The sequence below is a fragment of the Juglans microcarpa x Juglans regia genome, chromosome 1S (genome assembly GCF_004785595.1).
Source record: "Juglans microcarpa x Juglans regia isolate MS1-56 chromosome 1S, Jm3101_v1.0, whole genome shotgun sequence".
In the NCBI taxonomy this organism is placed as follows: domain Eukaryota; kingdom Viridiplantae; phylum Streptophyta; class Magnoliopsida; order Fagales; family Juglandaceae; genus Juglans; species Juglans microcarpa x Juglans regia.
The window spans coordinates 3,060,507-3,189,314 of NC_054595.1; the positions used below are offsets into that span (position 1 = coordinate 3,060,507).

Genomic DNA, 128,808 nt, shown 5'->3' on the forward strand with positions numbered 1-128,808 from the left:
GGAGAGAAAACCGATATTATCGATCTCAGCGTCGTGCGGTTCGGTTCCTTGGTTTGCCGTCGACGTCTCTGTGACAAAGGGATGCACCGCCGTTTACCATGAGAGAGCATAAGCGAGTTCCAAGAGAAAAACGACGTTGTTTCACTTATTTAAGTGAAACGGCACCGTTTTATTTACATATATTTCAATATATATATATATATATAAAGTGTCGGCCGGTTCAGCGGTTTTTCAAGGGTTCGAACCTACACCGAACCGGCCGATATTGGTTTTCATCAATTTCTGCCACCCGCCGACCGGTTCCTTGCCGGTTTCAACCGGTTCCTGACTCCAACGGCCGATTTGATCGGTTCCCAGCCGATTTAGGCGGTTTTCGTACACCCCTAGACCAACATTGTATAAGTTTTTATAATTTAAGATGTAAAGTGCAAAAATCTTAGTAGTTTGAGGGAGTATTAATGAGTCTAATGGTATTGGTTATTTCTTTGCTGACATAATATTAATTGTACATATATCTCTGCGATGAACGAAAAAATTATCAAATTTTAAATTTTTTTTTATAACCTGATTGTGGTTTTTTTTTTTTTTTAATTAATGTAGGTGGCGTTATTCGATTACTAGCAAGGAAGAAATACGAAGTCATGTTTATATCAAATTATTTTAATTTCAATGATATGTGAAAAATTCATGATCAATCATTTATTGCAAGATTGGATGATATGTGTGAGGGGGTCAAATACACAAGACGTAAAATGGTTCTCAAGACCCAACCCATCAAAGAGTCATCACAAGAAGACAAATGAGGAGAAAAGGAAATGTGACAATAAATGACAAGGAGATGAGGGTGTTAGGAGGCGTGGAGGTGTCAAAAGAAAATAGGAAAGTGAGAGACGGTTAGACATGCAAAACAGACATCCCTCACCACTATCGAAATGCACGCGTGAAGAGAGATCAGATAAAAAGGGATGTCCAGAAAACATCAAGGGTCTCTTCTTCTACTTCTTCTTCGACCTCAGGATAGAGAGCTCCAGATAGAACATCTTCTCTAGCAAAAGTAGATCTCCAGCTCTCATTGTATAATGAAAAATGGGAGGTCATGAGATATTATAAACAAGCATATTATAAATGAATCTCCTCTCTCCAAACCCCTGTAGATGTATGCCTACTTCAAAAATGGTAACCTGGTAGGGCATAGATCTAGAGACAAAGCTAGTGTGGATATATAAATACATGCAAGAAGTATATGATAAGGATGTGGGAATATATAGTCAAAGTCTTTTGGTCATGATCATGCAAGTAGGATTAATGGGAAAAGCGAATTAGAGATAAGGTTGCTTTTTTCTTTATGCATAAGTTTTTCAATGCACCAGTACACATGGAGGAGCTTTGGTTATGATTCATTGGTTCTCTTCCTTGGTTAATTTAATTGGAAGATCATGATCAATGAATCCAATGATTTTCTTTTGGTTTTGTTTTCTTTAGCTTTTGCTTCTCCCTCATAATGCGTTTCTCAATCATGTCTTTGCTATTGCTTTGACTTTTATATATGTGTTTGAAGTCCTCGTCAATGTCGTCATGTCAACCCAACAAAATAAAACTTGGAAACACTTTTCTTTCAAATTAAAGAGGGAATTATATATGCTAGCTCGCTCGCTCGCTCGCTCGTTTAATTCTTGGAGATGAAATCATTGAAATGTGTTTAGACGATAAGTGGAAAAGTTAAAAGAAATTTATTGAGTAGTGTACCTTTACACTGATTATGCAATATCTTTAACTCTGATATATATATCTCGTATTTAGCATAAGAAGGTAGTCAATAAGATCGATCTCACATTATTAATTCGAGAGTAGAAGTTTTTATTCTTTCATAATGATTTCAAGAGTTTGATTGTAATATCGAGTACTCTTATCTCATTTCATTATTATAATTTTCACAAATTTCTACATAAAATATAATAAATAATAATTTAACTTTTTTAAATCTCAAAATAATAATAATATTAAAATATATATTATAATAATATTTTATTTAACTTTTAACTTTATTTAAAATCTTTTCATCTCATCTCACTGTACAAATTCTACCTAATGCCTCTAAGTATCGAAGACAATCTCACTTGAAAATATATGACTTGAGTCGTGCAACGAGATACATGATTCTGCCCCTTCACCTCACAACTCTACAAATGTAATATATGCCTTAAAAAATGAGGTACAATATGTTGGGTGTTACCGTTAGTTGAAAAATTAATTTTTTGTTTTTATTTTTTGTTTTTTTATTTATATTTTTTTAATATATTTAAATATTTTTAAAAAATAAAAAAATTACATCAATATATTTAAAATTATTTTTTTTTATCATTCGATAATATATATATATATATATATCAAGCGATCAAATCGAACCATATAATTTAGATGGCATAATAGAGTTTTTCATCGTAACAAATTAACAAGTTTGAGAATGAAGTGATGTCCAACGTCCGGACAAAAAAGTTTGAGAGAGAAAGAGAGAGAGAGAGAGGCAGGAGGTTGCTTGCACTCTTAAAAAGCAGAACACGCCCTGCCCTCACCTTCCCGGACACGATGGGAAAGGGTCGTAACTCGAAAGCCATACAGAATGGGCTATTACTGCTTAATTCTCAAGCTGTGCGATGGGACGGGACGGGAGGTTTACTAGTTATTTTGGGTCACCACTCAAGTGCCAGAATACCTAATCCAGATTGCAATGCCACTAAAATTGAAAGATAAAAAGAGGGAAGGAGAGAAAATGTGTTCACAAGTTTTAACCGATTATTAATTAATAGATTACGTACTAACGGAAGGAAGCTTTAAAATGATTAGAATTATAAGTTAGAAATTAAAGTGCAAATCATATGTATTAATGTGGTATTTCGTATACATTTAGATTAAATTCCGGCAATTCAAATCTTTCGAAATGAGCATGTAAAAGATGAAAAAGAGTACAACTAGAAGAGGGGGGGCCCTGGAACCGAAGAACTTTCGATGTCAAAATTAGTAAAAATTCTTGAAAGTTTGTAAATAAATAAAAGAGTATAGGGATCATAAAGTTTTCTCGTACTTAGAGCTCGCTATCTATACCGTAAGTTGGGGGAGGTGCAAATCGTCTTTGTCTCTACTGAATTCGTGCCCCTTCTACTGTCAAAGTTTTTTAATACGGCGTGGCTTCTCCGACGACACTATAAATGTGGCATATAGCTCGATAGTGGCGCCATTAATGCGGCGTGGTTTCCTAACTTTGCTCATGTCCTCTATGGGTCATGGATGATCTGATGTCAATGGATCAAGGACTGTCCGCATTTCCCGTCATGTTCTGTGCCGGTCTCTGGGTTCTAAACGCGGCCACAGGCTATCAGGCTGACCTATCTTGTCGACTATTTGACTCCTTTCCTAGTAGATGTCTCGCCCCTTACTCAGATTTGGTAGTCTTTGTGTTGGGTATTGGGTTGAGGCTCAATGGGCTTTGTGAAGTGGAAAAAATCCCCTTAGAATATGCATTGTTTTAGTATTTAACTAATTAAACTTCCCCACACATATCTTTGATGGGCAGACATGTAGGATGATTTAATCAGAATGGTAAGAGAAATGCTTTTAGGCATTAAGATATTTTACAAAAGTAAACTTACGAATTAATATAGATTGATATAATACGTTAGATTATAAAATAGATATAAAATATCATATAAAAATATATTAGTTTATGAATTTACTTTTATAAAATATCTTTGTGACTTTTATATTTCTCGTAGTAATAATTATAGCAAGTTGAAGAGTGATGGGCCAAAGAAGTGGTCAACTTGGGGGCATCAGATCAAAAAATTGGGCCTTCAAAGGGCTTGACAAAAATGGGTCGCATGGGCATGTAGACCAAAGAAAAGCTTTCTTTGATTCAAATGCATATTATTATTATTTTTTTTTTACAATTCTACTATAGGTACCCATCCTCGGGTACCCGTTGCGGAATCGCTAATGTGGCATTAGCCACGTCAGTTTTATATTATATTAAAAAAAAAAAAGAGGGGGAAAGGATCTGATTTCAGAGTGCCAAATTGATTTCTGATCTTAGATTTCAGAAATTAGAGCAAAAACAAACCAGAAACCCAGAAATTCCTGCGGGTTCATCGTTCTCCATCTATCGTTTGTTTTGAAACCCAGAAACCATTTTTCCTGTGGGTTCGTTATTCTCCATCTATGGTTTGTTTCGAAACTCAAAAACCCACCTCCTCCTTTGTTTTCCCTCACCCGATTGAATCCCTCAGTTTCACCTCAGCAAGGTACACAGGCATGGAACTCCGCATGGAACACAGCAACCTTCCCAAAAGGGGCGACTTTTTGCTCTCTTATTAAAAATCGAAATTCTCCGGATTCCCTACCTGTACCGACGTGCTCACCTTGATGCGTGTCGGTTGTCCCTCTTCACTTTCGCCTCTCCTCTCTCTGCAAGTCTTTGCCTTTTTTGTTCCACATCCTGTAGCCTACAGGTGAAATTTAAAATTGATTTTTCCTTGGTTTAGTCAAAATCTTATACCAAACCAAGTTGTTCACTTCCAAAAGAGTGGCCTATTTATGTACAACTATGTTTGTTGGACGCCTTCACTACTTGGGTTTCACTTTGGCCTTCAAAGTTTGAATTTTTGAAGTTTGTTTGTGTTTGTAGTTTTGGACTGGAAGTGGGTTTTGTGTTGTTGTCTGGAACTGAGTTTGGTTTAACCAACGTAAGGTTAGTCTCTTCGTTTTTGTTTTCATTTCGTTTATTTCTATTTGGTTTCCGAGAAAACTATGGGAAAAGGAAAGGGGATAAAGCCAAGAAAGCAGTATCAATCTCTCAGCTCAGTCTAATACATTAACTTTTCAGTTTTGTATAAGAATTTTCTTTCACTTTATCTCAGTTTTCTCAGCAATTAAACGCTGAATGCACCGTTTCACTTAAGTTGACGTGGAACCACGGGCACGCAGACGGTACCCCTCCCGTATTCAAATAGAATTTTTGTTTTTTTTTTTATCAGTAACAAGGTGGTGGGCAATTTTCTCAAACATTTTTTGGCAAGATGGTGAAGGTGATCCAATTCCAAAAAAATTGGATCAGCACTGGACTTCATCAGATGTGCTGGAATGTTGATAAACTGAAATGGTAAATTTTTTTAATAATGTTAGATATAATCGTTTTGAAATAGGGTGAGATCTGTATTTATTTTTTATTTTTTAAATTATTACATGATGCTTACACACTGCAAATATCATTTCTAAATTGGACCTTAGAAACAAAACTAGCTTCAACTTGGAACATATGTCATAAATACATGATTAATTTGGAGATTTTATTTCAAGACTTTGGCATCTGTCACCACCTGAATGCCAAAGATCCATTACATTTTTTGAATGTTGGAATCAAATGACAAACCATTCTGAAAACATTGTTGTCAGGCTCACTCTGTTAAAAAACAACCATACAACATCCATCATTCTCATTTCTTGTGCTCTTTTAGATTTATCTCTAAAGCTACGTTTGAATGTTGAGTTGAGTTGAGATAATAAAATATTGTTATAATATTATTTTTTAATATTATTATTATTTTAAAATTTAAAAAAGTTGAATTGTTTATTATATTTTGTATTAGAATTTGAAAAAACTATAATGATGAGTTGAGATAAGTTTAGGTTCTAAACGAAACCTAAGAATTGTAAACTGTTAAATTTCAATATTGAATTCAATTATAGAAATTTACAAAATTGTGTAATGTATATATATATATATATATATATATATATATCTGAAGTCTGAATTTATGTAGTTTTTTTTAAATATCATATAATAATTCTCCATGTGCAACAGTCCATTATGCACACACAAGTTAAAAATAAAAATAAAAATTATTAGATACTGTCCAAATACAAGTAACGTCTTACTTCTAACCTATCACAATATATTGTAATATTAAAATTATTTGTATAAATATTTTATTTTAATAATATTATATTTAATAATTACTAAAAAAATACTTGATGCACCTATAGCTAGTCGTTACTCCTCAATATTAAATTCCACCTCATCGAAATGACCAAAAACACCTCCTATAGCGTCCCCACCAACACCAGTTCAAAATCGCAACCGTATACGTCTCTCGTCCATCGGCATTGTAAGGTCCAGATATGAGATACCACTTCATTTCCTCGTGGCCATTTTCGTCCACTCGTTAAATCCAGCCATCCCATTGAATTAAAATGACCATTGCCTCCCCCTTCGCTCGGATCTCTCCCGGTCTCTCTCCTCTGCGGGATAAAGAAACCCCATGGAGCGAGCACCAACCCGAACCGAATCCGAATATCTTCTCGGACTATCCGCGCACTTCTTGACCCTCCGGAACCTACCCATGTGCCGGCAATACGCCCTCCGAGTCAGAGAATCCGGCACCGACAAACACTCCGTCTCCGACCAGATCCTCTCCGTCGCCGACGTCCTACACGCCGCCGAGAACCGCCTTTGTAACCGACATCTTGACTACTTGTCCATCCTCCAGATCCGCCGGGTCGACTCTGGGAACCGCCACCTCGTTCAGAGCCAGTACGAGAAGCTCGCGGCTCTCCTTAACCCCAACGTTAACAAGTTCGCTTTCTCCCAGGACGCCCTCGGACTCGTCTGGGAAGCTTGGTCTGTGCTCTCTGACCCAGAAAAGAAGGCCCAGTACGAGAAGGAAATCGGCTTTCCGGAAAAGCGCAACGAGCACAAGGAGAAGAAAGCGACCGAGAGCGAGGGTACTGACACATTCTGGACCTTGTGTCCGTACTGTTACTGCATGTACGAGTACGAGAAGGATTACGAGGGATGTTGCCTTAGGTGCCAGAACTGTAGGCGGGCGTTTCATGGGATGGCGGTAAATGCGCCGCCGAAGAGTATATTGGTGGAGGAAGGGACTGGGAAGGAGCGGTACCATTGTTGCTGGGCCTATTTTCCTCTGGGGTATAACAAAGGAGCAGAGAGCCGTAGGAAGGGGAATGCCGGAATCGATGTGGGAAGGGAGAAGAGGAACGTGAATACTGTGGCTAGGAAAACCAATAATATTATGAGGAGTAGGAGGAATGGATTGGCAAGAACGAATTCGAACTTGGAATTTGGAGAGGCAAGTGGGAGTGGAAACGGTGAGGGTGGGTTGGAATTCTATGAGGGGGATGATGATGTCTATGTTGGTATAGTGGCTACGCCCTGACGCTTGATGGTGAGAATTGGAAATGCTGAGGGACTCAACTCAATAGGTTTGTAAAGGTAGTTCCTTTCTTCGTATTCTTGTCTATAGGATTTAGCATGACTTAGCAAGTAGTACTGGACAGGGGATTTTGTGTGTTAGTTGCCTCTTCAGTTGGGAAATGGAAGGTAAATTACTATATTATAGTTGCTTTTGAGTAAGATTACTTTCATTTTTGAGTTCAAAACGAATGCTATGGTTATGATATATTGTTGAAGATGAAAAAGGTGAGGAATTGTGTCGGTAATAGTTTTCAATGATTTGCTTCCTGTTTGTTTACAGTAATTTATTCATGCGGTTGTAAATTATGCTTTACTTTTGGGAATTGGTCTAATCCTGTTGTTGAGCAATGCTTGTAGTGAATGTTGTCGAAGATCTACTCAATGTGTTCTGCAAAAACAAAATTTTCAGACATCGGTCTTCTACTGAACTTCTTTGAAACCTAGAAATTTATTTTACACCTCTCCCACACCAATCATTTTTCTTTTCCTATTCAGATTCCTGAAAGTACTTGCTTCCATTCCATTTGTTCTTGTCGGTTGTTGAGCTCGTCAATTTATTGTAATTGGTTTTGGAAGATGCAGCCTTGGCTATCGGTCATCCACTCTTCTTCTTCAATTTAACCAAAAATGTATAGACTACCGGTCAGTTTTTTTAGTGAGATGGTAATTGTGGCACCAATTTCTTCTCCAAATAAAAATTATTGATGTACACCATAGGAGTTGCTTCTTGTGCCTCTGTTCAGGATGTTTTGCACGGAATCAGTTTAATAAATAATTTGCTTTCTATTGAACTTTAGAAGCCTGCACTTGGGGTTGAGTTGTAGCACATACTTTTACTAATCATAGCTTTCGAGTGAGGCATCATATCTTACAAGTGGGTTAATCCTTGAATAAAAATAAACAAGTGGATTGTCCAGCTTATGTACACTTCCTACTTCTTGTATGCTTGCGTTCATTTTTTGCAAAGGTTTCCAATTACCAAGAGCATTGGCTTTCCTGCTATTTGGTCAAAATGCTTGACTAAATCATGTATTTTTGTTAGCTCAAATTATTAATTTTCATCACATAAAAGACACTCTTAAAGGCGCTATCAAAACTAGATCACGTGTCCTGCCAGCCTTTGAACAAAGCTCTTTTTGGGCGGAATCAAGCAGAGTATTGAATATTGAATGTGGTGTTTATGGTTGGAAAGAAATGGGCCGTGCTTTGAAGATAGAGAAAGTTCATTGGGAGGAATTAGTGAGTTTTTCTTTCGTACTTTGTCTTTGGGCAAAGGTTATTGTTTTGAATGGGGACAACTTTCATGATCTTCTTTTAGCTTCTACTAGTTCCTAGCTTGTATTTAAGTGTTTTCTCTTGTATACTTCCTGTAGACTTAGGCTATGCCTATTTACTTGACTCAATAAAACTTCGTATTACTTATATAAAAAAAAGTATTGAATATTGAAGCTCGGTTTGCTTAATAATTTTAATACAAGTCGAATTTGAGCTCATTACTGAGCTAGGTTCTACGTTCAGTCTGTTCCTTAGAGTCTTTTAGCAAGCATAATCTCGAGAATATAGAAAAGGAACCTTGGCTTTTCTTTTTCAATCATTCGTCTAAAGGTTGAAATCTGATTTCAGATTTTTCCTAGAGGAAACATTGGATTATATCAAGCATTTTAGATTATATGATCTTAAGTTTAATCATAAAATCCACAGGTGTGTTAAATGCCATTTTTTTATAAGTGTGTTAAATACCAATGATGAGGTTTTAATACCCAATCTCCCTGACTTAATTGTAAATATCCTCATTAAATTTGCTTCAAATCGCACTACGAAAGCAAATATTTTTCCTCGTAGTGGAAGGCAAATTCTGTGGGGGCATATTTGTTCTCACTCCATGGCTTTACAACTACAGGTAGCATTTCTTCTTACTGTCTAGGTGTCATCATTTCATATTTGGTTTCTTTGCTATGCCATCTTATCTACTATTATTTTGCTTCATTTTTAATGTTACACTTACACATGCAACAGTTTCGAAGTTTCAAGTCAGGAACGTGTACATACAAAATAGCATTTCTCGAGGACTTATCTCAACTGATTCCATGGGCAGCAGATCATTCTTCAAACCAAAATCAAAAGTCAGACCAAACAACTCAATGCCAAGAAACACGGCGAGGCAGAGAGGAGACGTAGGAGGCGAATCAATGATCAATACCACACTCTTCACAAGATCCTCCCAAGCTTAATCAAAGTAAGAAATACAAACTAATCAGAGAGTATTATTTGTGAATTCATGAACTTTGTTATTTCATTGTTATCATCAAAACATGTAATAAAATCGATGTATTTATCTCAACTATGATTCCAAACCATGCACAAATATACATGTGCAGGATCGTGTGTAATTCAAATGAACAGATGACAAGGCAACGGTGCTTGCTGAGACGGTGAGGCAAGTGACGGAGCTGCGGAAGACAGCCTCAGATTTGGAAGCAGTATGCGATGGTAGCAATAAGGACTGCATGTTCCCATGCGAGGCAGACAAGCTGACTTTGGAACACTGTGATGATGATTGGGAGGCGGTTATGGTCATGTTCAGCTGCGAGGATAGGCCAGGATTGATGTCAGCCATGGAAAGGGCACTCAGGTCAGTGCAAGGGGTGACGTCTGAGATGGTGACAGTGGGTGGGAGGACCAAGAGTGTGTTGTGGGTGCAAGGGCTAAATGGTGGCAATGCTGAAGGGATTGTAAAGCTAAGGAGAGCTTTGAAGGGAGATCATAGACAGGCCCATCTTGCCAGGGATCGCGAAGAAGCGACAGCTCGCTCGATGAACCTTCAGTTAATGCATGAATTCCATAGCTCTAGATACATTCTAAGATGGGTGGTTTAAAAAACTGATGGTTTCTCCAAGTTCGGATGTTTCTTCTTTTATTTTCAATTTCAATTTTATTTTCAGTTTAGTAAGTCTATCTGATCATGTTGATTGGTGATGCCTCTAGACTATATTAGTAAGAGTAATGCTACATGTAGTCGTGAAGTGTGTAAATGTTGTGAAGTTGCTTTAAAAAAGAATAGGATTCACTATTAAAAAATTAATTTTTTTTTTCTTGTGGGTCTCGTATATATTTATTTTTTAAAAAGTGATTGCAGTATTTGTGTACTCATGACTGTAATTCATATAAATATATATGAGACTCACATGAAAAAAATAAAAATAAAAATAAAAAAAATTTACTAGTGGATCTTTTTTTTCTTTCAAACCAATTATACGAAATTTACGCATTCCACGATTGCACGTATCATTACTCTTATTACTAATTCCGTTATTTAGTCATTAACTGTGGGCTAACGCCGAGGCACCAAGACTGCCCATCGCTTGCAATGGGTTACACCTCCTATAGCTTACTGTTCGACTTCAAGTTTTTTCCTGTCAATAGGGGGGGTATTGTTGGGTTAGCGAATGAATTTGAGACTTCGTACTTCCTTCCATCCACTACAACATCCCGCTATAAAAGAACTGAGTATGCTAATTTACCGTTCATCCACCTATCCAAAAAATGGTATATATCATAGTGGTGGATGAAATGTAAGATGGGCTCAAAAATGTGAAGACAGATTTGCATTCCCCAGAAGGCTGAAAGTGTAATAGTAAATTGGTCAAGGTATCGCAAAGGGCTTGGCTTTAGGTTTGATCCTCGAGAAAAATTATTATGATGCAAAGTAGGGAGTTTAGATTGGCTTAATGCTAGTTTAGTTGTTTAAGAAAGAAGAAAATCGATCAGATTGTCAATTTTCATCCGGTGAAACGTGCTGGCCTGGCCTGCTTATACCAACCACTGCTTGCATGTAGATTTTCCCTACTTTGTGCTATAACTTGAAAGAATTGATTGGTAAAATTATGAGAGGTAATGAGTCGTCAAATGCCCTCAAGTGGGTAGGTGGGTTTGAATTTTAGAGGCTTCCAAATCTTGTTGAGGAGGTGATCTAACTTGAATTTCTTCCACAAGTCCCCAGCTACATCTCATCAAACACTTGGAACACTACAACAATCCACACTTTAAATACCAATCAGGATATGTCCTGCCTGCAACTCAAAACAGAACTAGAAGTTCCCAATATATTGAGAAAGAACTCTCTCTCTCTCTCTCTCTCTCTCTCTAAAAAATGGCTGGTTCCAAGCATTGTTTCACATTGTCTTTGGTTCTACTAATTTCATTGTCAAGCATTGATATGAGCTCGGCAGCTCGGCACCTTTTGGATACACCGGCAGCTCCACCGCCAACATTGACCCTGCCTACAATTCCATCTCTTCCCAAGGCTACATTGCCTCCTTTGCCCTCTGTGCCAACCCTGCCTAAAACCACTTTGCCACCTTTGCCATCCTCCCCTTTGCCAACACTTCCAACTCAACCCACTCTGCCAAAGCCAACACTGCCACCACTGCCTAGCACCCAATTCCCATCTCAACCAACACTGCCAAAAGCCGCATTGCCACCATTGCCTACGACACCGTTGCCAACTCTCCCAACTCAGCCCACACTTCCACCATTGCCAACCTTACCAAAGCCAAGTTCGCCAACAGTTCCCAAGGTGACTCTACCTCCTCTGCCAGCCACTCCATTGCCCACCATCCCAACTACAATCCCATCTATTCCTACCATCCCAACAATGATTCCAACAATTCCGACACTTCCTTTCCTCTCCCCACCGCCATCAAATTGAACTAGCATTGAAACTCCATGGGGCCATTCAATTTCTCCTACTGATCTGGTTGTTGGATGGTTCTTTGCCTGCACCACTGTTTGAAGCATTCTTGAGCGTGTTGGAGCCTGCCTTTGCTCTATATATACGTTTTTTGTTTATAGGCTATAATGGATTTTATAATATTTGTTTGTATGTATCATTGTAGAGTGATTAATTTATCATTTTAATCACTCAGTTGTTATTATCATTTTTTATATTTTATCGTTTCGAATATGATTCTTATTTATTTAATGATTGAGTCTCGATATTATACTGACTACTAATGACTCTTACTTTCAATAATACTAAAAGAAACAAAGGAAAAGAATGATGACAAAAAATGAAGGAAAGATTATCATGTGACCTTAAATCACTCAAACTAGAATAATCTCTAGGGCTGCAAAATCTTCCATCCATGCAATGCCAGCCCATCAATATAAAGGTGATTATGATGACACGAAGATAATGCCAACACTGATTCTTGGAAACAACTTGGCAAACGCAAATAGTAGTTGCTTTTTGGAAAATAATAATGTGCTACTTTAAAGAAGTGTTGATTTCCTATAGAGAAATGATTGAAATATGCCTGTAATTGTTGAATATGGTTAAGCTGTACATTAAAATCTTGATGAACTAGACAAAGATTTGTAAGTGGATTCCAAGTGGAAGATGAAGCTTGTTCATTATAGAACACCATCTTTAGGCCATAAGGTTTTACAATTAAGAGACTGGCCTACCACTCTGAATTCATGGGTTAGCCGATGAATTTGAGATCGCCTCCTATATAGCATTCAGCATGCCCTTGGGCTTCGTGTCTAATGTGATAGATTTACTTGGTAAGATTGACATTTTTCTTTGCGTTTAATGTCAAAAGCAAGAAAAATCATTATTTCTGCTCCCTCATTGTAAAATCATCATTTATCCTTAAAAAAGATAGAAAATGGTGAATTTAATTATTTGGATTATATTCTCTAATACTCCCTGTGCATGCGAGGCTGAAAATCACGAGGACCCACCTATTAAGAAATGAATTTGATATTTTAATATGGAGAGAGTAAAAAATTAGGAACTCATAACCAATATCATGTTAAATCATATCATTTGTCCTAAAACTTAGACATGTAAGAAAAGATCACCACTTGTACCAAAAGGTCAAGCTGATTGGAAGAGGTAGATTTTTGTTATTTGTATTATATTCTTAACACTCCCCCTCACGTGTGATTCAGTATCTTCCTCAATGAATAGGCCCAACACGTGGAATATTTAATCAAATGGGTAAAGTGTAGAGTCAGGGTTCAAACTTAAGACCTATGCTCTGATAACATGTGAAATCACCACTTGTCCCAAAAACTTAAGCTGATGGAAAGAGATAGATTTTTATTATTTGTTTTATATTCTTATCAGAATTTTAATCATATGAGTTATATCCTCTAATAACCTACAAAAATGGAAATTTTTCCCGTTAAGTTTGAAGTCAATATTAGATGGGCTCCATTCTTTAAAAACGGTTAGGTTAGGATGGAACCTAGACAGTCTAGATTGGCTTCATACCAGTTCAGTTTAGGAAAAAAGAGTGTATATTCCATCAGCCAGTCAATTCTCATAAGGTAGAATAGCTGATGGAATGTTGCTTTTATTTACCATTTACTATGATTTGGAGACATTGATCACCATAATCGTATAGAACTATTACTTAATGGAATTGTCAAATTTTGAGAGATAATGAGTCATTACGTCTCAATATTTGTTTCCATAGCACATTGCCTTTGTTAAGCTATCCCAAAGTAAATAGGTAGGTTAGAATTTTGCATGCTTCCCAAGTCTTGTTGAGAAGGTGAACAAACCAGAAATTTTCCAACACTTTCCCCAACTACATCTCATCAAACACTTAGAAGTTGGTATCCTTCAACATTCCCCTCTATATATACCAGTTAGGACTTGCCTGCATTCAACTCAAATCACAGACTGAAGTTGTTCCCTTTATATTGATAAAAGGACTAGCTCTCTCCTATCCCTACAAACAATGTCTGGTTCTAAGCATTGTTTCATATTGTCTTTGATTGTGACCTTGTCGTGGTCGAGCATCAATATGTGCTTGGCAACTCGTCGCCTTTTGGACACACCGGCAGCTCCACCCCCGGCATTGACCCTGCCTACAATTCCATCTCTTCCCAAGGCTACACTGCCTCCTTTGCCCTCTCAGCCAACACTGCCTAAAACCACATTGCCACCGTTGCCATCCTCTCCTTTGCCAACACTTCCAACTCAACCTACTCTGCCAAAACCCACACTGCCACCACTTCCCAGCACCCAATTCCCCTCTCAGCCAACACTGCCTAAAGCCACATTGCCTCCATTGCCAACTCTGCCAAGCACCCAAGTCCCCACCTTACCAAACCCAACTTTGCCATCAGTCCCGAAGGTGACTCTACCTCCTCTGCCAGCCACTCCATTGCCCACCATCCCAACAACAATCCCATCCATTCCTACCAATCCAACAACGATCCCAGCAATTCCTTCCATCTCCCCACCACCATCAAATTGAATTAGTAGTCAGCGAAACTCCATGGGGCCATTCATTTTCTCCTACTGATATGATTGTTGGATGGTTCTGTCTTGGCTCTACGTTCTACTTTCTAGTGCTTGCATGTTTTGAGTGGTTTTATATGATTTACTTACATGTTTAATTGTAGAATCATTCTTTACATAATTTCAGCGTCACTCGATCGGATTGTTGTTGTTATTGTAATATTTATCCTTGCGTTATCTACTTAATGTTGAGCCTCTGTCTTATACTGACTATTAAAACGCTTTACTTTCGTTAATTAAAAAGTAAATGAACGAAAAATACATCAATAATAATAAAAAGAAGGAAGAAGAAGAGAGAAAATTGAAACAAAATTGACTTGCTAATCCACTAATTGATTTGTAGGTTTTGCTGTTGTGTTGTCTTGAATTTTGAATGGCTTTGCATACTAGTGTTTGGATAATTCTACTTCTGAGGCTTCAATCATTGCGAAACATGTCTTGATGACTGATGTTTAGACAAAAAGGGTAAGAAAATCCTCCGCTAGTCACTGCAACATCATCCCCGCCTTCCTCATCGCCACCAGCTGCTGCAAATTTGTAGCTCCTTTACCCAAACCAGATGAGATGAAACCATTTTTGTATCCAAACGAGGACCTAAGTCAATTCAATTACAATCAAAAAACTCGGACAGAAATTATATATTTTTCTCTTTGTAATTGCTTAGCATTTCTTTAAAAAAAATTGATAATTGATTTGTTGTTTTTTTATATATATAGCATAAATACCAATGCCTACTTTCAACTCAAACCTCAAGAAAACGTTTGAGTTGATCTATTACCACCTATTCTTCTTAATGTTACACCAGAATTTACAGCAAAATGGTTAGCAAAGCCAGATTGCTCAGAGTCCGTGTCTCTACAAGCACCACTACTACTACTACCAAACTGGCTGCTAGACTTTCTAAACTGCCTAGATGTGTTAGGATACAAAATTGCAGTGTTGCCATTCCCATCCAAATCCTCTCCCCAGTCGTTCCCTCGTCGGGGTGCTAGCCTCGAAACATTTTTGTTCATTTCTGAATCTGCATTTAAGTTCCCATAGGAGGATGATGGAACCGATTCTGATGAAAGCCCGTAATGGTTGTACCAATTGAGTCCCATTTCACCAAATATATAGTCAGACAAGTCTCCTGTGCTTGCCGAGTCCTTGGTGCTTGCAGTGCTGCAAGAACTCGCATCTGAGCTGCTGAATAGGGAAGAACTCTCACTCAATGAATCCACTGCTCGAATTCTTTGCATTGAATGAAATCTCCAATCATCTGGATGGAACGAATCATTATTATATCTTCCAAGCTTCTGCTGTGCGGCCATAGAATTAGACTGTGTCTTGGATGTAGTAAGGCCGGAAGGAACAGCTTCCAAGTTCCTTTTCTTTGACCGTCCACAATGAGACACCCCATTGTTCCTTATGACTGGGGCTCGTGGAGAGTGCCTAGTAACATAAGATAAGTGTCATTTAGAAAAACTGTGTTTATTCCAAAACGTAACTCTATGATTCCGAATATGTAGGCTCCTCAGTTACACGGCAAAGGTACCTGGCATATAGAAGCATGTACGCCCCCTCCAGCAAGACCCTCTCCAATTCTACAGGTTCTACCTGCACATAAAATGCATGCCGCCAATCAGCTCCAAAATCAGAGAACATAACTTAAGCCAAATATTCTAGATAAGCAAGTAACGCTGGGTTTACTTATAAAAAGGATAAGCAAGTAAACGCGAACTTCTATTTATCTGGCATTAGACTACATATTTTCGTAACAATCCCACAAATACACCCCACCCAAGAGACTATTTCATAGGAAGTTCCATCCAAAGGCATTACATGCAAGGCGAGAAACAAAGTATATATAAATATATCATCTAAGATGCAAGAAGATTTTGGCCCTTGTAGAACCCGGCTTTCCAAGCCAGAAAGTAGAAAAAGGGTTTCTTTAATAAGGCTTATAATAAACAACAGCTTACTTATTGTTTTTGGCAAGTAAGATAACAAAAAGAAAGGAAGGAAACCGAGTGTAAAAAATAAAAATAAATAAATAAATAAACCAGGAAACCGACTTGATAATATTTGTATAGCTTAAAAGTACACAAACAACTTACTGTGCTATCATCTATCCTGAACCACTCCCCATTATTCTTCACATAACACACGTAGTGACCAGAAAACGCAGCATTCATGATATCCAAATGAACCACCACTGCATAGAGACTGTATAAAGAAGATTTTTCATTCGTTCCATTTATATACGGGGCCATGTCGAGAACCTCAGGAAACCGAATGGATTTGTTCAGCTTCTCAAGGTTACCAGACTGCAAGGGATTGAAGAAAAAGCATTAGGATTTGTTTTTGAAGGATGAAGCACACAATAACAAATCAATAATAACAAACTTACCTGAAATCGCTTCAACACAATCGTCAAAATATTTGGCAACTCCAATATTGTCAACTTCTTTTTTGCCTTCTCATAACATTTGCACCTAGATAAAAACAAGGACAAAGAAGTGTGCAATGAAAATTAAAAAAATAATAATACCCAGAAAAAAGCTACACAAATCTCAACCAAAAATAAAAAGATGGCCTGAATCACCAACACAACTCAAAGCTTCATTCTTTACAACTCCTAATAAAAAGTGAAAAGTTTAGAATACATGAGAATGCAGAAACAGTAAACAGTGAGTTTCACTTAGTTTGTTTGAGTAGTTATTGGTCTCAAATTCAAAAAGTGCTAAGATGTTCTTGCAGTGCAATTAAGAAAAATTAAATTTAATAAAAAAAAAAAAACACTCAAAAAGTTCTGGTAAAATGTCCATTATCAATATCCACAATCAATATCCAACCAACATCCGTATAACAGTGCCTCATCCAAGCTATTACTGATTCACAATATAAATCCTACTCAAAAGTCAAACCAATCTTTAACACCTGTGCACAAGCTGAAAGTAGAAAGTGAGGTGGACAAGATGAATGAACACAACCTATAAAAGCTTAAAACTTACCTTAGTAACTCAAACAAAAATATTGGACACAAAAACAAAATTACGTGTCTGACTATCTCACACAAAAAAAGAAAAAAAAAACTTCCTTGCGCCAAAAACTTCAACCGTAATTGAGGAAGCAATAAAAAAATAATACAGAAAAAGGGGGTTCAAAACCAAAATAGCAGACCACAACGATGGTTTGGGCACGTAGATAAGATGTAACAAGGCAATACAGATTTTCCTTGTTACAAGAGAAATGACTGTACTGATTATTGTGTTAAAGAATACTTGGAACTGAGTATTGTGTTAAAAGAATAATCAGTATACAAGATATACTTAGCAGAAGGCAATACTGAAGTTGTCTTGTTTAAAAGAAAAATGAGTTTACTGAGCATATGTTACAAATGCGCAAATGAGTCCAACCTGTTGCAATAGTACTTGTTATCTCGGTCCAACATCTCAGTAGCTGTAAATTGTGCGAGAGCCTCTTCAAGAGTTCCAATGTCCCCATCTATCTCAACAGTAAGATCCATCATCTGCTCACACCGGACAGATTTGCCAAGGCACTTCATGCATTTTATCTGAAAACACCAATCATGGCAGTCCAAAACAGATAATTATTACCAACACAGAAAGTAAAGTTGGTGATGGAAGTCTTCTATCATTTCTTGGCGGCGAAAAAACTTAGTCCTTTAGCAAGAGAAAAAACAATTACTTAAGTATCATCAAAATAAAGAACAACCTTAGAACGAAGGTAACCCCCAAAAGTCAGGCCTACTAGAGTTGTTTCCTCTGCCATTGGACCCATACTCCCAGCTTCCTTGAGGCAAACAGATTGCATTGTATCAACAGCATACCTGCCATCTTACTAACTGATCATGTGATACACATGAGGGGCAGAAAAGGAAAGAAGATAAAAACTTGGATGAAAATTCACAAGTCCAACAGGTCAAGTCTTTCAGATAGCTCACCTCAAAAATTCATGGGCATCTTCTTCCCTCCCATGACCAAGATTACTTCCAATTTTAGATAGTACCCCAATGGGAGACAAAGGAGAATAGCCTTCCTTTGCCTTCTGAATTAGACATTCAAACTCACAGATAAAACACCACCCCTTCTTTCGGCCTGGGACAAATGACAAACATTGTAAAATGAAGTCATCAAGCACACTGTACAAATAATTGAGCAAGACATAATTCCACACGAATCTTGAAAAGAAACTTGCATGATTTAGAATGATGCCCATGAAGAAGATACGTTGTAAGAGGCTGAGTAAATGCCAGGCACTGGAGCACAGCATTAGCATAACAGCTGCAGAAATTCAAATGAACAGTTCATTATATTAGCAAAAATAAATTGGACAAAAAATACACATTCAAACTAAAAAAGATTTTGTGGGAGAGAGAAGGCAAGGATGTTTCAGTGTTCATATCACATGATAAATAAAGTAGAAATCAGAGCATCAAATTCCAGCAATGAGATGTCGTATTCCAATAACTACTGACAGAAGTGAGTGACTTTATGCCCAACCTCATAAAAAGACATAGCCTCTCAACCTTGTTTTACTCTAGTATCAGTGAATAATAGCATGGTAGCTTACAATTTAGCATTCGTCAATATTATATCATATTCATTATGTCAGAAGCTGAAAGAAATCTTAATACCTGTTCCCACAGTTTGTAAGGCCAAATGGACACAGTTCCACCTTATCATAACAGTAAAGTTTCACGAACAGTTCGTATGGAAAGACTATCTGTCAAAACAGAAGCAAGTTTTGGGAACAAGAATTAATACCAAGATCACTACAAAGAGAATAATGAAGTTATTAAGAATAAACTATAAATCTTGTCAAAGACCTTGCAATTGTACTTCCCAGCAATATCATTCCCAAGACCTAAGAGTTTGTGCTTTGACTCTTTTGAAGCCCTAAACTGCTGTACAACTTTCTGCACTGAACTTTTCAAGCCATTACGAACATCTTGTGGCAAGCTTGGGGGGCTACCAACTTTCACAGGAAAGACATGACAATCATCAAGTTTTTCCAACTTGGAATTGGAAAGGGGATGCCCTCCAAGGGCTGAAGATGGATGATCACCGGATGCTTTAGAAGACAGAGACCTGACTTCTTTACACTTAAATAACTTGGCATCTTCTGTCCCATCATCACCTACAGAATCTGATCCCAAACAGCTCAAGGATGGTGGGCACCTAAACTTTGAGGCATCTGCAACTGACTTTCCTGCTAAAGCAGATCCTCTGGGGAGCTTGATATTGCTCAGATTTTTTGGCTTCGCATCATTGGTTACAAGTGGCTTGGGCTTAGAGAATTGTGATTTAAAGTCAACTTTTTCATCAATACGACCAGATTTCATCTTAGTTGATTTACTTGCCCAAGATTTACCATCAACAAAATTTATCTTATTAATAGACTCTGTGGGTAGCAATGTAGTTAGCTCCATTTCATTAAAGCTAGAGTTTGTAGTAAGCATATCAGGGGCAACATCATCAGAAAGGAGTTTCTCTGATCTGTCAATTGTGCCAGACCTAATTGACTGATTGGAAGAATTATCATCATATGATTCACTTCCAACACGAGATAGGGAGAAACCTGCAGATGATGAGGCACAAGAAGATGCAAAACCAGTATGTAGTCCTTTGGTATCTGCACAAAGACAGATGACATTATCATCATCCATCATCAGCGAAGATTTAGAAAAAAAAAGTTCAGATTATCCTACTACCCCAAAATTATTACCATATAATTCAGACTGTTTTGCCGGCATTGCGTTCTCACCGAAGTCACTTCTATCTTGAAACTCCATGGTACCAATTTGACGACAACATTCATCTCTATGACCATGTCTCCAGTGCATAATTTGGCACTTGCCAGAACTAAAATTTAAAAGAGGAAAAAAAAAAAAAAAATACATAGTCAATAACGTTATACCTACCCACCCCCCATCCCCATAACACAGGGGAATGTACTTTTTTGTAGAAAAAACTAAAAAAGTATAAATTTAAGTAAAATGTTCTTCGTATAGGAATTTAACAGAGATAATCACCTCAGTTTCAACATCTAATCAATAAGTTTCAGAGTGAGCAATATAATGCTAACAAATCTAACAGAGATAATCACCTCAGTTTCAACATCTAATCAATAAGTTTCAGAGTGAGCAATATAATGCTAACAAATCTCAGAAGAATAGAGATCCACAGAGCAGGTTAGATTGCATTGAATGATCCATGCTAACTGCCACAACATTTCTATGATTGAATCAAAGAAAATTTTTCAATATATATAATGGTCATATGTGTATTTGGGCATGTACGTGCCTGACAAGTCAAAAAGGGTACCATTAAATATAGACCACTTACCAGAAAACCAATCCCCCCCCTCCCCCACCCCCCGGGAAAAGAAAAGAAAAAAAAAAAAATGAATGTGTAAATATATTTTTCCCCAGATAAACTATCGCCTTATTCTCACTTAAACCCATAAACTTTGATTTGGAACAACTTAAACCCCATTTTGAAGTTTTGGTGTCAGTTACCCTCCCCCCACCTTTCACACCCATTACTTTATTAAGGGGTAAATTTGGGAGTTTTTAAATTTGTGTTTGATTTCTTTAATTTTGTTTTTAAGTCCATTTTATGGGTGGCTTTAAAGAAGTGCAGAGAGTTGTTTAGGGCCTAGAATTAAAGAGTAACAAGGCCCAATCCATGTATTATGAGGTTAACCCAAAAAAATTCAAGAATAGTTAGATGAGTGGGAGCAACTACAAGGTAAAGATGCTGAATAGGAACTTATGAAAGAAAAATGTGTAGGAACAAAGGGGGGGAAACCAGGCTAAAATATGCCTCCTTCGTTTCAGAGCCCGCTCAAAATTCCTGCTTTTGGTCCCCTCTTCAGATGATTAGTGAATCACTATATCATCATTTTCCAAATTTTCTACTTGTTAATTTCACTTGATTCATATGTGTCTTTATTTCTAAATCCACGCAATAGAATTGGCTTATTTTTAAAGGCCTTTAATTAATTGTTAACCCGTGCTATCCTAGTAATCTCTACAATTTAATATGAATATTCCTAGGCTATTAGAGTCTATTAGGCTATTAGGTTGAAACAATGTTGAAGAACAAAATGTCCATCTGAAAGGTCAAACCAATGGCAATGTTTTTCCCAAGCAACTAAGAGACGGAAATGAGTGATCGAAGGTCCCAAGTGTAATCCAATCACACCCAGAGAAAGAAAGCACGTCGGCCTATCAACTTTACATAGTAAATCTTCCCTCACTCCAAATAAATAAACTGTTGGTCAAATAATACAGGAGGTCAGATTCTGACGTTAGTAACGAAATTTTCAAATCAAATCACACCCCCTAGGTAACAAATTGGAAGCATTGTGACTTCTGGACACTTGCTACAAACAAACATAAAAATTCAATGTATGGATTCTATAGCCCCAAGAAACCAATTCAATGAACCACTTCAAGGTTCAACAAAATACACAAGTTAAGAAGTAACGGTATAATGACAAGTATTTAGTTTAATATTACCGAAAAAAATAACTTGAACGGGAAAGATTTTGAAAGTACGAACCAGTATCTAACTGTTTTGCACCGAGAGCACCGCATAGTTGTGTCGCTATAGCAGACAGCACACTGGTAGAGACGCAACACCGGCATGGAAGTGTACTCAACGGTGGCTTCGACCTCGGCCAGGGCAGCCTCCTCGGAGGCCATAGCAACCAGCCTCATGATCTCCTCCTTCTTCGCCGCCGCATCCTTCGACTTGTGACGAATAACGAGGCAAACAAAACAAATCAAAGCGAAGAGGACGGTCTGAAACCCTAAGATTCCGGGAACCAGCATTGGCTTTAACCAGCGCCGAGGATCAATCCAGAACAGAGAAACCCTAAGATCGAGAGTTTGCTATACATAGATTTAGTGGTGGTGCCGGCAGCGGTGGTGTGGCTCGGGTAAACGGAGTGGTGCGTGGAGGACAAAAACGGAATTTGAGGTTACGGAGGTGGTCGTGACGATAAGCATCTGCTGGATGATATTGGAAGAGATTTCGGACAAAAACGGTCGGGAAGAGAGAGAGAGAGAGAGAGAGAGAGAGAGCGGGGGTATGGGGAATGAAATGCCGTTTTGTCGTGTCATTCACTCTCTCTGTCTTTTTGGTTAGGTGGACTGTAACTCTGTACTGTGTGCACATGCAGAAGAGGCATGTCTTTGATCTTTTGTCTGTCTCCTCGTTGATCTCTCGATTATTAATGCCCGTTCTCCCCTGCGACTTGGGTTTTGTGCACGTTTGCCAATGTTTTCTTTTTCTTTTTCTTTTTCTTTTTCTGAGCGTCGAGTTCAGACGCCATTTTAATTTGAATGACTTCACACTTGACGAGTTTTCGGGTCGCATATTGAGATACTACCATTTTATAATAAGATCCATGTGTTGTGTTTTTCTGTCTTTAAATGGTAAAAAATCATAAGAAATCCTAATCCAAAAATAAATTGGAACTACTAGGGTCACTGATAGCTGGCTTCGAGAGTTCCTGCAGATAAATATAAAATATATATTTATTTATTTTGTGTCTTTTTCAAATATTTTTAAAATCATTTTAAACATTTAAAAAAAATCATAAATTTATTAAAATATACTTCCTTAATTATTAAGTAAAAAATAAAAATTAAATTGTTAGAAACTCTCGAGACAATCTGTCAATAGCTTAAGCATTTTTCATTGAGTATTTATGTTGTTTGATGAGTTTATTTAAAAAATTTATAAATATTGTAAGATTAATGCTTCGTTTGTATTCAAAATCTACTTCAATTCATCTCAATTTATCTCATTTCATTATTACAATCTTTTTAAATTTTTACATAAAATATAATAAATAATTCAACTTTTTCAAAACTCAAAACAATTTTTTTAAATTTTCACACAAAATATAATAAATAATTCAATTTTTATTCTACTATTCACAAACCATCTAACTCATTTCAATTTATCTCTAAATTCAAATCACTCCTTATTTATTTCATCTAAGTTTCTAACTCTCATTCATTTTAAATCTTAAAATTTAAATACAAACTCTAAAATGAGAAATATTTTTCTTTTATCCTGAATTCTATCATCCCAATCATTCTAGTTGACGCGTCGTGTCATCTTTATAATAGTTTTTAATCTAAATTGTTGATGTAAAGTAAATTCAAAATGTGCCCGATATAATACAAGGATGATAAAATAGGAATAGAAAGTAGCTTGCTCCTCTAAAAAACTTTGAGCTGTTTGAATAGTAAAATGAAATAAAATGATTTTAAATAAAATATTATTAAAATATTATTTTTTAATATAATTATTATTTTAAAAATTGAAAATTTTAAATTATTTATTATATTTTATGTAAAAATTTAAAAAAATTATAATAATAAAATAAGATTGTGAGTGTTTTTCAATTCAAAACCATCTAAATCTGTTTGGTGGATTGGTGCTGTCCTTGGAAATGAGATGGATAACGTGATGATGGCCATGAATAAGCTTGAGAATGAGGTAAATATGATTAGGATATTGAAGCTTAGTTGTCAGAGTACAACGAAATCATTATTCAACGTCTTGATTTCGGTGAGATTAGAGTTTTGCACGTTATCATGTTTTAGGTTATGTTTTGTGCGAGGTATTAAGTATTCTGTAAATAATAAAAAAATATTATAAAATATTAAATAATAATAAAAAATAATTAAATAATAATAATAAAATAATAAATAATAGTGAGATATTTCCAAAATATCCAAACTAGTTAGTAACATGTTTTGGGTAAATATTGGTAACAAAACCAAACTCATAAGATACCTAAACATGCCAAATATCATTAGTTTATAACATGTAATGGTTGAGTGATTGAGTCTATGCTATACATATAACTTAGAGATCTTATTCATAAGAGAAGTACCACATATATAAAAATATTATTAAAAAATTAATTTACAAATTAACGTAATTTCATATGATCTGTTAGATTTACTTTACAATAAAAATATATTTATAACTGATATAACTTGATAATATGATGTACCACATCAAACCATATCAATTTGTAAGTTTACTTTTATATAATCTTTTATGATTAAAATAATTAGATACTACTATAAAATAATTATTTCAAGGGAGATATTTTATAAAAAAAAAAAAAATATTTATTTACAAGTTCGTTCATTAACCCACTAAATCTAGTACTCGTACGGAAACTCACCGTATCAATGATTACGGAAACCCGTGATAAAGTGGAGGGAAAGGAACAATAAAATAATAAGATAGGATTTAATAATTTTATACATTAGTACGTGAGAATCATATATAAAATATTAATATATACTATTATATTATGTGTATTATATTATTAATTTATGTAAACACATAATATATAATTATTATGGTTAAATATCAACCAGTTATCTAATAATTATTTTTACAATTTCTCTAATTTTTTAATTATTATATTTTATTCAAAAATTAAAAATTACACAACTCAACCCGACAACTAATTTTTTAATCAAGCTCGACCTTGAGCTGATAGTTAAGTTCACGCTCAAATAAAGATTATATAAAAAGTCCAAAATTATTATGCATTTACTATAAGAAAATAATAGGCAACATTACAGAACATCAAGTGTCGCTTTGGCCGAGTGGTTAAGGCGTGTGCCTGCTAAGTACATGGGGTTTCCCCGCGAGAGTTCGAATCTCTCAGGCGACGAAAAATTAAAGACTAACTTGTCTTTTGTCGTTTTCTTGTCACACTTTCAATGTTGCAGCTCGCTCTTGTGTCGACTAGAAAGCACCATTTCCAACGTTAATATATTAATTAAAGTAGTGATACATATATTTATAAGAGTTATTTTTTTAATTTTTAATTTTATAATTTTTCACATATCAGAAAAATAATTTTTTTATAAATTTTTATTAACTACAATATTTTTCTATTAATTAATTATATGGCCATTTGGTACCATCAAGGGACGCTTTTTGGTTCCCTTCCTCCATTAGTTGAACACTTCTAAATTCATAGTTTAACTGATCATTTAATTTAATTTAAGGTGACATCTACCCACCTTCCCCTTTCATTTTTGACTTATCCTACATTTAAGATTTTAGTTATTATTATTATTATAATTCTACATATAATTGTGAAGTACTCGTGTAATTATTTTAAAAAAGAGTGAGATCTTTTATTAAAAAATGTATTTTTTTCATATGGATATCATGTTTTACTTACTTTTTTTAAAACGATTACGCGGCAATTGCCTAATTCATTGTTGCAAATATATTTTCTCTTATTATTATTATTATCATCATCATCATCACAGTCATCGCCATCGATTGGTCAATCAACATAACAAGTCGCAATTGAGATAAACATTAATCCATAAAATAATTTATAAAAATAATATTATTTATATATATATATATAATTGTATAAAGATAGTAAAAATGCGTATAGGTTTATCATTACTCACATGTATATACATCTTCCTCTTTTATTCTCTATTAGACACGTTGAAGCGCAATAAGGAATTCTAATGCAATTAATGAGCACAATGAAGGTGATTTGCAAAAATGTTGGAGCAAATATAATATAAATCAAAGTCTACTCAAGTTATTGTTTAAATTTAACGATCTCAAATGAGAGACATATTATGAAGTGGGCTCTAAATATTGTAGAGCACACTTCAGGTTTCTATCTTCCACTCTTGATATATCTTCAAGTTCTTATCAAAACTCAAGTGGATATTTTTTCATGTTCTATATATGAATTGGTCAAGGATTATTGAAAATAAAAACCACACATAAATGTTACCAAAAAGTACAAAGAGTTGGTCAAATTTCTTCTTTGAAATGGCAAATTACATACAATGCTATATTTTTTTGCTTCATAAGAATAAAAATTTATCTTTATTCTCATAGAAATGGACATTAAAAAAACTCTGGATTTTATTAGACATGTTGAGAGATGGTGCCCCCCCCCGCCCCCCCGGGCGCCGCGCGGAATATTTTTCATATGATTTTCCTTTGCTATCATCTCTCCCATAGCATTGCTTACTCGAGTACATATTTAGATACCCAGCTATACTTGAATCCAAACTCGGGCATGTAATGTGGCCCGAGTACCCGCTTGAGTTAACTCGAGTCATAACCCAGGCAAATATCTAAAAAAATTTGAGTTTTTGAAATCCTGAATCCGTGTAAGAAAACTCGTGTTGTGAGTATTAGGGGTGGGCAGTGGGGCCCGGTTGGATTCGACCTGTAGACACACATATTTATATATAATAGGTTTATCCACAAAACAACATCGATTCATTACAAGGTTACAAAACCCTACATATAAATATTACATTTTCTCTCTCTTCTCATTTCTCTCATTCCAGACTTCCTAGCCGCCTACCTTCCCCCTCGTCTTCTCCACTCTTCTCTTATCCCCTCTTCTTTTTTGAGTTTTCTCCCCCGTCTGTCAAGCTTTCATGCCTCAGTGCAATGGCCACAACCCACCATCCTTGAATTCTCTCTCCTATCTATTATTCTCCCTCTTCCCTTCTTTTTCTCATCCTCCTCCTCTAAGCCATCAGAGATAAGAGAACTTATCTTCGTAACTTCGTTGTCATGGGTAACGACTGACGACGACAACCATGGGACACCGTGAGTCAGTGACGCCATGACGATTTTTTGAGTTAAATGATTTAATGACCCATGATCACAACCATGGACCATCCAAATCTGCCCATTGATCTCTGAATATTTGTGCAAATGTCTGAATGACCCATGATCGCGTCCATGGCCCGTGGGTTTATTGTTTGATTTGTAAGCTTGTTTGGTTTGATCTGTAAGTTTATTTTTTGGTTTTTGTTTGGATTTGTAAGTTCTGTAAGGCTTTGTGTGATTTTGTTCATATTTTTTGTAAGATTTTAATTTTGTAAGATTTGTATTCTATAATGCAGTATTTTACGGGGTTGTGGATGGACTATGTAATTTGGGTAATTTGGTTTTCGATTCATGTAATTGCCTTATCTAGGTTTCGGGCAGGAAAAAATCAACCTAGATGAATAATGCTACTCTCCCATTGGATATAGGCGGGTTAGTAATCTAGTAATCGGTTCAGTTACGTGCGGGTTGGTAATTTGGTTATCAGTTCAGGTAACTGCCTTATCCAGGTTTCGGGCCAGAAAAAATCGGCCAGATGAACAATGCTACTCTCCCATTGGAGTAATTCTCATTATGTTACTCTCCCATTGGATTATTCTCATTAATTGAGGGGTTCCAACTTGCTAGCGATAAATGGTTTCTTCATAAATGGTTCTCCCTTTTCTCTGTATGGCCTCAAACTTCCCCTAGCACCATGAGACACGATTTGTTTTGTTCTAATTTTTAGTTCTACGCAAATCGGGTCAATACTAGCTGGGCACGCCCCATAGGTACGAAATCCACCACCAACTCCAGCTTCGACATCGAGTCCAAACCACCATGCATGTGAGGGTCACAAACTGCGTCGAGGACTAAAATATGCAACAAAATGGGATTTCAGATTCATCACTCCCTCAATCTCCACAACAAACTTGCCTTCTACGCGTTAATCTAAAAATTTATATCTTTGTAGTCTAGCATCATTAATCTAATCAAAACGCGTTCCTGCCTCACACACATATTGACATCCCTAAAAACACGTGACAGTTCAATACAGGAGTTCACAAAACGGTACCTACAGTTGAACAAACTGTCATGAATTGAAAGCACAGTAAGAAACAGCTACAAATTAGTCGGCCACTAGGCCTGGACTAACCTAGTCAAGTTGATTGGTTCGTGGCAAGCCCAAAGCCATCTTTGGCGACTTCAAAAGTCAAGCCTATAAAAAGCTCTAGAAAGAAGAAACGCTGCGACTCGAGCTGGAGCTTTGAGACCTTGGATTTCAATACTTCCAGTATCAGACATACGAAATCAATCCTAAAGTCAAAAAAATAAAAAAACTCTAAGGAGAAAATTCTCTTGGACTTGGGAGTTTGGACACCGCTACCGCGTAAGTAAGTTGACCGTTCTTGTTTCGTGATGTTCGCGTGAAATAACGTTCATTTCCACCAACCTTCCTGCACTTTTTCTTTGTATAAATTCTCTTGCCCGCACTGTTTCGTTTCCTCACCCAAAAAACAACCTTTTTCTCTGACAGCTTATGTCTCAGAGGCTCAACGTTCCTCACTCTTCCTCCATAGCCTTCTCCCTCCATTCCCATCTGGTTTCAAGTGAGATGAACCCCAGCTCCAACTGGTGTTTTAATTTTCATTAATTGAAAGCTTTTTACTTCCAGTTCCCACCTGATTAATTCTCTGGATATTCTAAACCCATTGTTTCATTCTTTCAAATCATAGCAAAGTTCTTTCTGTTTGTTTCCCGAGGGAGAGACCAAAAAGAAAGGTTTAGCTGATTTCAAGATGGGTCTGACAGGTTTTGTTGAAGGAGGCATAGCTTCAATTGTTGCAGGCTGTGCCACCCACCCTATGGACCTAATCAAGGTCCGAATGCAGCTCCAGGGCGAAACCAGCGCCCCAAAATCGACTCCGTACCCAGCCGTTCAAACTCTCCGCCCTGCTCTAGCCTTCCGCAACACTACACTCACAGCTCCGGAATCGATTCGCGTGCCTGTTCCGACACCGCAAGTGGCGCGTGCGGGCCCAATCGCCGTCGGTGTCCGTATCCTCCAACAGGAAGGTGTCGGTGCTTTGTTCTCGGGCGTCTCCGCCACCATCCTCCGCCAGACTCTCTACTCGACGACCCGAATGGGCCTCTACGACATCCTGAAAAAGAAGTGGACCGATCCAAACTCCGGCACCTTGCCGCTCGCGAGCAAGATATCCGCAGGCCTCATAGCTGGTGCAATCGGCGCGGCGGTGGGCAACCCGGCCGACGTGGCCATGGTCCGCATGCAAGCCGATGGGCGGCTCCCCTTGGCTCAGCGCCGCAACTACACGAGCGTGGTTGACGCCATAAACCGCATGGCACGCCAAGAAGGGATTGCCAGCCTGTGGCGCGGTTCGTCCATGACGATAAACCGCGCCATGTTGGTCACAGCCTCACAACTCGCCTCGTACGACCAGATCAAGGAGATGATACTGGAAAAGGGGGTGATGAAGGACGGGCTGGGAACCCACGTAACAGCGAGCTTCTCAGCGGGATTCGTGGCGGCAGTGGCGTCGAACCCGGTGGACGTGATAAAGACGAGGGTGATGAACATGAAGGTGGAGGCAGGGGCGGAAGCTCCGTACTCGGGCGCTCTGGACTGCGCGTTGAAGACAGTGCGCGCGGAGGGGCCATTGGCACTGTACAAGGGGTTTGTGCCGACCATTTCAAGACAGGGACCTTTCACTGTTGTGCTGTTTGTGACGCTCGAGCAGGTTCGCAAGCTGCTCAAGGATTTCTGATGACCACGAAGATATTTAGGATTAAAGTTGAATTCCATGTTTTTCTCCCCTAAGAATCTCTCATTAGATTAGCTAAAAGTTAAATCAGGTTAACTAAAAATTAAATCTATTAAAGATTTAATTATTAAATCATAAAATATAATCATATTAAAATAACTAAATTCTAAATATTTAAAATTTAACTACAACCACTTCTAAAATTGTTTTCAAATTTGAAAAAAACTATTCATTCATCAAATACAAGAAATATTATTTATTAAATTGAGGATTAACATTTACAATGAGTTTTATAATATTTTTATTAATTAATTTTTAAAAAGACAAAACAGCATAAAAATCACCGAATGCATTGTCACTCGATCCAACTTGGCCACCAAAAAGGTCTTGGGTCAGACTTGTTTCAAGTCCCATGCGATAAACTGGTGGAGGTCGGCATCACGAAAGAATGAACTTTAAACAACCGCACCCAAAAATCTCCAACAAAAGAAACGCAGAAGATGATAATTAGCGAATATTCACATGTGCAAAACTTATTACACTTACAAAACAATTCATCAAAAAGCCTAGATTCCATAAACCACGACTCCCAACCATGTCAAGGATTTTTCACATGCTTTGTTAAGTAGATATATCCCATAAACAGCAGTTTTAAACCTTTATAAGCATTTACGATACAAATTTTGGAGTGCTGTCTAAAAGTTCAAAAATCGCATATCAAACAGGGCAGCCAGATATCTCATCTCCTGCAGTGCCTCGACAACCACAGCATTTCTCTCTCCCCCATTCAAGAGGTCTTGTGTAATGCTGTATGCACACTTTAACTTTAGAACCCTTTAATTCAACATTGGCAAAACAATAATTCGTACCATTAAATTATCATTTAATAAACTAAACATTCATTCCTTCATTGTAAAAACCAAAAAGGAGGGAAAAAAAAAACTACCTATGTGTAGAAACAAAAATTATTTATTTACTGGCATATTAGAAAACTAACAAGGAGACACATGTGACCTTATCTAGATTTGTAATAACTCTCCAATGACTACTTCGCAAAGCAAACAATCAAATGACTCTTCTGTATCACTCATCATTTAAACCAAGAACCTCTCGATTAAACTCCTCAATTTTAGCAGCCAACTCTTCCCTGTTTTTCTGCAAGACAGTAGAAATTAATTAGCATGACTTCTCATACAATGCAAGTAATTCCACATCCAATCATAATATTAGGTACCTTAAAGATCAGATAGCGATAACTGAACCAGAGTGTGTAGCCAAGACCCACTACTTCCATCAACTTGGGGAACTGATTTCAATACATCAAACTTAATTAAGCTTGCCAGACTATGAGAAAATAAACCTTGTTCATAATTTCAAGGAACTACTAACTTAACACAAAAAAAAATACATATAAATTCACACCAGTGGAATAGAATCAATAGCACCAACAATGGCCGATGCAAACCACAGGGCAACCAAGGCACCACCACCATATAAAAGAATAATATTCATCTCATCCGAGTCAAACTGCATGATGTTAATGAGCAAATCATCAATATAGCTAGAATAAGTGACTAACAAATACGAGAATTAAATTAAAACCATTCAGCTAAACAAAAATGTAAGTTCAAAACAACTGAAATTAACACGTCATACATATGCAGTGTGGAGATGTGCCACTCTAATGGATGAGCAAACCATAATCTTGTGAATATCCTCCTTTTTTTATGTTTGCATAAAATACATGATTAAGACAATCTCGAACCATGAAAAATTATGATGTAAAAAATAAGGAAGAAAATCGTGACCGTATTAAGTGGAGATAACTTTAAGATAAGTTTGAGCTCCACTAAAAGTTGAAGAGTTCAATGTGCAAATGGGGGAAAGAGAATAGATGGAGGTGAGCTGTTGTTTACAGGAAACATTTGTTATAGAGGAGTTTTTGCTTAAAGGAACCATCTGTTGCTCAGGTAACTGCTCAGGATTGACTTACATCAACCAACCATATCCAGAAAGTTTCATATTGTTTTATCCTTCATCACAGCAACTTATTCCCCTTATCATTATAAATCATGGAGTTAAAAAGAGAATTCAAATGGAAAGTTATATGACAGCAGGATGAACAAGTAAATAATCTTTTACTAATCTATATTGACTCCAGTCATTGTACCATTGAAAAGGAGCAGGAATGTGTATGATTCTCATCATTCTCAACTATTACATACAAATTAATTACACAAAAAAGCCTGATAGCATTAAACAAAAAGATGGGACAATGGAATACATGGAAGGAGGGAGAAGGAAAAGATAAAAAATGAAGCAATGACAATTTATATAAACGACTGGTATTCAGGGTTGCTCAGGTAACCGCTCAGGATCGACATGGCTGTCGATGTTTCATCCAATGTTCGATGAACACTGTCAACCATTTAAAGCATCATCATAGCAACCAAAATCACATTTTCCTCCAACGATTTTGTCTAAACCTTGGAAGTAAAAAAATAAAGTAATAAAAAATTCACAATTGACTTGTTACAAATAGGAAAACGGAAGCAAATGAGCACAATGAGTCCAATGCAAACAAAATTATTAAAAGTATAGGAACAAACTACCCATTATTATTCATGAGAAATATATTATCAAACAACAAAAGAGAATAGCTGCTAGAATCAAGCATGGACAGTGAACTACTAGTACCTAGTGCTATATATTCCACGCTCATTTAGTCACGAAAAATACCCCATACTTGCACAAAAATAGAACATTGTTTTTATATGATAAATTTATTAATGCTTAATGGAAATGAGAAAGGTATAATCGAAGTTTAGGGGGTATACACCAAAACTGCCTATTGAGAGAAGAGAAAAAAATAAGGAACATACTAAAATACAAAGCTATAGAGACCGATTCGCTGCCATCCAAAGGCAACGTGCATTTGGAAAAGAAAACCTCAAGGTCTTCACCATTCCTAGTTAGGGTGGCAATATGTGACACGACCCGTTAACCCAATACGAACACGACACGATAAAAGCGAGTTAGGGTTTAGCCTTAACGGGTTCGGGTCAAACCAGGTTGACCCGTTAAGACACGATAGTTTAACGGTCAACCCGTTATGACCCGTTAAGAAAGTTAAAGCTACAATTATACCCTTATACCAAAAAAATAAAATTTTTGGGATTTTAATTTCGATATTTTTATTGTTTGAATTGTAATTTTAGACTTGTAGTTAGTTTTCTATTTTTTATAGATATAGTGATTTTAACATTTATATAAAATTATGCTAAACTTAACTAGATCAAGGGGTTAATTTTGGGTCTATTCAATCCATTTACATAAACGGGTCAAAACGGGTTGACACGACACGACCCGTTATGTTAATGGATCGTGTTAAGGTTTGAGATCTTGACACAATAAGCTTAACGGGTCGGGTTAGGGTTGACCTATATAGTATAATATACATGTCTTGACACGACACGAACACGACCCGTTAACACGATTTGACACCCCTATTCCTAGTGATGTATTTGAAACTTAAGTCTTTTTTGGTGGCCATCTTTCAAGGCTTCTTGCAGGTACCCATAATGAGGGACCTCTTATTTCCCACTTAATATTTGCAGGCCACGCACTAATTTTCAGTTAATAAAACCTTGAAAAGATTATTCTTTTCACCGTTTGTTCCTATGCTTTGAAGTGGTTTCATGATAACCTAATTAGAGAGCCCCATTTGGGACAACCCAAAAGATCGAGCAAACTAAAGTGAAAATAATGGCAAGATTGAAACTAAGAAATGCCAACATGATTAAACTCATTTCCAAAAAGAGTTTTGGATAAGTAAACAAAGGAAAAGAAAAAAAAGGAAAATTGAAATGCACGTTTGGAAAAGTTACTAAGTAGACACCTCAAATTGATAAAAAGAAAAGGTAGGCGTCAATCAGCGAAACTTCCAACCTTGCTTTTGGCCTCCCATGAATCAGATAAGCACCCGATGCTTTAGCTTATCTGGGATTATGAAGGCACCAAGAGAGAGTTTAAACATAAAACTATTGCTTCTTTTAGGCAATTTCATTGGAAGTCGGACTTAAAAAAAGAGAACACTGTTGGTCCTACAAGAATTACCACTTAATTAAAGACAGTCAGCAGAAAATCACCCTCACTTGGCCAACCTCCATTCAATATAAAACAAATGAAACATTGACAACTGTAACAGAGTCACCACAACACAACTATGATCTGAACTTAATCATCTCATGCCTTTCTTTGTTTATGGTCCAATATTCTAGCATGCTATGCATAGAGGAAACACTCCAATCCATCCCAAACATGGTGTTAAACTAAATGCTAACATCACATAACTATTGACAAACTTGCCATTTCATTTATCATTAAATTAATTTTAAGTCTTCATGAATTACTCATGCTGCATAATAATCTTTCCTCGAAAAGATGAGCAAAATTAAGCATTCCAGCAATTTTTGCTCCAATTAACCAAGCATTCTTTTATTTCAGGTAATGCCACCAATGCCTACCAAATTAATTCATTGTAGAAAGATACACAAATAACTCAAATAAGGCAGATTCTGCATGTTTCCTAGTCAAGTTGATCCATTTGAGACCATTTGTTCGACTCCAGTATACACACCCTCAACTGAAAAAAAAGATATGGTAAAAGACATATCGGCCCAATATGGTATGTCCTTAAAGAAGGTACGAAAAGTTTTAGAACTATTAAGTCTATACATGATAAAGAAAAGGTTTGTAACGACGGGCGAGAAAGTTGTACCATTATGCCACAAGGAAATACTATGAAGTAAATTATTTACAAATTTCAAATGGATTTAAATATTTAAACAGAGAATGCCTTGTCATAATATATCTGCAGTTTGACAACACAATCATAAAACACAAGTTTTCTAAGGATTTGAAAGGACCTTTATATTAAGCTTATCCAAAATTTCAAATGACTCTGTTTGCTCATCCGCAAGAGACTCTTCTTTAGGAACTTCTCCTGCTACAGTTTCATTAAATGTCTTCTTCTCAGCTGGTGGAACATCTTCAAGGGTTATCGTACTATCGAATTCTCCACCAGCGTACGGATTTGCTCCACTTGATGTTTCTTCTGATGATGATGTTGCTCTGGGCAATAGACTAGTAAAAACCAACCCTGAAAATAAGTGAAGGTTGAAAGTGCATCGGAAGATATACTTGGAAAACGAGGGAAAAAGCAGATACAAGTGTTTCAAACGTTCTTAGAGCATGCTTATGCAAAGTACAGATAAATTCCGTTAAAAAAAACAACATTTTTTATTGGCACTAGTGTCCGAAACAAAATCCCGACTAATTCTAGAGTGCACAAGCTCTCGGCGCTTGGTAAGCAGTTTTCGTAAGTGCTCCTAGGTAATTCCAAGGAAAGTTTTCCTAATCCGATGCCCCTAGATATTGTTTGCACCCAAGGGTTTCGAACTTAGATCTCGAGAGAGCATGCAGACCAAGGCTCCACTTGAGCCAACCCGGCTGTTGGAAAAGCAACATTAATTTACTACCATAGAGCAAACGGTTGAACAGTCTAGAAAACACCACAATAAAGTTTTAGAGAGCTGAGCATTACACAATAACGTACAACAAAACTGCAAAGAAGCATATGAATAAATCATCGGAAAACGGAGAGAACAGGAACGTACAGAACAGGAACGTACAGTGAAGATAATAAGTAAAATAGATGTACTCAAAATACAAACGCCCTCCTTAAACAGCGCAAACGGAACAAAAAAAAAAAACAAAAAGCAACGAAAATTAGAAACTAGAGTGAAGGGATGGAGAACGTACGGGAGTGAAGGCCCCTGCAAGAGCGAGTGAGTAGGGTTGGTCTCAGAGGGAGAGAGGGTTTGGAGCGGAGGAGGCGGGTAGGGGTTGTAGAAGAGAGCCTGCTGGAATACTTGGGAATAACTGAGATAGCTCGTGCTGTGGTACAGAGCTCCATATCTTGAGTTGGAGGCTGCGGGGACTCGGGTCTCTTCTGCTTCGAGACGCTTCTAGGGCTTGGTCTACCCTTTTTAAGGGAGTACGATGGTAGCACTAGGGTTCTTTGACTCGTTCGTTTTTAGCATCTTAAACGTCTCTTAATTTCTATTATCTTATAACATATAATTATTATAATTTTTTTAAATTTCTATATAACAAAAAATAAATAATTTAATATTTTTAAATTTTAAAAAAATTAATATTAAAAAATATATTATAACATTATTTTATTTAATTTTTAATTTTAATTTCAACTTAACTCATCTCATCTCATCTTATGCGAAACAAACAAGACTTCTCATTTTCATCTCTCGCTTTTTTTTTTCTTCTTCTTTTCATTTATTTTCATCAATTATATTTAAGACATGATAAGATACTTGGAAGAATGATTTTTTTACAATTTTATTTTTAAATATCACTTAAATATAAAATGTTTTTTAATTTTAAAATTTAAATTTTTTATTTAATACAAATTTATTAATTTTAAAACAAAACACAAAAATCAATACAATTTTTACAAAACTTGAAAATAAAAATTATATTAAAAATTATTATCCAATAATTTTTAAATTTTATAATTTTTTTATTTTTTTTTATTTTTTTTTATTTTATTTTATTTTATTTTTAAAAAATTTAATAAAATATATTTATTCAAACTATTTTACCATAATTTATAAAATTTTAATATATTTGAAAGTGTCTACCACATCAATTTATCATAAAAATGAAGTTTAAGAAATTCGAGCTATTAGGGGTGCTACCCGCCCCCTACAGGGCGGAGGCACCCCTTCCCCGCACCCCGCCCCACATGGGGGACACCCCCATCCCCGCCCCTGGGATGCGAGATTTTTTTACTTAAAAAAAATACTATATTAATTTGATTTAAAAATTATTTATAAGTGCAAAAATAATTAAAAATACATTTTTAGATCCAAATTATAAATTTAAATTTTATAAATATGACTATAATTTAAAAATTATATAATTTTTAAATTTGCTAGTGCATATTTTGTGTAAATTTGTAACACACCCTTCCTGCAGGCTAGGTGTGTCACGTGTTTTTCATAGAATAAACCCGACAAAAGATCTCATATTTGATAACTGAAATTAGGATTTATTTTGTAGAAAAAATGTTTAATAAAAATGTCTTCAAAAAATATTAAATGAATAATCTAAATAAAAATTTATGTCATCAAAGAAATTTTATTTTAGAAGGTCTGAAACTAAAACAACTGCTCCTTCTAATCCTGGACTGCCTGCTCGTATTCATCATCTTCACCTGGATGGTTAAAAACATGAAAAATAAACTAAAATGAGTCGAAGACTCAGCAAGAAATCCATCACAACGTAAACATAATGAACATAAGGTTTTCATAAAAGTTTTCATGCTGAGAGCTAAAAATTCACGACTGATCATAATGATGCTTATGCTATGTATGATTGATTTAACTGAATTAACTGACTGATCTGACTAATTTATCTGATTTAACTAATTTATCTGACTGGCCAACACACTTAACCTTGTGTGCGAGGTTGTGTACCGGCCCCACGTCTCGCTGCAGTAAGGGGAGCCGCTGATAGTATTCTGGCATACTATGGTGGACCACGACTGAGTTCGTGGCTTGCACATCCACCCTGAAACTGAATTGCATTGGTACCATGCATCTAAATGACCATCTGATTATTAACTGATCTGATCTTATCTTGCACTTTGAACTTAAGATAGCTTACGTGTCTTATACACATGAGATGCATGACATAATACATACATAATTATAACTTCTGAATTTGAATATGATGCGAAATGACATGATCGTATGCTATGCTGGATGACATGATTGCATATGACATGAGCGGTTCATTAATAATGGCTATCAATGAACTGGCTTGAATAATACTTATATATAAGCTGAATTGTGATGATCCTAATTCATGATCAAATTACTTACCTCGCTGCATTTCTTCTTGAATAATACTTCGTAACTTGAGACCGAGAGAGGGTTGAGTCGGCGATTCTGGGTTGCTGGCGAGGTCACGGCGGCACAGCTGGAGGGTCGTCTGTGGTGGTGCGATGCCGAAGGAAGTGAACCATGCGGCAGTGCAACTGCAGTGAGGCACGGAGGGGTGAGAGGAAAATAGCACACGGCGTGAGGGAGAGGGAGGACCCACTGCGACGCCGTGAAAGGCTTGCGACGGACTGGGGGTGCTGAACAGTCCTTGGCGGCGGTTTCTGTGGGGTCTCGACATGAAGGTGCTCCCGGTGGTGGTGGTGGTCTGCAGCTACTCACGTTGGAGACGTTCGGGTTGCTCTGTTTTGGAAGTGGAAAACAGAGGCTCATCCGTGTGGTGCATGGTGAAGCTTACTGTGTTGTTCGAAGAGTGGGTTCGTGGTCCCTTGAGGTTGTCAACAGTGGCGTCGGCATGCTCTGGGCAGAGGGGCTGAGCGTACATGGAGGGGAAGGCTTGAGGTTTGCGGCTTGGATTTTTCTTTCCATCCTGAAGTGGTAAGCGTAATATATATAAATATATATATATATATATATATAGGTGATGAATCAAGAGGAAACCTAAAGGAAAAAAGACGTGCATGAGCATGGGAGTGGAGACGTGCGAGGCGGAGAGGAGGGAAAACGTGGAAGTTAAAAGTATGAGAGTTATCCAAATAACAATAAATAATAATAATAATAATAATAATAATAATATTTATAGCTATATGAAAAAATTACATAAAACTTATTTTATAGCCTAAACTTAGGATTGGGTTGTTACAAAATTGTAGTGTATTAGTTTTTAAACTATGTAGTTTTTAAATTTGCTAATGCATATTTTGTGAATAAGTCTAACAAATTGTAATATATATTTATATATACATAATTTGTAAAATATAAATATATATTTAATAATATATATATAAATGGGGGCGGGGGCGGGGTTGGGCCCTCCCCGCCACCCGCCCCCGCATGGGCGGAGCGGGGTTGCCCGCCCAACCATGCGGGGGCGGAGTGGAAGAGGGGCGGGGTAGCGGGGGCCCCCCACTCACCCCTGCGAGTTATGAAGTTCCAGAATCTTAAATGGATATCTAGGAGTTTTTTTTTTTTTTTTAATGAAATCAAGAAAACCTCATTTATTGATATATCATAGTAACTCAATTATTACATTATTTTTCTTTCTGTTTATCACTAACTATCTCTATGGGGTTTTCTTCTATCCAAACCCTTTCCTTGGAAAACTTAAATGCTAGTTTTGCAAGTTTATGAGTTTTGTCATTAACTTCTCCATATACAAACCTAACTTTTCAGTCCACTATGTTAGTTAATAACAGTCTAATGTCTTCAACTGTGTTGTTATAATTTGCCCAAACTTATTCCTCACTGTTTGTAGCATTCACAATCACTTGAGAATCGCCTTCCAAAATCACATTCGACAACTCCAATCCTGCACATAGATAACCAGCTATTCTTAAGGTAAAAGTCTTTACAATGACAGGTTTTTGTACATGGTTCACAGTTGAACTCAACCAAGCCATAATTTCCCCACTAGAATCACGAATCACAACACCCAACCCCACCCTTTTAAGCTCCATATCTACTGCTGCATCCCAATTATCTTTTATGCTCAAACTATATGGTTTCTCTCATCTGGTCCCCCTTCTGTCTGAACCCCTTCCCCTTATATCTCCAATTGTAGTTCATTAGTTGTAGTAAATTCTTGAAGCCCCTCATTAGCAGATTTCAGCACAGACTTAGGATCAGCAAATTTACTATCAAACATCCATGCATTTCTTCTAAACCATATTTTTCTCAACACACAAGCAACTAACTCCATTTCCTCCATACTCAGCTGTTCATTAAGTTACATCCATAAATCCATGAAGCTAATCTCATTACTACACCATTTTTAGATAGGATTTTCTAGTTCAACCCATACATCCGAGGTTGCAGGACAACTCCAGAGAGCATGCATAGTTGATTCTGACTCTATTTCACAAATTGGACATAGACTGGACTTTATGATTTGTTTCCTGGCCAAATTATCTCTAGTAGGCAGCAGATTTTGACATACCTTCCACAAGAAGTGCTTGACTGTACTTTGGATATTAAGCCCCCAAATAAGTCTCCATTCTTTATCATCACAGGCTCCCTTTAATGCTTCATCAACCTTTCTTCTCTTCCTTTTGTGCTCAAGGTGATAAGCATTCTTAATAGAAAATTTTCCATCATTCTAGTGCCCCCATACCATTTTATCTCTTGCAACCTATCTACTAATTTGAATGCTGCTGATCAATTCCACTTCCTCTTCTGTAACAATTTCATTGAGCATGTTTCTCTTCCATGTGCCATCTTCACTATTTATAAGTTGATCCACCTTGGCACTTGGTAGAATATTAATGGGTGATTGCACTTGAGGGTAGGCTTGTTATGGTAACCACTTGTCTCTCCATATCTGCACCCTTGTCTCATCTCCCACCCTCCAGACAATCCCTTCTTTCACCAAATCAAATGCAGAACATAAACTCTTCCATATATAAGAGGGACCATGACCAAGTTTTGCACCCAGCAACCCCCCATGCCTATAATACTTATCTTTCATAATCCTAGCCACCAATGAGGATGGATTATTTACCATTCTCCAGCATTGCTTAGCAAGCATAGCTGTGTTGAAACATTCTCGGTCCCTAAATCCCAATCCACCACTCCACTTGTCTTCACTGATTTTATACCAGTTCTCCACTGGATCCTTATTATCCTCTTATTTATGACCCCACCATAAACGGGCCATGAGGGATGTTATTTCATTGCACAATCTCTTAGGCAGGCTGAAGACACTCATTGCAAAGATAGGGATTGCCTGAACAACTGCTTTAAGGAGCACTTCTTTCCCTACTTAAGATAAAAATGTATTTTTCCAGCTACTGATCTTAGACCATACCCTCTCCTTCAGGTTTCTAAATGTATTGTATCTTGATTTGCCCACCAAGGTTGGTAAACCAAGGTACCTTTCATAGCTACCATACCCAAACACCCCTGCCATATTTTTTATTTACAACCTGATCTGCATATCTGTAGTGGAGCTGAAAAATATGGTGGTTTTTTGTAAATTCAAACATTGGCACGAGGCCTCTTCATACAGCTTTAGAAGCCCTTATATTTGCTACCACTCAGCCATCTTAACCCTACAAAAAATGAGACAATCATCAGCAAAAAGGAGATGACTGATCCTTGTAACCCCCTCTTGAAATAGCAACCCCTCTTATTATCCATCTTCTCTCAGTAGCATTAATCAAAGCGGATAGCCCCTCTGCACAAAGGATAAACAGGTAAGAGGAGATGGGATCCCCTTGCCTTAACCCGCTTGTTGGTTTTATAATACAACTGGCTTTACCATTTACAAGCACTGAATATGTAACCGTAGTCACACACTTCAAGACCAAAGAAACCCATTTTTTCCCAAAACCCATCCCCCTCATCACAGCCTCCAAATATCTTCACTCTATTCTATCATACGCCTTAGACATATCCAAGTGTCATACTCCCTACCTTTTCCTTCTGTCTAGTTTTCATAGTGTGGAGTACCTCATATGCAACCATCACATTGTCTGTGATGAGTCTCCCAGAGATAAAAGTACTTTGGTTATGAGAAACAATAGATGGAAGAATTTTCTTCAATCTATTAGCTACAACCTTAGAAACCAATTTGTAAACACATTGCATAAACTTATGGGTCTAAAATCACTAGTAGTAGTAGGATTAGTCACCTTGGGAATGAAAGCAATAAGTGTACTATTAACACTACTTTCCAGTTCTCCATCATCATTTAGGAAGTTGAGAATGGCATTAGATACCTCCTCCCCAACTACACTCCAATATGCTTTGTAGAAGCACGCACCATACCCATCAGGTCCAGGGGATTACAATGGGGCCATCTGCTTTAAAGCCTCTTCCACCTCAGCTTTAGTAAAACTCTTCTGAAGATCGGCATTCATCTGGCTGGTAACTCTCGGGTCCATTCTCTAATGCACACATCAATAGCCTCCCTTGTAAGATTAGAAGAGCTAAACAAGTTACTAAAATACTTATGACAAACACCCTCCATTCCTTATTGGTCTATCACCTTTTTACCCAAAGAATCTGTAATTTCATTGATCTGGTTCTTCCTTTTCCTCTGATTGGCACAAGAGTGAAAGAACTTGGTGTTCTTATCTCCCAACTGATACCAGTTCCTCTTTGCTCTCTGTCTCCATTTCAAGTCCATTTGCTCTAGCATCATCCCCACCTCATCTTGCAGCTGCCTAATCACTTCCACATTATGAGGCAACTCATTATCCTGATATTGTTTTAATAATTCAGTTTCTTCTGCAGCATTGCCTCTGCATCCTTTTTCTTTATGATAACTCCATCTACATAAATCACCCTTACACACATTTAGCTTTGACTGCACCTTCATGAGAGAGTCTGTTACACCATCAATTATGTCCAAAGCCTGTTCCACCATTGGTCTTCCATCCTCATCCAAGATCCATTTTGCCTCAAACCTGAAAATTCTTTTGTTTTTTCTTTTATTCAGCATCTTGGAACTTAAGTCTAAACACAAAGTCTTATGGTCAGACTGGCTTGCATCCAAAACCTCAACAATCCCATCTTGAAAAATCTTAGACCACAAAGGATTACTAACAACCCTATCAAGCCTCTATTTCGTGAATGTGCTATTAGAGTGCTTGTTGTTCCAAGTAAACAGAATCCCCTTCCATCTCGCATCAAACAAACTGTTCCCAGCCAAGGTCTGCCTAAAGTCTTTCCTCTGTGATTCAAGTCTATGCTTCCCTCCCCATTTCTCATATTGGAAGGCAATTTCATTAAAATCTCTCATTATGCACCATGACATCTGAGTATATGAGTTTAACAATGACAACAACTTCCATGAATCCCTTCTTTTACAAGTTTCGGGATGGCCATAAAAGTCAGTGAACAGTCATGATAAATTTCTTTCCACACACTAAACTATTGCATTAATGTGAAAATGAGAGTAGTTAGCTATTTCCACCTTAATCTCATTGCTCCACAATAAGGCCAAACCACCCTTCCTCCCCCTTACTTCAACAATAAAACATCCCCTCATCCCATCTTCTTCTTAATACCTTCAAACTTGCTAGTTGCAAGTTTTGTTTAAAATAAGAATATCATTTCAAGTCTCCTTTCCTTCACCATTTGGTAAAGGCTTTGAACTGTCCAAGGGTTCCTAAGCCCTCGATAGTTCCAGCTTAAGATTTTCATAATGCTTAGCGGGGTTAGTAAACAACCTTCACCATTATTTTTTCATCTTCCACCAACTCCTCCTTGACATTCTGACTGCTCTTCTTCGTCAAAGCTTCCTCATAACTGCCCTTTGTCTCATCCACCAACATTCTCTTCCAATCGTTTGATGAAGCACCTTGGTTCTTATTGCCTGTGTTGCGTGCCTTTCTCTTCCACCTCCCCCTCCCGACCTTTCCCCATTCTTAACTAGTTGCAGATCTACACATGATAGTTGCTGACCCAAACCTGCATCCTTATCTACCTTGGGTCCACCTTTTACAGCTTCAGAGTTGTCAACATAGTCCCTATTAGCCTTATGTGTTGTCTGCTCAGTCACAGAGATTGACCCACCCTCCCCCTTCTTTCCACCACACTGACTCCTTTTATCAAATACTTGATCCTCCAATACAACTACCATATTATGCATCACCCTTATAACCTCCACGTCATTCCGAGCTCTCATTGGATCCTCATCTGCTTTAGTTTTTCTCATCTAGTTCATTAAAGTCATATAATTTAAAACCCATTCCACTCCCCACCCCTCTCTACTTTGACCCCCTTCACTGCCTTCCCTCTACTCCCTCCCTTGGTACTGCCTGTTCTCCATTCCAGTCCTCCGAAAGCTAGGCTGAGCACACAACCAACTTCCATATTGCAATTTGTCCCCCACATCATATCCACCACCTATATGTCTAATTCTCCCGCATGTGAAGCATAATTTTGGTAGCTTCTCGTATGTCAAAGGCACCCATATTCTGTTTCCTGCCAAGTTGGCAGTTATTTCCCTCTCAATGACCTTCCTTATATCCATTTCGATCCTCACCCTCAGATAACATTCCCAGCCAATCCCATCGTCACCAACATCCACCTTTTTAACGTTACCAATCGATGCACCAATTTGTCCGCTTACCTCATGGGTCATACATGCCAATGGTAGGTTATTCAGTCGTACCCAAAAGCACTCAAAATCAAAGTTCATACTCTGTGGAAGGGTCAAACCATCAAAAGGTACCTATCACCCTCCAGATCTTTGTCAAAGTTGATCTAATGACTTCTTTATTCATCCTTCGATCAGATATCAGTTTGCCCACTAGAAACCTATCACCCTCTGCTGTAGAACTGTGCATATCTTCGAGAATTCTGACTCTGTCCAACCTCCGCTCCGATTCTGACTTATCCATCCTCACATTTAAGCATAACTATCACTCTCACTTCAACATTAGCTCCTCGGATAGTTTTTTGAAAACAAGTAAATAAATAATGGATCTCTAAAAACTCCATAGACTTGCTTTTCAAATCACTCTCCATTAATGTAGAACAGAAACTATCACTAGGGATCAATAGGCCTTTATTAAACTTGTAATGTAAGGCTAGGGTGAGGGCTATAAAGAAAATGTATGATTCAAACGAAGCAAGAGAACTTAAGTTTGAACATCAACAGAAAAATAGAGCATTTTCACTTCTAACATATCTTCCCAATCATTGTAAATCTATCAACATACCTCTCTTTATTGCACTTTCAAGTATCTCTCTCTTTACCCCTTTATTTGGCAGGTCAAACATTTTCTTTTCTTTTCTTTTCATTTTAGTATTATGGAAATATTTCATACATTTTCGACTACTTTTGTAGATAACTCTCGTCTGCCTTTTCTTGTTGGCTACATAGTACACGAATTGACTTTTCACATCCCTAAACTTATGACTTTGATGATATTGCTATAATTAACTTTACTTGTAGACCTTTTTCTTCTCTTGCATTTCATGCTCTTGTGAGTCTGTGACTATGTGCAAACTTAATTTTCTTAAAAGGTAAGGAAATAAGTGTTTAAGCTCAAATATGGTAGGAAATATGAGGTTTACAAGAAAGAAAAATATAAAACCAAAATATAATTCAATAAAACTCAAATGGATGGCTAGAGATAACGATAATAAACAGATAAGCTTGAAAGGCTCAATCGGTCCAAAGAATGCCTTAATCATTTTCCTATTAATATTCTGTCTAGGATTTTATCTCGAGTATAACCAAACAACTTTTAGAGTAAGTTGAGACCATACAAATTCACAAAATTCACATAAAATTTCTCTATGTATGTAAAACGATTAATGATCATGATAAACATTCATTGAACATAGAAGATATCAAATTAAGCAAGATCAAGTAAAGAATTAACAATTAGACATAAGCAATGAGAATTTTTCTTGAAAATTATAATCAATTTCAATCATATTCTTATTATAGGCTTTTTATTCATCAAACAATACTATTTTTATCATTATTATTATTATTCTTTTAAATAAATAAAATAATATTTTTCCCCCAAACTTAAATATCACATTGTCCTCGATGGAAAAAATGAAGAAAAACTAAAATAAAGAATGAGAGAAGGTAAGAGATGCTCCCCTTGAAGGTGCAGACTCCTTAGATATCTCCTTGCCTCTTCATTCCTACAAGATGAAAGCAAAAGAATAATATTAAGCAAAAAAAAAAAAAAAAAAAAAACTTGGTTGCCTCCCAAAATCGCTTTATTTAAAGTCTGGAGTTAGACATTATCATCTCATCATTTGTTATTAGTGAGATAGATGAAACTCTTTTCCGAGTTAAAGTCTCCATCCACATAGGATTTTAATCTCTGTCCATTTACTTTAAATGTGCTATTTGTCTCGTGATGGACTTCAATTGCCCCATAGGGAAAGACACGGGTCACCACAAATAGTGCTTACCATCGAGAGCGCAACTTTCTTGGGAAGAGTCGAAGTGTTTAGTTAAACAATATAACTTTCTGCCCGACTTTGAATTCCTTTCTCAGAATATGCTTATTGTGCCATCTTTTAGTTTTATCTTTGTAAATCCGAGCATTCTCATAAGCATCATTGCGAAACTCATCCATCTTGTTGATTTGCAGTATTATCTTCTTGTCAGCCGCTTGTAAATCAAAGTTCAGTATTCTCGTCGCCCAATAGGCTCTATGTTCTAGCTCCACGGGTAGATAGCAGGTTTTTCTATAAACGAGCCAAGAAGGCGACATCTCGATTTGTGTTTTGAATGATGTCCGATAGGCCTATAGCGCCTCATCTAACCTTCTCGCTCAATCTGTCTAAGAGACACTCACGGTCTTGTCCAATATGAGCTTCAACTCCCGATTAGACACATCGATGTGGCCGCTCATTTGAGGATGGTATGGTGTCGCCACGTGATAAGTAACTCCATACTTAGTCAGTAGTGCTTCAAATTGGCGATTGCAAAAATACTTCCCGCTATCACTGATAATGGCCCTCGGAGTGCCGAACCTGGAAAAGATGTTATTTTGCAGGAAATTCACTACGACCCTCGCATCATTGGTTGGCAAGGCGACCGCTTCCACCCATTTGAAGACATAATCTATAGCCACCAAAATAAATTTATTAGAATATTAGGATGAAAAATGATCCATGAAATATATACCCCAAATATCAAATAATTCAATCACTAAAATATTGTTTAAAGGCATCTCATGTTTTCTCGAGATGTTGCTAACTCTTTGATAATGATCACATAAATTAACAAAATTTAAAAAATCTTTAAAAATAGTTGACCAATGAGTGGCAATGTTTGAGTATGCTCGGGCACACATCTCCTAATTATCTGGTCCGCGTAATATCAGTATAGAAAAAGTTTATCCCAAAAATAATATTTCAAGTCGGAGAAGAATTTCTTCTTGTATTGATATGTCATCTTGGCCGGTAGAATTATGGATACCAAATAATTTACTATGTCAGCATACCGTGAAACAACTTGTATAGACATTAATTGCTCGTCCAGGAAGGTCTCATTAATTTGGAATTTCTCCTCGTCCGCCACCTCTTTAAGCTCAAGACGAGATAAGTGGTCGGCCACTACATTCTCAGTACCTTTGTTATCTTTCATTTCCAAATCGAACTCTTGTAATAGCAAAATCCATTTTTTACAGTTTTGATTTGACATCCCTCTTCGACAACAAGTATTTAAGAGCTGAGTGATTGGTGTAGACGACCACCTTTGAACCTATCAAATAAGAGTGAAATTTGTCAAATGCAAATACAACTGCTAACAATTCTTTTTCAGTAGTAACATAATTAAGTTGAGCTTCTGTTAAGGTCCAACTTGCATAATAAATAACATGAAAATTTTTATCTTTTCTCTGCCCCAAAGCAGCCCCTTTAGCTTAATCACTAGCATCACATATTAATTCAAAATGTAAATTTCAATCCGGTGATACAATGATAGATGCTGAAATTAATTTCTTTTTTAATATTTTAAAAACATGCAAACATTCATCAGAAAACTCAAACCGAGTATCTTTAATCAATAGATTGCAAAGAGGTTTAGTAATTTGAAAAAAATCATTGATAAATTGACAACAGAATCCGGCGTGACCCAATAAACTTCTCACGTCCTTCACATTGGTTCGTGGTGGGAGTTTTTCAATAACTTCTATCTTTGTTTGGTTGACCTCAATTCCGTTGAAGGAAATGCGGTGGCCAAATACTATTCCCTCCTTGACCATGAAGTGGCATTTTTTTCAATTTAAAACAAGATTTATCTCTTTACATCTCTGCAAAACCAAAGATAAATTAGATAAACAATTATCAAAAGAGTGACCAAAAATCGAGAAGTCATTTATAAAGACTTCTATAAGAATTTTCACTATATCCGAAAAGATGGACATTATGCATCTTTGGAAAGTGGTTGACGCATTGCAAAGACCAAAAGGCATACGCCTATATGCAAACGTGCCATAAGGACAGGTAAAAGTGGTATTCTCTTGATTCTCGGGTGTAATGACTATTTGATTGTAGCCGAAATATCCATATAGAAAACAATAGTAAGCGTAGCCCGCAAGTCTTTCTAGCATTTGATCAATAAAAGGTAAGGGGAAATGGTCTTTTCAAGTTGTATCATTCAATTTTCGATAGTCTATACATACTCGTCATCCTGTGACCGTCCTCGTCGGTATGAGTTCATTGTTGTCATTTTCTATCACAGTTATCCCTCATTACTTTGGGACAACTTGCACTGGACTTACCCATGCACTATCTGATATTGGATAAATGATCTTGGCATCTAAAAGCTTCAATACCTCTTTATGCACCACTTCTGGGGTTGGACGATCGGTTTAAGATTATCCTCCACTAAAATCTTGTGCATGCAAATTGAATGACTAATTCTTTTGATGTTCGAGATGGTCCAACCTAAGGCCATTTTGTGTTCCCGCAAGACTCTCAACAACTTCTCTTCATCTACATCACTCACGAACTGTTTATAATAACTGGAAAAATAGAGTCTTGGCCTAAGAAAGCGTACCTTAAATTTGAGGGAAGCGATTTGAGTTCAAGCTTGAGTGGTTCCTTACTTGGAGATGTCGGCCGAGATGAGTTTAACTCTTCCACTTTTGGTTTTATTGAAGGAGAAAGGGATGGTGAAGATTCCAAATATCTCTCACACTCCATAACCTCTTCATCTTCGAATTCAATAGATGTAGAATGAGTAAGACATACCTCAAGTGGTAGCTTTAAAAATTCAGCTCCATAAGTCTCGTCGGCCATGACTACGTCTCAGTCGCTTATTTGAAAACAATAATGTACCTCGGAAGGAAATTCTATAGATTTAAATAAGTCAAAAGTGGCATGCTCCTCGCTAACCCTCAAAATGAGTTTCCTTTGTTGGACATCAATTAAGGTTTTCTCGTCGCAAGGAAAGGTCGGCCCAGTATCAAAGGAATCTCATCGTCCTCCTCCATATCGAGTACAATGAAGTCGGCCGAGAAGATGAACTTATCAACTTTTACCAGTACGTCCTCAATGAGTCATCTTAGGTATTTAATAGATATGTTCGCCAACTATAGAGAGATGGTGGTCAGCTTTGCTTATCCAAGACCTAGTTTCCTAAAAGTAGAGAGAGACATTAGATTAATACTTGCCCCTAAGTTGCATAAAGTTTTATCAAAATAGGAATTTCCTATAGTGCAAAGGATCGTGAAACTCCCCGGATCTTTTAACTTAGACGACAACTTCTTTTGTAAAATTGTACTGCTCTCCTCGGTCAGCATTATAGTCTCATGCTCCTCCAACTTCCGTTTGTTTGATAATATATCTGTAAAAAAATTTGCATATTTAGGCATATGCTCTAAAGCTTCAGTGAGAGGAATATTAATATGTAGTTGCTTAAATATACTCAGAAATTTAGAGAATTGATTATTAATCTTTTTTTTTTTAATCTTTGTGGAAATGAATTGGTGGATTATAAATTGAAGGAGAATAAGTTTAAGATATAAACTTTCTGGATTTCTTGGGTTTTGCCACCCCTTTATTCTCTTTAGTCATTTCAGCTTGCTGGTTGGTCACATATCGGTCTGCTTCTTTCACCTTGTACTCGGTTTCCTTCTTCTCAGATTCTACATTTTCGACAGCTTTTGCATCTCGCTCGGTATTTACTGTCTGTGGCTAGTCATATTTCCGCATACTTCTCAATGTTATGGCTTTGATATGTTCTTTCGGATTGGTCACAGTGTTGCTCGGTAAAGTCCCTGTTGTCCTCTCGGTAAGCATGTTTGAGAGCCGACCAATTTGTGCCTTAAGATTGTGTATTGAAGCCGAGTTGTTTTGGATCATTATATCAATCTTTTGCATGTACTGCATAAACATATCCTCAAGTGTCAGTTTCTTCTCTTGTTGTGGAAATTGTTGAGGTGGTTTAACCGGCCCTTGATTATTGCTCCATGAAAAGTTAGAGTGATTTCTCCATCTGGGATTGAACTTGTTTGAATAAGATTTATTTTGATGTTGGAAATTGGACACATAATGAGCTTATTCATAACTAGGTTGAGCAAAAGGATTCCGCAATTGCCAATCTATACTTGAATGATTTCCTACGCATTGATCACAAACAACATTAGTTTGAATAGCATTAACGTTCATCTTACCTAGTTGTTGTGATAGATTTGCCATCTGCGCCGCCAATGTGGTAATAGCATAGTCTCTTAACGCCTTGTGCTCTTGGTCGGCCATATTAAATTTAGATGCGGTGACCTCTTTTTTTTTTTTTTTTATTGATCCGACGTAAGATTCTTTCAATCTTGGGACTGAAAAGTGTATGCTCTAATGATTTAGATCGGAGCATGCACTTCTGATTCCTAAAAACAAAAACCAAACAGAGATCTAATTTAAACCAAATATTTTTTTTTTCTTAAACTAAAATAAAATTCTAACTAGTAAAAATCTAACTAGTATCAATATCAATAACAAATAGTATCGTAACAAGTAGTAAAATATTTTAAAAAAAAATGGATGTCGAACCCACATGAAATAATTATGCTAGTTAGTATTGAAATTTACTAAATTAATTAATATTTGGAAAATCAAAATTTGAAGAATAGATTATCTAAATTAAACTAAAGAAAATAGCATTAAAATTAAGATTTTAAAAATTATAAGAATAAATCTAGAGCGTTTGATTTCACCTAGCAAATTCCACACAATTTATTCTTTTTGGTTATAGAATTCCAGTTACCCCAAGTTGATGATAAAAATTCATTAACTATTCAATATTTTCTCTCAAACAATACTAAAAATATCTCCAACTAATAATTTCATATCTCTATATGAATTTAACTAATTGGAGACTCATTAAGTTATTTGATTTTTCTTAAAAATCACATTAATCGCGGTAAAATATCTCTATTTTCACTTAACTAATAGTGCTTAATCCTAGAGTTTTAATCATAAATCACCTCTCGGTCTCATTTCGATTCAATAAATCGAACAATAATTAGTTAGAAAATTGCAAGCATTAAGAATAATGAATAAATACTCAATCATGAAAATATTGAAAATACGATAACTTAGAATATAAATTGTGTACTCAATGCTAGACTATATTAAAACTCTAGAAAATAAAATTAGATCATAATGAAATTGAAAAGAAAAACAATAAAACTAATGTTCTTCGTTGGAATTGGTTGATGAAGCATGCAACTTTTACCTCTGCCTTCCAGATCCGCCTCTTTGAAAGAAACTTAAATGATAAACTCTGGACTATTGAAATCTAAAACTCAGACTCTCCTCCCTCTATTCAGCTCACAAGACAGTATTAAATAGATATCAAAACTCAAATCTGGAAACAAGATAAATGCGAGTACAATCTAACCTAAAGATCTAGAAAATAGTTTCTAAAGACAAAAGTTAACATAAAATAAATTATCCTAGTAATAACGAAATTATCTAAAATAGAAGATTCAGTAATAAGCGGCTTGATTTACAGAATTCAGGAGGATTTGATGGTCAGCAAATTGATTGCGAAACTCGGAAGGGTCCCATCGAGTAGATGTCGTGTGCGTTGAATATAACTAGTTTCCTCGCCTAATGACCAAGATGTAAGGTTCTTGACTGAGATAAAAGACTCCTCTCGCCAACCTACCGAGTAGTAAAGTTGCTCGCTTTTACTAGTTGTTGCTCGCAATGCCGTTTAAGTTGGTCATTTAGACTGGTTAACCAATCTAACCACCTGGAACCTTGTCGCCAAGTCTTCTTGCCTAAATCTTTTCGGCTTTCTTTAGATCTCGTTGGTCTGGATCCGTAGTCTTTTCTTTTGTACCAAAATGCTCTCATTTCGCACTAAATCTTCTCATTCATTCAAATCCAAGAAAATAAAGAAAAATGTATAGAAATAAAATAAAATCAATGGAATTTAAGGAAAACTGATACTTTTCATAAATAAAATAGTAATAAAAATCACATTCATCAGTGGTACAAAAGTACCAAAGAGCGTTTGAGCTGATAAAAGTCGAGGATGGGGGCATGATGTATGCTTTGTTGGAGCCAGCAGTATAGGAGCTCGGTGCGCTAGACGCACATATTTGGACTAGTGTGAGGTACTTTGTTCAATTTTTGAAATTTTTTTATGACAAACTATGTGAATATCTGAATCCAAATATAAGGCTGCGAACTTGTACTTCAACCAGTTCTCGAGGCTTCACTTCTACTTGAACAATAGTTGTACTGACTCTAAGGGATTGTTATCTGTTATGGCCACAAGGATAAAGACCAAATATGATAAATATTAGGAGAATATTGAGAAGATAAATAGATTGCTATTTGTGGCCGTGATCCTTGATCCCCAGTTGGCCGTTATAGAATTTTGGGTAAATTCCGTTCTCGGGATAGTGAAGGCTGCACAGTTTATTAGAGTGCTAAAAAGTGATATTGATGACTTATATAATCACTACAACAATAGTAGTCAACTTTCATCCGCAGCTGTAGCTCCTCACACTCGAGGCCGACGGGGTCGACATCTTCCTTAAATGATTATGACCCATTTGGAAAGTGTACATATCAGCTTATTATGCAGCGATATCATCAACTCATTGCAACGAGGAATATTATGCAGTATATGTCTGAGGCTGAATGATATTTTATGGAAGCTGTCGAAGCACTTAATGGTGTATTTCAGTTATTAACTTGGTGGAAGGTTAATTCCGTCAAGTATCCATTCATTTTCCATATAGCCCGAGATGTACTAGTCATTCCTATCACTACGGTTGCTTCGGAGTCGGCGTTCAGCACTGGAGGTTGCGTGTTGGATGCTTATTGGAGTTCATTGTCACCATCAACCGTGGAGACCCTAGTTTGCACACAGAATTGGATAAGTGAAACACCCATTGGACTAGATACCGTTTGCGTTGATGCCGAGGGCTATAAGCTTGAATCGGGTAATTTTATATGCTTTTAAATGATTATTAAATTATTTTTAATGTTTCATTTATTTAATTTCTACTTTTTATGATTTTATAGACTTAATTGTGAACCCTAACATAATTGCCGATGACTGAGAGTCTAAGATAGACGTCCCTTGAGAGTTGGGATGGAGTTGAGAGACTATGGACTATGGAGAACTCCCTTTATTAGTGAGAATCAAATTCTACTTCTACCTTATTCAATTTTTTATTATCAATTTTTTTCCTTGTATTGATTGCGACTTTGTATCTTCATTTCAGGTATGACCATTGAGTGAAATCCTTACTGCACAAGTGCACATGTTGTTAACTGTTTACAATGTTTACTGTTTAGTGTTTATGTAGTTATTTCTAAGTCAGTGTTAAGTGTTGTAATAAATGTGACTGTTATAACTTATAGTTACATGTTTTTTAGTTTTTGAACTATTGTATTTAAGTTTTTTTATTATTTTTTTAGTATTTTTTTTACAGGTTCATAATTGGGCTTTGGTAAGCCTAGAAGTCGAAAAAGGGCCTTGAGTTAGCCCAATAAACGATCGGAGACGGAGCGACAATTTTCCTCTTGAGGTTGGAAATGACTACTCCGACTCCGTTAGAGTCGGAGCTCAGTCCTACTCTGCCGACACCTTCTCTATTTGTTCCTTCCCAATTTCAATTTCAGCATTCTCTTCAGAGGTTAACTTCAGCTGATCCCATCTCTCCTCTAAGTCCTCCATCTCTACAAAGGCTTCCAAACATACAACTACCTATTCCTCTCTCACTCAATAAGTAGGCGAGACTGTTTCTCCACCTAAGCTTCTCTCAGAAGAGCTCAAAGGAGACTCACATCAGGATACCTAGGAGTTTTGAAAGGACTTGATTAGGTCGAGGATTTTTCTGAAATTGTTTTTGATAATTTTTGTGACATTTTGTAAATGTGAAAAAAAAAAAAAAAGATTTAGGAGCAAAAACATCATTGAACAGCGGAGCTAGAGTAGCCCAATCGAATTGGGCTTTTGGTCCTAGACGAAACTTGCACTGATGAAAGAACTGATGGACGGGGAGCGGCCCAAATCAGCCGTCGCCGAAATTTGACTTTGGACCGAAATTTCACGTATGGACCATCTCAGATTCTCAGCTTCTATCCCCGGTTCTCACTTTACACGCGCTCGTATACTATTCGCATCTATACTCGCTACTTACACGCGAGGGAATCTCTGCTCCTCATTCTCTTCTAAGTTCTAAATCCCCCGTCCCTCTTTCTCTCTCTCTGGTTGCTCCAATGGCTTCCTTACTGACTAGAGATTAGTACGTGTACATGGCGAAGCTCGCGGAGCAAGCCGAGCGCTACGAAGAAATGGTCCAGTACATGGAGAACCTGGTGACAGGCTCCAACCAGGTCTCCGAGCTCACCGTGGAGGAGCGCAACCTCCTCTCCGTCGCCTACAAGAACGTTATCGGCTCGCTCCGTGCCGCTTGGCGCATCGTGTCCTCGATCGAGCAGAAGGAGGAGGGCCGCAAGAACGAGGATCGCGTCGTGCTCGTCAAGGACTATCGCTCCAAGGTCGAGTCGGAACTCTCAGAGGTCTGCGCCGGGATTCTGAGGCTGATTGACTCGCATCTGGTTCCGTTGGCTTCGACCAGCGAGTCCAAGGTGTTTTACCTGAAGATGAAGGGGGACTACCACCGCTATTTGGCTGAGTTCAAGATCGGAGACGAGAGGAAAGCGGCGGCTGAGGATACTATGCTGGCTTACAAAACAGCTCATGTATTTCTTTATTTATTTTATTGAGATTTTTTTACTGTGTCGTATAGATTATAGTACTGCGTAATTAAAAGAATTTATTATTTAGCAAACGGAATTTGGGTGTGGTTCTTAGTTTTTCCTGAACAATTTTCGAAATCGGTATGCATTTTTGTAAATGACTAGGAAAATCCGGTTTTGTTCTGGAAATGCCCGGGTAGGTGTGCATTGAGATTTGAGTATGTGCTTTGCTATTTTTTTACGTCTGGGTCTGTGAAGTGCATATAGGTGCCCTTTTTCGTTCCAAGTAGCCATATGTGATATGGTTGTTTTGGATTTGTTTCTCCGTTTGTAAATTTTATCTTGAACTTCCCGATATTAATTTTCTATATATGCCAAAGAAATCTTGAATACTGATGATTGTGTAATTTTCATCTACATAAGAAAAAAGGATTTTTTTTTGCTGAAGAAGACATAAGATAACTTCTTCTGTTGTTAGAAATCTGAAAGGCACTGTTGCGCAAGTGTCCATGGCAGTATCTACTGGAAGTGCAAGTGTTAATCCATGTTCCAATAAATAATAAGAAGGTTTTCAAACTTAGTATTATAAGATAGTCAACTGACCTCCTACTTCAATTACTTAAACGAATTTACTTTGTCATTCAGTTAATATTCACATAGCTCAAAACCCGTGTGTATCTCCAACGATAAGCCAGAAGTTTCAGGCTTTCACTCCTACAACGTTGTTGAGTTTTCTTCAATCTATCTCTCTCTCTCTCCATGTCTCTCTGGTCAGTTGTTCTGTAGGGTGTTTCCTTTGCTAGTTTTTGCGCACAAGGGAATTTTACGTGACTTTTGGGGAAAAAAATCTTTGTGCTCTGTTTTTCAATTGAAAGAGTTCCATTGAGGGCTGCTCTCATTTATGTGCTTATATAGTTTTTTTTTTTTTTTTTGAAGGATCTAGCAATTACCGATCTTGCTCCGACACACCCTATAAGGCTCGGGCTGGCGCTTAACTTCTTAGTTTTTTACTACGAGATCCTGAATTCATCAGAGAAAGCTTGTAACATGGCAAAGCAGGTTTTTATCCTTTCTTATGTACTGCATGTATGGTGGAGAAGAACAAAAAATTATACACATTAATTTTGAATTAGTAGAAGAAGCAAATTATGTGCTTTACCTGGATTGGAAATACATATAAGAATTTTGTGGATATGATCATGAATACGTATGCTCTGTTTCACTATCCTGACCATGCCTTTCAGCCTGCATCCTTATCTATTGGTAGCTATCTTTTGTTTCTGATATAATTTAATGGATTCTTATATGTGGGTAATTGCCTATTGGACCTTCATTTGCACATTTTAGTAATTACCTAATGGTGTTATGTGCATCAATTGCAGAGCTATATGGAGGTAGCTGTCCCTAATATAATGAAGCATGGTGAAAATAGTTAAAATTGATATGACAATTTTAAATTTGGATCTTTTCTGTATGGTCCAATGGATTCTGGACCATCTTTTCTATATAAATTTGGATCCATATCTGGTTGAGTCCTAACATTTGGATCTATATTTGGTTCAGTCCTACTCGTAACAATACGGATCAGCAGCATGTGCATAGTATTTCAATTCCAAAGTGCGATCTGGTAGAATTCGGGAAGATGTGATACCTATCCAAAAAAACTATCAAACAGGATTTGCGAAGATGTGATCATCAAGGCCACTGAAGGATCTTTATCTTTTGGCAGTTCTTTTGCTTTGAGTCCAAATAGGATAGGGATTAATTCTAATTGAGCCTATGAGTAACTTCAAGCACATGAGATGATCCATAAGCAGGATACATTTAACCAAATCAAATTGGAAATTTGGGATATCATCTTGGAATTACTCCATTAAATGGTGTAGGGAAACATTCGTTGAGTTGCAGCCCTAATGCAAATGTACTTTTATTGGAACAATGCATTGTTAACATTTTGAACGTACCCTCCTGCTGTGGGATGCATAGGTGGACTGTTGGTAAGAAATTGGAATGAGGGTTATGTTGTTAATGAAGGGATGTGCCTCATATCAACAAAGGTTTGGAGATTTAACATCTTGTGGAAGATCACATGATATCACTGATTCACTGGCGTATTTTCTGAGGTATTTCCTGTGATAAGAAATTCGTTTAACATATTGTTTTGGTAAAATGTGGATGAAAACTGTTTCATTCAGGTTGGATAGTGAACAACTTATGAAAAATCACATTATATCCTTCGTAGACCGGCCCCTTTGGTGGTGTAGTTCAACGTACAAAAATGAAGGGTTGATTTCAGGGGAAATTAGAAACTATTCTTCTCTTGAGGTTTCTCTGCATTTATTTGACATGGATGATCAATAGTGGTGCTGGGAAAACATATAATGGTAAATGCATTGATTCTCTGTTTTCAGATTTTGGCTGCGTTCACCATATATAAGTTTTTGAACTTGCCTAGCTTTTATCTTATAAAACTCTCCTTGGAAGGGTAGCTGAGGTCAATACTGAGTCCCTCAGTTGCTATGGAAACAGCGACCAAGTGAAGGTGCAAACTCTTTTCTTAACGAATTGAGTGAGAGGCTTGTGGAATGTCATAAAGTTATAAAATTCATCAATGCTTCCCACTCCCCCCTGGCCACCCAACAAAAGGGGAAAATGATCACCAAAAAGAACAAAAAAAAAAAAAAAAAGCTGCATGATAAATAATACACGGAAGATGATGTTGGTCTATGGTAGATATGGATGCACCCCCATATTTTGGAATTTTTTTCCTATTATTAGGTTGAAAGTTCTCCTAGAGGCATAGTTAATGCCGTTTTGACTAACATTTAATATTACTTATTTGGATTTTTGGACCTCTTCTTTATCCACAGGCCTTTGAGGAAGCTATTGCTGAGCTGGACACATTGGGTGAGGAATCCTACAAGGATAGCACTCTCATCATGCAATTGCTGAGGGACAACCTTACTCTTTGGACTTCAGACATGCAGGTGAGTGCAACTAGAAGTTAGAGGAGCCTTTGGTCATCCTGAGGCAACATACTCATTAAGCAATTATTTTTATAGCAATAGAAGCACAAATCAGACCTGCAAAGAGATACAGAATAAAAAGTTATGGACCATCGCCAGAATATGGCTTCTCTTCAAAATTTAGAAAAGAATCCTGATAATGTTGTGAAATAATACTTATAAAAAAATATTATGCTCTGACATAATATTTAAATTCAATGAAAAAGAAGACTTTCAGAGCCTTTTTTTTATCGAAACTACTCCTGGGAAATTTCAATGAACATTGCCTTGAATGTGCATATGCATGAAGTAAACATGCTGGAGAAAAGTAAAAAAAAAAAAAAAAAACACAAACAATCAATAGGAACGATTATTGGAGCAATTCTGAAACTGATCGGCTGAATTGAAATAGAAGTTATGCAGACATGGCAATCCGAGAAGTAAAGAGTAAATGCACCAAAGCTAGAATCCTTTTTTTTTGTTCTCCCATCAGTATGGCCTTTGCTTCTATACAGCTTCAGGCTTTAGCTGTCAGACATGTGCCCCTTCTTAATTGGTTCCTCTCTTCATTTACTGCCCCTGTACTTTACCACTTCTTTCATGATGTGTGTTCTGCCTTTTCACTATCTTCTTTACCTTGTGGCCTCAATTTCGTCTCAGTCTATCTAATACTTAGTTGTTCATATCCTCCTCATCTATTGGCTGTGACATCTTCAGCCAAGATGTGTGGATTTCCTTGCTTCTAAATCCAAAGCTTTTAATTGGTCTGGCTGTTGAGTCTCTCTTGTCCTCGATTCTTGAGTCAAATTTGGATGGTTATTACATCTGCCCCAATATAGAGTGTAAACAGATGCAAACCAGCATTATACGTTATCAAAATATTCTAGCTTGTAAAGATTGGGATTTTTGAAGCCAAATTCTGATTTATTTTTCTAAACTAATATGCAGGAGCAGATGGATGAGGCATAACCGATGAAATATTGTGCTCCTCGGGGGAGGTGGGCTTGAATGTCATAAATTATCTGTAATCTGTGTAATGCTGATGAACTTTGTCTTCTTATGTACACCATGTTCCTAGGATGATTTGTTTTATTTTTATTTTTTGTGATTTTGTGGCTTAAACCACACTCCTGATAGTTTTCTTACACTTGCTCTACTTTTATTTTCTTATTGATTCCAAATGTCTCTAGGAGTATCAACTTGAGGTGTGTAAATGTCTTCATCAAAGTTAACTTCTAATACCCAGTTTGATTCCCATTGCCTGTACTAAATTTCTTTAGGAGAGTAGTCTTAAAGTAAGTTCTTTGGCCTGGAAGCTAGTACAACCCTTCTGAGATCAAATGGGGATACTTTGTTCCCCTGTAAAGCTTGTGCATCTTACTGGAAAAACAACTTAAGATGGACCGGGTTTTGGCTGTTGATTTGGTGTAGCTGAAAGGATATATCACTATCAATTGGTTAAAGTTAATTACTAGGACCCAAGACCCCCCCGCCAAGTATTGCAATTCAGGTATTATCGTCTATTCTGTCGGTTGAACTGCAGTCTGAGGTACCTGACAAAAGTTTGGAAGTCATAAGAATGTAAGTGGCCTAATTCTAGGTTCATTCTTTTGAAGCTGCTTCTGGAACTTGCTCTATTTCTTATTTTGAAGAAAGCTATAAATGATGAGGGCTGCTAGAGGCACACTGATGTGGTGCACTACTAGTGTGCCACGTCTCTTTTTTTTGTTTTCCTCTCCCCGTGCCTCTTCCTCCCCTTCCCTCACGGGCGATGTCTCCCCCCTGGCCACAACGCAGTGCACAAAGCGTGCACGGCAAGCTCACGGCACATCCATGAGCTCCCATGTCCCTGCCAGTGGTGCCGCTTGGACCACCGGCGGCTTCTACCCACCCTGAGGTGGTCCCCGACCACCATGGCGGGCACGGGGAGGGGGAGAAAGAGAGGGAAAGGGGGAGGAGGGGAGGGGAGAGGCCACGGGAGAGGGGAGAAAGGTAAAAAAAAAAGGGGGGGGGGGGGAGACGTGGCATCAGTGTGTGGGATCCCTTTGTGGAATTCCTTTGTGTCTATAGTGTTTTCCATAAATGATAGAGGCACAGCTTACTTCTGGTAGCTTTGGCTAGCAATGTTCTTGCATGCACCTATTTTCTGGGGAAATTATCTGGCACCTGTTTTGTGGAAATTTGAATTATAGGTTTAGAATTTGGTAATTATGGTTATGTGATAGGGGCCGAGTTTTGCAGTGACAATTGACAAACAAGTCTTATTAGAGTGATACAGAAGGTTTGTGTTCTAAAATCATTCTTCTTCGGTATTCTTTTGTCATCCTCCAAATTGCTTGAAATGATTGCTTTGCACTTGGGGTGCAACTTGGAGTTGCTGTCAGGCCGCTTGGCCTTCTGGCGGGTGGTGTTTGTGATTTTCTCATTCAGAAATACTTTTCATCATCTTTTTAATCATCTCCTGATACAACATCAAAAAATCATTGGATAATTATTTGTTACTTTTTACTTATCCGTAAATTATTTGATGTGAAAAAATAATTCATAGTATAATTCTTTCGCATATTTGACTAATCACATAATTAAATTTCTGCCTCGATTTTATTGACCTCGCCGTTACAATGGTTTCAGTAAGAAAACTTGCCTTTCAAGGCAGGGAGGGGTCTTTGAATACATATATATAAGTTCTACTGAAATTCACACCCATCTCATTGATGTCACATAAATAGATTTCTTCACGAAGTGTTACAAAAGACTCTTTTAACTGCTGCATTCATTTTTGCAGCAACTCCCAGCACATTCTAAACAGCCTATGTTTCAAGAAGGTGAAGAAATTTTCTATTAAACAGGCTTGGGAAAATTAGCTTAATCACTGTTGATTAAAACCAAGTAACAGTTCATGATCTTTAGCTGAATCTCCAACAGAATCATTATTAATATCCCCTCATCTGATATCCAAATAGTCATTGAAGCTCCCTAAACCTATTTCTGATGAGCATGAGGAAATATTATGCTTGCAAATTGGTGTGAAAGATATGTAGTCCACACCATTGATATTTTAGGATTTAACTTATAAAAGAATTAAAATTTTAATTCTAAATCTTGCCACATTATAAGTGTCGTTGGCGTGTCATGCACACCTCTCTAATAAGTGCTCAATAATTAGAGAAATGTTTGGGGTCTCGATTTTGGGTCTTGAGCATTTCTACCGAGATCTTTTTTTCTTTTAGTGATTAAATATTTTTTTAATGATGTTGTGAATTGGTTTTTAAAACAATGTTTAAAGATATAAAAAAATGTATGAAAAAAAAACATTTAACCTTATCGAGACCCGTCCTTGTGCTACACCCTCATTAGGTGTTGGGTGTAGCATGACTCATTAGAATAAAAAAGTGTGTTTCGGACCACCATGGCCATGCAGGTCCAAGAGGGGAGACTTTAACCTTTGCCAATTGGTATGCATCTCAACTACAAAAGTGTGCAAAAGTAAGGCTGCGATTAGAATTTATAATACACGTGATTTGGGAGGTGTAGTAAAAAGCATTATCATACTTTGTTGTACCAGAATTTTTGGGAGGGCAAACCCCATTAAAGAGATGCTGTTGGAAAGGTTAAGCACTCAGCAGTATCCCTCAAATGAGAAAGACAGAGCATCTCTAGCTAGGAGAGGAAAAGGGGTTAAAGTCTTACTAAAGAGACTAAAAGGTTTAAGCCATGTGTCTTTTAGATCTCAACACTATGATTTCTTAATTTCATTCATGCAGGATGAAGCATCCCTTGTGGGTATTAGTTTTTTGATTACCCAATTCACCTCAATGTACTTTTAGTTTTTCTCAGTTCTCTTCATCTTACCCTCTGTTGTAGCGGCTGCATTATAATTTATAAGAGTTGAGAAGCTGTGATTAGCCCTTCTTCATGCTGATTTGTGTATATAAGCACTATTGAATGAAGATCACCGCTTCTCTTGTTATTTCTAAGATTTCTTTTCAGCCTCAAAGTGAATGATGATTTGTCATATAAATTCAGAACTCATTTGGTTACGCAGTTCAGATGAGATGAGATATTTTGTTGAAAATAAAATAAAATATTATTAAAATATAATTTTTATTTTAGCATTTAAAAATTTTGAATTGTTTATTATATTTTATGTGAAAATTTGAAATAATATTAATGATAAGATGAGATAAAATGATTTTGTGAATCCAAACCGAGCTAGTCATCAAAGTCAATAGTAGTGCTTAATTTGACTGAAGGCCACCCATTAAATTAAAGTATTAATATTTATGGTCAAATAAATATGTAACCACCGTCTTTCATTGTACTTGTACTTTCAAAAGTTTGGTTAATGTTATAGTTAGCATTTGGAAAATACTTCGATGACTCTCAAATGTGTCCATTAAATGTCTATCATATTGTGTATTTTATTTTTTTATTTTTTATTTCTTAATGATTAAGGAAGTGACCACTAATGTTTAAGAAAGTGACTACTAATAAATTTGTATATATATATTTTTATTTTTTTAAAAATGTTTAAAGATGTATAAAAATATTTGAAAGAAAAATGATAAAAAAAAAAAAAAAAGGAGTGCAATTGCACTAGGGGGAATATTTGGTGGACATATTTGGGAGTCATCCTTATGTGGACATATTTGCCCCTCTTATAATCAATAAAAAAAAAAAATATCATAATTTCTCTTACATGACTTATTTTCTTTCTTCAAACCCCTTAAAAAAAATTGCTCCAAAATAAGCAATAGACGTAATAGAAGTAGTTCGTTACTTGATTTGCTAGAGCTGTTTCTATTGAGTCCCTCCCGCTATGAGCCTCCTCTAAAGATCTCGATCGTTTGGGAAGGTCTTGTTCCTCCATCAACTTGACTCGACGATCAAAGACTTAACCAAATAAAAAGATAGAGAATGGTGTTAATTAAGAGTCTCAAGAAAGAGATGAAAATTAAGAAAGTCAAGCTCCATATGTAGGGTGAAAAAAAAATTGGTGAACGAACCGGTTCGACATAGGTTTCATTTAAAAAAAAAAAAAATCAGTCGAAATTAGTCTGGTTTCGATTTTCTTTTTTCTAACACTAGACCAGACCAATTCATATAAATATATATTTTAATCTTTTATATTATATAAAATATTTTTTATATGATTTTTTATATTATATATAATTTTTATATCTAATATATAATTATATATAAAATAATCTTGTATTATATGCTAAACTATTAATTAAAACAACATTAAATTTTAAAATCATTTATAAATAAATATATATTATCACTACAGTCTATAATATTAGTAGTTATACTAATACAATATTACTATATATTAAATATATTGTAATATATAACTATATTATATATTATAATATAACACTATAGTCTATAATACAATATATATATATATATATATATATATATATATATATTGGAAAATGATAGGGATCCTGTTGGGGATCCCGCTCATGCTCCCGCTCACATTTTTTTTAATTTTTTTTAGTTTTTTTTAATAGTGATTATGAAAATGTTGTTTAATAATATTGTGAATTTTTTTAAAAATATTTAAAAGTATTAAAAAAATGATGTGAGAAAAAAAGTTTTAAATATTTGTTTTTTTTTTCACATCATTTTTTAACATTTTTAAATATTTTTAAAAAAGAAAAAAATTTATAATATTATTAAGCAACATTTTCTTAATCAGTAAATAAAAAAAAACTAAAAAGTTAAAAAAAATGAGAGCGGAAGCATGAGCAGATCCACCAGCGGGATCCCTAGAATTACCCATATATATATGTATTATAATATACTATAATATATTATCACTATATTATTATATATTATAAGCATATTATATATATTAATATACAGAAAAATTAGACCTATTTAAGAATGTAACAGGAACGATATCGATTATTTAAATTTTAAAATCAATATATACCCATTCAATTCTAAAATATATTAACCTCGGACCACATAAATCCAGGTTGGCAAAAGAGAAGCTTGTATCTACTCAAGCGATTAATGAGAATCTAAGATTGCAGTCCTCAACAACAACGTATTCTCAATCATTCCATAACTTTCCATAATCAAACAACCCCGATCTCAATAAACATATAATCACAGGCATATCGGCCTCTTTGACTTCAGTAATTGTTGCCATTCCTGCAATTCAACGCGTTCTTTGTATATCTTTTTTCTTTCTTTACTTCCAAATAAAAATAAAAATAAAAGAGAAAAAAATCTACTACAAAGTACCTTCTAATAAGGAAATTTCTGATTACGAAATTTACCTTTTTTATTATTATTATTTTAAATGGTTTGGCCGATGAATTTACAGCCTTCTCCACGCCAGTGCCTCGTACTCGTTTACCCTAAAAGCAAATATTCATTTACTAGCCCCACGTTCAGGCCATTTCCCTCACTCGGTCAGAGTCCTTGTACGTACACTGTGTATTTCTTAAATAAACTATTTCACCTTCCTTTGGTTCACCAAAGGCCATTTCTCTCTTGTACTTGTACGTTCAGTCATTCACTGGGTGTCTCTTGATACGTTTCTCCTACTGGTTTTATTTGTAATTTTCTTTTTAAATAATGCTCATACCTGCAAGCCATTATCTTTGACAATCCCTTGTTCAGACCTCTCATCTGATTTGATTTTCTCTGGTTTTCAGAAGCTTTTGAGGCCCTTTCAATGGCCGAAAGTTTTGACTGTGCCACCCCAAATCTTCTGTGTTCAGAGAACTGTAATGCTTGTTTTGATGGCTTTGATTGCAAAACCAATAATGGGGTTGGGATTTCCCCCTCTTGGAACAAGCAAAGCAATCACACACACAATCAAGACCCGATTTTTGATATAATTAGATCCGAATCGTTGATGGGTTTTCCACTGGAAAGCGAAGAGAGAGTCAGAGAAATGGTAGAGATGGAGAGAGAGTATTTGCCCTCGGATGATTACCTCAAGAGATTGCGCAGTAGGGACTTGGACTTGAGTGCTAGGATAGAGGCTCTTCATTGGATTTGGAAGGTTGGTCTTGTTCGTTTCTATCCTCTCTGCTTGTATGATCCATCCTTGATTATCGTAGCTATTAATAGCTCTAATTCTCTTGTCCTCTCCCCCCCGCCCCCCGGCGGGGGTATACACCATAGTTGAGTTTTTGCAACTGGATTTTGGTTCTCAACAAAACCAATTTTTGATGATGGGTTAAATATTCTAATGTGTTTCGTCTTTTCATGGAGTTTCCTTTGATTTATGGCAATGGTTTTCTGTGATTTCTCTGTTTCGTAATTTTCTAAATTTTTGATGGATCAGGGGTGGTAATGTTCATTCCTTGATAAGTTTTTTTGGCAACTCGATCAGATAATTTTGCTGGATTTGAGTTTTCTTTCAATCTTTACCATGATTCCCCAACACTGCCCACCCCCCCCCCCCCCCCCCCCCCCCCCCCCCCCCCCCCCCCCCCCCCCCCCCCCCAGTGTACTCTTTTTAATGAATGTGTGCTATGTTTCCATCTTTTCTGATTAATATTTTGAGGATGAAAGGTATCCTCTTTCTTGTTATCGGAAGGGTCACTTATATTGGTGACAGAGTATGGTGCATTGTGATCTGCAGGCTCGTGCATGTTTCAGTTTTGGACCATTAAGTGCTTGTCTATCCATTAACTATCTGGATCGCTTCCTATCAATTTATGAATTACCAGTAAGTTTCAGACATTGAAAACAAGTATGCGTCTTTCTTGGTTTATTCGTATTATTGTCTTTACTCATTGATCGTCTCTATCATCGACATTTTTTTTTTGTCAATTTTCTTGGGCGTGTAGAGAGGAAAAAGTTGGGCTGTGCAGTTGTTAGCTGTGGCTTGTTTGTCATTAGCATCCAAAATGGAGGAGACTAAAGTGCCTCAGTTGGTAGATTTACAGGTATGAAATTAATGCTCTGTAATTCAAAATTTTGGTTTGCAGTTTCATATAATCTGATGGGTTTGCGGGCAGGTGGGAGAACCCCAGTTTGTGTTTGAAGCTAAAACTGTACAAAGAATGGAGCTTCTGGTGCTGAGCACATTGGGGTGGAGAATGCAAGCTTTTACCCCTCTCTCTTTCATTGACTACTTTCTCAGAAAGATTAACGGTGTTCAGCATCCATCAACATTGTCCATCTCTAGATCAGTACAACTGATACTGAGCATAATCAAAGGTCTGTCCCAAACCGTGTTTGTGTGTTTTTTTTCCCCCCTCAGCAAACTGTGTTTGTGTTGTACTCGGATGTTCTTGGGGATTAATGGGGTTAACGCACAGATAGCTGGGTTTTGAATGCCAGGTATTGACTTCTTGGAATTCAGGCCTTCTGAAATTGCTGCAGCTGTGGCTATTTCTGTTTCAAGGCAAATGAGAGCAGTGGACATTGATAGGGCCATGACCTGTTTCATATATGTTGAAAAGGTAAAATTGGTGGTGCCCACGGATATAGACTCAGGACAGGACAGGACAAAGTTGCTTTTGCTGTTAAAAAGGAAATGCTTTTTTAAATCTCCCCACCCCATTTGATTATCTAATATGAAAATTGATTTTTCTTTCTGTGGGATGTGCAGGGAAGATTGTTGAAATGTCTAGATCTGATCAAAGATCTGTCATTATCATTGATTAATGGGTCTGCTAATGTGGCTAGTGCCTTAGCCCCACCTTTACCCCAAAGCCCCATTGGGGTTTTAGATGCTACATGCTTGAGCTATACAAGTGATGAATTAACAGTAGGATCATGTGCAAATTCTTTACATAATAGTCCAGATATAAGAGGAAGAAACCAGACAAGACCATCTGATGTGGACATCTAGTCATGTAATGTGAATTTTTCTACTCCACACCCAACTCCAATCAGTTTGGTTGAATGAGATTGGATTCAGAGAGACAGAGAGAGAGAGAGAGAGTTTTGAGCAAATAAATTAAGATGGAAAGCAATTCAGGCAAGAAGGTGGCATACTTGCAGCAGCATGAGAAAGGAAGTCACTAGCTGTCTATAATCAGAAATTATGACGCAGCCATACCAAATTGAGATGATGGTGGTTGTCAAGGTGTATGTTGTTGGTGCTTTACAAAATCTAGTTTTTTTTTTTTTTTTTTGTTGTAGCGTCCATTTCAATTTTCAAATGAGAGAAAAGGAAGTGAGAGGAAGTATACAGAGGGAACAACATAATAATCTCTCTTTTAGATTTTGTTTTCTTCTTTTAACAAATGAGATTTGGAATAGAAAAAATCATCATATTTTTTTTATAATCCTCATGAAAATTAGGAGGAGGAAGAGTAGTATTACCAAGAAAAAATTGTCCATCCAAGAATGTAAGAAACGATGTCGTTTTCTTCTTGAAATAAGGGCAATCTTTTGTGTTAAATTGACCATGTTGGGCTGATGTCAGGCCCACGACTCTTTTGTCTTATACGTGACCGGTCAATATCTGCACCCGTAATAATTGTGAAAAGACGTTCTAGGAGTAATGAAGCATAATAAATGCGTGGTGCAGAGCCCACTTTTTGTGGACAAAAATGTCATTTGCATTTTAGTTATTTTAATATAAAAAGTTCTATTCATAGAAGGTGTGTAAATGATAAGGAGATAAAAAGATTTCATTTATAAAATAAATTTAAAATCTAAATATAGTAACAATCGAAGGTTGTATAAATGCCTAAATTGCTGTGAAGAATATTTTTTAATATGAGATTGAGATATGGTAAAGTGCATGGAACATAGACGATGGTATTGAAATTTTAATCCATGTCAGTGGATGGTAGAAGGTAGAGTTGTAGAAGGCGGAACATGAAAGTCACAAGTTCTTAACGAGTGAAAGACTACTTTGCCCACCCATTTATACCGTTTTATTTGATCGTTTGATAAAATTTTTTTTTTTAACTTAGTGATTAAGAAAGTGATTTTAAATATATTTATATTTTTTTTATTTTTTAAATGTATTAAAAATATATGAAAAAGAAAAAAATATTTTTTACACTAAGTGATAGCCCAGCAGTTAACATGGGACGGCATAGTAGCCGCACCCTCTTAACAATTGATGTAAAAGCTTATATTAATTGAAAGAGCAATGATTGACAAATATTTGATAAAAATTGTAATAAATACTATTTACCCATTTTAATGTAATATCTAATCATACTTTTACTTATGGAGTAAGACATTGTTTTCACTCCCTAGTTTAAGTGATTTAAGTTTATATCTTAGACTTCCACATGAACATAGTATACCTTAAAACTATAAGAAATTAGCACATAGCATCCTCCGATTTTAAATAGAATGTTTACAATGATGGAAAAAAAGAAGAAGCAATGTAACATAATCTTGATAGTCAATCTTGATGAAAGATGTTAATCTCAACAAATGATAGCTCAAAATAAAGGGGTAAAATTAGGAGTGATAATTCGTGTTAGCAGGTCGTGTTCGTATCATATCAAATCATTGATTTGACTATGTGGGTTAATCCGAATATGACTCATTATGCTAAATGGGTCAGATTTTCAAGCTTTAATACTATCTATTTAAATAATAGATAATATGACACAACCCATTATATGTAAATATATTGAATTGACCCACATAATCAATTTGACCTAAATAACATAATCACATATAAAATTTAAAATCTATATTTATTAGTAACCACAATATCTCAAATAAATAAATAACTAAGAATAATACTACTTACTAATAAAAAAATATTAATATTTTTCAGATTTTAACCTATAATAATATTAATATTACAAACATAACAATAACGAATATGAGCATATGTCCAAGTTTACAATCTAACAATTAAAACGTAAGCATATTGAGAATACAAATATTACAATCTAACGATAATGAAATTGAATTTTGAAATAAATTTTAAACGGTTATTGCGGATTAATTTCGGGTTAAGCGGATTGGCTTTTTATTGATCCGTTTATTAATCGTCTCTTAACGGGTCAATCCATTTTGATTTGAACCCATTTATATCAAACTTAAATCCATTAATTTCGCGTCGTGTTCATATTAAATTCACGTGTAGTGGCATATATTGCCATTCCTAATCAAAATTTACATCCAAAAGTGGCATAATTTTCACACACAAACACACACATGTATGTCTATATATTATGTCGCAAAAACAATCTCATCAACCAACATATACACCCAAGAAACAGATTTTCATGTTTAGTTTCTTCTTAGACATTAAGTAGTGATCATAACAGGAATAAAAACTATAAATAAATAATTATTTTTCTTTATTTTTTTAAAAATATAAACTATAGATATTATTGTTTGGGGATAATTTAAGGCTTTGTCACTCCCAATGTTCAAGCGCTCTCAAAGACCTAAATCTGACGCAATGAAGCATGAGGCAACAGTATGCTTGAAACCCTAACTTTCCATATCAGCACAATTTATGTAATTAAAAATTATCAAAATGTTTTTGTTCACTTAAAATAAAAAATGTGAGAATTTGAATCCTGCTCGTTGATGAGGATAGGAACAGGCTGGTCAAAATTCTTACTGGGAGGAGATAATATGATAATTTTATGAATAGTAATAAGATGATTTGTGGATATAAGTGAGATAATTTGAGTTAAATATGTTTTGGGTTTTGATAAAGTAGAGAGAAAAAATTAAATAAAAAATATTATAAAATTAAAATATTGATAGAATATAATTTTTATTTTAAGATTTGAAAAAGTTGAATTATTTTTTATTTGAAAGTTTGAGAAAATTATAATGATTAGTTTGAAAAATATGTAATGATTAATTAAAATTATTTGTGTTCAAATGATGTTTAAGAAGGAAATGTAATAAGATAAGATGAAATAAGATAAGATAAGATGAGATAGGATGAGACGAGATGAAAGTTTTTTTCAAACACGAGGACGGATGTTTCTTGTGTCCGGTCATTGAACGTGTTCCACGTCAGATCAAAACCAGTAAAAAAATCCAACACCCAAGCAAAATTCAGATCCAACGAGCATCTAAATTCTTTTTACTTAAAATGAATCCAAATTTGATAATCTTTTGTAATTCTTGAGAACCCTAAGACATGAGATTTTATACATTTAAAGAACCTTCTCGAGTTGGATTAGAATAATCTGAAATGTATAACCTCTATTTAATATAAAACATGAAACATTTTGATCATTGTACTCGCAAGTATAATGAGATTCACAATTGAAACGATTATGTTTTTGTACAAATGGCATCCATTTCAGTCAAGATGCAGAGCACCTTACTCCCTCCCATCTTACTCACATCCATATAGGATACTATGTGTTTCAGCTGCAAGAAAATTCACACTATTTTTCTTTGACAACCATAGTTTAACGAGCTATTCATGTTTGTCATGCGCATGATTAGCCTGCTTTAGGACCATACCAGAATACAGCTGTTTTTTTTTATTTTTTTATTTTTAGAGTAAGTAATACAGTCGTGAAGTGCGCAAGCGTCATACAGTCACTTTGAAAAAGAGTAAAATCCATTATTAAAAAATTACTTTTTTTATGTAGATCCCATATTTATTAACTTTTTTTTAAAGTGATTATGCCGCACTTGCATACGCATAATTGAAACTTTCCTATATAGGAACACTTCCAACATTATTCATTGCCTAGTGCTAGTTTGTACACAAAAAACCCCACCCATGAAAAAGGACCGTAAAGAAAAAGGGAGGAACAAGCATAATAAAGACATATAGTTACAGCTAAAACCATGTAGGCGCTGCGATTGATCATGTTACATACTATAATCTCAACAGGTAATGGTTAATGTCATCACAATAAGATAAAGGTAGGATTTGAATGTACAATAAATATAAGCATTTTCCAGGCATCACTGCTCATGCAAAAATCCGATCAATGTCTTGTGGGATCAATATACAGATCATGTTAAGCTGTATGCTATAGAACAGTAGAAGCCGACAGTGACCAAGATATACATACCTCAGTGGATTTAATAATCATGTTGTTCAAACTGTTCTTACAATTGAGCACCCTGCGTGATTTAGTACTACTGAAAATCATTCCAACCCTCTGTATCTAAAAATGGCAAGTGTATTCTATGGACGAGATCATTGCAGTTGGTACACAATTGGTAGTTCGTATTATTTTTAACAATGGCAAACAAATTTCAAAGATACAATTTAATGTGTGTACAAAACATTAAAACTACGCATAAAATGCTTGGTGGTTCTTCGGGAACTTTATTATGAAAGGAATCAGAGAAGAGTAATGCTCTACACTCTTAAGACAAAAATTCAAAGGTGGAGGGAATGCCATCCTTTGGTATTATTGCTTTTAAAGCATGGAGTGTGCAGACTAACAATGAACCTTCTGAAGTGTCCTAAATTCTACTCTTTGGAAGCTTATATTTTTCAAGCCTCTCAGCATAAATAAGACGAGCTTAGTTTATCAGATAAAGTCAGGCTGGCCTGTTGAAGTCAAGCAACGATGCCACATTCTACTGTTGGGGTCCACCAACCTGGGATAAGAAATGACCTCAGGAATTGGAAGATAGACATAATGCGTGTTGCATATGCCTACTGTAATGCCGCTATATCCTGCAAATGCGCCATGAACCTGCCGGGGCCAACAATCCAGATTGAACACGCATTAGCACGACTGAACTGTTAAGAAAAAAAAAATAAACGGAGGGCAAGTGTAAACAATAAGTTAAAACCTGCTTCACTGAGGAGCACTTGAGAACAACCCAATACATGCCAGTGTGGTAGCTGGCAAACCCTAAGTGGTTTTAACAAGGTTTGGTTAAACCTAGGCCAAGACTCAAAATGATCCAAGTTTGAACAATCATTGAAAATTAGCACATCTAAGCTCGCCAGCTGTCTAGACTTGCCAACTGAAAAATGTGGCAAGTTTGAGGTCAAGTGAGAGAGCTTAAAGTCTCACTTAAGGATAAAATTTCCTAACTGGAAAGTCTCAATTATTTTCTTAAGGGTTAAGGTCGTCTTCTTCAACACCTTGCTCCTTTGGGCAGTGGCAATAGATTTTAAAGGACCAAGTGTCCATGGATTTCTCGTTTCGGTTGTAAATCCTAGTTAGGTGTTACTCTTGTATACATCCTGTGTACTTGGAGTATGTCTATTGCTTTATTTATAAAACCTCTTGATTACTTATAAAATAAATCAATCTTTTCTAAACAAAACTTCTGTAGACTTTGATATTTATCTGTAACCAGCCTTTTTATAATCATAACATAACATATCTAATCATATCATACTCTTCATCAGTAAACACAATATGGTAGCTAAGGCAATATTCCATATGAACTTATATATATGATATATAGACAATTCTCCATTGAAAGTTAGAAGGGTATGGCACATAACTTGCTCTAACGTCTATCTCAGATGTCACTTTTCTAGTGTCACCAATTATTATCAAATCGGACCCAACCAAACTGCTTCGATCCTTGTTTTTGATAAATCATCCCATTTAGCAATTAAAGGCTTTACCTTGGCTCATCACTTGGTAAATAAGCCAAGCATTAGATGTTTATTTCTGCTCAGGTGATCTACTGGCTAATCACTTGGTAAAAGCCCTGTTCAAATGCCATGTTGGTACAACTAAAACCCCAGTTGATAGTGAGGTTGTTAAGAAATGACATTTGGTTTAATGGCATACGTGGTTTTAAAGATTTATTTCAAAAGAAACTTGTACCACTTTTTGGCCTATATTTAGCCACGATATTCCTGTGAATCGTGTCTAAACAAGATGAAGAAAGAGAGATGCCATGCTAGAGGCTAGTGTCAGCCAATCAGGTTAAGTAAAACTATTCCACAGGAAACCTAGATACTGACCATCACCTTGAACTCCCTACCTGAGAACTGCGGCAAACCAAGGCAGCAGAGACTATCTTAGTCAGAGAGAGAGAGAGAGAGAGAGAGAGAGAGAGAGAGAGAGAGAGAGAGAGAGAGAGAGAGAGACTCACAGCATTTTGTCCTAGTACAGTGCATAGAATTCCATCTGATGCATTTGCACGTCCACAACGGATCATGTACGTTGGATCAATATACTTCACATCAACTGGAACACCAATCCCCTTGAAATGTTTTTTTATCTGACAGAGGAATGGTTATCATATATCAGCATCCTATACGATAGTTGCAAAGAAAACTCCACCAAGCAAACCATTTAGAATATGCATTAAATGATTAAAAGTCATTAATTTTATGGGTTGCTTTCCACAAATGTTAGCAATTCTTCAGAAGCAAGAGAATACATGATAGCGAAACTATATTTTTGTTAAAACTCAAAAGCACTTAGCCTGCTGAAATTTTGTTTAACATGACAAAAAATGCAAAACTTGTTAACGTGCGGTTCAATATTAGAAAGAATATATGTTATTGGGTTAATAAAAAATATAACATCATAGCTATGTCATCACTGAAAGTTGTCCCATTATTTGATGATGCAGCCTTAAGGCAAATTTGTATCCAAGAAATAAAAACACTCCAATTGCATCCAAAGCCACATATGGGATCTTAAGATTTTATTAATTCCCCCACTCAAATCTCTAATGACCAAGCCATTCGGTTGTAGTATGGGTTAAGACTTGGAACGGCTTAAGTTTCAAGCCACTAAGATTGACTCCGATACCGTTTGAAACGATGCAAAGAAAGTCAAATCACATTTGGAATTTTATTCTAAAAAGATAGTTAAGGTTACGAATGGTATCAAAGTCAATCTCTACTATAAGTGTAAAATTTCAATCATGCCAAGCCTTGAATCATGCTACAATGGGATAGTATATGAGATTGTTAGAGATTTGAGTGGGTGAGATTGTAACATCCCATATCCATAGGAAGGTGGTTAAAAAGAGTTTGGTGCATGAAATCTCATATTGTCTGGGAAAAGTTTTTGACCTTTATAATGAATTCAAAGGGCTCTACCTGTAATATTAATTAGTCCTTTTAGAGTATAAACCCAAATGTGCCATGAGCTTTCCTTAGATCGTTAGACGCTTACACGGTTACACCAAATCTTTTCATGATTGAATTCATAGAATGAGTGCAATGCCCCACATTTAATAGCAGGCAAAAGTTGCATATCCATCAATAGAGATTTTAATTGGAGGGAGGGGGAGAGAGAGAGGATAACAAAAATTTCGGGAACTATTGATGAGATAGGCTCTACACAAATTCAGCACAGGCTGAATGTTTCAAGATACATGGTAAGTATTAAAACCACCAACCTCTTGCTGAATGTGTACACCGATATCTCCGAGTACGGTGTTCCCAGATGCATCTTTAGCATTAGTTTTCTGAAGAAAATCCTGCATTAGAAAGCAACAGAATACAGCATTTTACCATATGTTAGAAGAGAAAACATCAGGAAGAAATTATAAGATCTATGTAATGTGGTGGAATGAACAGAAGCAGTTACTCATGGATGCAACAAAGCCAAAAAAGAAGGAAATGTAGGCCAGCTGGTCAGTGAATAGTATTCAACCTTTATGGTACATTTGGATATATAGATTGGAATGGAGGATTTGAATTTGAGTCTATAAATCCAAATGCCCCATTAGGGGGACATTAACTATAGATTATTTGGATTTAGATCAAATTACATCAGGATTTTAGACACACTCAAAATCTTGAATTCTAGATTTTATTTATGCAAAAGGAATTTCAAATAAAAAATAGGTTACATTGGATTCCAAATCCATTCATTTCTAAAATCCATCCAAACAAAGATTTTTGAAATCAATAGTTTTTGAATCAATACATTTTAAATATCTCGATTTAAAATTGAAATACAAATCCAAATTCTTTCATCCAAATGCTATCTTGAGTGAAGTAGGAATTCCTTATGTAACTCACCTGCCCTGCTCCCTCTGCAACACAGATAACAGCTGAACCCTTTGTCTCAATCAAGTATTTCAGATGCCGCAGAACGCCATGAGGCCCGTGCAAATTAAAATGTAGCTAAGATGTGCATATCAGTAGGATTAATAAGGGCCCACCAAATAACTATTGAATCAGTTTCTAGAAATAAGTACCTCGGGAATCAAGCATATATCAATTTGCCCACTAGCTAGTGATGCATGCATAGCTATAAATCCACTGCTGCGACCCATCAATTTCACAATTCCAACGCCATGATAAGCACTGTGTGCCTATATAAAAATTTGAAGCAAAAAATAAAAAACCAATATAATAGATAAATAAATAACAGAAGTTCATCATGAAGGAACCAACAGCAGGAAAAAACTCATCAGAAGCCTTATGTAGAGAGATATAAATATCCACACATGGGCAACTAAAAGGCATGTGGTGTACCTCTATGTATGCGGAGTTTATTGCTCTTTGTGCTTCTTCCACAGCAGTATCAAAACCAAAAGTTTTATCCATCAGCAGTATATCGTTGTCTATAGTTTTTGGCACACCAACTACAGCCACCCTCATCTGTCTTTTACGGCACTGAAAGCAGAAAATATACCACATTAAACTTCAGGAAGGCAGTCCCTAGAAAGGAATAGGAACACATTAGAACATACAAAAACAAAGTTTTCTTGTGTCCATTTCTCTTTCAAGATAGCTAATTCACTTGTATATGCCCTCCTGCATACTTGAATTGCACCTTCTTGTGCTTTTAATGATCATTTTTTTCATTCCTTATAAAAAAAATGCAAGAAGAACATAGAATGGAGCCACAAATGTAGACCCTGTAAGATACCTGATGTTATTATCTTAAAGATATAGCAGCACACTATTATTACATTTCCATTGCCTTGAAGATGAAGATAACAGCAATATTTACGGTATTTGGTACTCAAATAATGTCTGCCATTATTTATTTATTTATATATGCATCCATTCATTCATTTATCTTATATGTCATTATTTTGGCAATGCAACTAGATGAACAACTTCAGTAGTAAATTTTTACATTTAATATTTTTCTCTGTTGCAGGTTCCATGCAGATTTATTCTGGCATGATAATCTTACTAATGAACAAGAAAACTACATGAGACAGTGAGCCGAGTTACTAGGAGGGCCACAAGCTTACAACCTCATTGTGTATCGCATTGGCCCCAGCATGCGTGCCATTCCCACCCAACACAAAGAGCATGTTGATTCCTCTTTCCTGACATCAAGATGCAGAATAAAAAATCAGATAACTCTAACTACCAGGAATCATGATGCATTCCCGAATTAATTGACTACTCATTAATTGATCAACGGGAAATGAGTTGAACACCTCCATACTGTCCACGATTTCACTTATGGGAGGTCCTCCTCGAGAAACGCCTAACAAGCTTCCACCAGAAAGATGGATATTCTGAACCACTTTCCTCGACAGCTGATGATCAAAGCCAGAACCTAAACAAATTAATCTATAACTATAACAATAAAGAAGATAAGAAACATGCATTTATCTTAACTATGCAGCAGCATTGTTGGATGAATCAATTAACGTTCAAATAATTGCAAAGGCACAGAAATACCGGCATTTCACTTAATTCTTTATCAGAAAATCCACGATAACCAAAGGGAATCCCGACAATCTTTTTCACACCATATATTTCAAGTGTGATGACAATCTGCAAAAGGACATTGATGGATTAATTATAAAATCAATCTAAGGCATGATGAATTAGTTTTTTCCTTTAGCCTCTTAAGTTCTGTAACTCCATTACCAGATTTAGTAGTGAAATGTTATAAAACTTGAGGTCACAAAGTACATAGGCTTCAAACAATGCATTGCTAGTGAATGCTAGGGGCATATTTGTTGTCAGAATGCAGAATTATGAAATTTCCCAACTAAATTTTACTTTCAGCAGAATGAAAGTGCAAGTAAATTCTACAGAATTTATTTGTCTGAATTTTACTTTTCAGTAGAATTTATTCTTATAAAAAAAACATTACTTTCAGTGGAATGCTATGATCAATGGAATTTTGTGTTTAACATACAAGCATCATCATGTAAAGAATATTATTTACAAGCAAAATTGTCACAGGTTAGGTTCTGTACTGTTCTTCTTAAGCAGAAAATGTTCTTTGTTAAGCACCCAAGCTACAATCAAGTTACTGCAGTTTTGATATGAGTCAAACAGAAAGAAACATAGTAATGTCTAATTTAGAGTCAAGACAATGACCTGTCTGATGACATCATTGAGACCAGGGCACAGCCCCCCACAAGTTACAATTGCTGCTTTCACCTCTTCGGGCCTGAAGTATATCTTCTCCCGAGGCCCAGCACGATGAACCCTGAAAAGTTCCATTCCCGTACCACCACATTATGAATTAGCAGTCAAATTGACATCTAATCTTACATAAACCAAAGCATACATGCATACAATTGTGAGTTAATGTGAGAAATTTGATGAGGTAAAATATGACTAAATGTGAAGTTGCACTACTTTTCAACCAGGATGAAGCTGATTTGCAGAAACTTCTTTTCCAAGGTGCCCAGTTATTATTTTGTTCTTACTGTGATTGGACATATATGAAACTGCTATACATATATAGAGTACATCATAACAATCTCCCTTGAAGTTTCCTTTTACTTTCAGAAACAGTACTCCATCCCTGAGGTTTGTGATCCATATAACAGATACATCCTTACGTACCCTCTAACACTCAAAGTTTGTGACCAATTGTGAAAATGTTATTTTTTTTAAACCAGATTCCCATCCAAAATAACCTCAGTTATTAATGCCTTGATCTCTAGTTAGATGAGAAGGAAAATCAGGGAAATATATGGTTATCTCAAGAGGTGGAGTGTCATCAACATAAAAGATAAGCACCTGACATTTTTCTTTCTTTTTTGTTTGGATAAGTATAAAAAGTTTTATTGAGCCCAGTAAATAGGCAACATTTTTCCAAATATCAAGGGAGGTAGGGGGTGGTTATATGGATACACACATATACATGTGGGTATGAGTGTGTGTGTGTGTGTAATTTGTATCTAATAATACATTTTGTCTTTTTCTCATGCAAATTCAAAAGGCTGGTTGACCAAACCAAACCAAACCAACAATTTCTGGAGCTTATTTTTTTGGTTGAATCTCCTGAAGGCAGCCTAGTCCAAATCAAAGAATCTTCTCGGAAAACCTTGATCCTTTTGCATGCCTCTCCAGACCATGTTAATCCTTCACAATTTCCTCGTGGAAAAAATTGGCATGTAATTGTTCCACAAGTCAGAAATAAAAGGAACTTTCATGGAACTTTTCCCTATGCTTGATTACACTTGAAACCTCCTCATTTGTGTACAATCACCCACCCTTCTGGTAGTCGATTCATCATTTTGCAAACACAGAGACCATAGAGCCATAAACCTTCCAACACCAACCATCATCACTACTTCCATTTTTCTACACCAAAATCTCACATCAGTAAGCCTCTATGGATCTCCATTCACTTTAGGTTCTACTTCTTATAACAACAATATCCCAATTATTTTCTGAATAAAAAATTAGGAGTTTAAAAAGTCTTCTACTCACTGCTAACAGTTACGTATTCAAGGATATCACAACTCCTATAAGAGGTTGAAGATACATATTTACCATTGTTCTACCCAATTACAATCAGGATCAATGCACTCCGCACCGGCAGATGTAGGTGACGTGTAGTTAATGACCTGAAATATTGAATAAAAAGGCAGATCACAATGCATATATCAGTTTGCAACCTCAAATATTGAGCACCATATTACGCAATTACAATTTTTGCACCATATAAAATGAAACAGAGACAAGTTTCTACAGAAGAGAGGAAAAGGAGCAGACCCAAATGATCCAAAATAAAAGAAAAAGATAAATTTTTTATAGAAATTGATAGAATAGTATAAGTTTGAATGAGAAGACTAATCAAATTGAAACTACAAGTTCCAGAATAATCTAAAACATAAAAGTTTCATAGAAAGGAAATATACCTTAAGGAGAACCCTGTCGTTATTATTTATGTAACCATGCCACTCCTCGTCGGAAGGATAACCTCCTGCAAAATCTTCAGACACCGGTGTCCTGCCATCATAAAAAAAATAAAAATTAACACGAAAAAAAAGATTCAAAAAGATAATACATATGGAGTTTGAGTTGTTTCCAGTTTTAACTGAAAAAACGCAACGCGCCAAACATTCCACAAAAAAAGAAAAGAAAATCGTTTTGAGTAATTGCTTTGATAAGTACGATCATGCAAGAATCTTCAGTGTCTAATGCTCAAACAGTAGTATAGCACGAAAAAAAGGCAAAAAAAAAAAAAAAAAAAAAAAGGAAAGATAAAAAATTTAACATGCAATTCACAATATGCCTTTAACAAAGCGAAACAAACGGAAGCGGACCTCATTCTGAGACAAAAAGTGGATGGAATTGGGATGGCATCAGGGAAAATGTCGGTGATGTGAGGAATGTTGAAGCGCCTCTCGAAGTCCTTCTGGAACTTGGACTTCCAATCAGGATCGTTGAAGTCGACGTCGGGGATCCGCTTGGCGGTCGCAGCAGACACAAGGAGTTTCTTGGCGACTCGGGCCGAGTTTGATCGCCGGCAAGGAGAGTTCAAGCGCGGAAGTCCATAAGAGGGGTGATAGTCGAGGCGCGGGAGAGCGAAATTGGGGGTGATCGAATGCGAGAGAGCACCCATGAAATAAAAACTCGAACAATGCGGGGATCTTTTGATCGCAGAGGAAATAATCGAATTGCAGAATATGAATGGAAAAGTTCAGGGGAAACAGAGACAGTTCTGTGTGTATGTGTGAAGCGGAAACGACAGAGTGAGCGACAAAGGCGAACGTCAATGGGGGCCTGCTGACTTTAAAAACCACGAAAAGTTGGCTTTCCAATGTTCAATAGAACACCTTTGTGACCAAAATACCTTTCTGTATTTTTCTATTTCTATAATTTGTTTATTAAAAATTCAAAATAATAAACCAAGCTGGGACGTTTTTTATTTTTTATTTTTTATCTGGTTTGAGGTTTCGATAATTTAGAAATAAGAAAGATACATTATTTAATATCATATAAGAATTAAATTTACACAAATTTTATACAATAAGAATAGCATATTGACGTGATTTAATATAATATGTTTTATCTATTTTATAATAAAAAATAGTTTTATAATCCAATAGATGATAGGCTTTGTTTGAATTCAGAACTCATCTCAATATTACAATTTTTTCAAATTTCTACATAATATAATAAACAATTCAAAACAATTTAATTTTTTCAAATCTCAAAATAATAATAATATTACAAATAATATTCTAATAATATTTTATTTAACCTATCTAAAACCTATATTAATTCATCTTAACTTATCTCTGAATTCAAACGAAAAAATCACGTTGGTGTAGAATTTTTTTTTTGTATAAGATTTATGTGTAGAAGAGACATTTTTCTTAATATTATTGTATAAGATTTTTATAGGTTTTAAATTAAAGTCTACATAAATTGTAATTTAGTAATATTAATCATTATCTCAATTTTTATCATTTCACAATGTGGTATCAGATGATTTGAAATTATTTATTGTATTTTACTTGTGAATCTATTATTTAATATCACATTATAAGATGATGAGAAAAATAATGATAAATATATGTTTTTATTGCAATGATCTCTTCGACCATTCAACTAGAACAAATAAAAAAAATAGATGAAATTTGTGCTATATTATGAAGATGATTGAAGAAGAAGAAGAAGAAGAAGAAGAAGAGAAACCAGCAGCCGGGTAGGTTTGGTTGGAAGCTTTGGCAGTTGGCACCTTTACCTACTTCAGAATCACGAGAACCAAAATTCTTCGCAGTTTGGCATTTCCAATGCCATTCCGAAGTCTTTTTCCTTGGAAAGAAAAGTACTCCATAAATTCCAAAGAGAGTCTTGAACCAAACATGATTTTTGAAACGTTATCTGATTGGGCCTAGGAAGCCCAAATAGCCTCGAAACGAGAAGACGCACTGCCCCTCTCGGCAAAGCCTCTTTAGCCCAATGGAAGTGATGTTACTATCCATAGATTAGGCACACGCATGAAACATCTGGGTATGGTACACTATATTGATTGTGCTTTAAGGGCAACCCACCCCTAACCCAGCAATTCCTTCCGCGTAAAGAAAAAAAACTAATCTTTAGAATTGTTATTAATATCCAAGACATCCTAAAATAAATGTCCCATTAATTCAAGCTGAGGTATTTGGCGCCTAAAGTTGAATGAGCCAACTAAAATAACGTCTCAACGGTCATTCGTTCCTTGAAAACATCCTCTCTTATGTCCTCTTCGTTCCAACTCTACAGCAGGTCCCATTCTCAGCAGTCCCAATCATTCTACTAGGATTTAAGGATGATGAATTTGCTGTGCAAAGTGCAAGCATACAGCAGAAAATGGACTACAAAGCAGATATATTACTAGGTTAAAAGTCTGATTTTTCTCTGATCGATCTGTTTTTGGTTCTCTGCCTCGATTGCTCATAAGATTTATAAGTTTCAGCTCTCTTATTGAAGCTTTTAAAAGTTTTGCAGATTTATCTCATGTTCCCGATCTGCCGTCATTAGGGGAGGAGTTTGATCATCTGAATTCTGATCATATCAATGCATATTGTCATGGGTCATTGGTAAATCATCACAAAGTTTGCTTTTTTTTTTTTTTCTTAACTATTTACTGATCATATATATCAATCATGTACTAATACAAGTCTAATTCTGGTACAGATTGATCTTAGGGAGACCCATTCAAGGACTGATGTCCTGAAAATGAAAGGGCGCTTGAGATCAGAAAAAGAACTGGAAATCCGCAGAGATTTGGAGGAAGAGATTAAAGAGGGAATATACCACCATGCTCTCAGGTTGCACCGACTCTATCAGCAGCAGAAGGAAAGGAAAAACAAAACACTTCTCGAAGTGAACATAAGCATAAGAAAGGAAGGAGGAGCCAAGATTGAAATAAAAGAGACCAAGAAAGATCACAGGGATCATGATCATGAGAGGGGTCGAGTACCTCGGACTGCTAGTGCTAGATCAGAAAGCATAACGCAGCTGCAGCTTGCAGCAGTACCGCAGGTTAATGCCAATACCAAGAAGTTCGATTGGGTGAAGTCTCTACGCTCCAATGCAGGTCCCGTCGGAAAATTAAAATATCAGGCTAAAACATTAAGAACCGACCGTTGCTGCTATCTGAATCTTGACGGCCATAACAATGGCAGGAGAGTTTGCAGTGCTAGTACTAGCAGTACCTCGGAGAAGCCGGTCGGCCAGGGTCTACGCACACGTTAGACGACAAATTGCTTGAACGTCGTCTGGGATGGATGGATCAATTGAGAGGATCATTTGGTTTGTTTGTTTCTTTCACATAAAAGTCGATAATAACAATAATAATAATGATCATGTAATTACGTGTGTTTTGTTTGAAACATGATGTTGTCGTTCTGGGATTAATCATTTATAATAAGTACGGTTATGTTGAAACGATCGAGCTAGTGTTCTGTTTATAAAACTCTGATTAAAGTTGCCAATGAAAACCATGTTCATGAGCTGACTTGTTGGGTATATATTTACGATTATAAATTTGTAAATTGTTGGGTATTTGTGATCTTAATATAAAAATACTCAATCCACGACGACGCACTCTCTAATTATATGATTGATTTGGATGGTTTAATGTATAGATCAGGGATAAGTACATTATTAAATGCTTATGTGAGGCCCTGCATGCAGTACTATTCGAAAATTATACATGACAACATTAATATTGTAGAGATCACAAGATCACGTGTTCATGAACTTATACCTAATTTTGTTAAACAACAGAAAATGATGTGTACTGATCAGAAATATTGCTACCTCGTACGAGAATATAAAAGAATATCCGGAGTTGGAGCTCCACAACAATCATGTAGCATACCACGAATTGCCAGGCCTGCATGGAATTAAATAACCCAAGTTCTTTTTTCCAACGTTCCCTGATGGCCAAGTGGGCGTAAATGAGTTTTGTAGAAGAAAAGGGAGACACAGAAAAAGGGAGACAAAAATGTGAGATAGAATTTGGGAGACAAAAAGATGAGTCGGAGAAGCTAACATTAATGCCCATTAATGGATCGACATGGACTCGGGAAACATTTGAGAGTAGACCTATGCTTGAGGCCCCGTTTGAAATTTGAATTCAACTGGTTTTAACATGAGTCTACCATCTAAATATTTAATTTTTAAATCATTAAATTAATCTCAATTCAAAATTTCTTTATATATGAGATATATAATTTTTTTCAACTCAACACTTCTTTACATACGAGATTTATAATATTTTTTAACTTCCTATCAATATATCTAAAATCATCTTAATATTTAAATATATCTAAATTCATTTTAAGTGAATTCTATAAAATTCATTTCACTATTTCAACTCATTATTATTAATAAAAAAATTCAAATAGCTCAATTTACAAATTGAGCTTGAGTATTGCTAATTTCAGACCCGACTTCTAGTGCTTTATTGCAACGTACAAAGCATTAAATGCCATAGTTGGTGGTTGAAAGCTATAAGAAAAGGAAGGGGCGCCCCATATGCCCCTCCCCATTCTACTCTCAGGCGTTATGCTTGGGATGATGACACTAATGGCTGGCCAACCGTAGGTTGCCAAAATAAAATCCCCTTGTTTAAAGCACAGTATTGATACTCTCTTCTAGTGCTGTAGAACTAGAGTAAAACCATCATCTTTCCAAAATTACATTTTCTCAAGAAAATGCATCTAGGTTGTGGGTGTTTGAGTGTGTCTTTAGTTTATCTACCAATGTAGCACACTTGGCTATTGGGTGAAGATGAGATCGGATTAGTCGGAGACTTTTACACTTGATTCACTCATGGAACAACTACAAAAACTAAACTTGAGATATATTTTCTTCTGCTGTGTATGATTTCCATGAACTCCAACATTTGTATTAGATTGCATCTAAATGTTGTTCCTAGTGAAACTTATGTCTTTGTTCATGCATAGGTTGCCTCTGTTTTATTACCAAGCTTGCCTTTGCCTTGTTCATAACATAAACATGACTCTATTTTTATCTGCTTGTATTTATTTTGAGATAAGCTTACCACGTATCATCTTTGAATATATTTGAGCCTCTGGTTATACGTTGGATGCCCGTGTTTTTCTATGCATTTGAGCCTCTGTTTGTTGAGCAGTATAAAATATGACCATGTTTTAACGTTTGACATTTTGATAATGGTTGGATGTTTTTCTTGAGAAGAACTATCATAGTTACCAATTTTCCTGCTTTTGTATGTTTCGTTTCTAACACACAAAAAAAAAAAAAAAAAAAAAGGATACACAGATGCTCACTGAGAAGCTATTATGGGTGCTACCCATACTTCTCGGATGAGACATGGGAGCGGGGGGTTGAGAATTGGTCCTCGGACCTTGCCCCTGCTCTTCGTGGGTGGGTGCCCCTATCCGGATGCTAGGGGCGAATTAACCCTCCAGTCTATCTGGTCATCCCGTCCGGCGCCAATACCATAGTTTTTACAAAAAGTTACAAATCTCAGTATCTTACAAATCCAAACAAAAATTGAAAGAAACTTACAGATCAATGCCAAGACAAAAACCAAAACAAACTTAAGATATGTGCACATACCATTCACAAAACCAAGAGCCATAGTTGCAGTCATGGGTCATACAAATCTGTGCACAGATTTTTAAAGATTTGTGGGCAATCTGTAAGGCCCATGGTCACGTCCATGGGCCATTAAACTCGAAGACCCATCACGGCGTCACCTATAGTCGCAGCCGCCAGCCATGGGTCTCTAACAAAATATGACCAACAGACCATGACAATGAAGGGCTATAATAGAACTTGCAGCTGCCAATTGTTACCCACAACAGTAGAGAGAAGTTCTCTGCTGGCTTAGAGGAAGAGAAAAAGAAGAATGAAAGAGGGAGAATATGAGAAATGAGAGAGAAGTTGAGGATGATAGCCACCAACACTAAGGAGTGAAAGCTTGACTGATGGGGGAGAAAAGAAGAGGGGAGAAGAGAAGAGAAAAATGGGGTGCGAAGGAGGGCAGCTGGGAAATGGAAATGAGAGAAATTAGATGAGAGAGAAAAAATGTGGTATTTATAGGTTAGGTTGTATTAATATAATAACTAATGAAACGATGTCGCAAAATGGCGTTGTTTCGTAATAAACCTCTGTGTGTGTGTGTGTGGGAGTCGGACGAGGGATATTCTATGGGCTAGGGCCTAGCCCGACCCTTGCTTGGGTCCCGTCCCTTGCCCGGGCCCCATCCCCTACTTCATAAAGTGCAGGTGGAAGGCCGCATGCTAGGGGTGACAATATATGCCATGATCCTCAAATCCAACATGAACGCGATACGAAATTAGCGAGTTTACGTTTGATATAAATGAGTTTGGGTAAAAAATGGCTGACCCATTAAGTTATAATTAATAAATAGGTTAACCCACAATAACCTGTTTAAATTTTATTTCAAAATTACAATTTTATTATTGTTAAATTGTAATATTGATATTTCTCAATATATTGATATTTTCATTGTTAGGATTGTAATTCTAGACCTAAACTCATATTTGTTATTATTGGCTTTGTAATATTAGTTTTATTTTAGTTAAAATCTTAAAAATATTGACATTTTTTGTTAGTAGGTAGTTTTATTTTTTATTTTTAGATATTATGACAATTAAAAAATATTGATTTCAACATTTATGTGAATTATGTTAGTTAGGTCAAATGGATTATGCAGGTTAGTTCAACCCATTTATATCAAACAAGTTGAAATGAGTCATGCCATCTTGACCAATTTCTAATTAATTATTAAACAAGTTGAAATGAGTGACATGACATGACTTGTTATTTAAATGGGTTGTGTTAAAACTTGAAAGTTTAATCTATTTAGCTTAACGAGTCATGGTTTGGTTGACCTATATAGTCGAATATTCATGATTTGATATCACAAGAATACGACCCGAGAATATAAATTGCCACTCCTACCGCACGCTGCCCACTTTTGACGAATAGGGCCCCCGTCTGCTCAAGGTAGGGCAAGCCTCGCCGCTCACCCCTAGCAGCCATGGTACATCACACACCCATTTGCTGCACCGCATTGGAGGCTAAGCTTGGATTATTGGGTTTAGCACGCACTGCTGAGGTAGAGCCTACACCATTGGGTGTAGTGCGCACTGTATTGCTATGCACACTAATGGGTGTAATGCCGAGATAGGGTGGCTACAGTTGTGGCTTTTCGCGTTGCTGATTTTTTTTTTTTGTTTTAGTTATATTCATATGAACAATAAGAGGTAGACTTTTGCCTTCCTTTGTTATAAGTGTGGCATTTTTATTTTAGTTGTTATTAATTGTGTTGAAATAAAATTTGATGGTTATTATTATTATTATTATTTTGGCATAACTATTTATTCTCATATGTTTCCGTTTTATCTATGTATTCTATGTCATTACATAAGATTAATTATTAGATATAAAATTATATGTGAATTATTATTTTTTTAATCTATAACATGTGATTTGTAAAATTAATTTATGACAAAGTTTGTTAGGTTATTTATTTATTTATTTTGGTCTACAAATTTTTGTTGGAAGTGATAAATAATGAGAGTATGGTTGAAATTAAATTGGATTTTATCTCCCATACAATTAAAATTTAAGCAAAAATTAAATTAAAAGTTAATAATTAGACATTGTGATGCAAGAAATGATTAAGAAGTCTAGCAAATTTTCGATCTTGGGATATGTCCAAATCATTTTTCCTTTTAACTTAGATTGACGTGGCAAACTTCTTAAGGTGTGTATGTAATATCTATTTGTGTCCTAATGTAGTGAAATGTCATACAAGAGTATTGTTGCGACCTGCACAAAGATTAGGAATTGGATGAAAAGAACTATGATACTTGGCATATTAAGATCCAATATGTCTTGAATGAGTATGAGGTCTTGAAGACTTTAACTCAAAGTTTTAAAAATCATTTCGTACCGGCCGGTACGGCTGATATTTGCTGTACCGGCCACTGGGCCGGTACAGATACTACCTGTATTTTGTACTAGCTTAAATATCGGCCGTACCGGCCGGTACCAGCCTAAATTTCAGCCTGTACCGGCCGATATTTCGGCCTTCATTTTTTTTTTTCATTTTTTCAAACTACAAGTTCATTTTTTTACCCCCAATTTAGACTAGACTATTTATAATTTATATATATGTATGTATTTATATATAATTTATTTATATATAAACTATTATTTTAGAATATAATTGTTATATATATTTATATATATAATTTATCATATATCGACTATCCCGAAACGGTACACGAAACGGTACCGGTATCGAAATATTTCGTTCCAGTGCCTTGACCGGTACGCCATCCGATATGGTATTCAAAATATTGCTTTAACTCACTCCCTAATCGAGCTTGAGAAGGGGAACTCAGAACAACATCGAAAAAGGATTGATATGCGAGCTTTACTATATTAAGCAGTATACATAATGATCTTATCATGAACTCGAGGAGTACAATACTGCTCAGAATATATGTAAGCACTAAAAGTAAAATTCGAGAGAACTTTTTACAAGGTTGCATGGGTTGATGATGAGGTTTGACTCCTACAAAATGTGCTCTGAATGCACAATAAAGTAGCATCTTATTGCGATGTCATTCATGATCCACGAACACAAAGTGATCGAAAACTACTTGACTGATGAGTAACAAGTTTAGGCGGTGAAACATTCGCTACTCAATTCTTGGGAAGCATTGAGCTAAAATTTGATACACAATGAGAACATCAAAATTTTTGATGATGTGTCACATCACTTGGAACTCGAGGTCGAGCACCTAGAGACAACTAGGCCCAAACATTCATCCTGTGCGGCTTAATTTGGCTCGCATAAGACATTTAGGCCCAAATGCAAGAACACCAAGATTGAGGAAGCTATTGGACATGTGTAAATGGGACCAAGACCTTTGAAGCACAGGAAGAAAGGCAACCGCAAGAACAAGTCCAAGCTATATTGCTTCAATTTTGGAAGGAAAAACCACTTCGTTTGTGACTGCACTGAGCCAAAGAAGATATAATCTGACTATTCTCTTTCTATTTATTTAATAAGTCATGTGATGGTTGCCCACTCCTATTTAATGTGAATTGTTGATTTAGGAGCAACTAAGCACTTAGCGCGAGATAGTAGGGCTGAAAACCTGCCGGTTCGATTTCGATACAAAATAGAAACCAACCGATTGACTATTTTTTTTCACCTGAAACCGATCGAACCAATTGACAGAGAGGGAGAAAATTGGCAAATCGGTTCCGGCCGTTTCATCGATTTTGGGGGGGGGGGTTCGGTTTGGGCCTTTTTTTTGGGCCAGCTTTTTAACATATGTCTAGATTATTTTGGGGCTCAATTAAAATCCTAATTTGATGTAGTGGGATTTTAAAACTCATTTTGACCTCATGTACTAAATGCTGACTCAGATGCAACTATGGAAATAAGTATGGCCAACTAGTCTTATGCAATACTCTCCAGTATAGGATGGTTAGGCTAATTAACATTCCACCAAATCAATAAGTCAAAAGATGGGGTGAGTTCCTCACAACCTTATGATAAATATTGATCCACCGTTGTTTTGGCAACATTAGATCCCAAGGCAGAAGATGTTTGATACCCCTCATTGTACCATCATGTCTCAACATTGCCATCACCATCATTTATGGTTGTAGATGTCAAAGGGGGCTCATATTCTCGGGTAGTTATGGTAGAATTGAACGTATCATTATACTCATATAAATCTGCTAATAATCGTCTCACACTCGACACCAACTCTTTAGCACATGTCTCATCATGAATTTTCTTCAAGTGCAGTCAACATCAATAAGTTCAACCTATTTAATGGCCCATAGTGCTTATCATATTTCATTTTAATGCTTGTGGTCATACTTATCAAACAATGATTATAACTCTGACTCAAACTAATCATCTCTTTTTAGAGTTAACAAATCTCTTGAAAATTGGTATGGGCCGTGACATATAAAGAACCAGAAAATCTCGTGGTGGCATCATAAAACATTTTCAAGAACTTTGCAAACACCTGCGCTGTCTCTCACTCCCCATATTTAGGAAACCCCATGTGTCCATTACCAAAGTAAGATAGAAAATTATAATCATCACTCCTCATCTGATTGAAAATCTTCTTAAACTTCTTAGCCGCCTCCAATATCATATAAGTTAAGTTCCATCAAGTTAGTACATTAAGAGACAACATTTTTCTATAATCAATTTTCTCGTTTTCTAGACATATCTTAAACTTATCTAATTGTAGGGTAAGAGCACATATATCAAACCACATTTCTAACCATTGTGATGACATAATTACACTACTTTCAAAGTTCAAACTTTCATTCACAATAAGATTTAAAATAAGAGCACAAAATCTCATGTACATATACTTTCCCCCAACACATTACCTGTAAAAACTGTCTTAAATAAATAACAACAGTATTATTTGAGTTTACATTATCAACAGTTATAGCAAATGTCCTATAAATGCTCAAATCGAGGAGGCACGATTCAACATACCTCCTAATAATATCCCCTCAATGATTAGGGATGAAACAAAAATTAATAGTTTTTGTACAATTTCCAATCCCTATCAATAAAATGTGCAGTTGGACACATATAATTAATTAGATTTCGTACCTAGGTTCATCTATCGGTAGTTAATGAAATTCTCATGACACTATCTTTAAACAATTTTTTCAGTTTTTCCTTTTCTAATGCAAACAATTTCATAAAATTCTTTGCAACCGTGAGACGACATGACACTTTAGACTGAGATTCAAGAGACCAACACAACTTCCTAAACTCTTGTCATTCAATAATTTTAAATGACAACTCATCTGTAATTATCATATTTGAAATTGACAACCTTACAACCTCTTCATTATACTTGTGGGTTACAAGATTTCTCATCGTACTACCACAATATATTTAACCTGCTACTCGTGTGTCGACTCATCTGTTAATATTTTTTGGTACTTATCCAAAGGCTCACATTTATGAGGATTTTTTGGATATGAAGGTAATTGGTTTTGCATGGTTGAAGTTTTGTTCCTCTTTGAGTGACGAATGTACATCTTGCCACAATAATTACGCATAGCCTTTGAGTGTTATGAGTTATAAGAGTTGTCAATGGAGTAATAGAGGCCATACATCTTGCCCTTTTGGCTTCTGATCCCGTATTGCCAACATATGTACTAGCTACAACATGGACCTTTTTACGACACACACACACATACACACACACACACACACACACACACACACACACACATTTATGAGGATTTTTTGGACATGAGGCAATTGGTTTTACATGGTTGAAGTTTTGTTCCTCTTTGAGTGGCGAGCATACATCGAGTAATAGAGGCCATACATCTTGCCCTTTTGGCTTCTGATCCCGTATTTTCAACATATGTGCTAGCTACAACATGGACCCTTTTAGGACACACACACACACACACTGGCAAGAGACAAACCCCATCCAATCACCCAATGAGGAAAATGAGACCTTTTGTGTTACTCCTCATGTAATGAGTTGCATGAGGATCCCTTGTCACTCATTGAGATTGGGGTTAGGGCCTTGTCACAAAGTGAGTGGGCAACTAGCCTTGTACCATTTAGACAAAGGGAGGCTAGGGTGATGGCAAGGCTAGCTATACCTAGATGGAATCAAAGGGATCGATTCCTCGCCCCCAACCCACCTTGATCGGATGGAGGCCAAGGCTTTGCCAACCTAATCCATGATTAGATTAAAGGGACTCACACCTTGATCGGATGTGAGTCCCTTTAGGGTAACACATTGTGGTCGCACCACCTTAATACTTGAAAAGCAACCTCTATCATTCTATGCAAATCATAAAGGAGATTGCTCCATCCACCCTGAAAGTGTGTGGCGCGGCAGTGGATCTTTACGGTTGTCCCTTGTACAACTATGTGCATTCGAGGTTCCTGCCCTACCTCAAGTTTTACGAAAGAATTTAAAAGTTTTATGAAAACTACTTTTTCTTTAATGTTTATACTTGGTTTGATGAATGACAAGAAAAACAATTATAAGTGCTAATTACATGGAGTAATTAACAATTTGCAAAGAATACAAAAATGACATGCATGATAAGAAAGTCTGGTGTTTTGATGGCTGAACATATTATGGGTGACATAAAATGTGATATATGTAGGATTCCATTTTGAATCAATATTTCATAGTGGAGCAATAATACGTATACCCACAGCCATCTTATAACCGAAACATTTTAATTTTGTAAGAGAGAAGATCTTAGAGGTTCTAAACTTTTAAATTTAATAAAGCATGTACACACATAAACTTGATGTAGTCTTTAATTGATTGCAAGGAAAAAAGTCAAGATCAATTAAATATGAGAATATGCATATAATAAATAAAATTAAAAACTAAATGATAACGTTAACCACTTTGGGAAGCAATGCCTCATGAGCTGATTGTCAAAAATCTGACCTATTAAATTAATCAGAAACATCCGAGTGAATTGACAAGATATATATATATATATATATATAGAGAGAGAGAGAGAGAGAGAGAGAGAGATCAACTAGCTAGAAACTTTATATCAAGACGCAAAAATAACAATTAATACTTGGTGGATATTATCAAGATAAGTGACCCTATGGTACATTTAGACAAATAGTAGGAGAGCATGCATTGCACCTCAACAACTTCAGAGAAACAGAACCAAGACCCATGCACTGTACAGCAACGACAAAATATATCTTCTAGAATAGCACAGTAGGAAAAGTAGTTATTTCCTCTCCAGTACTAGTAACAAACAATATTTCTTTATTCCCTTTCTTTGTGTATAAATACAAGTCAATCACTCAATGAAAGATGAAAAAAAAAGAATTCATGTATTTCTCTTTGTCTAACATGGTTTCAGAACCAAAAGACTAAACGTTACTTTGATCTATGGCTGCACCACCATCTTCCTACATTCTCTCCTCCTTCTCTCACATTGTCACCGCAAAATTAACCACTGATAATTACCTTTTATGGAAGGTACAAATCTCAGCTTAACTAAGAGGGCGAGACCTCTATTCTTACGTTGATGGCTCCTTCCCTCCCCTTTCTGAATTTTTACCCGATACCTCAGACACAATACCAAAAGCCAACCCAACCTTTCTTTCATGGCAACACACGAACCAACTTGTTTTGAGTGTTCTTTTTTCTTCCCTTTCTAAATCCATAGTCGACATGTCCTATCATCTACAACAACTCATGAGCTTTGGGTCTCATTGGCCCCAATTTTCACATCTCATTCTCAAGCTAAGGAGTTCCAGGTCCGTTTCCAGCTTACTAATCTTTCATGAGGAGATTAAACGATCTCTAATTACTTCGAGAAGGTACGTTCTCTTGTGGATTCCTTGGCTACAACTGGTAACCCTCTTCCTGATAAAGAGGTTGTTACTTATTTTCTCAATGGCTTAGGACCTTCCTATGAGTCCTTTATCGCTTCAGTTACTACACGAGCAGAGCCCATTTTTTCTCAAGAATTATATCAACTCCTACTCATTCATGAAAGTCGTGTATCTCACCATACGAGGAGTGTCATCTCCTCTTTTGAGCCCTCTGTCAATTTCAATGCCACTGGAAACTGTGATCAACGTGGTCGTGGTTCATCTCGCAGTGGCCAACAAGGTCGTGGAAGGGGACGTTACTTCAACAATACTCATGGAGGGCACTTTTTCTCTTCAAACACTCCATCACAATAGTATACAACACAACGACCCACATGCCAGGTTTGCAACAGGTCAGGGCATGTTTCCTTTCAATGTAGATATAGGTTTGATCACTTTTACCAATTTGAAGCCCCAAGGCATTTTTCGGCTCACTACATTGCACCTAGTTCCTTGTCTGATGCTACATGGTATCCCGATTCTGTTGCCACATACCATATCACTAATGATTTGAATAACTTAAATATTTCATCTGAGCAGTACACTGGTAGTGACTAAATACAAGTAGGAGATGTCTCTGGCCTCCCAATCCAAAATTTCGGTGATTCCTGTTTCTCAACTAATTCCCTTTGCTTTCTCTCTTTGTAATTTGCTTCATGTTCCCTCCATCACAAAGAATATAGTCTCTGTTCTTCAGTTTTGCATAGATAACTCATGTTTGTTTGAGTTTCACTCTTCTCACTTTTTTGTGAAGGACAAACAGATGGGGACACTGCTCCTCACATGACTCACGCATAATGACCTCTATGTCTTTCCCTCAAAGTTATCCTCTCCTTCAATTCCTTCTGCGCATCTTGGTGAAAGAACGTCGACTTTGGCGTAGTGGCACCACAGGCTAGGAATCCCTCTCTAGCTCTTGTCTCTCATGTTTTGCACTCCAAGTGCTTGCCAATTTCTCTAACAGATTCTCATTTTCACTGTCCAAAGTGCCCACTTGCTAAAAGTCATTAGTTACCATTTTGTAATAGTCGAGCCACTTATACAAGGCCCTTAGAATTACTTTGTGCTGATCTTTAGGGTCGAGGCCCCTTATGTTTCTAGACTTAGTTATAAATATTATCTTTCTGTTGTTGATCACTTCACACGTTATACATGGCTTTTTCCTCTCTAACTCAAGTCTGAGACGTTGTCAATATTTTTAACACTTTCTTGCCTTATCTTAAACACCTATTTAACACAAAACTAATTACTCTTCAAACCGACGGTGGAGGGGAATTTAAACCCCTCACTCCAATTTGTCAAAAGTTTGCCTCTCATATCACCACACTCATCAATAAATTGGATTTGTTGAAATAAAACATCGACATATAGTCGAAACGGGGCCCATTCCTCCTTACCATTTACTTATTGGACCGATACTTTTGAAACAGTCGTTTACTTGATTATCTTCTTCCCTCCCTTGTTCTAAAAAACAAATCCCTTCATTTTCTTGTTTATAATTGTGATCCCGATTATACATTCTTAAAGGTTTTTGGATGTGAATGTTGGCCTAATTTTAGACCATATCTTTCAAATAAATTAAATTTTAGATTTGTTTCTTGCCTCTTGTTGGGCTACAGTCCATCTCATAAAGGCTACAAATGCCTGGACCTAAGCAAAAATAGGCAGTACATTTCTAGGGATGTAATTTTCAACGAGGCCTCTTTTCCCCTTACTAAGTCTCAGCCCAACCCAACTTCAGTTTCCTCTCACTCAGACCTGGTCTCATTATCGATCCTATCTCCCTATATTCTTGGACTTGGCCCAAGCCCAACATCCTCTAGTCCTGTTTCTAATCACACTCCTTCGTTTACCTCTCATTCCTCTGCTTCTCCTGCGACTCATTCTCCTACTCCTTTGGTTTCATTTCAAAACTCCTCTCCACCTGCTTTTGTACCACCTCGGTCTCCCATCATGACCTGTGCCCATACCAACTCCTTTTGACCCCAACTGTTCATAGATGGAACCATATCATAGTCATCTGAGTATTGCTTCACTACCTTTGTTATTGTCCCAGATGATCTTTCAAGCTACTCAGTAGCCTCCAAATACTCTGAATGGCGTGAAGCCATGTCTCAAGAATATGCTACTCTTCAACAAAACCATACATGGAGTTTAGTGCCTCCAACTCCCATGACTAACATTCTTGATTGCAGGTGGGTTTTTCGCACCAAGACTAAAGTTGATGGCTCATTCGAAAGAAGAAAAGCACGACTGGTAGCCAAATGGTACCATCAACAACATGGTTTGGATTATAATGAGACATTTAGTCCTGTGGTAAGCCATCCACAATCAGATTAATTTTATCCATTGTTGTGACCTGTGCATGGCCTTTGTGCCAACTTGACATTCAAAATGCTTTCTTGCATAGCTCATTAACTGATGATGTGTATATGCAGCAACCTCAGGGATTTATTGATCCTGCTTACCCTACATATGTCTGCAAATTGCACAAAGCAATATTCGGTCTCAAGCAGGCCCCAAGAGCATGGTTTGCTCAACTCAGCTCTTGGTTGCTTGATTATGGCTTTCGTGCATCAAGAGCAGATCCCTCCCTCTTCATTTTAATTCATACTGGTGTCTAAATTTCTCTTCTAGTCTATACCAATGACATAGTCATCACATCCTCACAACAGTCTGCCATTGACCTTCTTATTCAAAACCTGGGGCGTGCCTTCCCTGTCGAGGACCTTGGCTGCTTGTCATACTTCCTTGGCTTAGAGGTTGACTATACATCTTCTGGTATAATGGTTTAACGAAAATATATCAAAAGACTGCTCACTAGAAGCAACATGCTTCTTGCAAAACCAATCTCCTCTCCTATGGCAACTTCTCTCAAGCTGTCCAAATTTGACTCCTTGGATTTTGATGATGCTACCCTGTATCGAAGTATTGTAGGTGGTCTACAATCACTACAAGAAATCAGACCTTTTCAAGTGCTCAAAATCGTCGAAAATACCAATAATAATTGCTGCATTTGATCATTTTCAACGATTTATAAATTGATGCAAGTTTGACGAAATCCTAAAGCCATTTTTTTTTATCAATTTCAGTGATTAGAAAAAATCATCACAAAAAATTACTATTTTCGACGATTTTAATATGTCGCAAATGTTCCAAAAATTGACAGAAATGACCTTTGTATTTATCATTAAAATCGCTGAGAAAAGTCAATTGCAGCGAAATAGCTCGTAGCAAAAGGTTAAAAAAAGCCACAAATAGCTCAATATTTTTCCCGCAATTTTGAATTATTGTCGCAATTACGATTTTCCAGCGTGAAATTTCACCGGAAAAAAGTTTATGCCACAAAAAAATTATTTTGGTGAATAAAATTCGCCGAAAAAGGTGTGTAAGAAAATAAAAAAAAAAATGCACAAAACAGAATACAGAAAAAAATATAATTCACATCCAAATTATATGTTCTTGCTCAAAAAATAATTACACAAGTGGGAAGCACAAAACTAGACTTACAAATAATCTAAAAACCTAAAAGAATATGTTAAATTAGCAAAAGAAACAAAAGAAATGAATGAACTAACCCTCTTGGCTTTAAGAACTTGCTCCCTTTTGGTAGGTTTTATTCCTAATCTTGTGCATGAAACTAGGACAAAGTCTGTTTCTTGCTCAGTCTGCAAGACATCAGTTATCATATTAAAAAAATTGAAAATATATCTATAAGTCATTCTCCCAATATGAAGCTAGCCCAAAAAGCTCCCATTGCAACTAATTCTTTTGAGAGATTTCGCAAATATGGCTAAACACATCCTTAGCTCATGACAAATGGTATAAGAACCAGCTTAATAACTCCATGTTGCTCAGGGTGCACACAATGCATATTCACTTGAAGATGTGTTAAGAAAAAATAATTATGACAAAAGCAGAGGGTAAATCATTTTTAATTTATGAAAAAATAGATTTTATAAAATATTTTATCATATAACATATCACTTATGACCCTGGATTCTTAGATAATGCTATCCTAGTAAATATTACGCGCTTTAAAAACATATTGAAAATGAAGAAGTTACGAGAAGTAATAGATATAAGATCCAAGAAAATCACAAGCTGTGTTCATGCAAGATAATGATTCAAGCTTTCAACAACCAAAATGAAACAAATCCCACCCTAGTACATATTCATCAAGTGCAATAAATTGCATGACAAAACCATCATTGGAAAACTGCACTGGCAACTAGGGAATCAAAATTAAGAAGTATAAATATCGATTGAGAAGGCCAAGGAAAAAACAGTAATACACCCCTATAAACACACAAAGCATGATGGCATGAAACAAAACAAGTAAAAAGGTGACTCCCTACTTCAAAACATTGTAGCTCTTGTGACTTGAATGGCAAAATCAATTGACACTTTGGTTTATGAGTTAAAGAGTTGGGTTATTTGAAATAGGGGCAACACAGTCCCACTCTCCACCGCATTTATGCATGGCCCAAACACAAAAGAAACACTAAATTCCCTGCTAGATAATTAGTAGTACCACACAAGCTCACAAAACCATATATACTTTGTTTTCCCAAGCAATATTGAGACAATGTAATGTCATCATCTGAAAACAAAAAAAAATTCTTACAGAAAAAAATCATTTAAAAATCCAACACAAGTCATTAGATTAAAATTCATGAGCAAAGAGGGTATGGCTAGCATCCCAATATGCTAGCCATACCATCCACATTAGAAACAAAGGGGTGCTACTCCAATAGACAAGAAGACGATAGAAACACCTAAGTAGAAAATAAAAAGAAAAATATTTTGATATTGTATAATCACTATGTGCATTTCTCTTCCAATGAATTAGAAAACTATAAAATTGTAATCTCGAAGACTATGCAGCATGCAAAAACTATGATAGCATGCATGCTGCATAGTCTTTCACTATTTGCTATCTTTTATTTATGTATCAATCATTTAAAAGATGATATATAAATATCATTTTTCCTTACATTAAACACAAATCATGATTGTCTACTTGTAAACATGTTCACATTAGTTACTAAAAGTAAACTAACATACCAATTTTCTCAAAACATATATCCCAATTTTCCATGGGCAGAAACAAACCCAAAGCATATATGCCTGTGCAGGTGTGCATAGAAGATGATAATCCATAAACACTTGCAAATGTGGCACACAACAATAACAACATATAACAGTTAAATAGATTCATACCCAGGGCATTGGTCAATGATTTAAAAAAGTCATTTAAAAATGCAATGCAAGTCATTAGATTAAGATTCAGTATACGATCGTTGCTAATAAGGTTGAAATGAAATAAAAGTTGAAATTTGAAAGTTAACTTATCTGTGACTTCTAAGGACTTACGATAGAGCTCGTTAGATTGATCCTACTAAAACAAAGACAAACATATTGATAAGTATATATTCCTAAAACATTGATAGCCACATGCAGTACTACTTGAGCCCTCTCTCATATATATAGATATGTTGGCATATATATATATATATATATATATATTTCTATATATGTTGTTGATAATTCTAATCCCAGAACAAGGCTAGCAACCAAAATTATCTTTGTTTTTTTCCTTATAATTATATTAAATGCTGCAAATAAAGATTAAAAAAAAGGAAGAAGATAAACAAAAGATTAAATGCCACTGCACTATAACAAAACCACATAACAGATGAAGTTTGTGGTGCATGCTGTCACAAAGGCTAGTACAATGCACAAAACACAAGCTGAACAAAGTTTCAATAAATGTGTTGATAGCAGAGAAAGGAATGACAACACACAACTTATGTTAATTCACGAAGTAAGCAAGATACCTTTTTCCAGAAAATATGGTAGGGATGCAGCATGATTCAAGTGAAAGCTGGAAGAAGAAGCATCACTTTAGGTTAAACAAAGAGGCAAAACTATACATTACATTAGCATTTGGTGGTAGTGATTTTGAGTTGTCTAAGATATGTACTAATGACCATATAAAGGGAAAAAAGGAAACCACTTCGCCCCTACATAGTGTCAAACATAAAGATAAATATTGGAATTTTTATGGATTACTATCTAAGTAGTTCCTCCAGAATCAGTGATTCTATCTCACTATTCTGCTGCACAGAGTCACTATCTGGCTTTTACCTCGATGGTATTCGAGGTGATAGCCTGTGAGTTTTAGATCTTACTTCCTATATCTCTAGACAGATTGAGCTGGTTAAAGTTTTTCTTTAATAAGTAAAAGTTGGTTAAAGTATTAACATTAATATGATATCCTTGTTTATAAAAAAATAAAAAATAAAATAAAAAATGTACTAACATTACTGCAGAAGACAACTTTGTACAGAACATACAGGAGCAGAAACTAAGTGGAACTAACCCAACAATAAAGGCACTTTCTTTCAACTTGGCATGAAAGAAAAATCTAAGAAAATACAAAACATAATATACAAAACCTCACAATATAAATCCCAAACTATTTAGGCAGCACATTCTGCCTCAACGACTCAACAGAAGTCAGAAAAGACATTCATTTCACTCAAGTATTTTCAGAACCAATAAGTCTGTCAACATTCTAGAATATTGGCTTGTGATAGAATGAAGAATATTGGATAGATGTCATGCAGTGAGTGGAGAGTAGATTTGAGTCAAATATTCGAAGATGTCTATAAATATGAAAATGGATTGTAATAGCGCAGTATGAGAAAATGAGAATAATGTCAAATATCATCTTCTAATATCAGTGTGGCTTTTATGCAAACAGCTTGAATCCTCTATCTCTCTTCACTCTTAAACACAAACTGATCTTACTCAAGTTACCACTAGGAACCTAAGTACAATATCTTTAAACTTCTTTCAAACTTGATGGAATCATAAATAACGTCCAACTTCTTAGGACATTATTTGAAACATTGTCAATCTAATTGCTTACGTATGAGCTTCTAATAAAAAAAAACATTAACAACAGTATTAGAATTTCAAGGATGAAATCATAAGTTAATGGAAAGTTAGTGAAACATTCTTTGTGGATATTTCAAATGTGCAACAGTTTATATATGTCTCATTATATAATAGAGAGAAACATTACAAGTATATTTAGAATTTTGTTCAATTCATTTAGAAAACATCACAAATTTCATGATATACTCTTTTTTCCCAAGCAATATTGAGACAATGCAATGTCATCATCTTAAAAAAATTTTGCTTATAGGAAAAAATCATTTAAAAATGCAATGCAAGCCATTAGATTAAAATTCATGAGCAAAGAGGGTATGGCTAGCATCCCAATATGCTAGCCATACCATCCACATTAGCCATACCTTCCCCTTCACAGGAGTATCACTGTTTTGTGCCATTCTCGGTCCTTTCTCCTTAGATGATGACAGTTAATGCAGGCGTAAATTTCCTATATGTGATAAACTAATTAAGATGATCTCTAATCTGTGCTTGGCCAGGGGGGATTGAGAGGGGAGATGACATGCTTAGTTAAGGTACGTACATGACTCATGCTCCATGCTCACTACTGTGGACTTTGATTTTATTTTGCTACAAATGCTGTAGAGGTACAATATGATCATTAAAAATCATGCTTACTCATGAAACAGATAAAAGATATATAAAAGGAAAAATGAAGGGGGTTGGGGGTAGAGAAAATCCAAAAAATAATACAAAAAAAAAAAACAATAATACTTGATCAACTTCTTTGCTTTTCCTAAGCTTTATAAGCAACTCATAAGCCCTAATTTCTTTGCATTTCCTAAACTTTATAAGCAACTCATAAGCCCTAATTTCTTTGCATTTCCTAAGCTTCTCAGCGACAAAACACAGAAGAAATGCAACCCCAATCATTAGACTAGTAATTATTTAATACCAAAAAAATAATTCAATTAAAAAAAAACCTGATCAACTTTATCCCACCATCTGAACTCGGCATCTATCTTCTTATGAAGCACTTTATACAAAAGGGTCGGATAAAACAAGATCCGAGTCCCAGCTCCAACCAGTGCTCTCTTAGATAAAGGGTCTGGGGACCGTTGGGGGGGGGTAGCTACGTCGGTATCTGGAGGTGGTGCGGCGGCTGTGGAGGCATCGACATTAGGAATCTGAGAGAGAGGAATTCAAGGGAGAAAATAGGGGTAGATCTGCGGGAGAGAGAGAAGCAGTGAGGGAGGGGCTCGGCTGGGCTGGCCGGTGATGGTGGAGGTGGACGGTGATGGTGGGTTGATGGCTGTGTGCAGTGGTTGCTGCATGGAGGCATGAAGAGTGAGGATCGGGGGAGAAACGGGAGGTAGGGGGAGGAGACCGTTGGAGGGAATTAAAGGAATGAGGGAAAAACAAGCATTTTTAAATTTTGTATGGTTTTCTAGCGCTTTTGAGTCGCCGCTAATAAGTAATTAATGGCCAAATATGACTTTGGCAGTGACAATATTCGTTGTAAAATGTACCTTTAAGCACAATGTTTGCCAATTTAGGCACTCACCAAAAAAATTCTCACAGGAGTGTAGTCAAGCGTATTCTTCGGTACCTCAAAGCCACAATCAACTATGGCTTGCTCTTTAAATCTCAGTCAATCATTCATCTTCAAGCTTACTCTGATGCCAATTGGGGAGGTTGTCTAGTTGATCGAAGATCAACAGGAGGATTCTACATCTATTAAAGGTCATCACCTCATCTCTCAGAGCTCCAAGAAGCAAAGCACTGTAGCACGTTCATCAACTGAGGCCAAATACAAATCTCTTGCATCCTCAGCAGCTGAAATCATTTGGTTGCAATTTGTCCTTCATGAATTCAGTGTTCCGCTCTCTAAAGCCCAAACTTTGTGGTGCGACAACATTGGGGAGCTACTTACCTTTCTGTCAACCCCGTTTACCACTCCAAGCCTAAGCATATGGACATAGATTTCCATTTTATTAGGGATGGAGTTATTGCAAAAACTCTACTAGTCTCTTTCTGCAGTTCTAAGGATCAAATAGCAGATGTTCTTACCAAACTGATTGTTGCAAATAAATTCCATCTTTTTCAATTGAGTAGCAATATGGTTGATACCCCACTGGACTCGAGGGGGCGTATCAGGATAAGTGACCCTATGGTACATTTAGACAAACAACAAGAGAGCATGCACTACACCTCAGCAACTTCAGAGAAACAGAACTAAGATCCACGCATTGTACAGTAACAGCACGATATATCTTCTAGAATAGCACAATAGGAAAAGTAGTTATTTTCTCTCCAGTACTTGTAACAAACAATATTCATTTATTCCCTTGCTTTGTGTAAATACAATTCAATCACTCAATGAAAGATGGAAAAAAAAAAAATTCATGTATTTTTCTTTGTCTAACAGATATGTCTGTTATTACTAGAGCTTGTTAATGTGTATATATATAAGACACTAATTGAACTGATAAATATATGGGTATTCGATTAACTGTGACTGCAACAACTAGAAGAGCCCGTCATGTCCGAGCTGTACGTGGTACGACGTTGGTGCCATGCATGCAAAACTAATTATCGAATATTGATCAGCTGGCTTGAGGCAATTAAGGCACGGTCGAGCGACTCGATGGAGCCTTATTGAATTGTACTCATGAATTCATTGAGCATCGATCCATCTCTACAATCTCTCTCTGTGCAAGACGATCCGCCATGTCTATCTTATATATATAAGGTCCTATATATGTACGTACAACTAGAGAAAATATATAGGTACGACGTTGCTATATTATAATATAATTAGTCCTACACTGCATGCAGGACCCACCGCCAACAGGGGAGGAAATAATGACCATACGGACATAATATTCCTTGACTTCATGAAATAATTGTGCAGCATTGTTGCTTGATGTATGGAAGATGGAAATTAGATCATGTTAGGAATGACAAGAAGTTAGCTAGGCATGTGACGCCAAGTGGTGATGGCTATTATATTTTAATAAAGGATATTGATCTTTTCACTATATATGTACATAGTCCTAAATTTTGAATAATGTATCTAACGTCATAATAGAAGGCTCAAATCACATGACCTATATTCTAAAAAAACTAATTAATACTGATACAATCGGAGTCATATTGAAACATTATAAAAAACAAGAAATTCTAATTCCCAAACAATGCGGGATCTTATACACCATGCACCTACGTCCCTTACTTATCATATAGGGTATCACAATCGCCCCCTTAAATTCCTAACGTCCTCGTTGTGCCCTTCCGTCGTAGGTGACACGACTCAAATCTCACATTTTTTGTTGGAATAGGCTCTGATACCATTTGTAACGTCTCAATGGAAATCTCAAACCACATGATAGCCTATACTTCAAAATGACTAAAATAATTATACAATTAGAACCCGATTGAAACATTATAAAGAGTAAAAACTTCTCATTTCCAAGTAATATATGGTCTGATCATATACCACCTACACTTACTAATCGCCGTATGGGTTATCACAATGTAATACTGGTATGATCTTCTCACATAATGTCATGTACGTAATTAATTATAATTTGTTTACATAAGTATTAGTTTTTAATGATATAACATCATGATGTGATAAGGTGACAATATATATCTTATATCTATACTTCAAAAACATTAGACCTCGTTTTGCATTCAAAACTCACTTCAACTCATCTCATCTCATCATTACAATCTTTTTAAATTTTCACACAAAATATAATAAACAATTCAATTTTTTCAAATCCCAAAATAACTTTCCCAAATCTTCACACAAAATATAATAAATAATTCAACTTTTATTCTACTATTCACAAATCATCTCAACTCATCTCAACTCATTTCAACTCTCTCTAAATTCAAAAAAACTAAATAATTATCCAACAGAAATAACATAGTTTCAAGGATGGTTGACCTTCCCCAAAAGGCTGACCATCTTCACAACCCAGTACGTACGACCACCAATGATGAGCCCAAGGGGTGATTCCGACCACCCCGTGACTTATGGGGTGGTCTTATTCATCACTGTGATCATTCTTGTAGGCCATCGCCCACCCTTACAGGGTGGATCTGGCCAACACCAACCACCCTACATGGTTGGTTAATGAGCAATCCAACCACCCTACATGGGTCGTACTGGTTAATGAGCAATCCATTCTCGGTCTGCCATTCTATTTCTACCCATATCATGCATGGCCGGGTATCGATATGGTAGTATATATATATCTCTCTTAACATTACTTCCTAAAACAATTTCACTCCCCATTATAATTAATGGCTCCCATTGGATTTCATTAATATATATATATATATATATATATATATATATATATATAGCATATCTGAAAAATCTATCAATCCTCACAATCCCGCTGCTTCAATTTTTTCAAAACTTAAACCTATAGATTAGTTTCAAAGTATTTTCCCGATCATGAACTTAAGATTTGGAGTACTCAATTTAGATCAGTCCCTTTAGCTAGAGAGAGCAAGGTAAAATAGTACATTTTATTTTTCTAAGTAAATAAAATATTACAATCGCTAATATCATTGTCTTTCCCGATATATATGTAGCGATAAAATTAAGAGAGAGAAAAAAAAAAAAAAAAAAAAAAAAAAAAAAAAAAAAAAACCAAACGAATTCCCCATCTGCAATTCAGCTCTTTAATTCCTTTCCCAAGGTGAGTACCCATTAATGAGGATCAGACTGCATAAGGGTTTTCCTTCTCGGCCACCAGAGAAGGTGTGCAGAGACCATACGATGATAATATGTACAATAAAACTAATAAAAATTATATATGATTGATTCCATATATATAGTATGTATGCTTAATGTCTTAATTAATGGAATACAGGAAAACGAGGGATGATCAGTGTGTGCAGTGAAGTCTGAAAAAAGTAAATGCAATATATGCAAGAAAGAGCAGAGTCTTGGCAACAGGGACAGACCAGAGAGGCCGGAGGTGTGTCTGATTGACAGAGATCGACCTTTGCTTCTTCCATGATCATTTAAAGTCGGGCCAAAGTATCTTCAGAAGATCGAAAAGATAAATAAAAAGGAGAAGTAAAGAGAAGAAGAAACTAAAGCAAGCAAAGGTACTTCTGGAAACGCATCATCAAGTAAAAGCCCAAATTAAAGCACATGCATCCACATTGAATGGAGGTCGAAAGATATAAATATATATATATATATATATATATGTTGGAAAAAAGGAAAAGTAGTGTGTACCCATTCCATACCATCAATAATGCTTCTAACATAAATCCTCATACCCTCTCTCTCTCTGTCTGTCTCTCTCTCTCTCTCTCTCTTCTTCCAGTACAAGAGATGGAAGTTTGGTTACTAAATGCTTATACATACAGATTCGACTACAAGTAGAAAGGGATGTGTAAATGCAGTTTGGCACACGTACAGAGTGATCAGCTCCTTCCAACTGTCTGAAATATTTACGCAAACTTACAAATGAAAGGTCAATTTCTGAGATAAACAAAGGAAACCATCAACTCCAATGCATGCCCTCAATATTCCCTCCTCGCTGAAACAAAACCTTAAAGATACATAGAACGAAGGAAAATTTGAATCGAAACCCATTAAAGTCTACTCTTGTTATAGCACCAGTACTATCTCACACCAATGAAAGCATGTAGCGGATGTAAGAAGGCACAGATTCTTCATGCACAGAAATCATGAAAATAAAATTGAGCTAACTAGTCCAACAACAATGCGCGCATGATCTATTCTAATCCAATTAAGTTGACAACATATTCCATTCAAACACCAGCACCACCTAAATCGAAAACCCTCCAGACAGACTTTCTTATAAATAGAAAAAGGTGAGAGGAAACAAGACGAGAAGGAAACCCTAAAGGCTAAAACCCAACTAAAATCCCGAGAAAGTCGCAGAATTTCTCAGCAAAGTCAGCAACACAATTTCCCCACTCCCAGTTCCTTCAAGTCATCCCGTACCACCAATCTTTCTTTCTGTGCACGGCTAGAGAGAGAGAGAGAGAGAGAGAGATACTGATAGACAGAAAATAGAAAAGAGGCCCTTAAAAATCCTTCTTCAATGCCTAGGCTTAACTACAATAGAGAGATTTTTTTTTTTCATGTTCTTGCTAGGGCTTCTTACCAAGGGTGTGCTTGTTGTTGTGCATCCACACCTTAAGAACGTGACGCTTGACGCCAGTCTCGTTACAGAACTGCTGCACCACGGCCTCGTCGTGCTTCTGAATCCTCCACCCCAGCCTCTCCGCCAGCTCCAACATTCTGTCCTTCTGCTCCTGCGTGAACTTGGTCCTAAACCTCTTCTTCGACACCGACCCACCAAGACCACCACTCGGATTCGACACGTCCTCCTCCTGGTCATCCCTGCTGTGACCTCCTGAGGTCGACGGCAACGCCAGTGGCCTGTGCAGCTGCGGCGCCACGTGTAGGTACCCGGCCGGGGTCCGATAATACGGAGAGAATTGCGGATGGTTTGGGACCTGCTGGTACGGGTCTGCAGAGCCGACACCGACGTGCAAATCGGTCTCCTTGCGGTGGAAGTTGCGGTGGCAGTTGCAGGCAGCGCATTTGAGCGCGTCGAGGGTGCCCTCGGCTCCGGCGGGCATGAACTCGCCACAGCCATCGAGCGCGTGCCCTCCGATACCGACCGCATGGTTCTTCAGACACTCTCGGTACCTCGGCCTCTTTGTCTGCTGCTGCTGAGCCACGGCTAAGTCAGGTCCTCCTCCTCCACCTCCCGAGCTCTGTATTTTAAATCGACCCGAGTTCCCGAGCGAGTCGTAGCTAGTGCCGTCCAGCTCCATCTCCTCCTCGTGCTCCTCCTGTTCCTCGAACTCCATCTCAGTAAAAAAAACTTATCCCACACTGCTACGGCCACCAGAGACGACAACTGTACGTATTTTGGCTGGGTTTTTACTTCCGATCGAGTATAACTGAAACTCCAAAAAGAAAGATTAAGCGGAAGAGAGAAGATAAGAGGAGTGAGAGAATGTGGCCATGAATCTGCCTCTCTCTCTCTCTCTCTCTCTCTCTGCAAAAAAGAGCTGTCTTGCTTCGAAAGCCCTTCGTATACTTTCCCCGTTTCTGAAATCGATCACTAATTGGGAGGCTCTTTCCTTATCCGCCTTTAAATCAACTCGGTAAACAAGTGATTTTATTTTTTTTTCCTTTTTACCTTCGTTACTGTGACGTAAAAAGAGAAAAAAGGCGAAGGAAAGATGGTGAAATTCAGTTTGGGGAAGGGGAAGAGATGGTGCTGATGCTGGGAATTCTGATAATTCAGAAGTGGTGGGAGTGTCGCGGGAGATACAGTACTCTGCGCAGAGAGAGAGAGAAAGAGAGAGAGAGCAGGTAAAGGAGAATCCAAAATCAGCAGCCTCCCTTTTTTTATTTACTCTCCAACACCACGCGCTCACCCTCGCAAAACCAACCGATTCTACGTTAAGGATAATTTCTTTTTTCTCTCGGCCTACGTTAAGGATAATTATTACCAATTTTATTATTATTTTCTCATCATCTTATAATATTTTATAATATAAAATTATATTATTAAAAATTATTTATTATATTTTATTCATAAATTTATTATTTAATATTATATAAAAAGATATCGGGAAGATAATAATAAAAATAATAATAAATAATTTTTTCTAATTATATATATAAATCGTGCAAGCCTTTTATGAAAAAATATGAAAAACTTATATTTTTATTACTGTGAGAACTATTATTTTATAAAAACTTGTGCAAAATTTATGCTTTTGAACTTCTCCATGGCATTGCTCTTACGCTTAACCTTTGGTACGCTTGGCTTATTGACTTTTGTAAAAATTAATAAAAGCTTTAAATAAATTTCTTGAAATATGTTTTGATATTAAGATAATTCATTGATGTACGTACATAAGAGTTGAAAACTTGTTTGAACATAATATTTTAAAATAAGCTCTCAAAATAATATTGCTTACATAGTAGATCAGATTATAAAACTAATTTTTACTATAAAATAAATTTAATGTATTACATTTAGTCAATTTTTTTTTCTAAGCAAGCATTTCATAAATAAACTAAATAGCTACAAGATACTAGATTCAATGGGATGTGAGTCCCTAACAATCATCACAAAATAAGTAAATGCAATACAAGAGAAATAAAAAAGAAGGATCTAGAGTAAAAAATTTGGCTCCTACTCATTTTCCACTAAGGGGAAGCCGTTTTAAACAATTTTTACAGTCTGATATACAGACTATAAAATTAAGATTAAAAGTCGCAGTGGAATGTTGTGTATTGCATTTTGTTGGTCTAGACTGGCTGAAGAAGACTTTCACGATCACGTTATCTTGATCTTTGACTACGGAAAGCGAAAACATAAGGAAGTAGAAACGGAAAGATAAGTCGATACGCCGGCATATGACCGTCACTGGTCGTGGAGGCACGTGTGGTTCACACGCCACTCTTAAAAAGAAAGTAATAGTCGAATCTAAAAGATCTAAAGCCGCTAATCCCAGTAGTGTTGTGGCTTTGCCTTGGATTGTTAACTTTTTCTAATTGCGGTTGAAAATTCCTATTCTTTCTTAAATGTTAACCAAACACGACTTTGCCTTGGATTGTTAATTTTTATTTAGTAGTGCTACACCCACCGAGGGTGTAGCTTGGTCTCAATACGGCTAAATCCTCTTTTTATTTATTTTTTATTTATTTTATATATTTTTTTACACTCTTAAATATTTTTTAAAAATAAATTCACAATATTATTAAAAAATACATTATTAATCACTAAATTTTTTTCATTAAAAAAAAAAAAAGTGTATAGACCCATGTTGCGACCCAACTCTCGATAACTCTATCATTTTCCATTTTTATTTATAAATGTGGGTACCTACACACAAGTACTTTGTTTTATTTACAGCCAGTTGATGTGAAAAATATAATATATCTTATAAATTAAATCTTGCAATAAGAATATTGAAAGGTTAATCTCTCATACTAGTTTATAATTATTTTAAAATTAATTTTAGGACTAATTAATGTAATAATATTGTTTTAATTAAGTTGGAAGTATAAATGGTGAATGAAACCAACTGAGACGCTAGGTTTTGGATATGAAAAACATTTAATCTCATCTAATAATTATAAATTTTTCAAAATTATACACAAAATATAATAAATAATTTAATATTTTTAAATCTTAAAATAATAATAATATTAAAAAATAATATTATAATTATAATTTTTTATTCAACTTATCTCATGATCTCAACTTTGTAACGCAAAAAATTATTAATTGCTGATCTCAGAGTATGAATGATATAGTATTCTCATCGTATCACAATATATTAATATATATTATGAAATTATCGTGTGTTTAGACTCAAAATATAGCCCGATAATTCTTTAGACATAAACGGGAATAGGTCTGTTTGACAAGTGAATTGTTCTCTACGATCATCACCTATTTCATTCTCAAACACTATTTAAATACAAAACATTTTTTCAATTTCAAAGCTACAATTTTTTTATCTAATTATAATATAACTATTATAATTTTTTCAAATTTTTCAATAAAATACAAAAAATAATACAATTTTCTCAAATATTAAAATAAAAATTATATTATAAAATAAAATAATTTATTTTTTTAATTTAAAATTTTTTATTCAAAATTTTCTTTTTCTTTATCTAAAATCTAATAAAATATATTATTTTAAATTATTTTATTATTATTTACAAAATGAGATATTATAAATATTTAAACGAGGTCTGGGTGGAGGCGCGTGTAGTGTTTGGGGTGGAGTGATTGGGGGTGGTGGTTTGAATTTAATATTTTGTTGTTTGGATCAGTGTACGGAGGGAGACGTGGGACAATGGACAATGGTACACTCGACACGGACACTGAATTACTTGGGAGAAACAAAAAAACCAAACCCAAAGGGAAAAAACAAAAGAAAAAAAAAAAGAAATTGTCGGTATTTAAGGCTGCGACTGCCTACGTGCGTTCGTCCAACTCCGACATGGCTGACGGGTTCTTGGCGTCACTTCAACCTGCATGCATTTAATATAACCAGAGGCTAAACTCACACCCCTCTTAAAACAACGTCGTACTTAGATTTCCTCGAACTCTTTTTTCTTTCTTTTGTTTTTTTCTTTACCTGAGATTTTTTCTAAATTATTTTTAGATGTTGAGTTAAATCGAATTTTTTATAAATAATAATGAGTTAAAATGATAAAGTAAATTTTATAAAATCTATTTAAAATAAGTTTAAATGTATTTAGATATTAATATGAATTTATATATATTTATAAGAAATTAAAAAATGTTGTATTTATAAGAAGTTGAAAAAGATTATGGATTTTACGTATAAATAGATTTTGAGTTTATATGAGTTTAGTTGAGAGTTGGATATTTAGATGTTAGACTTAACTTAAAATTAAACTGAATTTAGTTAAACTCAGATAAATTTAACAACAAAACAGGGCCTAAATTTTGAGAAGTAGGAAAGCCTTTAAATTCCTTTTTATTATTTCTGGATTAAACAGTATCATGCTTTATCCGAGATACATCCTGCTGATATTATTGTTTACAATCAATGAAATGGAGAATAATCCTAAGAAATACTGTGAATTTAGCTATAATATATCATGATCAAGCACTAATTAATTGAAATATACAACTAGGATTTCAGGAATAATAACTAACAACAAAATTTATGATGTTTAAAGTGTTTTAGGAGTGAATTGTGGAGATGTTAATGTTATTATTGACTACAAGTTTAAATAATTACAACTCTAATCAAAGGAATGTATGTTTCCAGTCAAATTAGGATCAAATGCAGCCTATTTTTGGCAGTCATGCATGCATGCACGCTTAATTTTGTGCTCATACTATATATGTAGAACTTGTACGTGAAACGTTGTAATCGATCCGAGTGTTTTTTGCAGGCTGTAGGTAGATATATATGTTGTTTACTATTGCTGAGATTTGCCAGTGAGTTGCTTGGTGTACTGCCTAGATGAGGGCGCGCTTGATTGATTGTTTTTGAGCCTCTCTCCACGATATTGACCTGTTTGAAGTTGAGTCGTCGATCGATGATCTTCAGAGCTGGCTGCTATATATAAGACCTGCTAAGGCCTCAATATCGACGGTGGTGGGGTCAGTAGTGCGACATTTTCTGGTCAATTGGTACTGTAGCGTTCTAGCATTTGAGTCTCTGCAGAGGACTACTATACATGGTGGAGTAGTCATGAGTTCGGAAAAAAAAAAAAAAAAAAAAAAAAGTCAGGAGTTCGCATGCATAGCCACGTCGTAGTTGATCTTGAGCCACGATCCGATCGAGCTTTGGCTTTCCTTGTAGGACCTGCAGGTTTCTACTTTTTTTAGGGGTTGAATGCATGCCGATTGATTGCACGACTCTAGTCGGTTATGGACCAGTCAGCAAAGTTAGAGGTGGTCATGGATTGGTCACGAGCATTCACGCCAGATGATTTTGGGTGAAATTAGGGCAATCGATCAGAAAAAAAAAAAAAAAAAGGTTTTCTCCGATTTCATGGTCTTGGGTACATAATGGGCATGTGTGAGGATCATTGTGGAAGGCATGTTGGGCATTGAACGTCGTTTGTTCCAGTGTTGGGGATTTAGTCATGTGATGATGTCGCAGAGACGCCTAGCTAGCTAGTATTGGAGGGTGGATGGGGTTTGGTGTTGAGGCCGCGGAGAGGTTTTGATCAAATCTTTTTGCAGAGGAATCCATGCGTGGACCGGTCCACAGTCATGAGATCATCCTATGGATTGGCTAGCTAGTTCCGGCTTTAGATAGAAGATCTCTGTGTCTAAGATATTGCCCTTGCATATCCAAGAGTTTTGTGGCTTTTTTGTGGCTTGTGGGAGATCTAGTGATCCGGGCAAGGTATAATTTGCTGTGAATAGGGGGCCGGGTAGTTCATGGTCTTGTAGGGCAGGTTGGTTTGGAGGTTGTAGGCAAGCTTGGCTACTAGCTAGGGCAATATTGGAGTTCTTGTGGGTGATTCTTATTCTTATTCTTATCGGGAGGTTTTGATAATAATTTGAGATGAGATAAAAGTAGAATAAAATATTATTAAAATATTATTTTTGTTTTAAAATTTAAAAAGTTAAATTATTTATTGTATTTTGTTTAAGATGTAAAAAAATTGTGATAAATAAATGAGATAAGACAAGATAAGTTGAAATAATTTTGGTATCCCAAGCCTATTTGGGAAGACATACTGAGGCCTAGCTAGGACTAGGATTCATGAGTTTCGGGGTTTTTCGTATGCCTTTAAAGCCTCACCTCACCACAAGTTTTTGTACAATATTGTCACGTACTCTAGTGTTTGGAAGGCTGTTTTGAGAATGAGGATTAATGTGGAGTAGGGGTGGCAATATATGATACGATCCGTTAACTCAACACAAAACTAAATGATTTGGGTTTAATGTTAACAAGTTTGGGTAAAAAAAGGTTGACCCGTTAAGACACATTTCATTAACAGGTCACTAGCGGGTCAACCCACTTAACCCGTTAACCCGTTAGTGACCCGTTTACACCTTTTAAACTTTTTACTCAAAATTACAATTATATCATTTTTAATCTTAAAAAAAAATACTTTAACCCTATTTCGTATTTCTTATCTCTCTCCCTCTCAATTGAGTCAGTTCTCACGAATCACGACTGCTTCTCATATTTTCTTTAGATTGTAATTTTAAACTTATGTAGTTAGTTTTATATTTTTGGGAGATATTGTTATTTTAAATTTGAAGTAAAATTTTGTTAATCAAGTCAAATAGATTATTTGGGTTAATTCAATCCATTTACATAAATAGGTCAAAACGGATCCTGTAGTATAAATCTATTATTTTAATAGATCATATTAGAATTTAAAAATCTGACCCGTTAAGTTTAATGAGATGTGTTCAAGTTGACCTAAATTGTATAATATATAAGACTTGACACGACACGAACACGATCCGTTAACACGATTTGACACCTCTTGTAGATATGAAGTATCGTGTTATCATGGCTGCAACAATTTTTTAATGAGCGACAATACTCCTACTATATACTTACGATTCTGTACACTAATATGCACTCATATTTAATATGATTGGAAAAATCAATTGTATTAATGATCAACCTTTGATTAATTAGTTGATAGCTAGCGACAAACTCTAGCGAGGAATCTTTGGTCATTTCAATATTGTATTCTTGTTTGTTACTTTCCTAGCTAGCTACATATGAATATTAGCATTGCCAAAAGAAAAAACGAAAAAGAAAAAAAAAAAAAAAAAAAAAAAAGAAAAGGGTGACAAACTCAAAAAAAAGGTAACAGATGTCATGAAGTGGCGGGGGTGAACATTTCAGAAAACATAAAAGTAGTTAGATGAAAGCAATATATAGTGATCAATGCGGTCTAATCAAAATCAGAAATGGCCCTAATAATTGTGGTGGACTTTGAAATTCACCCTCTTGATCCCCAGGGCACCTGACACTACTCTATGGGTGTCTCTCACGTGTTAACATTCCAGGACCAGACATAGCTTATCACCCCTAATATTGACGTTTATTGCATGTGGGTTAAATGTTTCTTGGCCTTTTTTGTTTAATCAGTTGGGTAAGTTAATGAAACTGTCCCAACTCATTTAAAATGATTGATTGGATATTTTGGATGGATTAGCATGCAATACGCCAAGACAACCTGGTCATGATCAGGACAATTAATTCATGTGATCGTGAGTTCTTTATAAAAAAGTGTCAGATTTGTCTTCTATATATTAGATATATATCTATGTAATATATGACTCCAGAAAATGGAGTTGTAATGCTAATTAGAGGAAACGTACGACCGGTGGTGGTGTAGTAGTGACGGGTTTGTCCATTAGATTTTAGTTATAATTTAAATTAGATATTTTACGGTAAAAAGGAGTTCTTATAATCACGTTCAGAGAGGATAGTTACGTATACTGATCGCCTCCACCTTCTATTTCAAAAAAAAAAAAAAAAAATTAGGAAAAACATACGACATACCAAAAGCTTTGGCATGCCTCATCTTAATTATCTTTAACATATATGGATACAGTCTTAGCATATTATCAAAAATTTTATCTAATTTTTTTAAAATAAATACGTGAGATTTACATGTTTTAAAATTAAAAATATCATTTATATTATCTTAATCAGGTTATCCACATGATTTTGGGTTTATTTTCAACATATATACAACTTCATGCTATAAATAGAATTGTCTTGAAATTTCCTAAAGGGAAAATCGGATATTATTATTACAAGTTGAAGGATAACACGATCATGATCATCCTAGCTACATGCAGTACATGTGGAAAAGTAGCAAGCTTGCTAGGATGGAGCAAGAGTGCTGCTGTTACCCTTAAGGGTGCACTAACTAGTCATGCGCTGCGCGCAAGCATGCTCTTGTTGTAGGATAAGAGACTGCCCTCCAATGCTCAATTATGACTTCTCATGTATACATCCATCAAAGCATGCCTTTGCCAATTCAACCACATATGATTAAGGAAAGTTGAAGTTGAAGATAAAGCAAATAGAATAGCATAAAATATAAAGCATTAGAAGGATATAAAAATATATTTTTCTTGGTGTATAATACATATATATATATATAGGACCGTAATTAAAAATCTTTGTGTTGGCCTTTTTCAGCCACAAATAAAGTGACCTGTGAAGTTTGCATGGATATGGAGTAGATTGTATAATTTTGTTTTGGAATGGAGAATCATTCACACAGTTGAAGAAAAAAAAATACTAAGGCCCATTTGCTTGTTAAACTTATCTGAGTTCAACTCAATTCAATCTAATTTTAAGTTAAGTCTAACATTCAAACACTCAACTCTTAAATTACTAAAGTCATCTCAATTCAAAATCTCTTTACACGTAAAACTCATAATATTTTTCAATTCAACACTTCTTTACAAGTGTCACCTAAAATCTTTTTCAACTTTTCATCAATATATTTAAACTAATCTTAATATCTAAACACATTTAAATTCATTTTAAGTGGACCATACAAAATTCACTCCATCCTCTCAACTTACTACTATTTATAAAAAATTCAACTCAACTCAACATTCAAAAGTTAGTGATTAGGTTACGTTTGTATACCAAGAATACCTCAAGTACTCTCACTACTATTCATTATTTTATTATTATTTTTTACCTATTTTTTTACTATTCATTACTTTTTATCTACTATTCATTATTCTATTATTACTTTTTTATTACTATTCACAAATATTTTCAACACTTTTCAGATATTCTTACTACCCAAACATAGCCTAAAACAAATCTAATAAAATTACTAAAAAGAAAGAGCTTTTAGGGCCCAAGTTCCGCGCATGATCATGAAAGGGTTACATGTGAATGCAGAAAACAGCCAACGGGATGGAGGGACGTGTGAGGGGACGTGCTGACATGCATTTCTGAGAAAGAAAAGGAAAGAAAAGATGAAAGATTTGTAAATTTTCTTGGCTGTGAGTTGGCGGGAAACCGCTAATAAAGGAAGACAGAAAGAGAAAGGACAATTTCATTGTGTCATCCATTCCATCCTCACTGAGCTTTCTCTCTCTGTCTCTCATACCCTTTTGGCTTCCCTCTCTGCAAAACCTACTTTTTTATTTAATTGTAAAAGTGCTAGCTTCTTCTCCATCGACGGAACGGCCATTGGTAAATCTCATGCAGAAACGGGACGGCGTCGGCGGAAGGGAGGGGGCTTGGAATTAGAACCAAAGTTAATAAAAGGGTCTCCGTTCAGTAGGGATGCTGCAGCTAGCGTGCAGCATTACAAGCTAACACAGAGAGAGAAATTTGCGGAGAAAAGGGAAGTAGATGGTGACAGGACGAAAAAAGAGTGGGACGACCGTGATTTCCATTTCGATATTCTCTGGCAGCCTTTCTCTCTCTCTCTCTCTCTCTCTCTTACAGATACAGAGACTAGAACAGTGGCCCCCAGATTGCTTGTTGCAGCACCATCATCCACCAACAAATGAACAAAACCCATCTCCTTTTATTTTGTTTTCTTTTGCTTGTTACGTCCCAAGTATTTTTTCATGTTCTTCCTCTTCGATCTTATAACTTATCATTCTTGTCTCGGATTTTACAACTCATTGCAGCAAAAGAATATCGGAATGATTTAGCTTTCCATTCATCATTGTAACTTTTTCACCGAAATAGGATTTCTAATTATATATTATATTCTTGTCTAGTTCTTGGACCGAGTTATTAGCTAGCTAGCTACGATTTTAAGCAGTGAAAAAGATAAATATTATATATAAAACAAGTACTGTAGGAAACCAAGAATTGTTATTATGGCTCTGAATGAAGATATTAGATATCGTTACAATGAGGACCACTTGGGATGTGGTATATAACAAAAGATTATAACGTGGCCTTTTTTCACACGCGAGTATTAATTGTAATGAACATGCCTAGTAGGAGGGAGAGAGAGATCCCGTTTGGTTGTTAGACTCTATTTAGATCAATTCAGTTGAATCTAATTTTAAACTGAGTCTAACATTCAAATATCTAATTTTCAAATCATTAAACTCATCTAAACTCAAAACCTCTTTATATGTGAAACATACAACTATTTTCAATTCAACGCCTCTTTACACTTAGGACCCACAACGTTTTTCAAATTTTCATAAATATATCTATTTTAATATCTTAATACATCTAAATTCATCTTAAGTGGTCCTACAAAATTTACTCCATCATCTCAACTCACTACTATTTATAAAGAACTCATCTCAACTCAATTTAACATCTAAACGCACCCTAATTGTGTGTGCCTGACATTTCCACCGGCCCCCACAACCACTGGTTTGGTTGACATTAATATTTGGGTGTGTCATCGATAAATGTCTCTCTCTTTATCTCTTACTCATGATATATATATAATTGGTTTTTTAGTTTACTAAACAATGAGAGGCAGTAACTCGATCGATCTTTTTCATATGAGGAGCGCATGGGCATTGGTTGTCAATATTCCCCGATGTTGGTTGTCAATAGTCCCAGATGTTGAGATTGAGTTATTAAGATGGCTGGGCTTGGGGGATAGCAAAGAGAGAGACTAGAGAGAAGGGGGGGGGGGGGGGGGGGGGGGGGGGGGTCCTGTTTAGAGTTTGGAGATACATAGGGGAAAGAAAAGACTAAGAATTAATCAATGAGATACCATATTTGGACTGACAATGTCAAATGCTTCCTCCACTAGCATCCAGCTTGCACCTAAATGGAAGATATATATTGATATTCTCTTTCAGTGACCTTTCACTAATTCTTGCGTGCAATGAAAACCCTACCCATCCCTCTCTGAATCATGCTAATGGGTATATTATGACTATTACAGCAACTTGTCCTTGCAAAAATCTCTGAAATTTTGCTTTTGTTTCCTGCATTCATGTCATGACTTTGTACAACGTACAGGCTATATATCATGCATGATGCTAAAATGAAAATTTCTTAATTTCATGTACATTTATAAGAGTTTCTTTTAATTTGTTGCCAATTCCTAGCTAGCTAGCTTGTTAGATAATAGGTGACTAATTCCTGACTAAATTAAAGTTCCATGATAAGGTCATTAATTTTCCTTTGGTTTTGGATTTGTATATATGTAAATTAGTCATGATTAAATTGTTCATCGGAAGGGGAATAAAGTACCAAAAGCCAAGATGTGAGGAGATATTCTAGCTTCAAAAGTACAAGGAAGATCTTCTTTTTATAAAAGAAAAGTGCAAACAGATAAAAGGCACTATAAATACAATATATATAAATAAATATATATATTTATATGGTCATTAGTCACATGATGATATACAAGCTAGCTAGCTTGTAAAACTCACTTGTCACAAGGCATATATATATATATATATATATATATATATATGCAACTCATACTAATTCCTATGATCGCTTAAATGGACATGATTACTAACATTATGCCGCATCAATAAGTGTATTAGAGATAATATTAAAATTTAAAGATGAAAAAAAAAACATATTTTTATTAGTTTAAGAATAATATTACTCTTCGTCTGTAATTTTGCCATCCATAATAACATATATAAAAAACTATAATTTTATTTATCTACCACTTAAACGAACAATTAAAGTTCAGCTTTCTCATCAATAAATAAGAGCTTTAGGTTCCGTTTTGATACAAGAAGGCCTCTAACTCATCTTATTTAATTATTATAATTATTTTAAATTTTTATATAAAATATAATAAATAATTTAATTATTTTAAATTTTAAAATAATAATAATAATAAATAATATTTTAATAATATTTTATTTAATTTTTAATTTTCATCATAATTCATTAATATCCAAACCAAAACTTAGTGAAAAAGTACTGAGCATTAAAAACAAAAATGGAAATGGATGGGGCCAGAAATGAGTATGTTTTAGAACAGAAAGAAAGATATTGATGTTAAAGCTATATATATTAATACATATTGAGAAGCATGATGATTGCGCCTATATATATGGGAGGGGGAGCTATTACACAGAGCCATGCATTAGGCCACCGACATACTCATTGTTAAAGAGTACTGCTCATGGCCTGAGAAGTAAGCTGGATAGATAGATATAGATACTGGATAATTAAAGATCATGAGGGCAGAGTTTTTTTTTTTATGAAAGGCAATGATTTAATGGAACAGTAGAATTGCATACTTTGATGAATGTTAATGGCTGTAAAAGCCTTATGCTTTGGCTTTAGAATTCTTCTTCTCATATCGAACGATTACAGTAAATATATATATATATATATAATATTTGGGGCACTCCAATATTAAAAGGAACATGCGAAACATTATCATCATGATGATACACAACAAATCATTGCCTTTCCTCAAAACTATATATTTCTTTATACTTAAAAAGAGCCTATCAGCTTATGAACAAGAATGAACAGTCTACACTTCTGTCTTTCACTTATATATCTGATTTGCATAATCTCATAATAATCACAACAAGTACAGACCAAACTAATCATAAATCATCTCAAAATCACCGTAGGATGATCACAAACTCACCGTAAATCATCATAATTCTACAAAATCACAAAATGGGAGAGGTAGAGGCTCGGTTGGACATGGAGGAGCAGGAAAGGTGCCGTAGAATGCTGGTGGTGGCATCGTGGGCTATAAGCGGCGGATCTAGGCTGTGGTGGTAGTGCGGTGGGGTGGGGTTGGCTAACGGCGACGCTACATGGAGAAACTCGTCTGTATAGAGGTGCTGAGTGGGTGGGGCTAGGGAGGAGCTACGGGTGGTGAGTTCCATGGAAGTGGTCCACAGCGTAAGGGAAACTCGGTGGTGGAGCTTGGCGGAGCTGGGATTGAGTCGCGGTGGCGCAAGGATGGAGAACCCATGCATTGAGACCCATTTCAGGTTGCTCACATGCGTCTAAGGGAGGAGCTGCCAAGGGGCTTCAACGGTGGGGTTTGGTTGCCGGTGTGAGGGTAAGCCGGTGACGTGGTTAATGACATCGCAGAGTGGCACACGGTGGCACTGGGCTGCTTGAGAGAGGGGATCGAGTGAGAGAGAGTGAAGACGTGGCTGCTGAAGCAAAATGAGAGAGAGGGAGAAAGGGAAAATAAGAGGAAAAAGAAAGTTTTGGAGATTTAAATCCCAACCTTTCATCTTAAGTTCCCAGATTTGATCTAACGGTAGAAATTTAAACACTGATTTAAACTAATTTAAAATAGATAATTAAAATATAAATATCATATCATACGTAAACTATCAAATTTAATTTATAAAATACTAATATTTTATCATTAAATAAATGATGAAATTTTACTAAATATTTTTAAGAAAGTAAAACTATATATATATATATATATATATCCATGTATATAGGAAATTTACTAAATTAGGCAAACGTCCATTGGACGTTACTTTATTACTAGTGGACATCCATGCATGTAGGAAATTATTAAACCTAGCTAGCTAGCTGGTATCTCAATTTCTAGTAATTACTATAATTTATATATATATATCATGTAGGAAATTATTAAACCTAGCTAGCTAGCTGGTATCTCAATTTCTAGTAATTACTATAATTTATATATATATATCATGTAGGAAATTATTAAACCTAGCTAGCTAGCTAGCTGGTATCTCAATTTCTAGTAATTACTATAATTTATATATATATATATATATATATTGTCATCTTGTGCTAAAAGTAGCCGCCCACAAAGATAGTTGGAAAGACGCAATAATGACACCTTGAGTCACGTGTTTAAACAGTTCTTATTGTTTACTCACGGATTGATTCACTGTTTTACTTTAATAATTGTAAACAGAAACTCCTTATGTTATAAAAGGAGAACTTTACCCTTGAGCTAAGGCAGAACTCACACTCGAGAGAAACACTTCTGATCCTCTCTCCCTAATCTTGAGTCTCCTTATTTACCCTGATTTCTGTAAGTGCAAATTTACACTACCTTGTGCCTGTAATTACTTTAAGTTTGTTAATTTTAATAAAGCTTATATGTTTATTACAATTAATTTTGCATACTCATACATGCATATGACTGGTTTAACCGCCTATTTATTTTAAGCTTGCATAATTTAATTTTTGTGCAATTTACTCTAATTCTTCCATTCCCTTCATTCTCTTCTTCTTCAGTCAGCTTTGGCTTTTCCTTCTTTTGGCTGTTTTGGTATCATAGCCAACTCTGGTATCTAATTGTTGTGAATATTTCTTCTTTGTTGAACTTATTTTATTTTCTGACAACCCCCATCCGGAGTTTCTACTTTGGTTGGTTTAGGATCATCTTTCGACAAGTAGGTTAGGAACCCGGAGGTGTAAGTCCCGTTTTGAAGCTGGGGAGGCAAGTATAGGGCAGCTATAAGTTCAAACCCGAGGGCCGAGAGTGGTAAGTTCGCATATCCCTGAGATGCGACGGTTGGTGTTATCCTAGGACAAAATGAGTTGGATAAATAGATCCAATTTAACAATTAGTTCCAGGTTGGCTATACCGCCTGACATAGTTAATGAGGAAGACTGTACTTTTGATGCAACAGAGTCGTCTGTGCTGGGATCATGAAAGATTCTAAAACTTGATGTAAGCACGATCTATCAAACCAATTGGTTTGAGAGATCTATGCACACACAATTTTACGTGCATACTGTTGAACAAATTTATGCTATTTTCAAAACTCAAAAAAAATGTTATCTCTTCCCAAAAGAACAGATGAAAAAATTCTTGTAGCAAGGTTTTAGATATATTCATATTGGATCTGTCCAAATTGTTGTCAAACCTTTAACAAGGAGAGGCATCAATGCATCCGTATTATTTTGTTTAAGGGATGCCAGATTCAATAATTTTGAAACAAACATTCTTGGAATGATCCAATCCTCCCTAACGGATGGACCAGTCCATTTTAAATGTTATCCTGATTTAACACTTGCTCTTGATGATGAGCATATTTCAAAATGTTTGACTTTAAATATTTTAACTTCTGGATATGATATGTTTAAGGGTAGCAAACCCCTTACTTTGATTTACAAGATTTATTATTGTCTTTTAAAAATGAGTTTAAATCCAAAAGCTATTGCAAAATCCATCCAGGGAAAAACTCTTCTGATCCAGAGTTCAACCCCAGATGCGGATATTTCAACTCCAAAAATAATTTTTTGGAAAGACATAACTCTACCCAAAGAATGGATTTTGGAAGAAGAAATCTCTTCCATCTCTCGAAACCTTGTTGAAAGTTATCCAAATAACATACAACAGTACCTGGATGGAACTGTTAAAATTAGTTTTGATCAGACTAGATCTCTAGGGCTAAGAAGAAATTCTTTTGTTGGATCTAGTTCTTTTTTTTGCAGGATCAGAAATTTTAGTAAGAAGAGACCAAAATCTCAAACAATTTCTGGAAGATTCTGTTAAAACAGCCCAACCTGTTAATCCTGTTTTAAAATTGAAAGGATTTTCTACGTCCTCTCAAGTTACTTCTGCTTTTTATTCTGCACATGATGCTGGATCCTCTAAAGAACAGCCTATTCATAATGAAGCCGATAAAGAAGATAAAAATTCATCTTTATCACCTACAGTTTCAGATATGGTAGCTCCTGTTGCACCACAAGTTCATCACAGTTTAACTGTGTTGAATAAACCATTTACGTTTGATCTTGTTTATCTTTTTGAAGAATACAAACTTTCAAAAAACAATGCAAGGCGAAAAGCTTATCACACAAAGTATTCTGAAAAAGAAAAATAACGTGTTAAACGGAAATGGAAAGAAAAAATGAATAAGCAGCAAAAGCATATTCTTTTCTTTGATTTTGTTGAAAATATTTATATTTCTAACAATACTTTAAATGTTGTTAAAACTGATTTTGTCAAGGAAGAAGGAAAGATGGTAGTTCAATCTAGCCATTCACCTTTAGAGATTGTTCTCATCACCCATAAAGGGGTTGAGATATCTGCTTCACCTTTCAAAATCTCGAAAACTGTTTCCAGAAATTCTGAGAAGGATAAGATTGTTAAAGAAACAAAAAAGTTTATTTCTTAGAATAACTTTGTGAATCTTGCCCTTCATACGATCGGACAACAGTTGGATCGGATTGAAGAAAAGGTTGAAAAACCTGATCATATTCCTTTGGTTTTGACTAAAAATCAACCAAAGAAAACAGTTGAAAAACCTTTGATTATCTTACCAGAAAGTCGTGCCAAAATTAATTTTAAAAATCTACAGGCAAAAACTCTTGATAAGATTGATCAAATACTAAATGATCTGAAGAGAGAACAGACTTCTACTAGTGCTTTGTCTAACAAAAAAATAGAAGAAGAAGTTCTTGTTAAAACTACGGATGAGTCTTCTAACGATCACTCTTCTGAAGAAAATGATCTTGATTTACTTGAAAAAAATTTTCAAGATATTGTTTTAAAACCTGAAATAGCCAGTTTTTTCTCAAAAGGTCCCAAATCAATAAGTCTGACAAAAAATTAGTATTCCAGGCCTACTCCTCCTGATTTATATTTTGAAGAAAAGGTTTTTCAAAGCCAATCTTCTTACTCTGCCGACAAGGTTTACGAATGGAATATTGATGGTTTCTCTGAACAAAAAATCATGAATACTATGAGTAAAATGTCTCTTATGGCAATGCTTATGTAAATAACAATATTAGGCAACCTGATATTGTTAAGATTTTAACACAAGGATTTTTCGGTGTTTTAAGAAACTGGTAGGATAAACACCTAACCAGAGATGCCAAGGAAACCATTCAGAACGCTGTCAAGTGTAACAATGAAGGGTTACCTATTTTTTATGAATCCATTAGGACTACCCAGTCTGATGGAGTTAATACTTTGATTTACACTATTTTAAAACATTTTATTGGAACACCATCTGATATAACTAGTCGCATTAGTGACCAGTTGAATAATCTTAGATCTCATCAGATGTTTGATTATAGATGGTATCAAGATGTTTTTATTTCTAAAATAATGCTTCGGGATGATAGCCAGAAGCCTTACTGGAAGGAAAAATTTATTGATGGATTACCTTGCTTGGTCACTTACAAAGTGAAGGATGAACTTGCTATTGCTGGGTCTCTTAATTACGATGCAGACACCTATGGTGATATTTGTGCAGTAATCAAGAAACTTTGTATTAGTATGTGTAATGATCAAAGAATGCTTCGTAAGCAGATGAGAAATAGTAAGAAAGCTAAATACGAAATGGGAACATTTTGTGAACAATTTGGACTTCCTGCTATAGCTCACTCTAAAAGGAAGCACAAGTTTTCTAAACCTCATAGTGGTATCAGGAGAAAACCTCGTGATGAATTTTACAAGAAAACTTACAAAAAACCATTTTCTAATATATTTTCTAAGAAAAAGAAATTTAAGGATTTTTCTTAAGGAAAATGTTTTATTTGTGGTAATCCAGGAAATTTTACAAATAAATGCCCCTAGAAAGCCAAAAAAGATAAAAAAATTAAAAAAGAAACTTAATCAGTTGAATATTGATAACAATGATAAAGAAGAACTATTTTAACTCCTAGAAATAGTTTCGTATTCATCATCTGATATCCTTGAGTTCAGCTCCAGTGATTCAGAATATCACTCAGAAACTGAATCTCCAGATTCTACTGGTCCTAAGCTAGGTTGCAATTGTAATGATACTTGTTGTCAGACAAAAGATAAGACAATTCATGTCTTGTCTAAATCAGAAGAACAAGAAAACCTACTGCTAACCTTGATTTCTCAAATAACAAATCCTGAACTTAAGGAAGAATATCTTCTTAAGTTAAGAAAGACTATAGCTTGCCAAGAACCAGGGTCTTATAAGCAAATGATTAGTTTTCAAGAAACATTGGAGAGATTTCAAAAGAAAAAACCGAATGAAATTTCTACTAATGATTTACAACACGAAATTAATCTTGTTAAAAAAGAAATCGTTGAACTCAGAACTGAGGTTAATAACCTTAAGTCTGAAAATGAGATTTTAAAATAAGAATTTTTAATGTTTAAAATTGATAAACAACTTGATCAGGATATTCCTTCTGACAATAAGCAAACAAACGATTCTGGTTCAAGCCAACATGAGTTAGCTGCTGATAATCAGATTTGTTTGATCCATCATACCATTCCCCCAAAATGGTTTTCCAGGGTCACCATTATGATTGCCCATGATTTTCAATTTTCTATTGTTGCTATGATTGATTCCGGATCAGACCTGAATTGTATTCAGGAAAGACTCATTCCTAGCAAATATTTTGAAAAATCCTCTGAGAAATTATTTTCTGCAAATGGATCTCAGATGAAAATCACATATGAGCTTAACAACGCTCACGTTTGTCAAAACAATGTCTGCTTTAAAATCCCTTCTGTTTTGGTCAAAAACATGTCTGACAAAGTGATTTTAGGCATACCATTTATTTATGCTTTATATTCTTTTTTGACTGAAAAAGATGGTATTACTACCGACCCTTTTGGTCAAAAGGTCAAATTTAAATTTGCATCTCATCAAAAGATTGATCAAGATAAAAGTTTGAAATCTTTACTCTTTACAAAAGAAAAACATCTGAATTTCCTTCAATAAGAAATCAGATATAAAAAGATTTCTGAACAATTATCTTCGCCAATTTTAATTTCAAAAATTGATGATTTTAACAAGCGTCTTGTTTTTTATGTTTGTTCTGATTTACAAAATGCTTTTTGACATAGGAAGAAACACATCGTTTCTCTTCCCTATATCAAAAATTTTGATGAAAGTACTATTTCCACTAAAGTCAGACCCATTCAGATGAATAGTCAGACTTTAGAATTCTGCAAAAAGGAAATTGCAGACCTTAAAGACAAGGGCATAATGAGAGATAGCAAGTCCCTTTGGTCTTGTCCAGCTTTTTATGTCTGAAAAAATGCTGAACTAGAAAGAGGTGCTCCTCGTCTAGTTATTAATTGCAAACTCTTGAACAAAGTCTTGCAGTGGATTAGGTACCCTATTCCCAACAAAAATGACTTAATTCATTGGTTGAGTGATGCTGTGGTCTTTTCTAAATTTGACCTCAAATCTGGTTTTTGGCAAATCCAGATAGCTGAGTCAGACCGGTATAAGACAGCATTTCTTACCCCCTTTGGTCATTTCGAATGGAATATGATACCATTCGGTCTCAAAAATACCCCTAGTGAGTTTCAAAATATCATGAACGATGTTTTCAACTCGTTCACTACTTTTACCATCGTCTATATAGATGATGCCCTTATTTTTTCTAAATCTATTGATGAACACTGGAAACATTTGAATTCGTTTCTAGACATCATTAGAATCAATGGTCTTGTCGTCTCTGCGAAAAATATTAAATTGTTCTAACTAAGATCAAATTCCTTGGTTATGATATTTCTAAAGGTAAAATCAGGCCGATTCAAAGAGCCATTGATTTCGCCGACAAATTTCTTGATGTCATCATTAACAAAAAATAATTGCAGAGATTTTTAGGATCTCTCAATTATGTTGCTAATTTCTACAAGGATATAAGGAAACAGTATCGTCCTTTGTTCAAAAGACTCATTTCTAATCCTCCTCCTTGGACAGAAATCCATACAAAACTAGTGAGGAAAATCAAAGCACATGTCAAATCTCTCCCGTGCCTTGGCATCCCCACTACTGATTCATTTAAAATTGTTGAAACAGATGCCTCAAACATTGGTTATGGTGGCATTCTGAAACAATATATTTCACCAGGTTCTCCTGAACAAATTGTTCGCTTCCACTCCGGAACCTGGAATCCTGTACAAGAAAAATATAGTACTATTAAAAAAGAAATTTTATTTATAGTATTATGTATTTCTAAATTTTAATCTGATTTGTTAAATAAGAAGTTTTTACTTCTAATTGATTGCATGAGTGCTAAATTTGTTTTAGAACAAGATGTTGAAAACATTGTATCAAAACACATTTTTGCACGATGACAAGGTATTTTAAGTGTTTTTTATGTCGATATTGAATACATCAAAGGCACTAATAATTCTATTCCTAATTTTCTTACCATATTGCAGACACCCAACCATGAGCGTGAGTAAGAAGAAGGGAAAAGAAAAACAGAGAGCGAACCCCCTACCTCCAATACCCAGTATAAAACTCATCAAGAATGAGTCTGGATCCACCACTGTGTCCAATGCCTCATCAACAGCACTGGATATGCCAATAGGTTCACACCTCTTGGTAAAATTGTGCAACCGACGACCTTTGTATCTACGGTTTCTACATCTTTTGATCTATATGTGAAAGCAGTGGCATCAAAAGTACCTACTTTAATTACCCCTCAATTTTGCCTCTCAAAAGGAAAATCTGAATACCTGAAGAAGCTATTTATTACCCATCTGTTTTATATAGAACCTAACCGTTCTAATCTAACAGATCCGTTCAAAATAGACTCTTCTTATTTTCTCCCCAATTTCCACTGGATACCTGAAGATTTATCCAAAGATCTCCAGTATTATTCCAGTATCTTGATTCTCACCAAATCAATTTGTCACAGTGCTTACATCCTCTGAGTCATTACAGAGAGCCGAATGGGGAACAAACCCATGGACTCCCAAAAGACTCGCAGAAACTGCACTGAGTTATAATTATTATGATTATATAACTTCCTGGAGACGCTTTATGTTTTTTCAGGTACCTGATATGAGCCATTCCTGGTTCATCAATTTGATACAAGATTCAAATGAACTTTCCCTTATTGGTTTCTCTAATGGTGGGACCAATTTGATTTAATTCCAGACAATCTTCCTGAGCAGCTCGCCAGAGTTTTTACATTCTACCAACAAGTTGCTGGTATAAAATTAAACCGGCATTCAGTCATGTTTTCTTATGAGCTCCATTTTTACAAGAACTACAAACTACCGTGGATCTTCAAATGGACTTATGAGAAAAATGCTAATATAATTGACCGAACCTACTTCACAAAGTAGTGGGATAGGTTTGGATATACTGAAAAAGTAATCAACCAGATGATTAAAGATTTCCTTCAAGTCGCCCCTGATTTGCAAGACAATAAGAAATTTCCAGCAATCAAATCTGGTACACTTGTTCCTGAATACCCCTTAATGATTCAAACTCCTAATTCACTAACTGCTTTAGCAAGAGGAAAAGCTACCAGCTCATCCTCAAAAAAATCTTCTAAGTCTGCCAAAGATAATATTCTCAACAGACTTGACAAAAAAGATTTAATAAAATTGCTTGAGCAACAACTGTCTAAGTTCGCGAGTAATAATTCTGAAGACGATGAGAATTCAGAAGCATCCTCAGAGGTTTCGTACAATAACATATTTGGTCATGATTCAGAAGGCATTCCAAAGCTGGAAGATGATTGACTACTACTTGAGTTCAAAGAAAACTAACCAAAGTCTACTTTGAGATAATTGTCGCCTAGTATCCGAAGCAGCCGCCTCCAAAGACAGCTAGAAGATAACTAGATGACCGAATGATATTTTGTCATCTTGTGCCGAAAGCAGCCGCCCATAAAGACAGCTGGAAAGACACAATAATGACACCCTGAGCCTCGTGCTTAAACAGTTCTTTCTGTTCACTCACGGATTGATTCATTGTTTTACTTTAATAATTGTAAACAGGAACTCCTTATGTTATAAAAGGAGAACCTTACCCTTGAGCTAAGGCAGAACTCAAATTAGAATCCAAATTCGAGAGAAACACTTCTAATCCTCTCTCCCTAATCTTGAGTCTCCTTATTTACCCTGATTTCTGTAAATGCAAATCTGCACTATCTTGTGCCTGTAATTACTTTAAACTTGTTAATTTTAATAAAACTTATATGTTTATTACAATTAATTTTGCATACTCATACATGTATATGGCCGGTTTAACTGTCTGTTTATTTTGTGCTTGCATAATTTAATTATTGTGCAATTTACTCTGATTCTTCCATTCCCTTCATTCTTTTCTTCTTCAGTCAGCTTCGACTTTTCCTTCTTTCTGCTGTTTTGGTATGTGTGTATATATATATATATATATATATATATATATATATATATATATATCTAGCTAGCTAATATTAAATTTCTTAATTATCAGGGGATGGATCCTGAAGGTATTGCATGCAATGCATGCATGGATTTTAAGATGGAATTGGCCGGGTTTTAATTAATACAATATATATATAATTGATTATAATTAAGGAATTAATTTCAGTTATATAATTATTTGGACCATTTAGGAATATTAATGATAAAATAAGTGCTTCTTTAATAGTGATTTAATTAGGGTATTGCATCATGTTTAAACAGCCAAGCTGCCAGCTTGCTAAGATATATATAAATATATATATATATATATATATATATATTATAGATCAGTACTTGATTTCACCTACATAAATTAATTATAAGTCATTTGCATAATTAGATATAGTATATTTATAACATACGATCGACTTGAAGTAATAGAAGTACTCTTAATTAATTTGATATTGCTGATCATATTATATGCCACTTATTGGATCAAGATTTCTTCCAATTTTATTAATTCTTTAAACATTTTAATTATACAATTTCGAGAGATATAGCTAGACACAATATTTAATTAGCATCTACATAATATTGTATGATCTCATCATGCCTTGATCTTCTTCTAAAATATGAAGTATTTGAATCAGAAAATTATATAAAATATATAAGTAATGCTACATGTACTTACAGTTTTACTTACAAGACTCATTTTATTAGTTTTCTTTTAAAATTGAAATTTTATGATTTTTAGCATATTAATAACTGACACATGGAGAGGTAAGTTTTTTGTAAATTTTTCTTAAGTATATTTAGCATTTTCCAAAAAATATATATGCATATAGATCCGAGTACTTGTTTAGATTTCCAAAAATAATTGCACTGCATGCTTTAATTATCAGGCTACTCGATCTAAAAAGTGAGTGATCATGGACTTAATTAATAATAAATCTAAGTTATAATAGTAGTAATTAAAAGTAGTGTATTAATTATCTTAGGAAATGATGGGTGCATTCGGGCGTGCACATAAAAGGTACAAGTTG

At 35.7% G+C, this 128,808-nt stretch overlaps 12 protein-coding genes, 2 long non-coding RNA genes and 4 other non-coding genes across 26 annotated transcripts; 10 read left to right on the forward strand and 8 right to left on the reverse strand.

Annotated features, from left to right (window-relative positions):
* The first annotated feature begins 6,255 nt into the window (after nt 1-6,255).
* LOC121246875 lies at nt 6,256-10,240 on the forward strand. 6 transcript variants are annotated; one of them, XR_005937180.1, is made up of 3 exons: nt 6,256-7,282; nt 9,281-9,500; nt 9,668-10,240. XR_005937180.1 is itself a non-coding variant. In XM_041145185.1 (2 exons), exon 1 carries the CDS (start codon nt 6,312-6,314, stop codon nt 7,224-7,226), a length of 915 nt encoding a protein of 304 aa, XP_041001119.1. In that variant the 5' UTR covers nt 6,256-6,311; the 3' UTR covers nt 7,227-7,272; nt 9,363-10,240. The 6 variants fall into 6 exon arrangements, 2 of the variants coding, with proteins under 2 accessions (XP_041001119.1, XP_041001120.1); XR_005937182.1 differs by having other exon boundaries at nt 9,360-9,500; XR_005937181.1 differs by having other exon boundaries at nt 9,363-9,500.
* On the forward strand, nt 9,351-10,240 carry LOC121246540 (transcription factor bHLH131-like; the record flags this gene model as incomplete). The annotated part of the gene is made up of 2 exons (XM_041144715.1): nt 9,351-9,516; nt 9,668-10,240. Coding segments are annotated over 2 exons (639 nt in total), but the record flags the coding sequence as incomplete, so codon positions are not given.
* A 1,113-nt stretch (nt 10,241-11,353) lies between these two features.
* Nucleotides 11,354-12,187, forward strand: LOC121245715 (protein PELPK2-like). Its single transcript, XM_041143608.1, has 2 exons — nt 11,354-11,772; nt 11,809-12,187. The coding sequence occupies exons 1-2, from the start codon at nt 11,415-11,417 to the stop codon at nt 11,970-11,972; spliced, it is 522 nt and encodes a 173-aa protein (XP_040999542.1). The 5' UTR covers nt 11,354-11,414; the 3' UTR covers nt 11,973-12,187.
* Nucleotides 12,188-14,016: 1,829 nt separating this feature from the next.
* Nucleotides 14,017-14,538, forward strand: LOC121246541 (protein PELPK1-like). The gene has a single exon (XM_041144716.1). The coding sequence runs from the start codon at nt 14,017-14,019 to the stop codon at nt 14,536-14,538; it is 522 nt and encodes a 173-aa protein (XP_041000650.1).
* A 698-nt stretch (nt 14,539-15,236) lies between these two features.
* Nucleotides 15,237-22,834, reverse strand: LOC121246627 (ubiquitin carboxyl-terminal hydrolase 17-like). Its single transcript, XM_041144832.1, has 12 exons — nt 22,154-22,834; nt 20,313-20,449; nt 19,414-20,219; nt 19,222-19,310; nt 18,783-18,868; nt 18,529-18,682; nt 18,300-18,414; nt 17,981-18,138; nt 16,972-17,056; nt 16,679-16,888; nt 16,117-16,178; nt 15,237-16,013 (listed from the first exon to the last, which is right to left on the reverse strand). The coding sequence occupies exons 1-12, from the start codon at nt 22,423-22,425 to the stop codon at nt 15,332-15,334; spliced, it is 2,856 nt and encodes a 951-aa protein (XP_041000766.1). The 5' UTR covers nt 22,426-22,834; the 3' UTR covers nt 15,237-15,331.
* Nucleotides 22,835-25,225: 2,391 nt separating this feature from the next.
* On the forward strand, nt 25,226-25,307 carry TRNAS-GCU. Its single transcript has one exon. It is a non-coding gene; the product is annotated as a tRNA-Ser (tRNA).
* Nucleotides 25,308-28,592: 3,285 nt separating this feature from the next.
* Nucleotides 28,593-30,059, forward strand: LOC121246569 (mitochondrial uncoupling protein 5-like). Its single transcript, XM_041144742.1, has one exon. It carries the CDS (start codon nt 29,026-29,028, stop codon nt 30,010-30,012), a length of 987 nt encoding a protein of 328 aa, XP_041000676.1. The 5' UTR covers nt 28,593-29,025; the 3' UTR covers nt 30,013-30,059.
* Nucleotides 30,060-30,856: 797 nt separating this feature from the next.
* On the reverse strand, nt 30,857-36,096 carry LOC121246570 (protein CURVATURE THYLAKOID 1D, chloroplastic). The gene is made up of 5 exons (XM_041144743.1): nt 35,833-36,096; nt 34,938-35,170; nt 31,432-31,536; nt 31,244-31,315; nt 30,857-31,164 (listed from the first exon to the last, which is right to left on the reverse strand). Exons 1-5 carry the CDS (start codon nt 35,984-35,986, stop codon nt 31,093-31,095), a joined length of 636 nt encoding a protein of 211 aa, XP_041000677.1. The 5' UTR covers nt 35,987-36,096; the 3' UTR covers nt 30,857-31,092.
* On the reverse strand, nt 31,972-32,056 carry LOC121247935. The gene has a single exon (XR_005937336.1). It is a non-coding gene; the product is annotated as a small nucleolar RNA snoR128 (small nucleolar RNA).
* Nucleotides 32,365-32,458, reverse strand: LOC121247934. Its single transcript, XR_005937335.1, has one exon. It is a non-coding gene; the product is annotated as a small nucleolar RNA snoR128 (small nucleolar RNA).
* LOC121247929 lies at nt 33,878-34,015 on the reverse strand. Its single transcript, XR_005937330.1, has one exon. It is a non-coding gene; the product is annotated as a small nucleolar RNA snoR83 (small nucleolar RNA).
* Nucleotides 36,097-39,193: 3,097 nt separating the features above from the next.
* Nucleotides 39,194-64,509, reverse strand: LOC121246584. The gene is made up of 3 exons (XR_005937144.1): nt 64,379-64,509; nt 49,638-49,648; nt 39,194-39,206 (listed from the first exon to the last, which is right to left on the reverse strand). It is a non-coding gene; the product is annotated as an uncharacterized LOC121246584 (long non-coding RNA).
* On the forward strand, nt 54,189-59,059 carry LOC121246582 (14-3-3-like protein GF14 kappa). Of its 2 annotated transcripts, none has more exons than XM_041144762.1 (4): nt 54,189-54,812; nt 55,746-55,868; nt 57,680-57,796; nt 58,763-59,059. In XM_041144762.1, exons 1-4 carry the CDS (start codon nt 54,363-54,365, stop codon nt 58,781-58,783), a joined length of 711 nt encoding a protein of 236 aa, XP_041000696.1. In that variant the 5' UTR covers nt 54,189-54,362; the 3' UTR covers nt 58,784-59,059. The 2 variants fall into 2 exon arrangements, with proteins under 2 accessions (XP_041000696.1, XP_041000697.1); XM_041144763.1 differs by having other exon boundaries at nt 54,209-54,812; nt 58,769-59,059.
* On the forward strand, nt 56,302-57,178 carry LOC121246583. The gene is made up of 2 exons (XR_005937143.1): nt 56,302-56,932; nt 57,005-57,178. It is a non-coding gene; the product is annotated as an uncharacterized LOC121246583 (long non-coding RNA).
* On the forward strand, nt 64,206-67,081 carry LOC121246581 (cyclin-D4-2-like). Of its 3 annotated transcripts, none has more exons than XM_041144760.1 (7): nt 64,206-64,254; nt 64,489-64,841; nt 65,427-65,513; nt 65,635-65,733; nt 65,806-66,007; nt 66,131-66,252; nt 66,402-67,081. In XM_041144760.1, exons 2-7 carry the CDS (start codon nt 64,509-64,511, stop codon nt 66,642-66,644), a joined length of 1,086 nt encoding a protein of 361 aa, XP_041000694.1. In that variant the 5' UTR covers nt 64,206-64,254; nt 64,489-64,508; the 3' UTR covers nt 66,645-67,081. The 3 variants fall into 3 exon arrangements, with proteins under 3 accessions (XP_041000694.1, XP_041000693.1, XP_041000695.1); XM_041144759.1 differs by having other exon boundaries at nt 64,234-64,332; XM_041144761.1 differs by having other exon boundaries at nt 64,243-64,267.
* Nucleotides 67,082-70,913: 3,832 nt separating this feature from the next.
* Nucleotides 70,914-79,644, reverse strand: LOC121247193 (ATP-dependent 6-phosphofructokinase 5, chloroplastic-like). Its single transcript, XM_041145552.1, has 13 exons — nt 79,139-79,644; nt 78,731-78,821; nt 78,363-78,436; nt 76,953-77,064; nt 76,302-76,397; nt 76,055-76,156; nt 75,866-75,940; nt 75,132-75,272; nt 74,852-74,968; nt 74,673-74,777; nt 74,045-74,125; nt 72,782-72,910; nt 70,914-71,412 (listed from the first exon to the last, which is right to left on the reverse strand). Exons 1-13 carry the CDS (start codon nt 79,435-79,437, stop codon nt 71,245-71,247), a joined length of 1,590 nt encoding a protein of 529 aa, XP_041001486.1. The 5' UTR covers nt 79,438-79,644; the 3' UTR covers nt 70,914-71,244.
* Nucleotides 79,645-80,992: 1,348 nt separating this feature from the next.
* Nucleotides 80,993-82,236, forward strand: LOC121247157. The gene is made up of 3 exons (XM_041145506.1): nt 80,993-81,201; nt 81,312-81,403; nt 81,501-82,236. The coding sequence occupies exons 1-3, from the start codon at nt 81,174-81,176 to the stop codon at nt 82,059-82,061; spliced, it is 681 nt and encodes a 226-aa protein (XP_041001440.1). The 5' UTR covers nt 80,993-81,173; the 3' UTR covers nt 82,062-82,236.
* A 22,711-nt stretch (nt 82,237-104,947) lies between these two features.
* LOC121247572 (zinc-finger homeodomain protein 1-like) lies at nt 104,948-106,572 on the reverse strand. The gene has a single exon (XM_041145936.1). It carries the CDS (start codon nt 106,081-106,083, stop codon nt 105,355-105,357), a length of 729 nt encoding a protein of 242 aa, XP_041001870.1. The 5' UTR covers nt 106,084-106,572; the 3' UTR covers nt 104,948-105,354.
* Nucleotides 106,573-128,808: the final 22,236 nt, after the last annotated feature.

Coding starts and splice junctions, on each gene's coding strand:
- LOC121246875 (XM_041145185.1), top strand. CDS start 6,312: ATGGAGCGAGCACCAACCCGAACCGAATCCGAATATCTTCTCGGACTA.
- LOC121245715 (XM_041143608.1), top strand. CDS start 11,415: ATGGCTGGTTCCAAGCATTGTTTCACATTGTCTTTGGTTCTACTAATT. Junction 11,773..11,808: donor TACGACACCGTTGCCAACTC/TCCCAACTCAGC, acceptor CATTGCCAACCT/TACCAAAGCCAAGTTCGCCA.
- LOC121246541 (XM_041144716.1), top strand. CDS start 14,017: ATGTCTGGTTCTAAGCATTGTTTCATATTGTCTTTGATTGTGACCTTG.
- LOC121246627 (XM_041144832.1), bottom strand. CDS start 22,425: ATGCTGGTTCCCGGAATCTTAGGGTTTCAGACCGTCCTCTTCGCTTTG. Junction 20,450..22,153: donor TGCAAAACAGTTAGATACTG/GTTCGTACTTTC, acceptor TTTAAATTTTAG/TTCTGGCAAGTGCCAAATTA. Junction 19,311..19,413: donor CTGGGAAGTACAATTGCAAG/GTCTTTGACAAG, acceptor CTGTTTTGACAG/ATAGTCTTTCCATACGAACT.
- LOC121246569 (XM_041144742.1), top strand. CDS start 29,026: ATGGGTCTGACAGGTTTTGTTGAAGGAGGCATAGCTTCAATTGTTGCA.
- LOC121246570 (XM_041144743.1), bottom strand. CDS start 35,986: ATGGAGCTCTGTACCACAGCACGAGCTATCTCAGTTATTCCCAAGTAT. Junction 35,171..35,832: donor TTGCAGGGGCCTTCACTCCC/GTACGTTCTCCA, acceptor ACTTATTTTCAG/GGTTGGTTTTTACTAGTCTA. Junction 31,316..31,431: donor CTATTGATTCTATTCCACTG/GTGTGAATTTAT, acceptor TATTGAAATCAG/TTCCCCAAGTTGATGGAAGT.
- LOC121246582 (XM_041144762.1), top strand. CDS start 54,363: ATGGCGAAGCTCGCGGAGCAAGCCGAGCGCTACGAAGAAATGGTCCAG. Junction 55,869..57,679: donor CTTGTAACATGGCAAAGCAG/GTTTTTATCCTT, acceptor CTTTATCCACAG/GCCTTTGAGGAAGCTATTGC. Junction 57,797..58,762: donor TTTGGACTTCAGACATGCAG/GTGAGTGCAACT, acceptor ACTAATATGCAG/GAGCAGATGGATGAGGCATA.
- LOC121246581 (XM_041144760.1), top strand. CDS start 64,509: ATGGCCGAAAGTTTTGACTGTGCCACCCCAAATCTTCTGTGTTCAGAG. Junction 65,734..65,805: donor CTCAGTTGGTAGATTTACAG/GTATGAAATTAA, acceptor GTTTGCGGGCAG/GTGGGAGAACCCCAGTTTGT. Junction 66,253..66,401: donor GTTTCATATATGTTGAAAAG/GTAAAATTGGTG, acceptor TGGGATGTGCAG/GGAAGATTGTTGAAATGTCT.
- LOC121247193 (XM_041145552.1), bottom strand. CDS start 79,437: ATGGGTGCTCTCTCGCATTCGATCACCCCCAATTTCGCTCTCCCGCGC. Junction 78,437..78,730: donor ACGACAGGGTTCTCCTTAAG/GTATATTTCCTT, acceptor TCAATATTTCAG/GTCATTAACTACACGTCACC. Junction 76,398..76,952: donor TCAATGATGTCATCAGACAG/GTCATTGTCTTG, acceptor GTCCTTTTGCAG/ATTGTCATCACACTTGAAAT.
- LOC121247157 (XM_041145506.1), top strand. CDS start 81,174: ATGGACTACAAAGCAGATATATTACTAG. Junction 81,202..81,311: donor CAAAGCAGATATATTACTAG/GTTAAAAGTCTG, acceptor AAAGTTTTGCAG/ATTTATCTCATGTTCCCGAT. Junction 81,404..81,500: donor CATATTGTCATGGGTCATTG/GTAAATCATCAC, acceptor ATTCTGGTACAG/ATTGATCTTAGGGAGACCCA.
- LOC121247572 (XM_041145936.1), bottom strand. CDS start 106,083: ATGGAGTTCGAGGAACAGGAGGAGCACGAGGAGGAGATGGAGCTGGAC.